The sequence below is a fragment of the Anopheles marshallii genome, chromosome 3, assembly GCF_943734725.1.
Source record: "Anopheles marshallii chromosome 3, idAnoMarsDA_429_01, whole genome shotgun sequence".
Classification (NCBI taxonomy): Eukaryota; Metazoa; Arthropoda; class Insecta; order Diptera; family Culicidae; genus Anopheles; species Anopheles marshallii.
In genome coordinates this window covers 37993605-38137783 of record NC_071327.1, presented here as the reverse complement: position 1 = coordinate 38137783, position 144179 = coordinate 37993605, and the positions used below count along the sequence as shown (strand labels likewise).

General features: G+C 45.9%; 6 protein-coding genes across 6 annotated transcripts in view; 3 read left to right on the top strand and 3 right to left on the bottom strand.

Annotated features, from left to right (window-relative positions):
* LOC128713852 (DNA topoisomerase 3-alpha) overlaps positions 1-77 on the top strand; it is a 3229-nt gene extending 3152 nt beyond the window's left edge. Inside the window, exon 4 of the mRNA XM_053808723.1 lies at positions 1-77. This exon is cut by the window's left edge and continues 1881 nt beyond it. Within this exon, the coding sequence (XP_053664698.1) occupies positions 1-77 (77 nt within the window).
* Positions 78-3624: 3547 nt separating this feature from the next.
* LOC128712565 (phospholipid-transporting ATPase VD) lies at positions 3625-25409 on the bottom strand. The gene is made up of 11 exons (XM_053807458.1): positions 24319-25409; positions 7844-8024; positions 7603-7782; positions 7411-7535; positions 6189-7251; positions 5043-6095; positions 4803-4973; positions 4552-4737; positions 4270-4470; positions 3997-4184; positions 3625-3898 (listed from the first exon to the last, which is right to left on the bottom strand). The coding sequence occupies exons 1-11, from the start codon at positions 25407-25409 to the stop codon at positions 3625-3627; spliced, it is 4713 nt and encodes a 1570-aa protein (XP_053663433.1).
* On the bottom strand, positions 15435-17152 carry LOC128711351 (uncharacterized). Its single transcript, XM_053806219.1, has 3 exons — positions 17111-17152; positions 15703-16974; positions 15435-15620 (listed from the first exon to the last, which is right to left on the bottom strand). Exons 1-3 carry the CDS (start codon positions 17150-17152, stop codon positions 15435-15437), a joined length of 1500 nt encoding a protein of 499 aa, XP_053662194.1.
* LOC128711350 (uncharacterized) lies at positions 17586-19314 on the top strand. Its single transcript, XM_053806218.1, has 3 exons — positions 17586-17648; positions 17757-19046; positions 19123-19314. The coding sequence occupies exons 1-3, from the start codon at positions 17586-17588 to the stop codon at positions 19312-19314; spliced, it is 1545 nt and encodes a 514-aa protein (XP_053662193.1).
* A 13904-nt stretch (positions 25410-39313) lies between the features above and the next one.
* Positions 39314-41801, top strand: LOC128716325 (rab GDP dissociation inhibitor alpha). The gene is made up of 3 exons (XM_053811245.1): positions 39314-39707; positions 40789-41264; positions 41340-41801. Exons 1-3 carry the CDS (start codon positions 39314-39316, stop codon positions 41799-41801), a joined length of 1332 nt encoding a protein of 443 aa, XP_053667220.1.
* Positions 41802-47825: 6024 nt separating this feature from the next.
* LOC128712564 (uncharacterized) lies at positions 47826-141729 on the bottom strand. The gene is given in 84 exon segments (XM_053807457.1): positions 47826-48067; positions 48152-48634; positions 48714-49226; positions 49305-49742; positions 49828-52095; positions 52182-53150; positions 53238-53633; positions 53938-54150; positions 54238-55380; positions 55456-55788; positions 55949-56272; positions 56340-56951; positions 57016-57348; positions 57430-57741; positions 57997-58647; positions 58740-59351; positions 59416-59748; positions 59830-60141; positions 60396-61046; positions 61141-61752; positions 61817-62149; positions 62231-62542; positions 62798-63448; positions 63541-64152; positions 64217-64549; positions 64631-64942; positions 65197-65847; positions 65940-66551; positions 66616-66948; positions 67030-67341; positions 67596-68246; positions 68339-68950; positions 69015-69347; positions 71830-72141; positions 72397-73047; positions 73142-73761; positions 73763-74150; positions 74232-74543; positions 74798-75448; positions 75543-76154; positions 76219-76551; positions 76633-76944; positions 77199-77849; positions 77944-78563; positions 78565-78952; positions 79034-79345; positions 79600-79920; positions 80529-81494; positions 81567-82523; positions 82701-83027; positions 83254-83565; positions 83665-83994; positions 84402-84722; positions 84821-85135; positions 85227-85550; positions 85667-85990; positions 86086-86400; positions 86517-86837; positions 87460-87783; positions 87966-88283; positions 88439-88765; positions 88975-92307; positions 92405-92896; positions 92990-93172; positions 93449-93667; positions 106672-106821; positions 106903-107046; positions 108361-109659; positions 111357-112163; positions 115062-115154; positions 115235-117049; positions 117120-117251; positions 118083-118265; positions 118890-123500; positions 123571-123864; positions 123934-126321; positions 126525-126767; positions 127145-127516; positions 127616-127747; positions 127819-127935; positions 128166-128267; positions 128352-128565; positions 141343-141398; positions 141726-141729. Coding segments are annotated over 84 exon segments (47454 nt in total).
* Positions 141730-144179: the final 2450 nt, after the last annotated feature.

Genomic DNA, 144179 nt, shown 5'->3' with positions numbered 1-144179 from the left:
GAAAATGTGGCATCTGTCGACAGGAAGGACACACGAAAAACAAATGTCCACAGCGTGGCGATTCAACAGATTATTGATGGAATAAAGTGGAAAGGTTGATATTATCTTTTAACTAATTTTGCACTCGAGTTTTAGTCTGATTTAGAACGAAGATACTACAGTAAACAAAATGCATGCAAACAGCTGGTATATGACGCTGGCGATGAGTGGCAGAAAAAGATACCTAAAATCGGCAAAAGATTCCGCTGGTATTCAGTATAGTTTCGGGATGGTCCGGTCAAAAAGAAGTGAAAACATGATCGACATAAAAATATTCCAACACGAGGCCATGCAACCATCTTCTATCGAAGATCTTCTTCTTCCCCGACGGATACACGCTGCCAGGAGGAATTACGTAGCATTTACCGCTCATAGTACTGATTGATAACCAACTTGCAGTTACACGTAATGCATATTCAAACATCAGAAAGCGGACAAAAATGAACTTCTTTCAGACGAAGCTCCTCGCGGGTTCCTTGTTAGCTATTTCGCCAAGAAAAGTATCTGTCTAGTCCAATCCAACTGTTCGAAATCCACGTATTGTTCGTACTGTATGTATTTCACCTCGTTACACGGGACCCTTTAGAAGACACAGCAGCGATGTTTATCCCGGATTACAATGGACAACTCAAATTAATTCTACTAACAAAGTGGATTTCTTCGCATCTTCAACGAGTTAGTCAAGTAATGTTATTTTCGATATTTGACTATAATCGTTCGCCGAGTGACTACTTCTACACACGCGTCTGAGTCATGAACTCTACTGAAATATAACGAAATGGCGGAAATGCCCTCAACTAGTAATGATCAGTCGGAGCACTGTCATCCGCTAATTCATCATCTTAGAATAGCTCATTATTAGTCGAGGGTTATAGCGCCTATTAACTGATATTTCGTTGATAGGGAATTGTGTTTTTTTTTTCTAATGAAGTGGACATTCAGATTGGTGGGGAACATATTCATTCTTTCAATTACAAGTTTCAAAACGATTTACCGTTACAGAAGTAACCAAAAAAAAAAAAAACAGTGATAAATTTTAACATTTTTCACCATCATTTTATTGTTGTCACAATGTATAAAAAATATTCCATCTGTTTCTTTTTTAACGGTGCGGTGCTGTAATTCCTACTTTCCAACGAACACTTGCGATCACTCTTTCCACGGTCCATGGTTTGCGGAATATATGTACAACGAACATTCCCACAGGAGAGGTTTATTTAATGCTATTCCTTACTACTCTGCTAGTGCCAGTTTCATCAGATGTTGGACCTTCACGATGTTTTTTTTTTGCAATTTCACATGCTGAGTTGCACAAATAGCGCAAGCACGAAGTTTGCACCAAACGTGCAAAATTCTACACTTTAAGCAGCTGCGGATGGTAGCATCGTTTCATTCTCTCTACTTCTTCGTACTATTAGCGTGAACACTACATTTGCATACTGTTTCCAGTGTCTTCTTTTCAGCATTACAATAAGCGGTAGTTAAATTATGTTAAAGTTTAGCGATTATACACATACTCAATAAAGCGTCCTCTCGTCAGCACGTTAGAGGCACTTGGTCGTCTTTTCGATTCCGTTTAGCTATACTAATTCTGTGTTATTTGTCTACATTAAATGCATACTTCATTACAAACGTTTTGCATGTTGCGACCGCCATCACTTTTTATTGTCGTCTAGGATAGGTTTTAAATTATTGTATTATTTCCCTCGCACGTTCAAATCAACAAAGATGCTCATGTCAAATCGCAGTTCTTTACGGAGCGCCTCAAATCAAGCATTCACATTCACAGCCGTGGTCGCAGCATCTATATTTACTTATCCGCGTTAACATTAACTTTAACGTTCTCTACAACAACGATCAATACCCACCCAGGCTTTTATAGAAGAATCCATTTGTTTTTCCTCTGTACGCTCCTATGTAAACACAGTTCGGTAATAAATAACTGTTTTCTTTTTCCAAAACTTCGCTTTTAATTATCGATTTCTACAAAGCGTTTCTCTTTTACACGTGCCCGAGCTTGTCCATTTTAATACAAAAAGGGTTAGGATATGGACGATTCGTACACTTTGATGTATGCACTTCTACGAGAGAAATTCAGTTCATCAGCTTAACTTGATAAGGCCGCCAGAACAATGTTCCTGTTACGTTTCTTTTGATTGTTTTTGGGTATCACTGGAAAGTAGAGCCTATTTTTTCAATGCGCGTTTGAATGTTGGTTATTTTCCTTCAGAGCAGTAGTTTGTGTTATCTTTTTTGATTCTATTAATAGTTATACATTTTCTATTAACAAGTTCGCTTAGGTGATCGAATTTGAAAAGCTTGTTGCTGATTGCTAACTGATGAAACTAAGCATTTTGAGGATACTTTTCAAAAAAGTCACGTCATCTGCCGATTACAGCCTTATGCGAAGCCCTGTGATGGGAGGTTCTGCAATGAAACACATATCACGGAAAATAGGGAATTAATAACCTGCAATTAATCAACTCGGATTAAAGAGTGGCGCAACATTTAAGCATTGACGATATAGAAAGCCGCGAAAAAAAATCTTCAACCATTATGGTAAACAGCAAGCCAAACAAGGCGTTCACAGCAAAAGGTAAGAAAATAGTTCACACACCCCACGCTAAACTTTGCCAACTTCTGTACAGTCCATTATGTTGCTTCTTGCTTGGTGCTTCGTGGTAACAAACGGTTTAAAGGAAAGATTTCTTCCAAATTATACAGTGATTTCAATCTAAAAAGAATAAGCCATATTGTGAACGAAAGAGGACATACTTCGCTCAAGTATAGTGTAAAAGTGTAGTGTATAGGAGAAAGAAACACAACAAATTCAAAGACTTACCTCAGCCATATTTAGGAAAACAAAACAACACACACAACTTCAACAAAACTCATATGCTACAGGTGCGTTTGATGAAAATATAAACAATTTTAAATTAAAAAACTATAAACAATGGTATGTGAAACGGTTAGTAATAGCTAAATTGTACATACATGCAATTAATACAAAGAATTATTGATTACAAGTGAAATTTGTTTAATTAGCAGCAAATACATACCTTTCGTCCACAGCGGTTTCTACAGGAATACGTAATTCTTACACTAAATGAAATGTGCATGGATATACTGAACAGATTAATCTGTTAAAATTGGGCTCTGAATTGTTACACGAAATTAAACATATTGCATCTAATACAATTTCACCAAACCAATAAAGTGTATTAAATTATGTACATAGTTTACAGTCATATTTAAAATGTTGAAGTAAGATAAGCATATGAACACCACTACCATAAAATACCAACGCCAAAGAGTAAACGCAAACACAAACCAATTCAAACAGCAAGAAAAAAGGGAAAACTACGAATGAAAAAGCAGACACAACCATACAATATGCATTCAAAATTATTTACCCCCAGGATTGTTAGCAAGCTGCATTCTACTACGAAGACTTCTTGCAGTATATCGACAATAGACATATATTGAGTGTGGGCAAATCGGCTGTTGCTGATATTGCGAGTCGTTCCATTCCGGTTGTACCACTGATGTTTCCTCTGTCATGCTAATGACAACCTGAACATGCGCTTAGTAGCCAAATCGTTGCCGTGGTGCATTGCGCTCAAGTATTCCACCAACCGCAGTGGTCGTAGCGGAACGCTTTCTCGTGATCAGCGTACTGGATTTCGAGTGATTGCTTGAGGTTGTGTGTGTTAAGTACCTGAATATGGATGAGGCAGACGTCGAACGGGACCAGGTTACCAGCAGATTCTCACCTCTTCGTTTTTCTTCTTTGTACTGCAGCGTCACCCGTACACCTTCGCAGGGCCAAACGGTATTTATGATTACACGATATGCAAATCTGTGGAGCACGGAAAATACCGTATCAGTTACAGTGCTCAAGAACACAAACACAAGGAACACGCATGTTCAGGCACAATCAATCACAGGAATACGTACCGTGGTAACAGGGCAAGTACGGAAGAAAGTATCGTAATCAGATAATACTGTATTGTACTCATGCTCATCTGGATAACCCAGTAATTGGACGGCAATCCAAAGCAGTTGACACAAACTGAATTGTACACAAATGCAAACGCATAGAACGACACCAGGCTAATCACTATCGATAAGACATGTAAGCTTGTCTGTTTGGAATAGAAGATGTAACAAGATTAGAAATTGGTTACCCATGGACATGATCAGGAAATTGCTGTTGTTCTGCATACGAACCCATGATTTAATTTCTATGGCACAGTGTAGCAGCATCGTAAACAAACAGGAGGTCGTTATAGTAGTACCAAAAACCCACAGGTCCACATCAGAGCCCCAGTACGCTGCCGTCGCTACAAAGAAAATAACCAAACTCTGGTACACCGCATCGAGCGTCACGATCCAAAACGATGACCACTTATAACCCTTCCCCCGACGACCCTACAAACGGAGGTGAATGAGATAGAATGCAAGAAATTGTGAATAATTGCACAGCTTTGCTACCGGTAGAGTTGCACTTACATGCTGATACAACTGTGGATACGTTAGCAGAAGGTCGTCGATAATTTTCTTATCATACACTCCAATCGCCATCGGTGGCAATGCAGTCCATAGTAAATTGTAGATCATTAAGTACACCTGATCAATCATGACAGCACCGGAAAATCCACAGTAGAACTGATACCAGAACAGAAGAAACACGAACGCCTGCAAAAGTTATAAGACATTGCATTTAGTAACCATCGTCTAATTCGATTTGACATGTTTCATACCGCATTTTTGTAGAAAAAGTATATGATCATACGCGCCAAACGATCGTAATTCCAATGTCCGTGAACGAGCAGCAGTTTTTCCAGCATTTTAAACTTGGCAATGGAAAAGTCCGAAGCCATTACCGCTTGCATGCCTTCCTGTCCACATATACCCACTCCGACATCGGCCATCTACAACGAAGAGAAAAGATACACGTAATTTACTCAGGCAAACACCAGGGGACGAAACGAAACACGAACCTGTATCATGGAAACATCGTTTGCTCCATCGCCAATAGCTAGAGTACTGATGCGCAGCTCTTCTTTAACCACCTTCACGAGGAAAGCTTTCTGCAGTGGCGTCGCTCGGCAGCACAACACGGATGAACAGTAACGGGTCAGTCTTAGGAATGGCTTGGTGAGGTTGGATCGCAGATCCAGTATGAAAGTCAACGTTTTCCCATCCACCACAAGGGCACGCGGTTTTTCCAGCTGATCAAACGCGTCTTCATCGTTGGGAGCGCCGTTTGAGTTTAGCTGTTTCTCGATTTCGTTGAGGTAAAAGTTTATGCTTGCTTCCGCCGAGTCTCGTGATCGCGCCGTCAGCTTCAGGATATCCATCTGCGAGTTGAATAGCTTCGCCGAGTATGCAATGTTGATCGCCGTTTCGGCCTTATCACCTGTCAGCACCCAAATAACAATCCCAGCTTGCAACAGCGAACTAATAGTCTCGGGCACACCTTCCTGCAAGCGATCCTCTATACCGGTCGTCCCAACTAGGGTAAGGCCTCGTTCGAGTATTCCGAAAGAATCACGAATTTTGCGTTCCCGATTCTCCATGCTCAACTCGCATTCCTCATGCTTGCTGTACCATTCACTGAAATCGGTCGGATCCAGCTTTCGTTTGGCCATGACTAGCACACGCAGACCTTGTCGTGCGTACACATTTAGCTGATGCTGCGTTTGCTCGCGCAAACGATACTCTTCAGAGCCTGGTGTGCAAGGTACGAGATTGGGCATGATGCTACTGTCCGCTCCTTTAATGTACAGCACCACATCCTGCGTACCAGTTCTTCGTACTACCACGGACATGCACTTACGGGTGGAATCAAAGGGAAGCACTTTCAGTACCTCGTACTCTATAACGCCTTCACCGGGTACACTTACGAGGGCATGGTTCGGGCTTCGGTTTACCAAGCAACAGTCGTAGCTGAATGCAGCATTAACGAGAGCCAGTTCGTCCGGGCTTTCCGCCTCGTAAATAGGCCGGATGGAGGCGGGCGATGATGAACCCTGCGAGAAGGACTTGTGGAACTTTGATGCGCCACTGCTACTATTGTTAGATGCAAATCGATTCTTACTGCTGCTGGTGCTACCAGTGCTGCTTCTGTCGGCGCTCTTAAAGACACTGCTACCCTTCCCACCGCTGGCTACATTACCCAGCTTAGCTACCAGTGATTTCACCTTTGCTGTAGGCGTAGTCAGTGATTTAAGCCGCATCGGTGGACTCTCCGACATAGGTGACGTTTCCGCCGAACTACTTATTGGCGACAGTGATGGCACATGAGCTGCTTTTAAGGGCAGTGATGACGGTGCGTTCGGCGGCGGAGAAGGTGTAATGGAACGAGACTCCGTCAGTCGGGCATAGCGATCTCCGATGTTAGGATCACATGCCGTTAGAGGGAGACTTCCACCATCCGTGTCAACCAAAGCTGGACGAACAAGCGTAACGCTCGTATCACTATCATTCATCTCGATCACACCGCTCGCATTCATGTTGTCCCTGTGAGGGGTCGCACTAACGACCACCGTATTGCATATAGCAAGCACCAGAAAGAATTCCTGTATTTGATTGGCGACAATTTCATTTCCAGCCTCACTGCCATTTCGACCCACGCCTTGGTTTGTCTCTAACAAGGGCTGTGGATTTCCTCGGAAGTTTTCCAGCAAACTTAGATTGGGCTGGAGAATTGGCACTGGTGCACCGATTTTATTCAACTCCCTTTCTTCCTCCGTCTCAGGATGGTTGTAGTCTACACCCACGATCGTGCAGCGTCGGAATATCATACGATTTTCCGTCAGTGTGCCCGTTTTATCCGAGAAAACGTACTGTATTTGACCTAGCTCCTCGGTGATGTTCATCGCACGGCATTCGGTACGCTTGTTCGAATCCGGATCGTACAGCTCAATGTTATTGTGTATGTGATATACCTGCATCAGTTTGCACAACTCTATCGTAACGTATAGTGAGAGCGGAATCATGATCTGTAGAATTATGACAAACGTCCAAAATGCAAGAAATCCTTCATACTCGGGGCTGATCTCGAACGGCAGGAACGGTATTCGGAATGTATCGTTAATACCGCCGTTAGACGTATCGTCGTTGTCAGAATCTTTAGCATAGAATGCAAGCCACAGCTTACATCCGACGGCACCGATGATACAAAGCACAATCAATATGATAACACACCTAATGAACGATGATAAGTGTAGAAGATTAGAACTTAAAGTTGGGATAGTATGTACGTAAAACATGCGAAACCTAATTTATTGTAACAATTCCTATTTAAAGCAATGCAGAATAGAAGAAATTGATACTTTTTCAAAGCATAATGGCTCAATCACCTACCATATCACGTCTATGTTCATCTGTTGTTCGACTCGGGATCGCTTATACCTGGGACCACTGTTGTTTAGCATAGCTTTGGTTTCGTGTCCAGCGTAGACAACGATTCCTTCCGCATAGTCCGTGTTCTAGATGATAATAAATAACATCACTGTTATCATTCGGATCATCCCTAATGTGTTCGACTATACGTACCTTTAGCCGACTTTCCCTTAGCAGCAAACTTTCAGTTGATACTGGGACACGTTCACCTGAGGGATGTATCACAGCACCGTGGAAGCGGTAGATTTTTGTTGACGGTGCATCGACCTCGATCCGGCTGGTGAACTTATTCGGTGCAAAGATGTGCTGCTTCTCGACAAACCCTCGCACCACCTACAACAAGGAATGATCATGTTCAGAATTGTTTACAAGCACAAAGCATGGCACTACTCACCTGACGTCTCTTTAAGTTGGTTTCTCCATCCAGATCGCAAGTGTCGATGTAGCAAACACCTGTCGGATCGCTTGACTTGAGCAAAAGTATATCGGCCGGAACAGTTTCGTTGTTGGACAGATGGATCAGATCACCGACACGCACATCTTGCCACAGCACTTTCTTGTAGCGTTCCGATTCACTGCAAAAATGTCGAAAAAATCGAGAAGGAAACAATATTAGTGACAGTTACGTCGATAGAGAAGAGAGCAGAACAGCCCCTGTTCAGATTTCTTCAAGGGGTAAGCATTGAAGTTGTCATTCGAATCACGTCCATTTGTACGCAATAGCTTCGGCACGCCTTTCTGTCACAACGGGTTCGGTTTCTTCTAAACCTAGTTCCTTGTGTGTCCGCCAACAACCTTTTGAAACTTCATTGTTAATTGTGCGACAGCTCTACAGCTGACTAGAATTCTTAATCTATGCTAATAGAATAATTCATCTGGTCAAAAGTTCAATTCAATATTTTTCTTTAACTTCGCGATCGTGATCGTTGTTCGCTGTCGCGAGGGGCGTGTTTAGTTTAAAATATACAGTTAGGAATGCTAACAGTATCGTTCGTAGCCGATAATCATAATTCAAGAGTTGGCCGATTACAGCGAGTGGGGTTGTTGCGCTCCAGACGCTCCAGTCGTATCTGAGGCAGCTGCATTACAATTTCGAGCACGTAACACTTGTTATTCAATTCCAAGTGTCAAATGGATCAAATACAATGTTTCCTTTTCATTTCGATGTATCAATGCTCCAGTTGAGGCGATCGGGGTTTGGCCTGCTTTTACAATATAGACTGTTAGTGATATTTTGTTGGAACTAGCGGGCTTTTATACACAATTCTTCTGACAAAGAGTGTTGAACAGACGATTTAAGATCGAAACAACATTGTGCATGATGTGAAGCAAGAATCAACACGTAGCTGTTCTACGCGAAGTGGATTAATTAATGGCGGAACGGGCCTCTCGATACAAGACGACCAATAAGTTGCTTCGTGTAATTATCGCATTCATATCCCTAATGTCTACATATTTATTTCCAGATGGTTACAATCGTCAGCGTTCGAATGATACACGTCAACCTTTCATTGTTCCGTTTGTTGAATTATGCTGCTGATAACGAGTGCGTCGCAAGCCTGCATTGTCGCAAAGCTCATGGAAACGTATGTCATACATACAATATTTATTCCTGCATGGTTCAGGACTCTCGTTCACTCACGGTCACCACCAATTTACTCAACATGACCAAATACTTAAAGGCTGATCGTTTAATGACCCAAAGTTCCAGTTACGGTCGGCCAGCGTGTGTTTGCATGTGTATTCAAACTGGTGGACAATAAGTCCGCTTGTGCAGCTGTGGAACACTATAACCGGTAATGCCTTTTTTTTAGACACGCTAGATGTTTTCCTTTGATTACTTATTCAATCATTTACCGAGCATTCTCCGACCGCTGGTATCGTCATCAATAATTCATTCAACCTCGCTGGCGCGGATTTATTTGCCTGAACGGGTCTTGCAGACAATTCCACCGATATACTGCCGGCTTCCTGTATTGAACGTCACCCCTACACCGGTTGCTATAAAGAACGTGGCCGCACACATGGGGAAAACTGGAAATTCCATTAGACAGGACTGTACCATGCCAGTGCCTTCGAGCATTTCCACGCAATCGCTGGGGTTGGCACGGCCTTATTAGCAGCGAGAGCAACCGATGTTCACGTGATCGATATCGATGAAAGATGCATATAGTTTATGAAAGGGGTACAAAATCATCATTTCAGATGAAAAAAAATGAACATTCTCCCGAACTACAAATGGCACTTCGTCGACATTATTGCATCATGTTGAGAACCGGGACCACATTGAATATTGATGGAAAATAGTTCTTCCCATCATATGACGTAAGCAAAAAACAGAAACGAATTTCGGTTAATAACTTCGTATACCATGTACACGTGCGATATCCCGTAAGCAGTTATCAAAAAAAAAAAAGCGAAAGCTCAGGATTACTCCAGAACCTCGACAGTGGTGCACCAGACAAACTGACCGATCAATATCCGCTTTTCCACGGCAAGGTTCATTACCGGCGTGGCATGCATTGCTATGTTCAATCTGGCCTCTGACATTGGCACGGTTCTGTCAGTCACGGAAGAAGAAAGTGTACACACGCGTTAAAAAACTTCAATGTAAAACGAACTGCAACGCTGTAAGGAAGGCGGCAGGCAAAAGCACAAATTTGACGACCCACCCCTCGGTCAAGCATTATTACCCATCCCTATTTCCTCCGTTTTGCGTCCGTATCGTAGCGAACCATTGCCAATGCACATCGCATAGCACCGTATGGCATTGGGCCATTTTGTCGCCATGCGCCACGTTGCGGTTGCCATTGATTGATATTTACTGGTGACATCGGGTGTAAGCTTTCATTTGCCATGACTTTCCCTTTCCCTGTGACATTTTTCCCCATTGAGTGAACGCGGAAGCGAAGACGATGATGGGTACCCAATTCGTGGAAAGTGGGGAGAGGAGTACCTTCGTCCTCCAGGAATTTAATATCTAGCGGCATGGAAATGTGTTCTTCAACGCGTGCGATAGCCTCACGCCAAGGTTTGTGCTTACATAGGCCCCGCATGGCCACTGTACGGTTGACACTCGGCCTACAATCCCCGTCCTCGCAATTATTCCGTCTATGCTGCGCGATATGGAATTGCTCTATGCCTCCGGTGTGTTTGTACACGTATGTAATGAAAACATGTGGCAAACAAAACAAATATGTGCAACAGCGAGTGTGCACATTGAGGGTCGCGTGCGTCGCATTTCGTTAGGTCATCACGTGAAGTGGCTTCACGCTGGTAAAAATACTAGAACCTACCCTAAGGGTTTATTGGCGGCACTTAACAATTTTTCTACCTTAAGTGTTTATGATCTTCAAGAGCTTGGTGTTTTGAGCTTTTTGAACAAAACATTAAAAATTTCCTAACTCTTTGTAAACATTTTTAGGCAACAGCTTTTGACGATTTAAAGATTACGAATACCTTATAAAAATACAAACTTTCCTTATCTAGTAAGGATCAACGCCATAAAATAATAAATGATTTAAGATATCTAGTTGTGCGAGAGGTAGGCCGGAATCGACTCGAAACTCGCTGTACGCGTCATTGGGATTCCCACATTTTGCCGTTATGAGTCAGGAGAAATCGCCACATGGACACCTACAATGACAAAAACTCAAATCTTCAACATTGAAGTTAAGATATGCGCTCTAGAGTGCTGGTTTTTGAAAAAATCTTTCTACAGTGTTAGGAAACTGCTCTATTCAAAACAGCTGTCGCGACGAGCGAAGCTGGGATTATTATCGAACCTTCATAGTTCCGGCACTCACATACGGCTCTGAGACATGGACTCCGTCCAAAACTGATGAAATCTCCTTAGTCGTGTTCGAGAGAAAGAGTCCCAGAAATAGTTTTGGCGCCATTTTTGTGGAACGGCAATGGAGGAACCGCTATAATGAACTCGCCAGGCTTCGGTGGACTTATCATGTGACGAGAAAGATACCGGACAACCTACCCCGCAAAATCTTTTTAGGTCGTCCACATGAACAGGGGAGGAGTGATTGGCTCCAATTGAGAAGGATTGTTGAATTTGATGGGTTCATCAGAGTTCCCGGGATATTGGATTGCTTAACGACGGGGCTCGTCCGTGAGCGACCTCATCCTGCTGCAGGCCAAATTCGCAAAGCGATTGTAGAGTCTGATAAGCAAGTAACTTCGATTTTGCGAGGTTCTTTTGCTCTTGTAAAGGATCTTCCTTCAAACTTGTTTCTAAGTGTTCAACCTCATACTTTGACGACACTCCGACAGATCGTTCGTAGCCTTCTTTTATTTGGTACATAACTGATCATTTCAAAGGGATAGTAAACTAGTATCTGGTATTAAACTTATTTGCGCTCGCAACATGAACCATTCAGAACAATTTGTTAGGGAGCATTCTCGTCGAATCGAAAGTATATCATCTCGAAAAATATGTCAGCAACAGAGATTAATTTTTAAATACAGATGTCCAATGATCATAAGTATCATTTTACACTGCCTGCCGCCCAAATAGTGCAGTGGATTTGTCTAATTTATGTTCCAAGCTTGAAAAATGAGATGACAACTCTCCCTCGTGGTAAAAAATAAATATGTTTATGTCAGTTGTGCATATATATGTGCCGAAAATGATGCACGATCAGTAATAATGGTAGCAACTTACTTTCACTATCGCCCACTGACCGATTGACTGACTGAGTGGTGCATGGGGCCATGTTTCCTATGTTGATTTCTTCCGACCGTAGTGGAAGCACGAACCTCACGTGATCGACGAGCGAGCATAAGTAATCATGTAAAGGCACTGAGATCAAGGCAAAGCGAAAAAACAAAAAGCCCTTACAATGTTGGCCTGTCCATCGTTGAACGTACCGTCCGGTCATGGTCAAATCGCCGCGTGTTATTGCCGGCTAGTAGTGGTGTATATCGGTGCGAAGGTAATTTACTTTACACCTGCGATGATGTATGTGTGTGTGTGACGTATGTCCATTTAAGCGCAACCGCGGCCCATGATGACAAACGCGGGACACATAAAAGCCATAGGGTTTGAGGTGCAACACTCCATTTCCTGTACAGGCGAACGGTGAAGGTGCACGTTTTATTCGGCGGTGGCGCACATTCACTTCCGCGAGCGGGGCCGCAGGGAAGGAAGGAGCCGACCTTGAACCTAACCGTGCCAGTTACTAGTCGCGAAGGCACCCTCTAGTCGGCTGCCAATCCGTTGATCCGGTTCGTTCACTATAAGGTTGATTGCGAAAAAAAAAACAGGCTACATTCGTTGGAAAACTGGTTTGAGGTACTGTTTCTCAGGCCCACTACAGGCAGTGTTTCGTCGCGATATTTTCGAGCAAAACGGATAATGAAGGGCAAGTGTTTGCTTACACTTTTGGGCAATTGGAACAGTTGGGCAGCTTCGCTAATTACGGCCCAATAATGTAAACGTTTCCTTGTCACGTGCGTGGCTCGGTACACCTCTAATCCTTTACCCAGCCATACACACGTTCGCAAATGCATGTGCCAAAGTATGTTCCGGGTTTGGACAATGGTGTCACATGACTTTGAAATTATAGCAACACGATAATTCACATGTGCTCAAACATTCAAAACACGCATACATTTGAAAGCAAAAAAAGAAAATTGTTCAAACAACGAGAAAGGGAATTTAGTTTAACCTTATACTACTGTTGATTACTTATGATTACTCAGTTAGTAACAGTTGATAGTGCCTTCGAACACCAAGTTATGGCTGGACATTCATTGGTTCATCTATCGGGAAGCCAACGACGGTTAACAATAACGGGCAGTAATTGATGACCCACCGTGGGTGGCAAGTACCAAATGCCGAAACGGATGCGTCACCTTCCGCCCGACGTTGGTTCCATGTGCACAGTAACCACCATCTGAGTAGCTGTTGTGTTTTGTTATGTAATCGAAAAGTATTGGTTTCGAGCGGTTCAAGGCGTAAGTGCAAATTACTCACGTCCAACATAGTGTCCCTTTGTTGTGACTTACCGATGAGCCACATATGATCGGCAGATTGGAGCAAATTGTATTGATTCCGTTTGAAATTGTTACGAAAGTTACATGCAGCGTTAGTTCCTTACGATGGTGATGGTTTCCAAATGGTTTCATCTAGCACTGGAACCACCAGCGGCACCGACCGAACTTGTCTTTTTTCTGGGAGGGAAAGACAATATTTTTCCCTCAAAAGCATCGATGCGCAAATCGTTTATGTGCCACCTTCACCCGAACGACGGAACTAAGACGATGGTTATGATGATTATAATGATGTTGGTGAAGCATCGTTACTCTTCACAAACATACACATTGTTGTTATGATTATTACTCTTCACCGCACCTTCCGTGTTGGTATATTCGTAGCCAGCCCACAACACGGAACCAGGATAGCATCGGTTGCACAGCACAAATGACTTCTTTTATACTTTGCTGTACGGTAAACAAATGATCTTTACCTCTTGGGGCGTTTCATATACAGCGTTCGAAAGCGAAGAAAACGTAGCACACGTAACACGCAAAACTACAGCTGTGGTGCGGTTGATTTGGTTTGGTAAATTTGTTTCTTATGTAAATACAATTTTCTAGCAGTTTTCTAGTTACAAAATGTGAAATATGGTTCCAGTTTCTCTACCAAATGAAGTCATAGCGTAAAATATTGTAATGTAGGCACTTAAGGTTAGCTGATCCTTGGAAGCCGATTAGCAGCAATGTTTCAGCGGGCACAAAATGCGACTGAGTGTATTTATTCAATACTGACCAAACCCACCAACCGCTGCCAATAACTGGTTCATTTTAGACAAAACTTCACCCATTGAAGTTGATCTTGCGTTAAAGGGTGTGTCCTAGAGTAGGACAGCGTAATTTACAGGTTGTGAGGTCTTGGGCAATTAACTTTCACGTTAAGTTAACTTACTAACCGGCTGAGTATATCTGGGGAGAATGAGGAATGCTCCTTGCGAGTGTTATGTACCACGTAACACATACTATCGGATAACGAATAAAACACAAAGTTCATTCCAAAAGTAGCTAAAATTTCGACATAAACAATTATAAAAAATAGTACAACGAATTCTTTCAATTCGGTATCTTTAAACCCTTTGTCCACAATAAGCTAATTCACAAATCTCAATAACTTACGACATAATCTACCTTCAACATCGGCACAACAACCTCAAGAGGTCTAGAGGCCTGCCATTTCTGGATTTCTTCGACATTATTTACCCGTAGCGGGATAATCAGTCCTGCGTACGTTGGTTTCATCCGGATGGGATTTTGGACCGGTCCGTTCGTGTAAAGACCGGCACCGCTACCAATACACCACCGAGCCGCCCCTCTACCGCTTAGTTAGTGAGCAATAAATACAAAATTATATCTGTCAAATTCCAACAGTTCCCATCTTATCGCAACGACATCCGACATTCAAATCATAATCGCAACACGTTACGCCCTGTGGTTGTTGAGTCAAACCAAAACAACCAATTACACCTTCGGGCCACTTTAAATGATTACTGCGATTTACAATTACCGGATTGTGATGTCCTGACCGAGGTCAAGGTTCGGGGAAATTATTGCCGGGGTAACCACAGACCACAGGAACCTCCGGTGGATCGTCATTGATAATTGCGGCACTTATCGCATTCATTATTCATACTGCCTAGGCGGATCGACTGTTCGGCGTCTTCAAGCTATGTTTCTTCGCCGGGAGGTAATGAATTATCTATCGCCAACACAACTGCTACTACTATCTACATTCGCATCTTAAGAAGGTAATTGTTTTGCTGAGCGTATACCTTAGACGCCTCCATCGTAAATTTACAGTAGAATGTTGATAACATGTATTTCTTTTATTATGTAGCATTAATAAAAGCTTTACTGGTGATTGTTGGTACTGTATTCTGTTTTTTTTTATTCGCATACTGTGCAACAAATTCTGTACGGGATGAATCCTTTGTTTCCAATCAAATCAAACAGGCAGATATTGCCGTAGAGAAGTTTCTCGCCAACCGGTCCGCTACCGCCACATTCATAGCCAAACAGTAACGCGATCGACCGATCAGAAGATCATAATCAACACCAAGCTCTGTCACCATGTTGACCAACTGCTGCAAAAGGGTGGGCGTTATATTGTTGCTCTGACTGAAGAACTGCAAAATGAGTAGTGGAAGCTTCGATTAGCATGGAAAAGCAAGACAAACATATCACACATCATTTGGAACAAAACCATACCGCAGTGAGAAACATGTCCAGCTGCATTCGCGCACTTGGCGGACTAGAATTCGAGAGCCCAGCAATGGCGCTGTTCAGTTGGTTGAAATATTGCGCTACGTCTTTCTGGATGTCTTTAACCTTGGTTATCTGCTCGTTGACGATTGGCGATATGTCGTAATCACTGCCGGTGATACAGTCGCAAACCTCGTTCCGCAGCAGCGTACCGAAGTCGTTGATGAATTTAATGTACACCTGGTCAGTGCAGGATAGTTTGGCTTGACTGGTTGCCTGTATTATAGTGAACAGTAGCGTCTGTGTCATTGCACTGTGGCCCAATGTAAGCGCTTTACCGAAGCTTTCCAGCGCACTGTCGCTGAACGTGTTACGTGCGCGTTCTAAGCGACTTACGATCACCTTTGTTTGCGCGGTTAGTGTGGTCAAGTAAGAGTTGTACATGCTGGAAGCCGACTTGGCATACTCACTGGCCGATCCACCAACATACAGATCGGTAAACTCCTCCATTCGGCTGGTGAACTGTTGCACAGCAGTTCGAATGGTGGGCTGCAATTCATTCGCTGCCGATGTTGCCGATTTGCTCAATTCGTTAAACCGTCCGTAGGTTGAAGTCAACGTCGCATCCAAGTGTTGGAATGCTTGGTCCGCGTTTGTGAGAAACAGCGCCAACTTATCAGACGTCACACGAAACGTGTTGACGAGTTTCTTAATATACGGCAGTACAACGGTCTCATGATAATCTGCCATATCGGTTAGTTTTTGTGCGACGGCACTCACTTTCAGCTTTGGGATAGCGTTATAAAATGTGGCTTGCGAAATTCGGCTGGAGGAGAAAGTTTTCATACCTGGTTGCGCGGTGTTCTCGACAAAGTCAATCACTGCATTAAGCGTCAGAACGATGGTGGAAAAATCGGGTTTGGCATTCTGCAGTACGAACCATTTCGCAAACCGCTCATCTATGGTGATTGCGGTGAAGGCTTTCATGCTGGTAAGCGCAACAGAGAAAATAGTGTTCACATTGCCGGTATTCGCATTCGTCACCGTATTCAGTTCCTGAGCGATCGCAGCGAGAGTTGTGTAGGTTTGTGACACTGAGCTGACGAAGGAGGCAGCTCCACCTTGCAGCAGAAATGTGATGAACGACACCTCTCCAAGATTGTTGACAGATTGGGTGATCTGCTGCGATACTGACACGAACCTCGAGCAGGCATTCGTTATGGTTGCCGCTTCAGGAATGTTCGGGGTAACCTCTACTCCGAACAAAGCTTCGCATCCCTTAAACAAATGTAACAAAGTTGTCCATTACTTGTATGTTGAGTCCCTTCGGAGTTCTTTACCCTGCTTCACAACGCTTATGCACAATCCATCATCACATTATGTCATCGGTTATGGCAAATCCAACTCTACTTACCGCCAGTGAAAGAAACAGCAGCCACACTTTTATCAACTTCATTTCGGTTCCAAAAGTTTTGAACTAAAAGCACGCGGAATACAGTAACACAATGTACCCTTGTGGATGTTTTTGAGCCGTTCTTGTCCGATGTTACTCATCTTACAACAGAGGCGGGGATAGCAAAACCACCTGACAAAATAAAGCTTCACAATGCATGATTGATATTGACGCAACACCACTACAAAATTTGTGGAAACAGGCACCGAAGCAAACACAGCATTAGGAAAGCGGCTTTAATAAAACAGACAGTAGCCAGGCGTAGTCTTAAGGGGCACCAGACTAGTATCATTTCGGTCGCATAGCCAAACAACCCTAAACGAGGGAGCGTCACAAAAGAACACACCTTATGCGGTCGGGCCCGTAACGTGTAATTTACTTTCCGACATATTTTTGGTGCAATCCAGCTGCTTTCCGTGGCAGAACGTGGAGAGAAATGGATCTCCGGCGACAGGCGCTTAGTTTGGCAGTGGCAGTAGGATTGTTTATGTCCTTGCAGGTAAGCGCTGCGTTACGATACCGTACCCAAAACCCGCAAATTGTCACACCGATTGACATTCAAATTTGGGCGAGCGTTTCTGCTTGCTTTCCGCTCTATTCCACGTAGCTTGCTAGCGGTTCTCCCTTTTTCGGAGTGTCTGTGCAAGGCGGTTTCCAAGCGGAAGCCGACGTATCCGTGTCCGCTCGCGCTGTGGGGGTAGTGATCCAAGCGTCCCAGCAATCGATGGTAACCTTTGCATCAAAACTGCCCTTTAGTAACGCGGTACAAAACGCTGCTGCTGGTGCCATACTTACGATGTACAACCTCGTCTTGGCAAATATAGCAACACTCACCGATCGTATTAGCTGGGCGGCAATCAACACGACCAACTTGCCCGCCGAAGTTTTTCTCTCATTGGACACTGCTAACGGCAAAGCAGTAACAATCTTGCAACAGGAAACTCCTGCTGCCATTGCATCTGTTACCGCTTATTCGTCCACCAATGGTGCACTGCTCGGAAAATCTGTGGACAACATGCTGCTCATCTTGGCCGACATTTCCAAAACCCTGTCCAGGTTTAGCCGAAGCATCGCTACATTCAGCCAACCGATAACGGCCAAGGCAATATTTGAAAAACTGACAAAGTCCCAAATCGCAACCTTGGTCGGCTTATTGGATGCACTTAAGCTCGAGTCTACGGTGTTCGTCGGAAAGCTCAAGGAAACGGCTACGATATTGACGGAATCCGACACGCTCATGTCTTCCTACATTGGTTTGCTGTCCGAGACATTTGCCAACGTCGACTCGAGCCTTTCAAATCTGTTCACCCGGCTGAGTGGACTGTCGTCCGATTTCTTGAGGGATTTTCGTGCATCAGACACTACCATTTCCACCAGCGTGCTGTCGTTTAACACAAAGATCAAATCCTTTAAAGACGATATTATTGCTCCTTCCGCCGATACGATCATAGCGATCACACGGGTATTCAGCGAGAGATACAGTGCAGGCTACACCATTATCAAGCCAAACGTCGAGGAAAGGTTGCAGCTGCTGGTCAACACTGCTAGCGACACGGTATTGAACGCGGAGCAGAATCTACTGTTTACCACATATCGTGTTCTGGACAGTGTAATGCGACGCATTCCTAGCGTTTCATCAAAGGGAAAATCTTGCGCAACCGAGTTTATCAGCCCGTACGTACAGTATCTATCCTCCAACATGGCTCCATCGTTGAGCGGTTGCATCTCTTCAACGACCGGCCAGGTGGAAGCAGTGCTCCGAGCGCAACTGCTTGCGATCGACGCACTGGTAAAGGATCGGCTGGCTTACATCAAAATGAGGAATGATGCCATAAACGGAGTCACCGCTACTAGCGACGCCGTCACAAGAAATATCGCTGTGGTGAAGCTAACGGCGGTAAGCAAAGAATATACCACCAGTTCCTGATGCGTATGCGTTACTCAACATCGTTTCTCCCCATCGTCTATTTCAGCAAACATCCAATCAACCACAGGACACACAGCAACCCGCACTTGCCAGCATATTTTCCATGTACGCACAGTTGGTTTCGAATCTCGATGCTGTCCTTAATCGATCCAAACTATGCGTGACAGTAAAAAGTGCAGAGCTGTCAGCGCAGTTGATTACGGCGTCAGCAAACTTCAACACTTGTATGGACAGTTGAAGCGCTGCAAATAGTATCAATACTGGGTGTTTTTCTTTAGTTGATGCGATAATGTTTAGTTAGACAGCCCAACGAACTGCTTCATATTGCGATCACACTGGAAAACAATAAACATACAACTGATGCAAATGAAACATGGTGCACAAACGAAGTGGGAACACACGTTGAAATTAGCAATGGATCAGCAGCAGACAGATCTTTGGCGAGTCCCTCCGCCAGCGGAACTAACTTTTGCGCATTGAACGAAATTAGCTAAAGATAACATAAATAGCACATAAAAAACCCCCTCCATTGGTAGTGGTAAGCGACGAATCGGGTCTATTGGTACCAATTTGGTCTAATGCCTCGATAAGCCTTCAAAAACCCTTACTGATAACGTGAACGTGAGCAGATAAGACGACTGTTTGATCCAATGCCATGCAGAGTGTGGTGAGCCGCCGGTGCTTTGAAGGGTGTTTCGATGAGTTTTCATCCTTTTTCTCATATTTCGATTACATTAGGTCTCTCCTATTCGCTCCACCATGTTCGCGACAATGACAATCAAGATCTGCTGAAACAATTAGCCAGCAAAAAACAAAAAACGCAATAAAACACCGTCCATTGATCAAAAAATGGGTTTTTCTTCGCTGTTCCAAACTGCCAAAACACGTTGACGGAGACGGCCGACGGAAGGGTGTATGTAATCGAATTCCTACAAACCTCCTACACGGGTCAGACCCAGGTGTCTATCAGATTTTGACCCAACCACTGTGCTATCGGACACCATTAACATGTTGCTTGTTTCTACAATTTCGCCGTCCGTTCTCGATCGATAACGCGAGATTGGGTTGGACATGGTCCGTTTTTTTGAACAATGTCCACCATGGAGCTGCCGTGTGCTACGTGCCCATGAGGGTAGCAAAAGAAATATGATTTTTTTAAATTTCTTTCTTGCGTCGTGGCCAAGTAGTTGAAAATTGCGTTTTCGCTTATTTTTTTTTCGATCCGTCAGCAGCAGCATTGGTGCTGTTGGTTCTGTTGGTCACCCAAGTGGTGTTCTTTCAACGAACCGAACCGAAGTCAAAATCAGCAAAAGCAAACATTGAGACCTCGTCGCCGCGAGACCCAACGGCATGGTGCAGTGTGCGCACACACGGGACTAGCAGCCAAATGGCCACAGTTTGTGCACGGTTACGAGTACAGTGGAAGTATAAATAATAATAAGGCACGCTCGTAACGCCGGGGACGCCACGACAATGTCACGAAATGGCGAAAATTTAGTTACGCAACCACCAACACTTGCAGAGATTCACTATGGCCAGAACCAAAGAGCTAGCAAACGACTGCGAAGACGTCAACCCGCTGGCGACAAAAATGAATGCGCTCGGCCAACCGTGCCTTGCATTAGAACAAATTGTGGCAGAAAATTGCGAACGCTAATTGCTGAGTTCCGTTGCCTTCCGTTACTTTTCGCACTTTCTGCCGTGGACTCGCATGGCGATTCGGACGACTTTGGGGTTCTATTTATGAAACGTTCACTTTCGTCAGTTTCGCGTACGGGCATACTGAACGTTTTGTTCCGTTTATCGCTAGTCATCGGTCTTGAAGATTGTAACGATTTACGGCCAATTTCAGGGTATTGCCAGAAACAAAAACATTATCAGTTCCAAAAGGGGTTCCAACCGTTTAATCCATCTTCTCCCAAATCAAATGTTGTGTAAAGAACTATCACTCGCTCGGCTCGCCAACCAAAGTTGGCCAAACTGTAGCACAAATACACGTGATAGCTCGCGGACAACAACATCCTGCGGACATTGTAATAACCACAAACGTGGAGAAAAGGGAAGCACAACGGAACCAAACCATCACAATTGAAAAACAGTGTTGAGGTTTGTCAAAACACCTCACTACCGGGCCGTGTGTAAGCAATCATCAAACAATCTATAATTATGGCATGAGGCGTACACTAAGTCATTCTTTGCCCCCAAAGAAACCACACGCCACATGCCATCACATCATCCTTCGCTGTTTGGTGTTGTTGTTGTACGGTGGAGTATTTGGCGTAAAATTCCTTCTAGCTGCCCATAGCGTGGCTCCACCGCAGCCTGTTGTATATGGTGTTGATGTTCACAGTCCGTGGTCGTCCACGAGCCAATTGCCGATGGCTGTCCCAGCCCGCACTCGATGCATCATCATGGTGTGGCAGGGCACTATGATAATTTGTCGCTATCCGTGCCACATTCAACCATCCACTCGTCCATCGAACCATGGACACGTGGACGTCGTGGACGACGTGGACGATGGTTCCGTTGGCAGAGTTTCCTTCGCTCATATTTGCACGTAGAGCGCGGGAAAGCGAGTAAATGATGTGGAGGGAGAAAAAGAACTTTAAACTTTCCTATCCTCTTGCTAAGTCGATGAGCATTGGTGTAGAGACTTGTCAAGATGTAGACTACAATGCACACACACATAAACGGTCATGTCGAATCCACGCAACAAGATAGCGAGAAACATAAAAAAAAAACACACACCACACGAGACACGACGAGGCAAAAACGGTGGCACCGATAAATGCAAACACCATTTGCTGTCGCGACTATTGGCTCGTGTTGGTAGTTTTTTTAGTTTGGCATTGAACCACCGCATCGAACCGCGTTCACCGTCGCATTTAAGTAACGCTGAGCAGGCAGAGTGATGAAACGCGTCCTCTTCTGCATGTGGCATTTGAACAGCTGTGCACTACTGTTGGCATGGGATTTGGTATGTGATAAAATGGCTGTACAGCTTCATAATGTTATGTATCTAATTACAGGCCACCGTGCTTTCATTAAATGCTACTAACGCGGCAGAAATAAAATATCACGTACATCCATTTGATTGGATTTTATCCGAAACAGAAACACAAAAAAATATGAATTTTAAATCAATTCATCCTAATTTGCTTGAAAATATTTGCTTTTTTCGGGAAGTAGTGTGCAAGCAGAAAGAACCTTACAAAAGTTTAGCTTCTAATCCTTTTTTAAAGTTATGTCCAAAGATTGTCTTAAAACCCTTCGCTGCTTTGTGTTTTATTAAACAAATAGAGTCATGACGCATTCCCCGACGTAGGTATTCGGAAGAAATCATAGTCACAAAAAGTCATAACGAGCCAGATCTGGGGGACATGGTGCCTATTAGCTATCCTTCTATTGCCGACATATATTTTCCAATATAATTTCCATTACTTTTCCGACATTATGATCGTCAACAAAGATGGGTGGACAACTCACACAGGTACGAATTTAAACGACTTCACAACCTTCTTTAAATGTCTTATAAAACTGAAAAAATTGCATCTGAAGCTCACAACAAAACTTTTTGCAACTATATCAAACAATTAGGCACAATTATTTCATCAGAAAGATAAAATAATAAGTGATTACGTTGTCCTAAATTGTTGTGCTTTGTAAAAATCACCAGTCATAATGAGCGTCTAGTGTATAAACAGCTGGCAAACGTACATTAATTGACATATGGCTACACACGTTGCGAAAGGGCGTCTATAACGTCCCCTGATTGGAAGAAGCCGTAAATCCTCAAAGATTAATGGATTGCTCAGAAATTCCTGAATTCTTAAAGATGAGTGATTCCTCGTAGATAAATTTATACTCGGCGTTACACTTCTCCAATGAATTTATACATCGGGTTACTTCATTTGTAACAATATCCTTATTTCAAATGCCTAAAACATAAAAAATACGTCAAATTATGTCCGACGATCCTTTGAGAGTTCATGAATCTTCAACTTCAGAGTCATTTTTCATTAGAATGTAGTGGCATTTTAGTGACATTGGAAGAATTCTTTGTTGTACACGAAGAGGCGAATGTCAACCAGAAGATCTAAAGCCTCTATAAAATGAATTTAAAAAAATAATTAAAAATAAGAAAAAAATGGACACGGCACTGGTCATTACACGCCAGGATCGGTACTAAAACACCTTTCCGGACCAGTTCTTCCGAACCGTACTTTAGGAATTAGCTACATGGTAAAAAATAGTCTAAGGTTTAAATAAAAAAAAAAGATTGGAAAATAAGGTTATACAGTCGTAACCAAATCAAAATCAAATCTTACACACCCATTTACGATAATGCGTTGACAGGAAATCATTTCTGAAATAACGAAGCGATAAATTGTTTATTGTAATAGCTGGCATTTTTGCAAAACAAGTTCCGGCAACTATTTAACGGGTTGTTATTAACTGGAACGAAACGTAACCGACAATGGTGTGAATTATTTCCTGCAAATTGTATTTTTCTGCAATCGAATCCGAGTTAGATTAGCCATGTTACCTTGCGCCTTTAAGAACAAGTGCACAAAACTTAAACGTTCAAGTGAAACGATTTACTTAATTTTCTTTTCCTTTTCTAAAGCATTTAATGTTTTCTCCAGCGCACCAATGCAAGCTGCCATAATAAATTATGAAGTGTCTTTTTATGGCATAATTTAAACCGACCCCCAAGTGGGCACAACGTGCCGAACGAGGAAACACTGATAACGGCGGTTGCAATGGTCACCCATTTTTCACTAAACATAAATGAGGCGTGATTTCTGACGGAAATTTTATCACAAGCACATTTGCGCATTTTGCTTGCGTTTCGTGGGTTGTTTTGCGCCTTTTACTGGTGTAAATGACACGACACCATTCCTTTCCACTAGTTCCGTCAACGCTTTGGAAGAAATGATTCCATTGGAGCACAATATCATTCCAGCTATGTGACGTTATTGCAAGATAAAACAGCTCATTTTATAAGCCTTCTTTCAATCGTTTTTAATCGTACAATCTAATAAGTTACAAATGAGTACAAAACAACACACAGGTTGATTATCGCATCATGTTTTCGAAACATATCCTCCATTGAAACCTCTTACCATAATCTTATCGCCGTAGCGCGTGATATGAGGCATGGGGGAGTATTCACAGGAAATGATTAGCGAATGAGGTCCCTCAAAATAAACCCTGAATAAAAACAGTCAATTACACTTACCCGTTGTACACGCGGCAGGTTGAGTTGTTGATCCGCTTATCAGACGCTTTCCGTCGGCGATCCTCAAACAGATCTTTTATCGCAGTTACGCCGAGCACAAACAGTACCGGGATCATGGCTATTTCCTTGCCGAACGCATTGATCTGCGGGAACCAGTTCAGCAGCACAATGAAGATGAAGTACAAGTTCGCGATGCGATGAAACTGTTCGAGCAGATTTTTCGGCACGAACGAAAGCAGCGTGTACTTGGTGGTACGTATCTTATTGCCGCACAGGCGCCCATTCGGATGATCTCGCTTGGGCGTTTTGGGTGGTACGGTATGATTCGGGACGACTATCCGATACCCTCGATCCTCCAGCTTACTGTTGGCCGTCCGGCAGAACATGATCCGCTTCCACCAGGGAGGTTTGTCAGCGCGGCGTAACGTGTAGATAGATTCGGATCGCGATGCTTGCCGCGAATGTCCCTTGATGGAGGAGGCCGAATGTGGTGGTGCTGTGTCTCGCTGCTCCGGTTGATCCTTGTGACCGGGAGGTAGGATAAAATCCGTTTTCGATCCTACCCTACTGTGACCGCGGGTTGCGATCGTTGGTGCATCCATAATCTGACCCTGCGATAAGGCCCTCTGATGACCTCCCTTGACCGCCGATTTCAAGGCGGAAGGTCGTCCGGCTGCGCCACCACTACCAACAAGCGACCCACCGAACGAACCTTCGCCATGGCTAACCGATCGCGAGTGACCTCCGCCGGTGGGACGCTGGTAATCTAGCATTATTCGGCTGGCCGATGGATTTGCGTTGGTGCCCACGATGGAGTTCATCCCACCACCAATCAACTGAGCGGCCTGTACTGCCTGCGAACCGGTCGTTTGGGACGACCCCGGAAACACGTACTTCCTATGGTCTTCGGACGATTCAAGCGGATGCTCCTGATGTGGGTGCAGTGGATGTTGTATCTGCTGCTGGTGATGATGAGGATGATGTGGCTGGGGATGATTATGGAAACCGATTGCGGCACCGACACCGGTACCGCCCCCTCCGTCGCCCGCCGGCGCAATATCCTGCGATAGGTCCTCCTTTGCTTGCGTCATTGCTGCTGCCTGTGGCGACGGAATGCACCATTTAGATGAGCCCTACGAGTGAGAACACTTTCACTTTTTTGCTTGCACGCACTCATGCACGCACGCACGCTCGCTCTAATCATATGCACATGAGCGCACCACTGTGTAAGACCTGCGGTTAGGTTTGCGCCTGGAACACAACGACTATTTTTTTCTTAAAGCTACCTAAGCATATTTCGCAATCACATTTGAACGTGTCGGTTTGCAAACGCACACCACCGCCTGTTGGGTTACCACCACTGTATTTATTACGATGTAACTTCACTTTCAGAGAAACGTTTCATTTCATTCACGTGGTTGCTGGCAATTAAAATAATAACGCACAATTCTAGAAAGAAGAAAGGAAAAGATGAAATTAATATCAGAATGAAGAATACAGTAACAATTGTTCAAACAATCAAATAATTAAAAATGATGTAGTAGTAAAAACTCAATAATGCACCACATTTTTTAAGATCTCTGTACAAATGCATATAAAGATAAAATGGTTATTGGAATATTATTCGAATTTCAAAAAACGATTTTTTTTATTCAACGAACGCTTTCCGGGGTCGAATTTAGAATTGTATCTCAAGTCGAATGCAGGGTAGTAAAACAGAAGTCTAATTCGGAATCGACATCCTATAATTCCCTGTAATTATTTTATACAGGGTTTTCGCAATCGACATCTAATTTTATGCCCTTAAGGATAGCTTAAGTCGTTAGCTTAAAAAAGTCTTGCATACTAACACGATGAGATTTGATTGGATGAGAAACTAATACAATAGCATTAGCATTGGATTTAGAGCCCTATCATGTTGAAAGACAGATCTTCAGAACAACTCCAATTTGAAGAAATTTTCAACCTTATTTAAGTTCTTAGTGATTTAAGTTCATTCACAAAAGCTTAAAGGCAATGACATACAATGTGGTAAACATTGCAGGAATTGATGATGAAGGTCTGGCTTTGAGAGTCTTTTTGAGCAATTCTTTCGTCCCACAACCGTTATAAATATGCTCTGAAAATGATTTAATTAACTAATTGTCTTTGCTTAACGGTCCCGGAGAAAATTATCAGTTTGTTTTCCGACGAGATCTCACGAATTGGTGTTGTTTGGGGCTGATATTGATATACAGACATATTTTATTCTTCTTCATCGGCACAACAACCTCAACAGGTCTAGTAGCCTGCCATTTCTGGCTTACTGTGACTTTATTTACCCGTAGCTGGATAGTCAGTCTTGCGTACAGGGGATTTGTCCGGATGGGATTTTGGACCGGTCCATTCGTATGAAGACCGGCGCCGCTCCGGACATATTTTATTACTTTCGAATTTTTTTTCGAAACCATCATTGAGCAAAACCATGACAAGCTTTTCTCAAAAGAACCGTCTAAAAATGGTAGCTCAAAGACTCTTGAGATGTCAAAACTAATAACATTGGTAAACGCAACAACAAAAACGAGGTAATCCCTGGTCGGCGTTAGTAAAAACTCATCAAGATTGCTTCAATATTGCTTTTACGCTCTTTCACTTCGTCACACACTAACTCATTTACTCACACACGCTCTTTAAACAGTGAATCGTATTTTTTTTAAATCTACATTTGGGCCACGCCGGCTTAACCCGCCCAACATTCGATTGGGGTTTGTCGTCTTACCAGGGTTTCTGTTTTCACCAAAGTTAAGAAAAGTGGAACACGGCTAATACTGCCGTGTACGCTGCCAAATACTACTACTGCCAGTTGGTCAACTGGAGCTGATGGAAGGAAGTGAATGTTATAGTAAAGAAACAGCAAAACACCGTGTATAAGTCGTACGGTCGAAAATGCGATGGATTTAGTACAGTCAATCTCATCGCGACACGATGTTTGCTGCCTGCTGGGATTGTGGTCTCACCATCATTGGCTCCCCTCAAGCTTGATGTAGTCACGGTTTTGCTTTAAATCCAGCACGTACGCGAGGGGAAACATTTAAAGAAACACACGAAACAAACAGCGAAAGCACACATTACTTTCCTCTAACGATACTGCTCGGGCAGAGCTTTTTTGTAGAACGTGCAACCAATTTATTTCGACCATCAAATATTATTCACTCATCAATCCTGTAGAAAAGTTACACACACACACAAATGGCAGTAGGAACATTCTTCAAACCACTGCACTATTAACTCAAGCCAAGGCCACTAACCAGTTAGCCAGCGGTCAACCATTGCACGGGGCACTCCACTGATCGCGGCACAGAAAGAAACCGGTTCCGTTGCCAAATGACAGCTTCACGATTGTCTTCTTTATGTTTACCCTTTGCAGATACCCGTACCCCACACGGTAAGCAGAGAGGGAGAGCGAGATCACTCAAAACAGGGGACAAATCAAAGACATCAAACACTGGAAAGGTAAATTGAAATTGAAGTTTTAGTAAAAACAAAACTAATATTTTTCACAATGAATTACAATAACTTTTACCGATTCGCACATGGGAACATAATTTCCGCACAGTCCTGTATGCTTTACAGCGACACGGGTGTTCACGATTTGGCTACAGCAACCATTATCGGAGACGGACTGTTTTTACAACCGCACCGAAAAATAAACCCAACGCGGTCCATGCAAATTGTCCGCCTACCGTTTGAGCTGTGGTTTTGCGGTGGTGTTTTATTGTTTTGGCCAACCCGCACTTTTGAGGCTGGGAAAGCGATGACGTTTTCCATTACGCCCCATGCCGTGGTATGTGTGGTTCCGCTCTAGCAAATGGGCCCACACCCTTACCGTGACCGGGGGGTGTAGTGCCGTTGTCGGGGAAGCGTTCGTTTCTTCCTGTTGGTTCGGGGGTGCTCGTGTGCTTCGGATTTTTCGAACCCAGGGTCACTGTACAGCAGCAGCAAACCTTGTTGTGCGACACCATAAATATGTTTGCGTCATTGTAAATGCGAATTTAGCGAAACGTGTGCCTTTGGTTTTTACGGAAAGAGGTTCGAAACAGCTGAAACTGATCGCAAAAGCAACACTGCAGCAAATTGTTGTGTTGTTTCCTATGATTATTACACCACCAATGGGGCTGATGAGTTTTAAGCCGAAGAAGGACAAATTGTGCCTAGGAAAAACAACACAATGTTTGTGTCGTGATGTAAACGTAGGCAATTTATTAAAAATTTAAACTGAGACATCAAACTTTCCCAACGGTATAATGATTATTGGATGAAAAATTGAATGTTGCTTCATGATATAATATAATTTTTCGACATTATATCACGATATAATATAACAATTGGATACTTTTTTGTAAGAAGCAAATTAATGAACTGAATAATCTACATAACTACATGTTCTTGAGTGAATTGTCGAGCTTTTGATGGCATTCCTTTTAACATTTTTTCATCTAATTTCATCTAATCTTTGTACGATTTTGAGCGTAAAGGGATCACCCTTCTAATGTTTTATTGTTCTAATTTAAACAATCGAGTATTCTTCCAATGTTCCTAACCAAACGCAGACACTGGTAATCAAGACGGAAAATGCAAGTTACCCCACCAGACGCCAACTATATAGGCCACCACGTTTGTCTTGGACGCATACAACCCCAACACAAATACGTTCGTCACGCAGACTCACAATACTAACGTTTGCCAACGGTGGTCCGTGTAGTAGCCACACTTCAAAGCCATTCGGCATGCACACACAAATCTTCATCGCCCAGGTCCCTGGAACTTCCTTCTTCAACCCGACCTGCGACAGACAAAGTTGGCTGTTTGCTTCCCTACCCCTGTGAGAACCGACGATCGTCTTATGCTACTCCATCGGTAGTGGGGTTACTACTACCAAACTCTCGCCTTCTCGTTTTTACGACCACCAAAGCTGCTGCTTTTTGCCCTCGCGGTGATATTTTTGCTCAGCCAACATTAAACTCCACCACGGTGAGCAGAGTGACCCAGTTTCTAACGCCCTGTATGAAGTCAGCTCGTCGTCTGAACCTAGCACTAATGCATATGCTGACCACGAATTGGGGCGACCCTTTTTTTCTTACTTTTATTTATGAGACTTCATTTAGTAGAAACGACCTTAGCAAATATTACAATCACATACATTGCCATTACATCGCATACTTGTGGCGAGTTATGCTAAATTAAACCTTTAACCTGTTACAAAAACAAAACTATTTGCCATAAAAGTACAGAGCGAATTGTGAATAGTTTTTTTGAAGGGAATTATACACAAAAACATAGAAATGAAATGATATATTATAAATAATTCCTAGCACGGTAAATAGAAAGGAAGGAAGTTGTGCGGAAGGAACCGTACACGCTGTTACTGCGGAAGTTGGTCGAACCTTGGCCAATGATGCGTTCACATATTCAGACATCTTCTTACATTCTCCTATTTCTTGTTATTCTCTCATGCGACTGTTTTCACACCCTCTTCTCATAGCTACACTCTGCACCGTTCACGTTCCACGTCTGCACGTGCCGCTCGCTTAGTTCGACGATCGATGAATGAAGCAACAGCAACGTTACACTATGTAAGTAATAGTAATAGTAGTGGTAGTTGTTGTTATGATGTTGATGATAGCTGTGCATTTCTCGCACAAAACCGACCATCTCAAAAGAAAAGCGCCGTCATCATCCCCCCAATATGCGGATTCTGCACATCCAAACACAACGCTGCATAAGTGTGTGTGTTTTGGGGCGCAGAAAGGGAATGGAGTGGGAGAAAACATATGATTTCACCCAAGACTCTAACCGGGTGGTGGTGAAGTTTGGTAGCGTTACAAGAAGTGGTGAGAAACGGTGCGAGGTGAACCTACGTTGCGGCACATATTTTGCCAAATAAATGTCATGTTGCTCTTGGCGCGATGTTTGGTCACTGCGGGGTGAGCTCGATGGCCGGAAAGAAGTGTGTAGTACACGCGACCGAATGTTGTCGCTTGCTTCTGTCCGGGGTAGGGAGTTCATATCAAGTTTTAGGCGTTTTTTTTCCGCACTAGACGCCACCAAAAACGAGCAGCCAGCAAAACGTACCGATGCTGCCTACGTGTAAGAAAGCGTCGCGAGTGTTGCGGATGACGAGTTACCAGCAGGCAAACCGTGAGTTGGTGCGCACCTTCACCTTTCACGAATTGTACACACATACAAACGAACCACAAACAGCAATGATCATCAGGGGTCTGTTCGAGAGTGGGATTTGTCATCGTTACGAGACGTAACATTTACATACTTTCTGGCCATTTAGCTGAAATTACAATAAAACAACAATAAATAATTAGAACCTTTACTGGTATTGGTCTCCTTTGAAATATTTTTCAATATGAATTAGAATACTAAAAAAAGAATGAAATTAAAAAAATATATATATATATTAGCCCTTAATAACGACCAAAAAGCAATTCGAATGAGTTACCAGCGTTATGCAAATTTGTGCAAAAATTAATGACCTTTCCTTGACCAAACTAGATTGCACAGAGGCAACAGAACCCAAGGCCCAACAAACAACGCTGGACACAAAAGGCGAAAGAAGTAACAAAACCATGCAGCATTAATTAAATCTCAGGCCTAGCCATGTAGTGCCAACCGAGCCGCGGGTAACATTCGCTGCGGTTAAAATCGGAATTGCTCAATGCCAGCACATCGCGGCAACACGCAAGGCAATCCGGAAAGAAAACACAGACAATTTATCTAATTTTAATCGGATGCAGCCAGCAACCTAACGACAAAACTATGTTCTCGCTGTTTGCTTTCTATTTTCGATTGATTCTAGGCATGTGGTGCTTCACACACTCGCTTCAAACATAAATTACATTGCTTTGCAGTGCGATTAAGTTTCTAATTAAGTAAGCGTTCTAGTCTTGTTATTTATTCAAACATTTATATTTTATACCAATATGATTTTTGATACTATCAATCTTTGCCTTCGCATAAAATCGCCCTGAATTCCTCAACAATTTCTCACGTTTTCCTATCGTGCCATAACCAACGTTACACTTTAACACACTTTTCGATTAAAAACGCTACGCATAATCATTTTCGTTTAAATCATGCAAGCATCAGCCGCGATTATTATCCAATCGGAGAGAAAGCAACAGAAAAAAAGTATCGTTCTTTTCACAAAGTAACACCATTGCCGGATTTCCCAACAACCATGCCTCCACTCTCACGTGCGCGTCGTTCTCGCCGATCCAATTTTCGAATGATTCAGTGCACCGTTTCCCTCCGACCAAGTACCGGTACAGTCATTCGTTCTTGCCGCAGCTACGCTTAGCCAGCAGATTATGTCCGATATGGTTACGGACCGAGACTCATCAGCCAAATCTACGTACCGGAACCTCAGAATAACGGAAGTCCGTTCCTTCCCACCGACGGCCTGTGGTTTCTCTTTGCCGTGCACGGCATAGAGAGTAAGCGTTTTATTCGTGCACTAAGCAACAAATCGATACTCACTATAAATTCATGTGGCTTTTTTTAATTTCGCTGCTGATGCTAACGGCGTGATTTGTTACATGGGAAAAAATTCTACTATCATGTGGTAGCGTGAAACCCATATGGGTGAATTATTGCAAATCACTTTTTATTAGTTACGGATCCCGCAAAAAAAAAAAACAACTGGATTGTTAAGAACTCTCGCCAGACACAGGAACATGAATGCAAAATTGTTGTCGTTGGTTACAAAATATATTTGATTCGGTGTTATATTGGTGAAATATTGCAGTTTATAACGCTGGGAAACCAAAATTCTAAGTTTTCTGTACTAGTTTTCCTGAGATCGAAATATTGCAGGAGCTCTGATGTATCATAGTGATGTGGAGTTCATCGGACAATTCATAAAGTTAATAATTGTAGCGGTTTTTCTACTTTTCATTCTTACATAGGGATCATTTGAGTTATTTCATTGCTGCAAAATGATTTACTAGTTATTGATTTACCAAATTAAAACTTGATTTTTTAAAGATTCATGAAACTTTATAATAGTTATTCAAAGTATTTATTCGGTTCAAAGAAGAATTACTCGAACTGCAAAAATATTTGTCCTCATCATGGGCAAAATAATCAATGAACAATGATGTAGATAATATTTCAACAAAACTTTTTTTTTCATTAGTTGGAGTTCGAGTTATCGTACTCGTACTCGAGTTGGAGTTAGTATTGGACGGATCGGATCGCATCGGATTTTGGGATCCGTTGCTTCATCGGATCAATCCGTATCCAATCCTTATTCCAGGATCCTCTGGACAGGAATCCCAAACAATCTTTTTGAATCCGGATCTGTCATGATGAGAATCCAAAATTCAAAACACAAGAGTCCGGATTCGGAGGATTTGTCATCCGAGGTTTGAAATTCGAGGAATCCAAAACAAGATGTTTTACAACAAGATGTGAAATCGTTCGGGATTTGTAACGATAAGGACGTGTTAATGGGATCCATATTATTTATTACAAAAATGGAATTACTTCGTATGAATTCGAGTGTACCAAGATTTTGTTATTTCTATATACTACTTTTCTGCTTTTGTTGGTTTATAGAGACGGTGTGTCTTTTAACTGCATACGTCTGCAGTGCTTTAAATATCTAAAATAACAAAATATGTTCACAGAAAAATATATATTTCGCCATGATTACTGTGATCGAATCCCTGCCTGATGGGAGCGATTTTTCTCATCACTAGTTGAAGCAGTGTTGCTTCAGTAAGCAACAAAATAAGATGATCTTTTTGTTTCGTCCTACTATATAATTGTGCATTAACTGTGGTTTCTAATTTTCAATACAATTTTACCGTTTGCTGATAAATTTGATCAAATCGATAGAATAGAAAACTCACGTTTGTTTCATTTTTTATGTTTCATATGTTTGGACATCGTTAAAATCTTTATAATGTCAAGAAACAAACGTACGAAATAACAACGTTGCATATATGGTCAAGCTTGCTGTGGGTTACACACTGTTTATATTGAATAATATAAACAAAATACCGAGACCATCATATATCGTACAAACTTTTGTCGAGTGGTTCCATACCTTTGTGTATTTCAACATAAGCCCGCCAGAGATAAGCAGTACGGCAAACAATCAATCATATAATGTGTGTATGCGTTTGTCTACCCATATGAAGCAACACTGAAAAGGCAAACATAGTGTAGTTGAGGAAACACGCAGCTCATTCATAACAAAAGAACATGCAAAATGCAAGGCACAATGAATTCAATGCCAATGCACGTGAGACAATTGTAAAACTGAAAACCGCCCAGCACTCAACTCGCACGAAATGGCAAATGAAGAAAATCTAAGGAAAACCAACCGCAACGCAATGCAACAACCATAAGTGCAGTACGTGAATACAAGGGCAATAGTGAGGAAAACTCGGGTATTCCCATCGGGTAAACCAGTAACCGGCTATTCCCATCAACTTTTCCATTGATGAACGGTATAATCCAACAAAACAGTTAAGCTAAAAGATCGTCCTATCAGCCGTTAAGTGTGGCGGAGTTCATCATACATGCATACCAACCGTAACTCTTTTCCTTTCACCCCACGAAAGGTTGGGTGCGAAGAAAAATGATAGGCAGCAAACAAATAAGCCTTTAAATACGCCATCTCCTCTTTCACGGTAGCAGTGAAACCGAAACCTGCTGCTGAACTTTCAAACGAAATTCACTTCCTTGGCCGGAAAGGCCACCGCAAGCGCTGCATCAACATCTTGCATCGGCAATGAAAGGCCACGCTACATGTAAAACTCACACTACATGTTCGGTATTGTGGGAGAGGGAGGGGAAAGAAAGCGTTACCGGGGATGGGAAGCGACCAAATCGATCAAATGATTGCAATCACTGCAGTATCAAATTGCAATCTCCTCACGATGCTTTTCTTCCGGCCTTCCTTTTCGCCCGGCGATGGAAGAGAGCGCGACAAAAGGAGATAACGTGCTTAATTGAAAACCAAGCGTTCGTGAAGTATATCCAATTTATTCGCCTCCGTTCAGGGCATAAGGCTGCTCAGCGCCGTTGCTGACAGTTCAAGTGCATTCGGACCAATGGAAAATCGCAGCCAAATCTAACAACAATCACGGCCATGTGTGAGTATGCGTGGCCTGGTATACCATATGGTTCTAATCAAAGCGCGACCACTTGTAGCAGCGCAAGGTTCCATTACATTAATGGAACTCATTGATAAACGAATTCCGCAACTTTGCCATTAAAGATCAAACGTGATACTGCATATTTCGTCTACACGGTCTCGAGGAGGTGGAATAAAACAACAAAGGCACAAACAGCAACAACAAAAAAACGTTATCGCCCGATGCTGTCCGGATCGTACCCGTACAAGGTTCAAAAGTTTACCAGTTTCGCACTGAATAATGTACCCAGCCCGAAAGTTGTCCACCTTGGGCTACGGTGCGGCCTAAATGGCACACATCGGTGCTTAGTTTCCGAGCGAGCTGATACGTACGGTTTAAGCCTTCAAGTACGTGGGACGGGGAAAAATAAATGAATCGTTCGCTTTTGAAGAATTTCCTGCAGCGATAAGTTTGGCTTTAGATTTGATCAAAAGCACGATCCAAATTTACATATTATAACTCGCTGTTAAAGTCAGTGTTAGAAATGTTCCACTGGGTGGTTCTAATAAATTATACTAATGCAACAATATTACTGCGGTATACTGTACATCGTTGAATGTGCACCACACTCTTGCAGTGAAACCGGAAAAGTGAGACATGGCAATAGCAACTTACTACTGTAAATAAACACTAAATGAGAACAGTTGTCGCTCGCGGGTGGGACACAGTCAAGAATGTTCAAAGATAACTAGTGAACCCCTTCTCAGCAGAAGTAGTTAGTTTTTTTTTTTAATTCTCGTTGCAGCTAGACCGTTGTTGGATGAAACAAGATATCGTGAAACGGCCAAAGAGACGCATGATCGTAAACCGTGAATTGATCTTGCCATTCCTCCCCTTTTCACAGCAGCATACAACCAATGTGGAACACAGCACTGCCTTGCCGTGCACTGGTTTTGATGATCGTGGTTGTGTGCGTTTGCTTACTTTTCGAGAGACTAGCTGACCTAAAGGTCATGGAAATTTGTTTGCCTTTCATATCTTGACAGACTGTCCGTGTAAACGAGATGTTTGTGACAGTGTTTTTTTTTGCGTTGCCAAGCTAAGCCACCGAGGAACTAATTGAAATTGGGTGCCCAAATTAAACGCTCAATCTAGCATTACTTAAGCAACTTGATCCTGAAGGTCATGATTAAAAAAAAGCACATCCACACACACTTAAACGTAATCGGAATGAGACTAAAAGACAAACTAGGGCCGTACATCAAATGTTCATTGTATGCAAACAAATATATTAAAAAACTCTTAACCCAACATAGGTTTTAGAACGAAGGAATTACCTTTGAGGTATTTTCAAAAATTTATCCAACACAAGCCAACTACTGTCACATCCCTCTCTTTCTCTCTCTCTCTCTCTCTCTCGTTGACCTTCTCAAGATGGAACATGTCGTCGTGACATGGCCGGGTCAACAATTATTCTCCAGGATACTCGGTCTCTGGTTGCAGCTTCCCAACCATGAAGACTCCTGATTTCCGACAGGTTTTGCTTCACCTGATCCAGCCAACGTGCTCGCTGTGCCCGACTGCGCCTCGTGCCGAGGCATACACATCCCTATTGTCACAATAATCCCTCGCCAATATGGTTAATATTGGCTCGTGGTTCAATATCGTTAATTCTATAGCGCATGCTGTGAAATGCACGATTTCGCAAGACAATTCGTTATTGAGATTTGCCTTATAGCGGGTATGTTGGATTGCGAATATGTTTTATTAGTGTTGGGGGTTGTTGGTGATGATCTAGATGTTGTAGATGTACTATTGCGTTCTGTGTCGATCGCCGATTGCTTTTGTATGTGGCGATCGTTTCGAATATATTTTTTTTTATACAAAAAGAACGGCTGCTTAACTGCTTAACGTTTTGCTTAACTCTAGAAGAGTAATACATCGAAAAGATTAGTGGTGTTTCTTATTATTTTTTCCAGCAATAAGTTATTCAAAGCATCAATCATCTCTCAAAATTTTCATAATTCTTTGTATATTCACGAATCCTTACCGATTCATGAGTCCTTAAAGATATTTTTTTTATATTTTAACTTCTGACATAAGAATTTCTGTTTGTCAAGTTTAAAGATTCAATAAAATTTGTAAGTCTGAATCTGATTCACCCAACACCAGAAAAGGAACAAGAATGACACAAGAGACCCCAAAAACAAACAAACATTAATGTTGTACATTATCGAAATTTACAGAGGCCACTCGAAACGTTAAATTTCTCATTGTTATAGCCAGGTGTAAATAATTTATTGTACAGCACGGTTCAACTTACAACCCATTGCAGCAACATACAAACCAGCGCACCGTATAGCACGGTTCCAAGAGACAGAATGGGTGTGAAATGGAGACTTGCCAGAACGAGGTACGAATCTCTCTATTTGGAAACAATCTCAAGTATATTGCTGTGCAAGATAACGGTTATCTGATAAAACCAGTTCAGCTCTAGAGTCGGAACAGGAACAACATAATGCAATATCACAACTGGAGAAAAACAGGTGCCGCTTGAAGGGTTGCATGACTTTGACAAATGCAATACGATCTTTGGAAAGGATCTTCAAGTTTAGTGGATCATCTTCCAAAGGTTGATCTATTAGCTGATATTTCATGTACAATTCACGGGGTGAAATTGGAGCTGAAGCAGTAATAAAATTTAAAAAAAAATATCTTTTTGTATGTATCTACAGAAGGTCCCGTTCGAAGCACAAACCATCCTGTCTGATCCTGATATTGTTGCCATAGTGAAGTACATTGCGGTCTGGATTGCTGTGTGTGGCATTTGCTGAATAGTTGTAGTCGTGGCGACTGTTATTGTTCTACCGCTCTATATAAACTCGCTTTGCTCCTACGCTAGAAATGTGGACGGAGCATTTCTTGTGCGTTGCCGCTACATTCTCTGCACGGTTTCGAAACACCAGAAGAAGCATCGAAAACCATCATCATGCCGAAGATGAGCAACCGGAGAAATCGTGGATAACCAACAGGAAGAAAACGCTAGAGACGGCCGACCAATGGCGCACGGGCGGTTGAGCGAGCAAGAGACAATCAAAACCGTTCAGCATCCACCAGGCCCATGTGCGTGAATCACAAACGAATACGTATGGAAGTAAACGAACACACACACACAAACACATACACACACGCGCGCTCATACGTACGCACATACACAAAAACACACACGAAGAAATGCACGGAATTCTTTTCTCTTGTGCTTCTAGCGATTTTTTTTGCATCGAAGTGGGTGCGCGGTTCCACGGCCTTTGCCTTTCTTTTACGACATTTTATTCAACATACTACCATCACAAGGATTTGCGAAAGCATGCGAATTGATCATCAAGCAAAACTTACGCTTAAAAAAACACACAAAACTTTGTATCCCACGACACCACCTTCACCGTGTGCTAGGGTCGGATGAAAAGAGCTGAGAAAGCTAATCCGCAGAATGGCTTACTTTCTTCGTCACTACGATGCTGTTGCCTTGGCAGACATAACGGTTAAAACGGCCACTGCACTCGCGAGCGACAAATATCGGACCGTTCACGTGTGGATAGCGGCTCTTTATGTTAGAACTGTAACGAAATCTCGTTCACGTGCAAAGGAAAATGATTAAAAACACAGCAACAAGCACGGTAACAAAGTTAGGTTTGCGGAAAACTTGAAAACGAACTCAATCCCACAACGCACGACGAACTTAAACTTCCACCTTCCAGTGGAATACCAGCGATATCGTCAACTGTCCTCAAAATATACCAACGCCAGGTTTTATCATGCTGAAAGGTTTGACAGTTGATGTACGCAGAATCGCGGGTCAAGTTTAATGACAGCTTTCGTTAACCCTGCGCATTGTAACTAAAATTGATACGCTGTGATGAGTAATTACATTTTGAGAAACACTGTTTTGGTTTGGATCGACTACTCCATTAGGATGATTTTTTCGATGAAATTTTCATTTGAATATCCATCATAGCTCTAATTTTTAAAATTTTATTTACAATCTTTGAAAACGAGGAAAATCATACATTGTCTTTCCACCAAATCTTCAAACAACACATATTGCACATTTGAGATGTGCAGTTTTATTTAGTTTTTCTTTGGCTGACTTTACATAGGCCGTGGTTTAAGAAATTAACTGACAGCATGTGATGATTTGAATTTGAATGAATAATTTCTCGGCTGCAATCCATGCGAAAAATGCAATGTGAGATTGAGATGAAGTGGAAAAAAGTACTTGTGAGAACTAATATGCATTGCATCAATTGGATCAATTTTTTTTGTAACAACAACATCAAACTTTTCACGAAACAAGCGAATTGGATTCAAAATGATTTCGGTTTTGGTTATTTTAATTTAAATTTTATTATTTCAATCACACGTCTATGGAACTTACCAGTGTGATATGTCAAACAACGAAATCGTATCATCCGTGTTTGTGCACCATCCGTGACTTCATCATCATCATTTTTTCATATCGTGTTTTTTCTACAGTAGCGTAGTGGTCGATTTTTGCAGCCTCTATTTTCTTTGCGGTGTACAGCCGAGTTTCTCGCCGAATAGAGCAGTGTGCGCTGCAGGAAATTGTTGTGCATTTGGTGCAGGTACAGCAACGGTAAGGACATCCGCAAAAGCCATCGTTAAGCAGGAACCATAAAAAGAAAGGTGGTGAAGAAGTTTCCAGCAACTCCCGCAACCATCGACACTCCCTCTGTCGCGTCGAAATCTCGTGTGCGTTGTGCAGTAGACTCCCTTCCTTGTGCGAGCAGTTACATTTCGACCCACTAGGAAAAAAACGCCCGTCGTAACGCACCGTCATCATGGATGAGGAATACGACGCGATCGTGCTCGGAACCGGCCTAAAGGAGTGCATCCTGAGTGGCATGCTCTCCGTGTCGGGCAAGAAAGTGTTGCACATCGACCGCAATAAGTATTATGGAGGTGAATCGGCTTCAATTACGCCCCTCGAGGATTTGTTCTCGCGGTTCGTCGTGGACCTTCCGGAAGGAAAGTATGGTCGCGGTCGGGACTGGAACGTGGATTTGATTCCCAAATTCCTGATGGCCAACGGGCTGCTGGTGAAGCTGCTTATACACACGGGTGTGACCCGCTATTTGGAGTTCAAGTCAGTGGAAGGAAGCTACGTTTACAAAGGTGGCAAAATCTCCAAAGTTCCGGTCGATCAAAAGGAGGCTCTTGCATCGGATCTGATGGGTACGTAGTATTTAATATGATGCAGCAGAATAAGTTCCTGAAGTAGGGTTTACCTTTGCCCATTAAAGTACAGGGGAGATTCCAGCTGAAATTTCGGTACTTTCCAACAATTCGTTCTTTTTCTTTTCTTTTTTTGCACCCAAAATTTCTCTCTTTGGTCGTGTGGGCCTGCTGCTTACTCACATCGACGCATTCACTCATGTTGATTGCACGTAGTGTCGTCTCTCCCTCTTCTGTTAGTGACGTAGTGCCGCCTGCTGTAGTATCTTTCTCTTTCTTTCCCGCTCTCGAGCGAACCGTGTCTGAATTATATTGTCCATTTTCCAATTGCACAGTAATGGGGGGCCCGCACATACACACACACGCACACAGAAATGCGCGAAGGCATACGCATGAAAACACGTAATGATGGAGTGTTGTGGCGTGGAAACGCTCGTTGAAGAGTGCGAAAAATGAACCAAAACGAATAGAAGGAAAATGACACGTTGCTCGATGGTTCCAAGTTTTCCTGCTAGAATCAACCCGGGAGGCAGTTTCTCTCTCACCCGCTGATACGGTATCATGTATGGATGCTGTTGGTGATGATGGTGTTGAGGGCATAGGGCAAATCTTGACATCAAAGCACATACGGAGAGACAAGCAATCATTTGGACAACAGGAAGAAAACATCCATTCATGAATATATCGTTGCAAGAGGAACCGTTGCTGGTTATGTTTTAAAGAGCACACTAGAAAAAGAAAAGATGGACGGTACGAAAGCGTGTAGCATCAATTTACTCATTAGTATTTCAATTCCGCACACTAATATTATCCATAAGTATTACCAATCGTTCGACAGCTATATTACACCGAACATGAACCGGGTACCGTAAACGGTGAAAGCTTTTATTAGATACGATTATCAACCACACGCTTACGTTTTTTTGTTGTTTCATTGGGATTTGGGACATTGTGTCATACAAAATAAATTCGACTTCGATTTGATTTGATAGACTATAATCAATCCAAAAAAAGGAAGAGTTTCATTGATACGCTATGGCAATGCTTTGATATAATTATTTTTTTCACACAATCTTTTCAGGACTGTTTGAAAAACGACGCTTCCGTAACTTTCTGATCTACGTGCAGGACTTTGTCGCGGACGACCCAAAAACATGGAAGGACTTTGACCCATCCACCAAGGACATGCAGGCCTTGTACGAAAAGTTCGGACTGGAGAAGAGCACTCAAGATTTCACTGGTCACGCACTGGCCCTGTACCGTGATGATTCGTATCTTACCGAACCGGCCATCAAAACGATCAATCGCATTAAGCTGTACTCGGACTCGCTCGCACGTTACGGCAAGTCGCCGTATCTGTACCCCATGTACGGTTTGGGAGAACTGCCTCAGGGTTTTGCCCGCCTGTCGGCTATATACGGCGGTACGTACATGCTAGACAAGCCGATCGATGAAATTGTGTACGACGCTAGCGGAAAAGTCGTCGGCGTACGTTCCGGTGAAGAGGTGGCAAAATGTAAACAGGTCTACTGCGATCCCACCTATGTACCGAACAAGGTAAAGAAACGTTGTTATATGTTGATCAGGTCGTAGTGTCGCTAGCCTATACGTCTTTCCATTTTCCATCGGCAGGTACGCATCACGGGAAAGGTTATTCGCTGCATTTGTTTGCTTGATCATCCGATCCCGAATACGAAGGATGCCCTTTCGACTCAGATCATCATTCCACAGATGCAGGTCGACCGCAAGTCGGACATTTACGTATCGCTAATCAGCTCGACACATCAGGTATCGGCTAAGGGATGGTTTATTGCCATGGTATCGACCACGGTGGAAACCGCCAATCCCGAAGCAGAGATTAAACCGGGTCTTGATCTGCTCGGGTCCGTCGCACAAAAGTTCGTGTCCATCACGGATTACTACGAACCGACCGACGAAGGTTTGCAGTCCCAGGTGTTCATCTCGCAGTCGTACGATGCAACCACCCACTTTGAGACCACCTGTCTGGATGTGCTTGACATTTTCAAGCGCGGCACTGGCGAGGACTTTGACTTTTCCAAAATCAAGCAGGAACTTGGTGACGAGGAGCAGTAAAACGGCTTGCGCAACCCTGCAGAAGAACGCCACCGTGTGGAAATGGGGGAGAGGAGGAAAGCCAGCAAACAACTAGCTGGCTGTGGAAAGCATAGAAGCTTCAGTTGCGCTCGCTGAAGAGAAATTGATGATTGGAGAAAAGGTGCATTGTCGATGGAGGCAACATCTACCCCTATCATTTATCAATCATTATTCCAATTTAGGGCTTTTTTTTGTAAACTTTTATTTCTTATTTTGAGCTTCGAACCATCATGGACAAATGCCGCAATGTACGTACAGCAACAGCAGCATTGGGATTAGTGAGCAACTATGGTTCCCTGCTGGATGTAGAAAATGATGAATGATGTGAAGATTATCATTACTTTTACTCGTTTGCGCTCCTCAAACGATTCTAAATGTGTTCTCCATTCTCTACTCCTGTCGCTCCCCCACACCATTTCGCAATGTTTCTACCACGATTCTTATATTCGCACTCTGGGGAAATGAATAGAATCGCAATTAAATTGTTGGTATCTTCTTGCGAAGTAGAAGTATCCGCGGATCCGCGCGTCAACATCGTGGATGAGTGCATTCTAGGGAATTCGGAAAGTTTGGAGCTATGGAAATTACTCTATTATACCTTATCTCTTATTATGAATGATGAATAATCAATAACAAATCAGCCAAAAAAGTATGAAGAAAAAGACATCTGGATTACAATCAGTGTTCGGTAACATTTGTTGCTGGGTAAGGAAACAAGCGATTAATGAAAGAAATATTGAATAATGGACACATCGAATCCCCTATAAAGAGAATGCCGTCGCGACTGAGATGAATCGCTGGGGCAAGGATTTAATTTGATTCATTTAGCACTCTGCTTAGCAAGGGTGAAGCGTCACGGCATGGTTATGATCAGCGAATCGTCGCAGCACGTTTGGTAGACATTTATGCTATAAGCAGTTATTCGGGATGCGGATTGCTAGAGAAAATTAAAATTTCCTATTTTTGTACGGAGTAACACAAAACAAGCGACAAAGGTTCAAATAGTCCTCGAATTCTGGCGTTATGCTATAATCGGTCAAAGTCATAAGATATAGTTGCTTAAGGAAGAAAGAACAAACCAACAGGTGCATAAAAGTATGTGCAAAGAACAACACTTTCGTTTCGTTGATGATCGAGTGGAGAAGGACGATTATTCCTAAACCGTTGCTAAAACTTAGTACGATGGAAATGTGTGTGTTGTGTGTGTGTGTAACAACGAGTAGCAAAGAGTACATGTTATTAGTGAACGAAAGTATAAAGTCACTTCATCAAACACATCAAAACACGCAACACACATGCAAAATGTGCGCGGTATTGTCACAATAGTGTCGGATAAAAAGATACACAAGCTTTTAAAAGATGGCATTATCAAGCTGTTATCAAACACATTACAATACCGTATGGATTATCGAGATGGACGTAGGTTGATAAACTGCAAATTATAGTTAAAACGCCAATTCCAGTAATAACTAGACAGAACGGCAAAACTGCAGTGCTGCACGCATACATGCGCGAGGGTATATGTAATAATTGCGAAAATTAAATGTGCAAAATCACCCAACCTATACCTTAAATGTTAGGATGCTAAACACTCTCGTTCCAGCTTGTAACTGCATGGCGTGCATTCTTGACAAAAAGCAAACAAACAGAACAATATAAATAAATTGTGTAACACCGTTTATTTGATATAACTTTCGCTTGCATATTATACATCGGGGGCAGGCCGGTTAATGTAAGGAAAAGTAGCGTATATCAATACATTGCATTGCATTGCACTGCATTCAGTGTTGCACATTTTATTTCCGGCATGCGTTTATGTGGTCCGAATATCTTACAAAGCGAATTCAAATTGTCCAGTCCAATTGTGTAAGACAAAACATTCTTCTGCAGCTCGCCTCTTTTTCCCATTCGTACCGTTTACTCCACTCATCCCGGTTTTGTTAGGCATCCCAACGCATAGTTGCGAATAGTGCGACTAAACATTTAAGCATTTACGTTCGTACAGTATATAGACTTTTGTTCAGGTTCCAGCGGGTGTGCTATCAGTATATATACATTATTATAGTTTTGCAAACGTGCGAATAAACTATCCATTAATAAAAAACAAAAATACAAAATCTACCAAGATGTAGCGTTTTATTTACTTAAAAATACGATTCTACATACGATTATAGCTCTGAGGGAGTTTGGTTCCAATTTAGACATAGCTAAATTTATTGTTTCTCGAGAAATCCCCCTAAGACTGTGGTGCAAGGCAATACCAGACCTTAAATTGCATAATGACTGTTACGCATGTAGGTGCAAAAAGTTACTACGGAAATATCTGATTGGATCTATGTCTCGGAGATGACCTACGAAGGTATAAACAGGTTTGTTCCTGTTTACACGATGAAGATCTCCGGAAATATACTTCTGATATTCGCCAAATTAAGTCGGTACATGATGTATACCGATTACAGACATTATCCTACAACGGTTCTGTCGTATCACAAAACTAAAATGATTTATATTTAAATTATCTGTTCAGAGTGTTAAAAAAATAACTTACAAACTAATTGGACCAAACCTAAGCTCATGATGTTAATAGAAAGTTTAACTACTCTCAAGGGTACATTCCAAGGGTATAACCGCTTTTGAGACATGACACAAACCATGGCATGACATTGCCAAGATTGTACATTCCCCGTTTATGAACGTCGAAAGGCCTGTGTCGGATGTGAGATTCCTATGTGAACAACCGGGGATCCTATGCGGGAAAACAAACAGGGTCCCCGCGAAATGTTTAAGTTGTGAAAAAAGTTATTAGTATGCACACTTACGAATTTGGTGTCCACTGCCATTGCTACTATATTTGAAACTACCGGTCACGTTGGATCGGCGGTCGTTGTATTTTTCACGGCGAGGCGGCCGCTTATTCTACTACTACTAGTTGAAGTTTTTTTTTTCCCCTATTGAAATCAAATCTGCTGTGTACATCTTGACACGTACGCAGCCTACTGCTTCTGTCAGGGTCCTGCAGCGCAACCAAAGGCAGCAGGGGCGGCGAACGATTATGCAATAATCTGAACTCTGAACACTCACTTCTCACTCACTTTCACTTCTTCCGCGATCGAATTGCACGAGGCTGGTAAAAACAGTGAGTGAACTAAAAAGCAGGAAAAGATACTTAATTGCATAGTATCTCGATGACCGCTGGAACTTATGAGTTCTGATGGACATCGAAGTGTTTAACGCGGTTATGGATTATTAGATATCCAAGTTGGCCCCGCGATAGCATAAAGGTAAACAAAACAACTATGTAACACATGAAAAAATAAATTCCAACTCCAACGCACATCGTTTGTAAAATTGTTTCTGCAGGAAGCTAATAGGTAAGTGTTCAAATTTATTTTTTAATTGCTAGTTCTATTTATCTATTTTGCTGACGGTGGAGTGCCGTCGTCAGCTAATCCATTATAATAGGCATTCTGATGAACCCATCAACTTCAACAATCCATCTCAATTTGGGTCTACCACGTCTCCTCTGTTCATGTGTCCATGGTCGTCCGGTTTTATTATCATGACATAACCAGGCCACCGGAGCCAAGCGTGTCTAATTCGCTGTTCGAAAGTACACCTCACAATAGCGACTCCTCCAGTTCTCCAGTCCTCCACACAAATGGGCCCAAAGCTTCGAAGCATCTTTCTCTCTACCGCGATGAGCAGATTCCGTGTTCGTAGTAGCGTATGTAAGTACCGGAGCTACGTAGGTTCGATAAAGTCCTAGCTTCGATCGTCGCGACAGGTGATTTGGGTAGAAAAGTTTCCTAAGACTAAGAAAAGTTTCCTAAGAAAAGAAAGATGTTTTGGTAGCCAGCACCCTTGCGCATTTCTCAACTTCAATGTTGTGGTCAGTGCTGACTTTTGACCGAAGAAACGTGGATTTTAAGATGACTTGCGTAAGTTAGGCTTGTTGGGCAGAATCGCTGGTGGCGTAACCAAGACACCACCGCTGCTTGCAGATATCCCTAGGGATATTTCGGACTTTTCATGGTAAAACTTGGCATTTCAAAATAATGCAATTCTTACATGCGAAATGTTAACTACAGATCTTTTATCCTGAAAAATGTGCTAAGCACAATATGGGGGGATTAAAACACCGTATGTTGATTAGTATTATTGTTTATTATCTCGATTTTTTCTCTTTTTCCTATTAGTTTAGATTCGTTTCGTTTTTACTATTCGTATTCGTATAGGAGTGCGTTTGCAAGTTTCCGTACGGCTGCATCGATAGAAACAAAGACTAATACAAATGAACGGAAACAGGAAAGGTACGCTGTGCGAGTATTTCCCTTGCTGTGCAAAGCAAGAAAGCGCAGAGTACGGTTTTAGTGCTGATTGGTTTTGGTGGCAGTCTTCTGAGAGAACCTGATTACATTTACACAACTACTTAAGGGTCAAGGTTTATTGTTAAGCACGACATTTGGAAGTAAGCGGATCTCACATTGTGTGTGAAGTTCTGCTTCGAAAATGTGACTTAGTGCATCGATTGCATTCGATCGGATCTGAACACTTGCCGGAACCGAACTATCCGGAGCGGCATATAGTTTTGGCAATGGACATATCGGTACAATGCGTTGAAGTTGGCAGTAAATTTCATGTTTTGGTGATAATTCTAGAAGCGGTAGGGAAACACTTATTCCTGCTCGGTTTGTGGTCTGGATGGTAAGAAATATTCAGGAAATGTCCAGCATCCAAGGTCGCTGCTCCTTGCATGTTGTGCACGTCGCCTAAAATCCTTGGTAGCCAGTCTACAAGCGGTGCAAGAGTAAATGTCCTTTACCACGGTGAAACCCATCTATGGCAGTAAAAGGTAGTGAGTGTTATTAGGCGAAAGGTTTTTTTTTAATATCGTATATCTAGAACAAAAGTTTATCGCCAAGTGTGTTAACATCGCTTTTCGCAGCAGTATATCGCCGTCTCTTCAACGCTCTAATGCGCTTTTTCTATCACGCCCGTAGCCACACAAACTATATTACAACACTACATTCCAAGTGCTAGAAAGTGGTTCAAATGTAAAAAAAAAAACATTGACAAAAAAAACAAATTATTATTTCATACTTTCCTAACATTCCGTCGTCAAATCCTCCGCCGATCGTCGTTCATTCGTTCAGTATATATCAAAAGCATACTTTAAAATATCAATAAATTACAGTTAAAACGGAAGTGTGCCTCACGAAGCTAACGTTCGCACAGTGGCGCACTTGCAAATATACGCGCGGAGTGTGCCGCATGTCCTTGGTGGGTGGCCCAGCAGTCGCGAGACGCAGACCATAGACTCACCGTAAACTTCAGAAAACGGTTGGGACTATCGAAACTAACCCCACGTACCGTTTTAACCTTCATATTAACATTAATAAATAAAGGACTAGTAACGATCGACGGAGGAGATGGTATGGATGTGCTGGAATGCGACCGATCACGGTTCTACTGCCCCTGATCTTTCGCATTCCGTACTTTACAATGCTAATAAGAATTTGCAACTAAGCTAACTAAATGAACCTAAGGAAGGACACTGGTTCTGAGTTCGATAAGACGAGCTTTACGATGATCTCGTACTGATCTTGCTGGGTGGTTTTTTCCATTTGTCTTACTGGAAGAGAGCATGCTCATGGTGCTCTTTGAGCAACTATCTTTCCTTTGTTTTGTAGCTCCCTATTTCCGATCGAGTTTAATGCTATTTACAGATTCATCCCTTACTTTTTGCTTCTCCTACTGTTTGCCGTCTGGAAAGGCTTGGGATAGGGGGAAACTCTTACAGGTTCGTCTACAATTACTGCTCGTTTAATGAATGTTAACAACTACACCTAATCTTGGATTAGTGATCGATGTGCAGCCGTATTATAGTAATTCTTTACATTTTCTTTGTGTTGTTTTTTTTTTTTCGTTTCGGTTAGTCATAGTTCGATATTTGTGTTGTTTTCGTAGCTTTCGTCTACCGTTTCGCACGTAATTACTACTATTTTATCCCATGAAATCATGATGTGACGGTTCCGATGGTTCGTGGTGCGCAAAGAGTGGGTTGGGGAATTCGGGTGGATGTGGCAATGGTCCCGTTATGGTTGGTCTTCTGCGATAGGCCATTAGCCAGCAAGACACGGCAACAGCAACGGCCACCAAGGCTAGCAGGGCCGTAATAACCAACGCCAGGATAAGTCCAATCATCGACACACAAATGTCCTCCACTCGCTGTGCCGCCGGTGTGACTGTGACGTAAGTAGAAGGTACATTTAAGTACGGTTAGTTTAATGAATGATTAACATTGTAAGCAACTTTCCCATCATACTCACTATTGTTTGAGTCAAACGATCGTTCCTCGCGCTTCTCTAGCGTCAATATCGCATTCGATTGAATCGTAATTTCCTCTCGCAGCGTACCTTCGACGCCAAGAGAATCATCCGTCGCTAGGGCGGTCTCGTCAGCAGCACGCCGAGTACGGTTGTACACCACTTCGATCGTGCGCATCATATCGATGCCAAGGGCCTCGCGACGCCGACGCCGTTTACCGTACGCATTCGCTCCATGGCAATTGACCGGTTGGCATTTGCCGAAGCAGACCCGAATGTTGCACTGGAAGCGGATGTTGTCGCTCGAGGGGAACTTGAACGCGTTAAAGCTCGCCAGCAGGCTGTTTGTTTCCGCGTTGTACTCCCAGTCGCCGAATATCGACGGATCGGTAGCGCAACCGTCTTCATCCGTGACGATGTATTCGTTCTCGACACTTTCCTCCATGGTTTTGGCAACGCAGCTGCGAGCAAACCCACCATAGATTGCTGCGAAAGAACAAAACAAGTTCCATTAGTCCATTAGGGTGCGTGTCGTGCGATTGATGCACATCAAAGCCACACTTACTTGCTGGTTGTACTTCCACCTGCAGTCGCAAGTTGTCTCCGATTTCGGCCGAATTGATTTCCTCACCGTTGAACGCCACTATGCGCATGGCACAGGTCGGCGGCGGTCCGGTGTTTGCGATCGTTCCGGCCGTCGTCAGCATCTGCACGTTGAACCCAAGCGTGACATTCTGTTCGCCCGTTTGGTACACACATTTGATGTGGTACGCCTGAGCCTTATACGTCACCAGCTTCGGGTGCTTCTGTATTACCAGCACAAAGCTGGCGATGCCATTCACGTGTATCAGACCGCAGCTACCGAAGTGTACCTTGAATATTTGCGTGCGAGCTGACGATGTGTCACCGGCCAAATTCACAACACGGCGACATTCCTCATCCTTGCTGTGACCTTTCACGTATAGCACCCCGTTGAAGTTCGATTCAGCGAGATCGATAACGACCTGAACACCATCAGCCTGACACGTTACTACCATTTCTGGCTGCGGGAAGTCCGTCCGGAAGTTTGTCGTTTGATCTGCAATGGGATAGGACCGGTGAGTACTGCATACCGCGCAAACAGAGGCGGAATTATCAACCACCAAATGCTACTTACTGCAATGTTCCTCTGGATTTCCGGTGTATCCCGTAATGCACTGGCACACCGCTTGGTGGTTCGTTGCATTGCACAGTGCGTTGGTGCCACATACTTTCCTCTGGCATGGATCATCGCATGTCTTCGAATCAAGATTGCAGTATCGCCAATCGGCACAGTGCTCATCCCGTTCGCACTCCGGCTTCTCACTGCGAACACACTCACCCCGGCTAGTCAACCGATAGCCGTACTCGATTGGACAAATACAGCGCCCACGCTCGTCGATGATCAGACCCCGTTCAAGGGCACAAACGCACCGTCCCGTTTCGTCCACCTTGAGTCCATCCTCTTCCCGGCATGGTTGGCAATCGTCGTACAGTGACAGTCCGTAACCTGGTGGGCAGACACATTCCCCGTTCGAGTTACGCACGAATCCACGATCCGTTGGACATAACGCCACTGTTGGAAAATAGAAAAGAGAACCATTCACATTAGCAACATGATTGAACACTCCGAATAGTTCATCAACAGCTCGAACACTTACTTTTGTCGCATTGTATCGCTGCATTGCCTTGATATCCAGGGAGACATTCGCATATCATGGTGCGCACTGGCAACGTGTCCAGTACCTTGCAGATGGAGTTCACACCACACGGTTCCGTCACGTTGCACGGGTTCACGCATTCGCCCTGTATGCAGGCCGTCTGCGACGGACATTCGCCGTCCGTCATGCAACGATCGTCACGCAGCACACAGCCTTGCAATGGATCGGTCTCGAACGGCGGTGGACAGGCACATTCGGGCCGGTGTTGGTACACCTGACACTGCTCGTTCTGTGCACACACTGCCTGCAGTTCGCACGGATTCTCGCATTTCCCATTGATGCATGCCTTGTCCAGGGGGCACTCGGAATCACGCCGACAGCCGATCAGCTTGCAGGCCACTTTGGGATTGCCCTCGTAACCCGGCACACACTCGCATACGGCACGATGGTTAACACCTATGCATTCAGCCTGCGTACCACAGCTCTCCATCGAGCATGCCGGCACGCACTGGCGGTTGTAGCACGTGTGCTGTCCAGAACAGTCATTGTCGGAGCGACACTCGATCTTGATACACTGCGTCTCTGGATCACCGTCATAACCCTGTGCGCAGGAGCAGACCGGTTTGTGGTCCTTAACGCGGCACTCCGCGTTTGGTCCACAGTTGCACGGATCGCGACAGATACTGTTGATGCACGCTGTATCGCTAGAGCAATCGGAGTCGGATATGCAGCCTGCCTTCACCACTGGTTTGCAAGTACCGCTACCACTGCTGACGTACCCATCTGGGCAGGTGCACAACATTGTGCGGACCGGCGCTGAGGGTACCACCTCACAACGGGCCGGTTGATTACACGGTGTCAGTGCGTTGCAAGGCTCCGTGCACTTGTTGTCAATGCAGGCCAAATGTGACGGACAGTCTGTATCGTACTGACATTCCGGGACGATTTCCGGCCGGCAGTCCACGTAAGGGTTACCCACCAGCCCAACCGGGCAACGACAGACGACCAGATGATTATGCGCCCGACATTCCGCCCGTGCCGAGCATGAGTTCTCGTAGATGCACGGATTGACGCATTGCGAGTTACGACACTGCTTGTCGTCGGGACAGTCGTTGTTGCTGCGACACTCAACCACGTTGCATTGCACCAACGGATTGCCTCGGTAACCGCTCAGACAGCGACATTCAGCCCGATTCGCACGTCCGAAGCATTCGGCCCCAACACCGCACGGGTCATGGTCGAGACACGGGTTGACGCAGTTTCCGTTAACGCATGCCTTGCTCGTCTCGCACTCCGAATCGACCCGGCAACCAATCGCACGACACGCGATATTCGGATTGCCCTCGTAGCCATCCTCACACGAACACACCGCCCGGTGGTTCTTAATCGAACAGATCGCGTTCGTGCCACAACTGCATGGGTCGCGGCACAGTCGGTTGATGCAGGCCTCCCGTTCCGGACATTCGGAATCTGTCGTGCAAACGCCAACCGGCGTTTGCAGCACGACACGCTTGCATTCCCCAGCGCTATCCGGCACATGCATCGCCGGACACTTGCAAACCATCGTGCGCACTGGGACGGAGTCCTGCACAGTGCACAGTGCTGACGCAGCACATGGTTTCAGTTCATCGCACGGATTAACGCAACGATTTGCGATGCAAGCCAGACGGCTCGGACAATCTCCATCCACGCGGCACTCGTCACGTTCCACGGCACGCGGTCGGCAGAACGAATATGGGTTACCTTCCGGCATGTGCTCGGGACACTTGCACTGGGCCAGATGGTTAATCACGAAGCATTGCGCGTTCTGGGCGCACGGCGAGTTTGCACACGGATCCACACACTGCTCCCGCTGGCATGCGAGCGTTTGCGGACATTCACCATCGTAGTGGCATTCCACGCGTCTGCAGCGCTCGAAGGGATTGCCCTCCAGCCCTGGCAAACAACGACATGCGGCCCGATGTCTATCGCCGTAACATTCCGCGTTCAGTGCGCAAGGATTCTGATACAGGCAGGGATCGACACACGCCCCGTTCGTGCACTGTTTGTCGTTCGTGCAGTCGTTGTCACTCTGGCACTCGAGCTTGTAGCAACCCGTTTGGGCGTTACCGGAATAACCCGGCCGACAGCTACACACCGGGTAGTGGTCCTTCACAAAGCAATCCGCGTTCTGGCCACAGTTGCATGGATTGGCGCAGATTTCATTCACGCACGTTTCGCTCCGCGTACAGTCCGAATTTGATCGACACCGTGGAAGATCTCCAGCAGCTGAAATTGTGCAGAAAGAAGGATTGTTTTAGGTGTCAAGACGAATGCGGGTGCTTTGCACGCACCACCCAACCCATTACACTTACGTGGTATACAGTTTCCATTGCCATCCATCGTATATCCTGCCGGACAGTTGCACACCGCCTTATGTTTGTTCGTGCGGCACAGCGCACCCCGACCGCAAGCATCGTTAACGCACGGGTTGACGCACCGGTCGTTGAAGCACGACCGATCATCGGAACAATCATCGTCAACGACACACTCCTTGGGTGTTATAACGCGTGGTTCTGGCAGACACTCGATGTGAGCGTTTCCCACGTATCCCGGCGAACATGTGCACTGCGCCCGGTGATTGGCGGACGTGCATTGCGCGTTTATACCGCACGGATCCGCTTTGCACGCTGTAATGCATTGACCACGCAGGCATCGCTCGGTGTCAGCGCAATCGTTGTCCACGCGGCACTCGTCTATCACAATCGGCTTGCAGCTTCCGGAACGGTCCATCAGCATGTCCGTCTGGCAGGCGCAGATGATTGTGCGCAGTGGCAGTGTGTCGATTACACTGCACACCTGCTGGTTCGTGCAGGGCGTAAGCTCCGTGCAGGGATTGACGCACCGGTTCCGTATGCATGCCTGCTGCGAAGCACATTCACTGTCCATGCGACATTCCGGTTCCGGCTCATCGCGCAAGCACTCGACGTACGGATTGCCACGCATTCCGGGCGCACACTCACAGCTCGCCTGATGATTCTTCGCCACGCAGGTCGCTGTACGAGCGCACGTTTCGTCGTCGCATACCGGACGGCACACGCGATTCAGCCGGTCGCAAGCTTCGTGCTCAGCGCAATCTTCGTTGTACTGACACATACCAGTGACGCACGATACGAACGGGTTTCCTTGCGTGCCTGGCGGACAGATGCACACGGCACGGTGGCTTTGCGCCACACAATTTGCACCCCGTCCACACTGTGTCGCACCGTACGTACATGGGCTGATACATTTTTCATTGAAGCAGGCCTTATCAAATGGACATTCCGTATCGGTTTTACATTCCGCTGTAATAAATTAGACATATTTGGCATTATTGGTATAGTACCGGTCACATGCACATCATTAGTGGTGTGATATTGTTCAATACTTACGCTTATAGCATTGTGTTTTTGGATCTCCACCCCAGCCGATGGGACACGTACAGTGTGGCCGATGGTAGATGGCGCGACATTCAGCATTGCCTCCGCAGGGGTTGCTTCCGGCGCATGGATCCTGACAACGTTCGTTGACGCAGGCCATGCTGGATGAGCAATCGGCATCGACAACGCATTCCGGCGACACCACTGGTGGCTTGTAGCAGTTCTGGAATGGATCACCGACCGTACCGACGGGACAGGAGCAGATGGCCTTATGGCTTTGCGCCAAACATTCTGCCGTGGGTGCGCAAGGGTTGTAGTTGCTGCACACGTCAACACACGTTCTCGCTCGACAAGATTCGGTCGGTGCACACTCAACATCGCTGTAGCATCCAGGTTCGTCTTTGGACACTGTAGGATATCGATGAAATAAACAGCCATTAATGAAAGCACATCAAGCGTTGCAATTGACATGCACACTACGAAGCGTTGGCTAGGGACGGGTATTGTTTGATATAGCAGATACAGGGTGTAATGAAAAAGGAAAATGTAGAAGCATCATAACAGCTAAAAATGAGAAAGAAACATTATACTATTGTCTGAAAGCCAGAAAGAAGGAAAAGGTTAAAGCTTGGAAATAATGCGTTGCTACAGGAACTGCTGAAGAGAAGCAATATGGTAGTTGGACAGCTTCGCACGAATCTACCGAATTTACCTGGCAAGCATTGTCTTTCAGCATCACCCGCGTATCCCTCCTCGCACACGCAGTACATTGTGCGAAGTGGTAAGGTGTCCTGCACTGTACATACTGCATGCTCTGCGCAAGGTTTCGTTTCTACACACGGGTTCTTGCACACACCTCCGAAGCAGGCAAGCTTGCTTGAACAATCCGCATCCATGGTACATTGTGCCGGATCTCGCACAGGGACTGAAAAAGTAACATTGAGGACATTGAATTATAATTGCATTATAATACAGCACAATTGTGTGCTGCGTTAACCGATATGATGCATACTTTTTTCGCATGAAAATAGTGGATCTCCTGTATATCCTGGTGGGCATCGGCAGTTGGCCTGATGATTGTCCACTCGGCACTGAGCATTTGGCGCACAGTTGCACGGGTCGCGGCATTGCTCGTTCTGACACGATTGATGGTACGGGCACTCGTCATTGGTGGTGCATTCTGGACGCGTACAACCGACCAATGGATTTCCTCGATACCCGTCCGTACAGTGGCAACGTGCATTGTGGTTGTAGTCAGACTTGCAGTACGCATTCCGACCGCACTGCGTGTGGCGACATGGATCGATACAGTTCTTGTTAACGCATGCTTCTGTCACTGGGCAGTCGCTATCGCTGCGGCATCCAATCTCGTAGCACGCTAGCTGTGCGTTGCCCGTGTAACCTTCGCGACAGGCACAGATCGCACGGTGGAACTGTACGCGGCATTCGGCATTCTGTGTGCAAAGTCCTGTGCCTATCGTGCACGGATTCTGACACTGCTCGTTAATGCATGCCTTGTCGTTTGTGCACTGGTTGTCGTTCGTACATTCCGGCTGCGGCTGTAGCGGTTCGTCACGTTGTGCCATGCACTGAACGAATGGTGAACCTGCATGTCGTGCCGGGCAGGAGCACACGGGCGAGTGATTGATCACACTGCACAAAGCATTTATACCGCAAGCGCCGATGCAAGGATCCTGACATCTTTGGTTGTAACAGGCACGGTTTGTTGAGCAGTCTGAGTTGATAATGCACTCCGGATACTGACATTCGGCACGATCACCAACCACGCGACATATTCCGTTGGTACGACATGGCGATGGATTGCACGGATCTTTTGGAGGTGCCACCTTGCACTCAACAAATGGATCACCGATCATGTTTCGCGGACACGAGCAAACCGGACTGTTGTTGATAGCGTGACACTCAGCTCTGTACCCACACACCCCGGGACACGGATCGACGCACTTTTTGTTGACGCACGTTCTATCTCTTGGACAGTCGCTATTAATCACGCATTCTGGGTAGCAACCCCGTCCGAAAGGACTTCCTCTAAACTCAGGCAAACATTCACATATCGCATTGCCGTTCGACACACGACAAACAGTATTTTGTCCGCAAGGCGACGGATAACAAGGGTCAGATGGTGGCGGAGGAACTGTATGGAAAGATGCAGTACAATTAGCATCAGTTGCAACTACATTGCGTTTCAATCGTTATATTTTCAACCTACCTTCGGCGCGTAGACATTGTTCAAAAGCGTTGCCCTTCATGCCTTCTGGACATGAACATACGGGTGTGTGATTAACTACCGTACACTCCGCATTTCTGCCACATACCCCAGGACATGGATCCTTGCAGCGGTTGTTAATGCACGCCAGCGACTTTTGACAGTCACCATTGCCAACGCACTCGGGACGGCAGGTTTCGTATGGATTTCCGAAATAGTTCTCAATACATTCGCATACTGCCGTTCCGCCATTTGCTGGACGGCACCGTGCATTGACACCGCATGGCGATGGATAGCATGGGTCTCTCGGTTCAGCCTGTGGTGGCGGTGTGGTCACTGTAACGTATAAATGAAAGTTGAAGAATTAGGCATGCATAAGATTCATCAGTGCATACAGGCTAGAGTGGATATGAAACAACTAGGTACATAAATTATGATATCACAGAAATATATATATACATAAACATACACGCTATAGCAAAGGATTAACACTCACTTTTTAATGTACAAATGCGGAACGGATCCCCTTCGTAACCGTCGGGACAGAAACAGTTCGCTACATGCAATGAAACGTGACATTTGGCATCTGTGCCACACGCGTTCAGGCAAGGATCAACACATTTTTCCCTTACGCATGCCCGAACACGGGAACAGTCCGAATTGCTAGTGCATTCTGGTCGGCAATTTGGTGGTGAACCCAACATTTCCGGTTGACAACTACATGACGGAACACCGTTTGCATTAACACAGAGTGCATTTGGACCGCAAGGTGACGGATGGCATGGATCGGCAGGTATATTCAGAGGAGGTGATTTTTCGGCTATAATAAGAAAAACAATCGACTTCGTAAGCAAGAACTGACATCCGTAACTAAAGGCAAAATTTACCGATCTCATAACATCTGGTAAATGGATCTCCGGTCATCTTTGGAGGACAGGTGCAAATAGGGTTGTGGTTAACCGTTGTACATCGAGCCGAAAATCCGCAGCTACCAGGGCAAGGATCTGCGCACTTGAAATTGATGCAAGCTTGGGACAATAAACATTCTGAACTTCCAGTACATTCTGGTCTACACATTGGAGGGCTTCCAATGTATCCTGGGACACAGGAGCACACGGCTTGTCCATTGATTTCGCGACACTGGCTATTAGGGCCGCAGGGCGATGGACTGCATGGATTGGTCACAGCCGGAGCTTGTTGCGGCCGACACTGCACAAATGCGTTTCCGGCCATTCCATCCGGACATCGGCACATAGGAATGTGATTGATCACTTCGCACAATGCATCTTGACCGCAAGTGCCCGGACAAGGATCTACACACTTGCTGCGAATACAGGCCCTATCTCGAGCGCAGTCCGAGTTCAATACGCACTCTGGCCTGCAGCCTCGGTACGGATCGCCTTGGTACTCTGGCAAACATGTGCAAATACCGTTCTGGCATTGCGCATTTGCGCCACAGGGCGAAGGATTGCATGGATCATCATTGACGGGCTCAGGCGCTGTTGAAGAAGGGATTCGTTATGCAGAGGTCTGAGAGCGAGAGGAAAGCGAGGAGATTCTTACGTGGCGGAGGCATGGGTCGACAACTTGTGAAAGGATCTCCAGTGTATCCTTCCTCGCACGTACAAATGGGAGTATGGTTGATCACATTACATCTGGCATTGATGCCACACGATCCCGGACAAGGGTCTCGACACTTCTCGTTCATGCACGCCTGATTGCTCGGACATTCCGCGTTAATTGAGCACTCGGGGCGACAATTTGGCGGAGATCCAATGTAGTTGATCAAGCATGAACATGAAGGAGAGCCGTTTACATCACGACACTGCGAGTTAGGACCGCACGGAGACGGAACGCAAGGGTTCCTCACAACGATTGGTGTATCTTGTACCGGAGCTGTTGTAGAAAAGAACAACGATACAGTAGGGCTGGGGATGGAAGAGTCTACGGCTTGAGTATAGAGAAAGGGGCGCTTACGTGGTATGGGGTAACATCTCGTGAACGGATCGCCTGTGTATCCCGACTGACATGAGCAAATGGGACTGTGATTATTGACGTTGCACCTAGCATTGGTTCCGCATGTTCCAGGGCACGGATCAACACATTTCTGGTTGACACATGCCTTATCTAAGGCACATTCGGAGCTCACCACACACTCAGGGCGACATCCCGGAGGAGAGCCGACATAAGTGGGTAGACACGAGCAGACCGCCTGTCCATTAACCTCTCGACATTGGCTGTTGGGACCACAGGGACTCGGTTGGCAAGGATTGACGTACTCTTTTACCGCTGTGGTGAAGGGGAGACACAACAGGCCATTGAACACAACTAATCAAAACATACAGCGAAAGCAATGCCATGGGAAAGGGAGCTGCAAAGTCAAACGTCTCGTGTTTCGTGTGTTTTGTCGGGATTGTCTAACATTGGTTGTCAAAGAAGAGGTGCGGGTCAGCAGTGAACAGCGATTTGTCGAACTAAGCTTGGTCGAGTGAAGCGAGGTGTCAAGCACGCAACAGGCAAAGTATGCGAAGATGGGTTTCTTACGTTCTCTCTGTTGGATGTTACAATATCTGAATGGATCTCCTTCGTATCCAGGGAAACAGGTACACGAGGGCAGGTGATTCACGACCTGGCAGTCAGCGTTCTGACCACAAGTGCCTGGACAAGGATCTTGACATTTATTCCTAACACAAGCCCTGTTCGATGGGCAGTCCGAGTTGAGCACACATTCTGGACGACATCCTTCGTAGGGATTTCCAAAGTGGTCCTCAATACATGTACATGATCCGGCACCGTTTTGTTCCCTACATTGAGCGTTGGCTCCACATGGGTTGGGTAGGCAAGGGGTCGTTTGATCTTTGGGCGTATCTTGTTGGAAAGGCACGCATTGTGTGAAAGGATCTCCAGTATATGCGACGGCACAAATGCACATAGGTGTGTGGCTGACAACCCTACATTCCGCGTTGGCCCCACAGGCACCTGGACAAGGATCTTGACACTTTTGTCGTATGCACGCCAAGTTGTTCGAGCAATCAGAGTTGCTGACACATTCCGGACGGCAATTGGGTGGAGCACCTATCATGCCCTCTATACATGTACAAGACGGCGAATCACCTACTGCACGGCATTGTGCATTTGGTCCACAAGGAGAAGGTTGGCAAGGGTTGGTTGGGGTCATTTGTACTGGAGGCTCGACTGAAAGTGATGAAGAATGACAAGAGAGAGAGAGTGATCGTAAGCGATCGCGAACCAAAACAAGCGCAGAGTGATATGATCGAGAAACATACTCATTGGCTGACAGCGTACGAATGGATCGCCCGTGTATCTTTCCGGGCAGCTGCAAATTGGATTATGATTCACAACCGAGCATCTGGCTCCTACTCCACATGTTCCAAGACATGGATCCCTACATTTCTGGTTGGTACACGCTTGAGTCTGAGGACACTCAGCACTCACAACGCATTCCGGACGACATGTCGGAGGGCTTCCAATGTATCCTGGGACACAGGAGCACACGGCTTGTCCATTGATTTCGCGACACTGGCTATTAGGGCCGCAGGGCGATGGACTGCATGGATTGGTCACAGCCGGAGCTTGTTGCGGCCGACACTGCACAAATGCGTTTCCGGCCATTCCATCCGGACATCGGCACATAGGAATGTGATTGATCACTTCGCACAATGCATCTTGACCGCAAGTGCCCGGACAAGGATCTACACACTTGCTGCGAATACAGGCCCTATCTCGAGCGCAGTCCGAGTTCAATACGCACTCTGGCCTGCAGCCTCGGTACGGATCGCCTTGGTACTCTGGCAAACATGTGCAAATACCGTTCTGGCATTGCGCATTTGCGCCACAGGGCGAAGGATTGCATGGATCATCATTGACGGGCTCAGGCGCTGTTGAAGAAGGGATTCGTTATGCAGAGGTCTGAGAGCGAGAGGAAAGCGAGGAGATTCTTACGTGGCGGAGGCATGGGTCGACAACTTGTGAAAGGATCTCCAGTGTATCCTTCCTCGCACGTACAAATGGGAGTATGGTTGATCACATTACATCTGGCATTGATGCCACACGATCCCGGACAAGGGTCTCGACACTTCTCGTTCATGCACGCCTGATTGCTCGGACATTCCGCGTTAATTGAGCACTCGGGGCGACAATTTGGCGGAGATCCAATGTAGTTGATCAAGCATGAACATGAAGGAGAGCCGTTTACATCACGACACTGCGAGTTAGGACCGCACGGAGACGGAACGCAAGGGTTCCTCACAACGATTGGTGTATCTTGTACCGGAGCTGTTGTAGAAAAGAACAACGATACAGTAGGGCTGGGGATGGAAGAGTCTACGGCTTGAGTATAGAGAAAGGGGCGCTTACGTGGTATGGGGTAACATCTCGTGAACGGATCGCCTGTGTATCCCGACTGACATGAGCAAATGGGACTGTGATTATTGACGTTGCACCTAGCATTGGTTCCGCATGTTCCAGGGCACGGATCAACACATTTCTGGTTGACACATGCCTTATCTAAGGCACATTCGGAGCTCACCACACACTCAGGGCGACATCCCGGAGGAGAGCCGACATAAGTGGGTAGACACGAGCAGACCGCCTGTCCATTAACCTCTCGACATTGGCTGTTGGGACCACAGGGACTCGGTTGGCAAGGATTGACGTACTCTTTAACCGCTGTGGTAAAGGGGAGACACAACAGGCCATTGAACACAACTAATCAAAACATACAGCGAAAGCAATGCCTTGGGAAAGGGAGCTGCAAAGTCAAACGTCTCGTGTTTCGTGTGTTTTGTCGGGATTGTCTAACATTGGTTGTCAAAGAAGAGGTGCGGGTCAGCAGTGAACAGCGATTGTCGAACTAAGCTTGGTCGAGTGAAGCGAGGTGTCAAGCACGCAACAGGCAAAGTATGCGAAGATGGGTTTCTTACGTTCTCTCTGTTGGATGTTACAATATCTGAATGGATCTCCTTCGTATCCAGGGAAACAGGTACACGAGGGCAGGTGATTCACGACCTGGCAGTCAGCGTTCTGACCACAAGTGCCTGGACAAGGATCTTGACATTTATTCCTAACACAAGCCCTGTTCGATGGGCAGTCCGAGTTGAGCACACATTCTGGACGACATCCTTCGTAGGGATTTCCAAAGTGGTCCTCAATACATGTACATGATCCGGCACCGTTTTGTTCCCTACATTGAGCGTTGGCTCCACATGGGTTGGGTAGGCAAGGGGTCGTTTGATCTTTGGGCGTATCTTGTTGGAAAGGCACGCATTGTGTGAAAGGATCTCCAGTATATGCGACGGCACAAATGCACATAGGTGTGTGGCTGACAACCCTACATTCCGCGTTGGCCCCACAGGCACCTGGACAAGGATCTTGACACTTTTGTCGTATGCACGCCAAGTTGTTCGAGCAATCAGAGTTGCTGACACATTCCGGACGGCAATTGGGTGGAGCACCTATCATGCCCTCTATACATGTACAAGACGGCGAATCACCTACTGCACGGCATTGTGCATTTGGTCCACAAGGAGAAGGTTGGCAAGGGTTGGTTGGGGTCATTTGTACTGGAGGCTCGACTGAAAGTGATGAAGAATGACAAGACAGAGAGAGAGTGATCGTAAGCAATCGCGAACCAAAACAAGCGCAGAGTGATTTGATCGAGAAACATACTCATTGGCTGACAGCGTACGAATGGATCGCCCGTGTATCTTTCCGGGCAGCTGCAAATTGGATTATGATTCACAACCGAGCATCTGGCTCCTACTCCACATGTTCCAAGACATGGATCCCTACATTTCTGGTTGGTACACGCTTGAGTCTGAGGACACTCAGCACTCACAACGCATTCCGGACGACATGTCGGAGGGCTTCCAATGTATCCTGGGACACAGGAGCACACGGCTTGTCCATTGATTTCGCGACACTGGCTATTAGGGCCGCAGGGCGATGGACTGCATGGATTGGTCACAGCCGGAGCTTGTTGCGGCCGACACTGCACAAATGCGTTTCCGGCCATTCCATCCGGACATCGGCACATAGGAATGTGATTGATCACTTCGCACAATGCATCTTGACCGCAAGTGCCCGGACAAGGATCTACACACTTGCTGCGAATACAGGCCCTATCTCGAGCGCAGTCCGAGTTCAATACGCACTCTGGCCTGCAGCCTCGGTACGGATCGCCTTGGTACTCTGGCAAACATGTGCAAATACCGTTCTGGCATTGCGCATTTGCGCCACAGGGCGAAGGATTGCATGGATCATCATTGACGGGCTCAGGCGCTGTTGAAGAAGGGATTCGTTATGCAGAGGTCTGAGAGCGAGAGGAAAGCGAGGAGATTCTTACGTGGCGGAGGCATGGGTCGACAACTTGTGAAAGGATCTCCAGTGTATCCTTCCTCGCACGTACAAATGGGAGTATGGTTGATCACATTACATCTGGCATTGATGCCACACGATCCCGGACAAGGGTCTCGACACTTCTCGTTCATGCACGCCTGATTGCTCGGACATTCCGCGTTAATTGAGCACTCGGGGCGACAATTTGGCGGAGATCCAATGTAGTTGATCAAGCATGAACATGAAGGAGAGCCGTTTACATCACGACACTGCGAGTTAGGACCGCACGGAGACGGAACGCAAGGGTTCCTCACAACGATTGGTGTATCTTGTACCGGAGCTGTTGTAGAAAAGAACAACGATACAGTAGGGCTGGGGATGGAAGAGTCTACGGCTTGAGTATAGAGAAAGGGGCGCTTACGTGGTATGGGGTAACATCTCGTGAACGGATCGCCTGTGTATCCCGACTGACATGAGCAAATGGGACTGTGATTATTGACGTTGCACCTAGCATTGGTTCCGCATGTTCCAGGGCACGGATCAACACATTTCTGGTTGACACATGCCTTATCTAAGGCACATTCGGAGCTCACCACACACTCAGGGCGACATCCCGGAGGAGAGCCGACATAAGTGGGTAGACACGAGCAGACCGCCTGTCCATTAACCTCTCGACATTGGCTGTTGGGACCACAGGGACTCGGTTGGCAAGGATTGACGTACTCTTTTACCGCTGTGGTGAAGGGGAGACACAACAGGCCATTGAACACAACTAATCAAAACATACAGCGAAAGCAATGCCATGGGAAAGGGAGCTGCAAAGTCAAACGTCTCGTGTTTCGTGTGTTTTGTCGGGATTGTCTAACATTGGTTGTCAAAGAAGAGGTGCGGGTCAGCAGTGAACAGCGATTTGTCGAACTAAGCTTGGTCGAGTGAAGCGAGGTGTCAAGCACGCAACAGGCAAAGTATGCGAAGATGGGTTTCTTACGTTCTCTCTGTTGGATGTTACAATATCTGAATGGATCTCCTTCGTATCCAGGGAAACAGGTACACGAGGGCAGGTGATTCACGACCTGGCAGTCAGCGTTCTGACCACAAGTGCCTGGACAAGGATCTTGACATTTATTCCTAACACAAGCCCTGTTCGATGGGCAGTCCGAGTTGAGCACACATTCTGGACGACATCCTTCGTAGGGATTTCCAAAGTGGTCCTCAATACATGTACATGATCCGGCACCGTTTTGTTCCCTACATTGAGCGTTGGCTCCACATGGGTTGGGTAGGCAAGGGGTCGTTTGATCTTTGGGCGTATCTTGTTGGAAAGGCACGCATTGTGTGAAAGGATCTCCAGTATATGCGACGGCACAAATGCACATAGGTGTGTGGCTGACAACCCTACATTCCGCGTTGGCCCCACAGGCACCTGGACAAGGATCTTGACACTTTTGTCGTATGCACGCCAAGTTGTTCGAGCAATCAGAGTTGCTGACACATTCCGGACGGCAATTGGGTGGAGCACCTATCATGCCCTCTATACATGTACAAGACGGCGAATCACCTACTGCACGGCATTGTGCATTTGGTCCACAAGGAGAAGGTTGGCAAGGGTTGGTTGGGGTCATTTGTACTGGAGGCTCGACTGAAAGTGATGAAGAATGACAAGAGAGAGAGAGTGATCGTAAGCGATCGCGAACCAAAACAAGCGCAGAGTGATATGATCGAGAAACATACTCATTGGCTGACAGCGTACGAATGGATCGCCCGTGTATCTTTCCGGGCAGCTGCAAATTGGATTATGATTCACAACCGAGCATCTGGCTCCTACTCCACATGTTCCAAGACATGGATCCCTACATTTCTGGTTGGTACACGCTTGAGTCTGAGGACACTCAGCACTCACAACGCATTCCGGACGACATGTCGGAGGGCTTCCAATGTATCCTGGGACACAGGAGCACACGGCTTGTCCATTGATTTCGCGACACTGGCTATTAGGGCCGCAGGGCGATGGACTGCATGGATTGGTCACAGCCGGAGCTTGTTGCGGCCGACACTGCACAAATGCGTTTCCGGCCATTCCATCCGGACATCGGCACATAGGAATGTGATTGATCACTTCGCACAATGCATCTTGACCGCAAGTGCCCGGACAAGGATCTACACACTTGCTGCGAATACAGGCCCTATCTCGAGCGCAGTCCGAGTTCAATACGCACTCTGGCCTGCAGCCTCGGTACGGATCGCCTTGGTACTCTGGCAAACATGTGCAAATACCGTTCTGGCATTGCGCATTTGCGCCACAGGGCGAAGGATTGCACGGATCATCATTGACGGGCTCAGGCGCTGTTGAAGAAGGGATTCGTTATGCAGAGGTCTGAGAGCGAGAGGAAAGCGAGGAGATTCTTACGTGGCGGAGGCATGGGTCGACAACTTGTGAAAGGATCTCCAGTGTATCCTTCCTCGCACGTACAAATGGGAGTATGGTTGATCACATTACATCTGGCATTGATGCCACACGATCCCGGACAAGGGTCTCGACACTTCTCGTTCATGCACGCCTGATTGCTCGGACATTCCGCGTTAATTGAGCACTCGGGGCGACAATTTGGCGGAGATCCAATGTAGTTGATCAAGCATGAACATGAAGGAGAGCCGTTTACATCACGACACTGCGAGTTAGGACCGCACGGAGACGGAACGCAAGGGTTCCTCACAACGATTGGTGTATCTTGTACCGGAGCTGTTGTAGAAAAGAACAACGATACAATAGGGCTGGGGATGGAAGAGTCTACGGCTAGAGTATAGAGAAAGGGGCGCTTACGTGGTATGGGGTAACATCTCGTGAACGGATCGCCTGTGTATCCCGACTGACATGAGCAAATGGGACTGTGATTATTGACGTTGCACCTAGCATTGGTTCCGCATGTTCCAGGGCACGGATCAACACATTTCTGGTTGACACATGCCTTATCTAAGGCACATTCGGAGCTCACCACACACTCAGGGCGACATCCCGGAGGAGAGCCGACATAAGTGGGTAGACACGAGCAGACCGCCTGTCCATTGACCTCTCGACATTGGCTGTTGGGACCACAGGGACTCGGTTGGCAAGGATTGACGTACTCTTTTACCGCTGTGGTAAAGGGGAGACACAACAGGCCATTGAACACAACTAATCAAAACATACAGCGAAAGCAATGCCTTGGGAAAGGGAGCTGCAAAGTCAAACGTCTCGTGTTTCGTGTGTTTTGTCGGGATTGTCTAACATTGGTTGTCAAAGAAGAGGTGCGGGTCAGCAGTGAACAGCGATTGTCGAACTAAGCTTGGTCGAGTGAAGCGAGGTGTCAAGCACGCAACAGGCAAAGTATGCGAAGATGGGTTTCTTACGTTCTCTCTGTTGGATGTTACAATATCTGAATGGATCTCCTTCGTATCCAGGGAAACAGGTACACGAGGGCAGGTGATTCACGACCTGGCAGTCAGCGTTCTGACCACAAGTGCCTGGACAAGGATCTTGACATTTATTCCTAACACAAGCCCTGTTCGATGGGCAGTCCGAGTTGAGCACACATTCTGGACGACATCCTTCGTAGGGATTTCCAAAGTGGTCCTCAATACATGTACATGATCCGGCACCGTTTTGTTCCCTACATTGAGCGTTGGCTCCACATGGGTTGGGTAGGCAAGGGGTCGTTTGATCTTTGGGCGTATCTTGTTGGAAAGGCACGCATTGTGTGAAAGGATCTCCAGTATATGCGACGGCACAAATGCACATAGGTGTGTGGCTGACAACCCTACATTCCGCGTTGGCCCCACAGGCACCTGGACAAGGATCTTGACACTTTTGTCGTATGCACGCCAAGTTGTTCGAGCAATCAGAGTTGCTGACACATTCCGGACGGCAATTGGGTGGAGCACCTATCATGCCCTCTATACATGTACAAGACGGCGAATCACCTACTGCACGGCATTGTGCATTTGGTCCACAAGGAGAAGGTTGGCAAGGGTTGGTTGGGGTCATTTGTACTGGAGGCTCGACTGAAAGTGATGAAGAATGACAAGAGAGAGAGAGTGATCGTAAGCGATCGCGAACCAAAACAAGCGCAGAGTGATATGATCGAGAAACATACTCATTGGCTGACAGCGTACGAATGGATCGCCCGTGTATCTTTCCGGGCAGCTGCAAATTGGATTATGATTCACAACCGAGCATCTGGCTCCTACTCCACATGTTCCAAGACATGGATCCCTACATTTCTGGTTGGTACACGCTTGAGTCTGAGGACACTCAGCACTCACAACGCATTCCGGACGACATGTCGGAGGGCTTCCAATGTATCCTGGGACACAGGAGCACACGGCTTGTCCATTGATTTCGCGACACTGGCTATTAGGGCCGCAGGGCGATGGACTGCATGGATTGGTCACAGCCGGAGCTTGTTGCGGCCGACACTGCACAAATGCGTTTCCGGCCATTCCATCCGGACATCGGCACATAGGAATGTGATTGATCACTTCGCACAATGCATCTTGACCGCAAGTGCCCGGACAAGGATCTACACACTTGCTGCGAATACAGGCCCTATCTCGAGCGCAGTCCGAGTTCAATACGCACTCTGGCCTGCAGCCTCGGTACGGATCGCCTTGGTACTCTGGCAAACATGTGCAAATACCGTTCTGGCATTGCGCATTTGCGCCACAGGGCGAAGGATTGCACGGATCATCATTGACGGGCTCAGGCGCTGTTGAAGAAGGGATTCGTTATGCAGAGGTCTGAGAGCGAGAGGAAAGCGAGGAGATTCTTACGTGGCGGAGGCATGGGTCGACAACTTGTGAAAGGATCTCCAGTGTATCCTTCCTCGCACGTACAAATGGGAGTATGGTTGATCACATTACATCTGGCATTGATGCCACACGATCCCGGACAAGGGTCTCGACACTTCTCGTTCATGCACGCCTGATTGCTCGGACATTCCGCGTTAATTGAGCACTCGGGGCGACAATTTGGCGGAGATCCAATGTAGTTGATCAAGCATGAACATGAAGGAGAGCCGTTTACATCACGACACTGCGAGTTAGGACCGCACGGAGACGGAACGCAAGGGTTCCTCACAACGATTGGTGTATCTTGTACCGGAGCTGTTGTAGAAAAGAACAACGATACAGTAGGGCTGGGGATGGAAGAGTCTACGGCTTGAGTATAGAGAAAGGGGCGCTTACGTGGTATGGGGTAACATCTCGTGAACGGATCGCCTGTGTATCCCGACTGACATGAGCAAATGGGACTGTGATTATTGACGTTGCACCTAGCATTGGTTCCGCATGTTCCAGGGCACGGATCAACACATTTCTGGTTGACACATGCCTTATCTAAGGCACATTCGGAGCTCACCACACACTCAGGGCGACATCCCGGAGGAGAGCCGACATAAGTGGGTAGACACGAGCAGACCGCCTGTCCATTAACCTCTCGACATTGGCTGTTGGGACCACAGGGACTCGGTTGGCAAGGATTGACGTACTCTTTTACCGCTGTGGTGAAGGGGAGACACAACATGCCATTGAACACAACTAATCAAAACATACAGCGAAAGCAATGCCATGGGAAAGGGAGCTGCAAAGTCAAACGTCTCGTGTTTCGTGTGTTTTGTCGGGATTGTCTAACATTGGTTGTCAAAGAAGAGGTGCGGGTCAGCAGTGAACAGCGATTGTCGAACTAAGCTTGGTCGAGTGAAGCGAGGTGTCAAGCACGCAACAGGCAAAGTATGCGAAGATGGGTTTCTTACGTTCTCTCTGTTGGATGTTACAATATCTGAATGGATCTCCTTCGTATCCAGGGAAACAGGTACACGAGGGCAGGTGATTCACGACCTGGCAGTCAGCGTTCTGACCACAAGTGCCTGGACAAGGATCTTGACATTTATTCCTAACACAAGCCCTGTTCGATGGGCAGTCCGAGTTGAGCACACATTCTGGACGACATCCTTCGTAGGGATTTCCAAAGTGGTCCTCAATACATGTACATGATCCGGCACCGTTTTGTTCCCTACATTGAGCGTTGGCTCCACATGGGTTGGGTAGGCAAGGGGTCGTTTGATCTTTGGGCGTATCTTGTTGGAAAGGCACGCATTGTGTGAAAGGATCTCCAGTATATGCGACGGCACAAATGCACATAGGTGTGTGGCTGACAACCCTACATTCCGCGTTGGCCCCACAGGCACCTGGACAAGGATCTTGACACTTTTGTCGTATGCACGCCAAGTTGTTCGAACAATCAGAGTTGCTGACACATTCCGGACGGCAATTGGGTGGAGCACCTATCATGCCCTCTATACATGTACAAGACGGCGAATCACCTACTGCACGGCATTGTGCATTTGGTCCACAAGGAGAAGGTTGGCAAGGGTTGGTTGGGGTCATTTGTACTGGAGGCTCGACTGAAAGTGATGAAGAATGACAAGAGAGAGAGAGTGATCGTAAGCGATCGCGAACCAAAACAAGCGCAGAGTGATATGATCGAGAAACATACTCATTGGCTGACAGCGTACGAATGGATCGCCCGTGTATCTTTCCGGGCAGCTGCATATTGGATTATGATTCACAACCGAGCATCTGGCTCCTACTCCACATGTTCCAAGACATGGATCCCTACATTTCTGGTTGGTACACGCTTGAGTCTGAGGACACTCAGCACTCACAACGCATTCCGGACGACATGTCGGAGGGCTTCCAATGTATCCTGGGACACAGGAGCACACGGCTTGTCCATTGATTTCGCGACACTGGCTATTAGGGCCGCAGGGCGATGGACTGCATGGATTGGTCACAGCCGGAGCTTGTTGCGGCCGACACTGCACAAATGCGTTTCCGGCCATTCCATCCGGACATCGGCACATAGGAATGTGATTGATCACTTCGCACAATGCATCTTGACCGCAAGTGCCCGGACAAGGATCTACACACTTGCTGCGAATACAGGCCCTATCTCGAGCGCAGTCCGAGTTCAATACGCACTCTGGCCTGCAGCCTCGGTACGGATCGCCTTGGTACTCTGGCAAACATGTGCAAATACCGTTCTGGCATTGCGCATTTGCGCCACAGGGCGAAGGATTGCATGGATCATCATTGACAGGCTCAGGCGCTGTTGAAGAAGGGATTCGTTATGCAGAGGTCTGAGAGCGAGAGGAAAGCGAGGAGATTCTTACGTGGCGGAGGCATGGGTCGACAACTTGTGAAAGGATCTCCAGTGTATCCTTCCTCGCACGTACAAATGGGAGTATGGTTGATCACATTACATCTGGCATTGATGCCACACGATCCCGGACAAGGGTCTCGACACTTCTCGTTCATGCACGCCTGATTGCTCGGACATTCCGCGTTAATTGAGCACTCGGGGCGACAATTTGGCGGAGATCCAATGTAGTTGATCAAGCATGAACATGAAGGAGAGCCGTTTACATCACGACACTGCGAGTTAGGACCGCACGGAGACGGAACGCAAGGGTTCCTCACAACGATTGGTGTATCTTGTACCGGAGCTGTTGTAGAAAAGAACAACGATACAGTAGGGCTGGGGATGGAAGAGTCTACGGCTTGAGTATAGAGAAAGGGGCGCTTACGTGGTATGGGGTAACATCTCGTGAACGGATCGCCTGTGTATCCCGACTGACATGAGCAAATGGGACTGTGATTATTGACGTTGCACCTAGCATTGGTTCCGCATGTTCCAGGGCACGGATCAACACATTTCTGGTTGACACATGCCTTATCTAAGGCACATTCGGAGCTCACCACACACTCAGGGCGACATCCCGGAGGAGAGCCGACATAAGTGGGTAGACACGAGCAGACCGCCTGTCCATTGACCTCTCGACATTGGCTGTTGGGACCACAGGGACTCGGTTGGCAAGGATTGACGTACTCTTTTACCGCTGTGGTGAAGGGGAGACACAACATGCCATTGAACACAACTAATCAAAACATACAGCGAAAGCAATGCCTTGGGAAAGGGAGCTGCAAAGTCAAACGTCTCGTGTTTCGTGTGTTTTGTCGGGATTGTCTAACATTGGTTGTCAAAGAAGAGGTGCGGGTCAGCAGTGAACAGCGATTGTCGAACTAAGCTTGGTCGAGTGAAGCGAGGTGTCAAGCACGCAACAGGCAAAGTATGCGAAGATGGGTTTCTTACGTTCTCTCTGTTGGATGTTACAATATCTGAATGGATCTCCTTCGTATCCAGGGAAACAGGTACACGAGGGCAGGTGATTCACGACCTGGCAGTCAGCGTTCTGACCACAAGTGCCTGGACAAGGATCTTGACATTTATTCCTAACACAAGCCCTGTTCGATGGGCAGTCCGAGTTGAGCACACATTCTGGACGACATCCTTCGTAGGGATTTCCAAAGTGGTCCTCAATACATGTACATGATCCGGCACCGTTTTGTTCCCTACATTGAGCGTTGGCTCCACATGGGTTGGGTAGGCAAGGGGTCGTTTGATCTTTGGGCGTATCTTGTTGGAAAGGCACGCATTGTGTGAAAGGATCTCCAGTATATGCGACGGCACAAATGCACATAGGTGTGTGGCTGACAACTCTACATTCCGCGTTGACCCCACAGGCACCTGGACAAGGATCTTGACACTTTTGTCGTATGCACGCCAAGTTGTTCGAACAATCAGAGTTGCTGACACATTCCGGACGGCAATTGGGTGGAGCACCTATCATGCCCTCTATACATGTACAAGACGGCGAATCACCTACTGCACGGCATTGTGCATTTGGTCCACAAGGAGAAGGTTGGCAAGGGTTGGTTGGGGTCATTTGTACTGGAGGCTCGACTGAAAGTGATGAAGAATGACAAGACAGAGAGAGAGTGATCGTAAGCGATCGCTAACCAAAACAAGCGCAGAGTGATATGATCGAGAAACATACTCATTGGCTGACAGCGTACGAAAGGATCGCCCGTGTATCTTTCCGGGCAGCTGCAAATTGGATTATGATTCACAACCGAGCATCTGGCTCCTACTCCACATGTTCCAAGACATGGATCCCTACATTTCTGGTTGGTACACGCTTGAGTCTGAGGACACTCAGCACTCACAACGCATTCCGGACGACATGTCGGAGGGCTTCCAATGTATCCTGGGACACAGGAGCACACGGCTTGTCCATTGATTTCGCGACACTGGCTATTAGGGCCGCAGGGCGATGGACTACATGGATTGGTCACAGCCGGAGCTTGTTGCGGCCGACACTGCACAAATGCGTTTCCGGCCATTCCATCCGGACATCGGCACATAGGAATGTGATTGATCACTTCGCACAATGCATCTTGACCGCAAGTGCCCGGACAAGGATCTACACACTTGCTGCGAATACAGGCCCTATCTCGAGCGCAGTCCGAGTTCAATACGCACTCTGGCCTGCAGCCTCGGTACGGATCGCCTTGGTACTCTGGCAAACATGTGCAAATACCGTTCTGGCATTGCGCATTTGCGCCACAGGGCGAAGGATTGCATGGATCATCATTGACGGGCTCAGGCGCTGTTGAAGAAGGGATTCGTTATGCAGAGGTCTGAGAGCGAGAGGAAAGCGAGGAGATTCTTACGTGGCGGAGGCATGGATCGACAACTTGTGAAAGGATCTCCAGTGTATCCTTCCTCGCACGTACAAATGGGAGTATGGTTGATCACATTACATCTGGCATTGATGCCACACGATCCCGGACAAGGGTCTCGACACTTCTCGTTCATGCACGCCTGATTGCTCGGACATTCCGCGTTAATTGAGCACTCGGGGCGACAATTTGGCGGAGATCCAATGTAGTTGATCAAGCATGAACATGAAGGAGAGCCGTTTACATCACGACACTGCGAGTTAGGACCGCACGGAGACGGAACGCAAGGGTTCCTCACAACGATTGGTGTATCTTGTACCGGAGCTGTTGTAGAAAAGAACAACGATACAGTAGGGCTGGGGATGGAAGAGTCTACGGCTTGAGTATAGAGAAAGGGGCGCTTACGTGGTATGGGGTAACATCTCGTGAACGGATCGCCTGTGTATCCCGACTGACATGAGCAAATGGGACTGTGATTATTGACGTTGCACCTAGCATTGGTTCCGCATGTTCCAGGGCACGGATCAACACATTTCTGGTTGACACATGCCTTATCTAAGGCACATTCGGAGCTCACCACACACTCAGGGCGACATCCCGGAGGAGAGCCGACATAAGTGGGTAGACACGAGCAGACCGCCTGTCCATTAACCTCTCGACATTGGCTGTTGGGACCACAGGGACTCGGTTGGCAAGGATTGACGTACTCTTTTACCGCTGTGGTGAAGGGGAGACACAACATGCCATTGAACACAACTAATCAAAACATACAGCGAAAGCAATGCCTTGGGAAAGGGAGCTGCAAAGTCAAACGTCTCGTGTTTCGTGTGTTTTGTCGGGATTGTCTAACATTGGTTGTCAAAGAAGAGGTGCGGGTCAGCAGTGAACAGCGATTTGTCGAACTAAGCTTGGTCGAGTGAAGCGAGGTGTCAAGCACGCAACAGGCAAAGTATGCGAAGATGGGTTTCTTACGTTCTCTCTGTTGGATGTTACAATATCTGAATGGATCTCCTTCGTATCCAGGGAAACAGGTACACGAGGGCAGGTGATTCACGACCTGGCAGTCAGCGTTCTGACCACAAGTGCCTGGACAAGGATCTTGACATTTATTCCTAACACAAGCCCTGTTCGATGGGCAGTCCGAGTTGAGCACACATTCTGGACGACATCCTTCGTAGGGATTTCCAAAGTGGTCCTCAATACATGTACATGATCCGGCACCGTTTTGTTCCCTACATTGAGCGTTGGCTCCACATGGGTTGGGTAGGCAAGGGGTCGTTTGATCTTTGGGCGTATCTTGTTGGAAAGGCACGCATTGTGTGAAAGGATCTCCAGTATATGCAACGGCACAAATGCACATAGGTGTGTGGCTGACAACTCTACATTCCGCGTTGACCCCACAGGCACCTGGACAAGGATCTTGACACTTTTGTCGTATGCACGCCAAGTTGTTCGAACAATCAGAGTTGCTGACACATTCCGGACGGCAATTGGGTGGAGCACCTATCATGCCCTCTATACATGTACAAGACGGCGAATCACCTACTGCACGGCATTGTGCATTTGGTCCACAAGGAGAAGGTTGGCAAGGGTTGGTTGGGGTCATTTGTACTGGAGGCTCGACTGAAAGTGATGAAGAATGACAAGACAGAGAGAGAGTGATCGTAAGCGATCGCGAACCAAAACAAGCGCAGAGTGATATGATCGAGAAACATACTCATTGGCTGACAGCGTACGAATGGATCGCCCGTGTATCTTTCCGGGCAGCTGCAAATTGGATTATGATTCACAACCGAGCATCTGGCTCCTACTCCACATGTTCCAAGACATGGATCCCTACATTTCTGGTTGGTACACGCTTGAGTCTGAGGACACTCAGCACTCACAACGCATTCCGGACGACATGTCGGAGGGCTTCCAATGTATCCTGGGACACAGGAGCACACGGCTTGTCCATTGATTTCGCGACACTGGCTATTAGGGCCGCAGGGCGATGGACTGCATGGATTGGTCACAGCCGGAGCTTGTTGCGGCCGACACTGCACAAATGCGTTTCCGGCCATTCCATCCGGACATCGGCACATAGGAATGTGATTGATCACTTCGCACAATGCATCTTGACCGCAAGTGCCCGGACAAGGATCTACACACTTGCTGCGAATACAGGCCCTATCTCGAGCGCAGTCCGAGTTCAATACGCACTCTGGCCTGCAGCCTCGGTACGGATCGCCTTGGTACTCTGGCAAACATGTGCAAATACCGTTCTGGCATTGCGCATTTGCGCCACAGGGCGAAGGATTGCATGGATCATCATTGACAGGCTCAGGCGCTGTTGAAGAAGGGATTCGTTATGCAGAGGTCTGAGAGCGAGAGGAAAGCGAGGAGATTCTTACGTGGCGGAGGCATGGGTCGACAACTTGTGAAAGGATCTCCAGTGTATCCTTCCTCGCACGTACAAATGGGAGTATGGTTGATCACATTACATCTGGCATTGATGCCACACGATCCCGGACAAGGGTCTCGACACTTCTCGTTCATGCACGCCTGATTGCTCGGACATTCCGCGTTAATTGAGCACTCGGGGCGACAATTTGGCGGAGATCCAATGTAGTTGATCAAGCATGAACATGAAGGAGAGCCGTTTACATCACGACACTGCGAGTTAGGACCGCACGGAGACGGAACGCAAGGGTTCCTCACAACGATTGGTGTATCTTGTACCGGAGCTGTTGTAGAAAAGAACAACGATACAGTAGGGCTGGGGATGGAAGAGTCTACGGCTTGAGTATAGAGAAAGGGGCGCTTACGTGGTATGGGGTAACATCTCGTGAACGGATCGCCTGTGTATCCCGACTGACATGAGCAAATGGGACTGTGATTATTGACGTTGCACCTAGCATTGGTTCCGCATGTTCCAGGGCACGGATCAACACATTTCTGGTTGACACATGCCTTATCTAAGGCACATTCGGAGCTCACCACACACTCAGGGCGACATCCCGGAGGAGAGCCGACATAAGTGGGTAGACACGAGCAGACCGCCTGTCCATTAACCTCTCGACATTGGCTGTTGGGACCACAGGGACTCGGTTGGCAAGGATTGACGTACTCTTTTACCGCTGTGGTGAAGGGGAGACACAACATGCCATTGAACACAACTAATCAAAACATACAGCGAAAGCAATGCCATGGGAAAGGGAGCTGCAAAGTCAAACGTCTCGTGTTTCGTGTGTTTTGTCGGGATTGTCTAACATTGGTTGTCAAAGAAGAGGTGCGGGTCAGCAGTGAACAGCGATTGTCGAACTAAGCTTGGTCGAGTGAAGCGAGGTGTCAAGCACGCAACAGGCAAAGTATGCGAAGATGGGTTTCTTACGTTCTCTCTGTTGGATGTTACAATATCTGAATGGATCTCCTTCGTATCCAGGGAAACAGGTACACGAGGGCAGGTGATTCACGACCTGGCAGTCAGCGTTCTGACCACAAGTGCCTGGACAAGGATCTTGACATTTATTCCTAACACAAGCCCTGTTCGATGGGCAGTCCGAGTTGAGCACACATTCTGGACGACATCCTTCGTAGGGATTTCCAAAGTGGTCCTCAATACATGTACATGATCCGGCACCGTTTTGTTCCCTACATTGAGCGTTGGCTCCACATGGGTTGGGTAGGCAAGGGGTCGTTTGATCTTTGGGCGTATCTTGTTGGAAAGGCACGCATTGTGTGAAAGGATCTCCAGTATATGCGACGGCACAAATGCACATAGGTGTGTGGCTGACAACCCTACATTCCGCGTTGACCCCACAGGCACCTGGACAAGGATCTTGACACTTTTGTCGTATGCACGCCAAGTTGTTCGAGCAATCAGAGTTGCTGACACATTCCGGACGGCAATTGGGTGGAGCACCTATCATGCCCTCTATACATGTACAAGACGGCGAATCACCTACTGCACGGCATTGTGCATTTGGTCCACAAGGAGAAGGTTGGCAAGGGTTGGTTGGGGTCATTTGTACTGGAGGCTCGACTGAAAGTGATGAAGAATGACAAGACAGAGAGAGAGTGATCGTAAGCGATCGCGAACCAAAACAAGCGCAGAGTGATTTGATCGAGAAACATACTCATTGGCTGACAGCGTACGAATGGATCGCCCGTGTATCTTTCCGGGCAGCTGCAAATTGGATTATGATTCACAACCGAGCATCTGGCTCCTACTCCACATGTTCCAAGACATGGATCCCTACATTTCTGGTTGGTACACGCTTGAGTCTGAGGACACTCAGCACTCACAACGCATTCCGGACGACATGTCGGAGGGCTTCCAATGTATCCTGGGACACAGGAGCACACGGCTTGTCCATTGATTTCGCGACACTGGCTATTAGGGCCGCAGGGCGATGGACTGCATGGATTGGTCACAGCCGGAGCTTGTTGCGGCCGACACTGCACAAATGCGTTTCCGGCCATTCCATCCGGACATCGGCACATAGGAATGTGATTGATCACTTCGCACAATGCATCTTGACCGCAAGTGCCCGGACAAGGATCTACACACTTGCTGCGAATACAGGCCCTATCTCGAGCGCAGTCCGAGTTCAATACGCACTCTGGCCTGCAGCCTCGGTACGGATCGCCTTGGTACTCTGGCAAACATGTGCAAATACCGTTCTGGCATTGCGCATTTGCGCCACAGGGCGAAGGATTGCATGGATCATCATTGACGGGCTCAGGCGCTGTTGAAGAAGGGATTCGTTATGCAGAGGTCTGAGAGCGAGAGGAAAGCGAGGAGATTCTTACGTGGCGGAGGCATGGGTCGACAACTTGTGAAAGGATCTCCAGTGTATCCTTCCTCGCACGTACAAATGGGAGTATGGTTGATCACATTACATCTGGCATTGATGCCACACGATCCCGGACAAGGGTCTCGACACTTCTCGTTCATGCACGCCTGATTGCTCGGACATTCCGCGTTAATTGAGCACTCGGGGCGACAATTTGGCGGAGATCCAATGTAGTTGATCAAGCATGAACATGAAGGAGAGCCGTTTACATCACGACACTGCGAGTTAGGACCGCACGGAGACGGAACGCAAGGGTTCCTCACAACGATTGGTGTATCTTGTACCGGAGCTGTTGTAGAAAAGAACAACGATACAGTAGGGCTGGGGATGGAAGAGTCTACGGCTTGAGTATAGAGAAAGGGGCGCTTACGTGGTATGGGGTAACATCTCGTGAACGGATCGCCTGTGTATCCCGACTGACATGAGCAAATGGGACTGTGATTATTGACGTTGCACCTAGCATTGGTTCCGCATGTTCCAGGGCACGGATCAACACATTTCTGGTTGACACATGCCTTATCTAAGGCACATTCGGAGCTCACCACACACTCAGGGCGACATCCCGGAGGAGAGCCGACATAAGTGGGTAGACACGAGCAGACCGCCTGTCCATTAACCTCTCGACATTGGCTGTTGGGACCACAGGGACTCGGTTGGCAAGGATTGACGTACTCTTTTACCGCTGTGGTGAAGGGGAGACACAACATGCCATTGAACACAACTAATCAAAACATACAGCGAAAGCAATGCCATGGGAAAGGGAGCTGCAAAGTCAAACGTCTCGTGTTTCGTGTGTTTTGTCGGGATTGTCTAACATTGGTTGTCAAAGAAGAGGTGCGGGTCAGCAGTGAACAGCGATTGTCGAACTAAGCTTGGTCGAGTGAAGCGAGGTGTCAAGCACGCAACAGGCAAAGTATGCGAAGATGGGTTTCTTACGTTCTCTCTGTTGGATGTTACAATATCTGAATGGATCTCCTTCGTATCCAGGGAAACAGGTACACGAGGGCAGGTGATTCACGACCTGGCAGTCAGCGTTCTGACCACAAGTGCCTGGACAAGGATCTTGACATTTATTCCTAACACAAGCCCTGTTCGATGGGCAGTCCGAGTTGAGCACACATTCTGGACGACATCCTTCGTAGGGATTTCCAAAGTGGTCCTCAATACATGTACATGATCCGGCACCGTTTTGTTCCCTACATTGAGCGTTGGCTCCACATGGGTTGGGTAGGCAAGGGGTCGTTTGATCTTTGGGCGTATCTTGTTGGAAAGGCACGCATTGTGTGAAAGGATCTCCAGTATATGCGACGGCACAAATGCACATAGGTGTGTGGCTGACAACTCTACATTCCGCGTTGACCCCACAGGCACCTGGACAAGGATCTTGACACTTTTGTCGTATGCACGCCAAGTTGTTCGAACAATCAGAGTTGCTGACACATTCCGGACGGCAATTGGGTGGAGCACCTATCATGCCCTCTATACATGTACAAGACGGCGAATCACCTACTGCACGGCATTGTGCATTTGGTCCACAAGGAGAAGGTTGGCAAGGGTTGGTTGGGGTCATTTGTACTGGAGGCTCGACTGAAAGTGATGAAGAATGACAAGACAGAGAGAGAGTGATCGTAAGCGATCGCGAACCAAAACAAGCGCAGAGTGATTTGATCGAGAAACATACTCATTGGCTGACAGCGTACGAATGGATCGCCCGTGTATCTTTCCGGGCAGCTGCAAATTGGATTATGATTCACAACCGAGCATCTGGCTCCTACTCCACATGTTCCAAGACATGGATCCCTACATTTCTGGTTGGTACACGCTTGAGTCTGAGGACACTCAGCACTCACAACGCATTCCGGACGACATGTCGGAGGGCTTCCAATGTATCCTGGGACACAGGAGCACACGGCTTGTCCATTGATTTCGCGACACTGGCTATTAGGGCCGCAGGGCGATGGACTGCATGGATTGGTCACAGCCGGAGCTTGTTGCGGCCGACACTGCACAAATGCGTTTCCGGCCATTCCATCCGGACATCGGCACATAGGAATGTGATTGATCACTTCGCACAATGCATCTTGACCGCAAGTGCCCGGACAAGGATCTACACACTTGCTGCGAATACAGGCCCTATCTCGAGCGCAGTCCGAGTTCAATACGCACTCTGGCCTGCAGCCTCGGTACGGATCGCCTTGGTACTCTGGCAAACATGTGCAAATACCGTTCTGGCATTGCGCATTTGCGCCACAGGGCGAAGGATTGCATGGATCATCATTGACAGGCTCAGGCGCTGTTGAAGAAGGGATTCGTTATGCAGAGGTCTGAGAGCGAGAGGAAAGCGAGGAGATTCTTACGTGGCGGAGGCATGGGTCGACAACTTGTGAAAGGATCTCCAGTGTATCCTTCCTCGCACGTACAAATGGGAGTATGGTTGATCACATTACATCTGGCATTGATGCCACACGATCCCGGACAAGGGTCTCGACACTTCTCGTTCATGCACGCCTGATTGCTCGGACATTCCGCGTTAATTGAGCACTCGGGGCGACAATTTGGCGGAGATCCAATGTAGTTGATCAAGCATGAACATGAAGGAGAACCGTTTACATCACGACACTGCGAGTTAGGACCGCACGGAGACGGAACGCAAGGGTTCCTCACAACGATTGGTGTATCTTGTACCGGAGCTGTTGTAGAAAAGAACAACGATACAGTAGGGCTGGGGATGGAAGAGTCTACGGCTTGAGTATAGAGAAAGGGGCGCTTACGTGGTATGGGGTAACATCTCGTGAACGGATCGCCTGTGTATCCCGACTGACATGAGCAAATGGGACTGTGATTATTGACGTTGCACCTAGCATTGGTTCCGCATGTTCCAGGGCACGGATCAACACATTTCTGGTTGACACATGCCTTATCTAAGGCACATTCGGAGCTCACCACACACTCAGGGCGACATCCCGGAGGAGAGCCGACATAAGTGGGTAGACACGAGCAGACCGCCTGTCCATTAACCTCTCGACATTGGCTGTTGGGACCACAGGGACTCGGTTGGCAAGGATTGACGTACTCTTTTACCGCTGTGGTGAAGGGGAGACACAACAGGCCATTGAACACAACTAATCAAAACATACAGCGAAAGCAATGCCATGGGAAAGGGAGCTGCAAAGTCAAACGTCTCGTGTTTCGTGTGTTTTGTCGGGATTGTCTAACATTGGTTGTCAAAGAAGAGGTGCGGGTCAGCAGTGAACAGCGATTGTCGAACTAAGCTTGGTCGAGTGAAGCGAGGTGTCAAGCACGCAACAGGCAAAGTATGCGAAGATGGGTTTCTTACGTTCTCTCTGTTGGATGTTACAATATCTGAATGGATCTCCTTCGTATCCAGGGAAACAGGTACACGAGGGCAGGTGATTCACGACCTGGCAGTCAGCGTTCTGACCACAAGTGCCTGGACAAGGATCTTGACATTTATTCCTAACACAAGCCCTGTTCGATGGGCAGTCCGAGTTGAGCACACATTCTGGACGACATCCTTCGTAGGGGTTTCCAAAGTGATCCTCAATACATGTACATGATCCGGCACCGTTTTGTTCCCTACACAGAGCGTTGGCTCCACATGGGCTTGGATTGCAAGGATTGATAACAGGTACATCTTCTGCAAATTTTGAAACCAAACATGGGAGCTCATTGTGTTTGTGTAACTACTGCATTTTTTTTATCAAGCGGTAGCACGATGTTTTCAAGCCTTTTTGTGAGAATCCTCAACCGGTGGCAAGTGACTATTGAAAGCGAGTGTTTTCCTTTGCATAGCGGTTTCATGTGACAGTGTGGTTTACGTAATAATATTTTCATTGGAAGCAGCGTGCGTTTATAAAGTTGGAGAATTCAATAACTTACCTTAACGAATTCTCTTAAAAGAAGCTAAAGCCCTTCACAATAATAGCATCATAATATTTCAAATTTCCAAGCAATATGTGTAATTCATGACTATTTCTGGTTTTGTTTGTAATTTCGATGCTAGGATCATATGCGGTAGAACGAACCCAAAAATACTAATTATTTTCCACTGCAGTTTCTGATTTACAAATTTTGCTGACCTCAATAAATCCGATAGTTATTCAGGGTTGTAAATTTGTATAAAATATTCATGAATTTAACATGCATTCATATTACAAAACATGTATACATGTAAAAGCCTGTGGCAGTAGTCTGCGTCATAGCGTGAGAATGCAATACAAATAGAATATTTTTTGCAGTACTTACCGATAACGGCTTGACATCCAGTAAATGGATCTCCAGTAAATCCAACATCACAACTGCAGCTCGGCGTATGACGTGAAACGGAACATTTAGCGTTTAGTCCGCATGATCCAGGACACGGATCTGTACACTTTTGTCTGATACAAGCTTGATGGTCAGCACATTCTGTACTTAAAATACATTCCGGTCTGCAACTGGGCGGTGCTCCTATATAACCAGGTAGACATGAGCATGCTTCCCTGTCTCCAACAACTTTACATTCGGCATTTGGTCCACATGGTGATGGTGTGCATAATGCCCGTGGAGCCTCTGTTGTTGAGATAGTGACGATTTCTTTATAACAACGAGTGAACGGATCGCCGGTAAAACCAGGTGTACAACTACATATTGGGTTGTGATTGATGATGTTACAGTTAGCATTTTGGCCACACGAACCAGGACATGGATCTATACACCTAAAGTTGACGCAAGCTCGGTTTGCCTCACAGTCACTGTTTTGTTGGCATTCTGGTCGACAGTTTGGTGGAGTACCAACCATATCAGGTTGGCATTTGCAGACGGCTACACCGTTTTGGATACGACAAATGCTATTCGGACCACATGTGAATTTATCACATACAGGAGGAGCTGGCGTTATTGGATCTGCCATTCGTAGATTGCATTGAACGAATGGATCTCCTTCCATGTTTTCCGGGCATATACACGTTGGAACGTGATTATGAATTTCACACAAAGCTTGAGCGCCACAAACACCTGGGCAGGGATCAACACACTTATATTGAACACATGCCAGCTTGTCTGGGCAGTCAGAATTCACGTCACATTCTCGCCGACAACCCGAAAATACATCATACGGATTTCCTTCGTAACCAACCAAACAGTAACAAGCCCCAGCATTATTACGCTCTCGACATTCAGCGTTTGGTCCACAAGGTGAAGGTGTGCAAGGCGTTAGACGCTCAGTGGTAGCTGTAATTAAGAAAAAAGATTTTTACATGAGTGTCCGAGAAGTTATGAAGTGTCCAATCACCAGGTACTTACGCGGTAAGCTGCGACTGCATTGTTCAAGGGGATTTCCTTCGAAACCTTCATCACACGTACACACTGGTTTATGATTGATTACTCTGCAAACCGCGTTCAAACCACATCCAGCTGCACAGGGATCAAGACATCTTTCGTTTTGACATGCCAAATTGCTTGGACACTCAGCGTCTCTCGTGCATTCTGGTCGACAATTTGGAGGTCTTCCAATATAGTTAGGTGCACAAGAACAAGCAGGCTGGCTTCCGACTGTTCGACAGTTCGCGTTCGGTCCACATGGTGAAGGTACACACGGATTCAATGGAGTGATATCCTTCTGTTCCTCTTTCTTTGCACACTGTATGAACGGATCGCCGGTAAATCCAGGAGGACAGCTGCATATTGGATTATGATTAACCACTTGACAACGTGCTTCCGTACCACAAGTTCCCGGGCACGGATCAACACATTTCTTATTTACGCATGCCCGATCCTGACTGCACTCCGAGCTTACGACGCATTCCGGACGACACATCGGAGGCGTACCGATGTAACCTGCCAGGCAAGAGCATACCGGATGTCCATTGATTTCTCTACACTGACTGTTTGGCCCACATGGTGACGGTTGGCAGCCCGGTAGCTTTGGTCGCTCCGTCACAATCTCAGCCAACGTACAGGTACTGGCCGGATCGCCAGTATATCCCTCCAAGCAGTAACACACTGGGCTGTGGTTTTGGACCGCACATTCAGCATTAAGCCCACACACGCCCGGGCATGGATCTCGGCATTTGTTATTCATGCAGGCCTTCGATTTTTCGCAATCGGTATTCTGTACACATTCGGGACGACATCCTGTGTAAGGATCACCGAAATATTCTGGCATACAGGTACATGATCCAGCTCCATTCCTTTCCTTGCATATCGCATTAGCGCCGCACGGTGATGGATTGCATGGATTGACTGGTTCTTCGTCACGTACTATTGAAGGAAAATTTGCAATTGGAAAGTGTTGTTATTAATTTAAACGAATTTCTGACGACAAAATCTTTTGGCAGTGGACATATACGAAATTGGTAAGATAGTTAAACGAGAAAGGGACTTAAATATTAAATGTATCGCCAGTTTTTAGTCATTTCTTAATACTATTATGCTTACTGGTAGTGACTATTTCTGTACAGACAGAGAAGGGATCTCCGGTAAAACCAGCCTCGCATTCGCAGATCGGATTGTGCTTCACTACTGTACATCGTGCGTTAATACCACAAGAGCCCACACATGGGTTAGTACAACGTTCATTTACACATGCCAACGTAGCAGGGCACTCGGCATTGAGCATACACTCTGGGCGGCAGTTTGGCGCTCTGCCGATATAATTCGGTAAACAAGAACATGCAGGTGTCGACCCAACGGCGCGACAGACAGAGTTTGGCCCACAAGGTGAGGGAACGCATGGGTCTACTGGATCTTGTACAACCGGAGCTTCTATGTAGTGATAAACGATGATACCGAGACGCGCAATAGTAGAGTGATGGATTTAGAGAGCAAAAAAGCGATAAAGCAAGAGAAAAAGATAGCGAAGAGCAAGAAAGCGTTGGAAAAACAGGAAATGTAGGATAGAAAAAGAAAAAAAAAGTTGTATGATGTTCTTCATCTCATCAGTAGCACTGGAGAATGCTAGCATTCTGTGTACATGGTACAAGGTGCTTACTTTCAACTGGCACGCATCGAACGAATGGATCTCCGGTGAAACCAAGCGAGCAGCTACATATCGGATTATGGTTCACTACTTGGCAACGAGCATTCTGTCCACAAGTACCAGGACAAGGATCGTTGCACTTTTGACCGATGCAAGCCTTATCGAGAGCACACTCCGAACTGACAATACATTCCGGTCGGCAGTTTGGTGGCGTACCGATAAAGCTTGCCTGGCATGTGCAGACGGCATGACCGTTCGATTCGCGACATATGCTATTCGGACCACACGGAGACGGAGAGCAAGGATTGATCGGTTCATTTTGTTCTAAAATGTTGGCAAAATGGACATAAAATGTTTTAAATGAGTAAGTTTAAGCAATACGCAAAGGAGTAAAAGCCCAGATAAAGGGAACAACAGTCTTACTAGGTTGCTCTGGTGGACGGCATTGTGTGAAAGGGTCACCGGTATAGCCCGGTCGGCATGCGCAACTTGGAGAGTGATTAACTACGTAGCATTCTGCGTCGATGCCACAAACACCAGGGCAAGGATCGGCGCACTTATTGTTTACGCAGGCCCTCACGCGAGGACAATCGCTATTGGTAACACACTCAGGTCGACAGCCACTGTACGGATCACCAAAGTAATCTGGCAGACATGTACATGATCCAGCACCATTTCGTTCCTTACATACCGCGTTCGATCCACAGGGCGAAGGGTTGCATGGGTTTCGTGGCTCTTCACGAACAGGTGTTACTACAAGAAGAGAGGTAGTTTATACACAGTTGCTAGTCCCACACCTAGTACATATATATTTATATATTACATATAACTACTACTCTGTATTACATCGCACGGTTCTATAATCGTTCAATCTGTAGAGCTACTGTTTACAATCACATTCTGTACATGAGATGGCATTAGCGATAGCTGATAGGCAATTTGTGTTGTTTATGTCGATCAGTATCGCAAAAGCCAAGAGCCAATTATATTAATATATACACACATGCAAACGAACTGTACATATCTACAGAGGATGTGAGCATGGCGCAAGCGTAGACCAACTATCCTGTCATGAAGGATGAGCTACGCTTGCACAATACTTCACATGAAGTGCGTAAAGAAGAGTAGTGGGATAGTAGGAAAATGAAAAGAAATCTTACAAGGAATAACTGTACATCCAGAGAATGGATCTCCCGTATATCCGGTTTGGCAGGAACAGGTAGGAGAGTGTTCGATCACGTGGCACACTGCATTGGGGCCGCACGATCCCGGACAAGGATCGGCGCACTTTTCATTGACGCAGGCAAGATTACCAGTGCATTCCGCATTAATCGTACACTCAGGGCGACAGTTCGGTGCCCGACCAACATAGTTGGGCAGGCAGGAACAGGCCGGAACATTACCGACTGCCCTGCATTGAGAATTTGGTCCGCACGGCGATGGAATGCAGGGATTCGTTGGTTCCGCTTGAACCACTTGTTCTAGAAAAAAGTACAACGGAAGACGAGGACGTCGGAGGACAATTATTGACCGTGACGAAGGGACGAAAACGAGGATATCCAACAGAAGTTTGGCTTACTTTCTTCCGGTACGCATCGCTCGAATGGGTCGCCCGTGAAACCGGAGGGACAGCTACAGATGGGATTATGGTTAATCACCGTACAGCGGGCATTAAAACCGCATGTTCCTGGGCATGGATCCAAGCACGATTGCTTAATGCAAGCCTTGTCCAGAGCACATTCAGAGCTAACTGTACACTCTGGTCGGCATGCCGGCGGAGAACCAATGTATTGTGCCTGGCACGAACAGACGGCGTGATCGTTAACATTGCGACACTGACTGTACGGTCCGCAGGGCGATGGACGACAAGGATCGATAGGTGTGTGTTCTATTTCTGCATTACCCGAAGAAAAATAAGTAATACGACTGTTAGGATCAACGGTATTCTTCCACTATTAGAAACGACGAGCGTTTCAAAAACCTACGTTTCGGTATCTCGCGACATGCTTGTGATGGGTTGCCAGTGTAGCCCGGCAGACAAGAACAGGAAGGTGAATGATTCATGACGAAACACTCAGCATTCAGACCGCACATGCCCGGACATGGGTCGACGCATTTGTTGTTCAAGCATGCCCGCGTATTTGCACAATCCGAGCTGAGCATACACTCGGGACGGCACTCGTGATAAGGATCACCGAAGTAATCCTGCACACATGTGCATGATCCGGCATTGTTGCGTACGTTACAATCGGCATTAATACCACACGGGGAGGGATTGCAGGGGTCTACAATTTCTGGTTCTCGATGTACTAGAGTTGAGGTTAATGTTGAAATCCACAAAAATTATGAAGAAACAAAAAGGTATTTGAGTCAGAGAATTGATAGTTTCGTTTAGTTGTAACGGTATGTTTGAACCGATTCTTACTTATCACAAGAGCACATGAAGTGTATGGATCTCCTTCGTATCCTTCGATACAACGACAGTTGGGCTGATGATTTTGTACAGTGCAGAGCGCATTTGAACCACATGATCCAGGGCAAGGATCACCACACCGCTCGTTAATACAAGCTTTCATTGGAGTGCACTGCGAGTTGGAAGTGCACTCGGGGCGACAGTGCGGTGCACGTCCGATGTAGTTTGGAAGACAAGAGCAGGCGGCAGTATGTCCAACCGCTTTACACTGAGAATTCGGTCCACATGGGGAAGGAATACAAGGATCGGCAGGTGTTTCCTGCACGACTGGACGACCTACGCGTCGAAAAAAATACGTTTGCAGGGAGGAAAAGAAATTTGTTGTAATCTTGCAAACACGACGCAACTACGTTCGATTTGGTTATCCTTACGTTCTTCTGGTACACATCGCACAAAAGGATCTCCTGTAAAACCAGCCTTGCAACTGCATATCGGATTGTGGTTTACCACCTGACAACGGGCATTAAAACCACACGTCCCTGGGCAGGGATCCGTACATTGCATCTTAACACATGATTTGTCCAGAGGACACTCAGAGCTGACCACACACTCCGGACGACAGTTCGGCGGAGATCCGATATAGTTCTGCTGGCAAGTGCATACAGCGTGGTTGTTCAACACGCGACAAATACTATTCGGACCACATGGTGACGGTTGACATGGTTGAACTACCGGCTCATCTCGAACTAAATGTAATATTCGAGCAAGGAAAAAAAAACGCGAGGAAAAATGCATCAGTAAACAGAATTTCTTGGCCAGAGCAGACATTGCTGATAGATTTGTTTTGTAAAGAATTTCTTACTTTCTGGCTTGGGCCTACATTCGGTGAATGGGTTTCCTATGTACCCAGCCACGCAAACGCAGCTCGGTGAATGATTTACAACGTGACATTCAGCATTAACACCGCATGTTCCAGGGCACGGATCTTGACATTTGTTATTAATGCAGGCACGAGTTCTAGGACAATCGCTATTCATAACACACTCTGGACGACATCCAACGTATGGATCACCAAAGTATTCCGGTGCACAGGTGCATGATCCCGCACCATTACGTTCTTTGCAAATTGCATTCGCTCCACACGGGCTGGGATTACATGGCATGGGCGTTTCTTCTTGAACGACTGAAAAGTGAACGAAGTATGTAAGATAGTTTGTAAAATAGCTGTTACCTTTTGCCATTAAAATATTGAAGCAATTGTTCATCAATCGAGGTTTTAAAATTTAGCAAATACATGTAATAGCTTTACTTAATGTTACATTAGGGTTATGGGAATCAAGTTTTCGTGTGTGCCATCGAATTGATATAAAGATTCAGATGAAGCATATATGTGATTTACTCAGCTATCTAGAGCAAACTTGGGGGTATCTTTGGGTGTATTACACGTGCGTCATGCACAGCCTCTAAAGTATGTCAGTGTAGTGTAGTGTGGTGAAGTATATAAATATACTTGAGTTATTCATGATCTTATACCCGTCAATACACAAATCACAAATATCATCGTTGTTGGTGTAAACATTGTTATATAGTGTAATGTTGAATTTTTGTAGCTTTTGTGTGGAATGTAACATGTGTACCCATCCAACAAGCGTGTTTAGATTTTAGCCAATACTCTGAGGTAATTTTTAAAGCCAGAAGCATTACTTTTGCCTCTGAAGCAGTAATTATTTGCAATTCGTAAAGTATTATGCATAGCTGCCTTATCGCCTCTACAAGTTGTTTCGCTACGGTTACTAATGGCTTACTCCGAATGATGCTGCATCCAGCGAATGGATCCCCACTGTAGCCTGGTGAGCAGCTACATAAAGGTTTGTGAGCAACTACAACGCATTCGGTATTTACTCCACAAGATCCAAGGCAAGGATTGCCGCATTTTTCATTGATGCAGGCCAAATTCATAGGACATTCAGAATCTACGGTACACTCGGGCCTACAGTTTGGTGGACGGCCCACGTAATTGGGCAGACACGAACAAACTGCACGATTGTTGTGCACTTTGCACAAAGAGTTTACTCCACACGGCGATGGTTGACATGGATTCCTGTACTCTTCCTGCAACACAGGTTGTGCTTTATCGTTTGCAAACACATACGTTGGGAAGAGGCGACAAATGGAGAAAAAGGGAAAATGATATTGAACAATTGATATTCAACTGGAAAAGAGCGTGGAAAACAGCATTTGCACTAAGCGAAAAAGCTAGGAGGTTTAATGCTTGGCAAGTAGCTTGCATTGGCCAGGACTAATAGCTTACTTGGCTCTGGTGAGCACTGCACAAACGGGTCACCAGTAAATCCAGCGTTACAGCTGCAAATAGGATTGTGGTTCACCACACGGCACCGCGCATTCATGCCGCATGTACCCGGGCAAGCATCAATACAACGCTGGTTTAGGCACGTTCTATCGCGCGGACATTCGGCATTGATAAGACACTCTGGACGACAGTTGGGAGGAACGCCGGAACAACTGATTTGACACGAGCAAACCGGATGACCGTCTAGCACCCTGCATATGCTGTACGGTCCGCATGGAGACGGCGTGCAGGGATCAATCGGATGGCGAGCGGGAAGGTCTAATACGATAGGTGACAGGTGTAAAACCATAGCAAAACGTGCAAAAGTTGGAAGAGAAGAATAGAAGATGGAATGTGTGTGTATATTACACGTTAGTGAAAGTGAATCCATTTACCAGGAGTGATAGGACAGATTGTCTGGACAGATATCTTACTTTCTACCACAATAGGACGGCAAGCCTGTGATGGATTGCCTGTATAACCGGGACTACAGCTACAGTACGGCGAGTGGTTATGTACACGACATTCACTATTTGGCCCGCAAGTACCAAGGCATGGATCGATACAGCGCATGTTAACGCATGCCTTGGTTGTCGGACATTCTGAACTTTGAACGCATTCCGGTCTGCAGTTGACGTATGGATCACCGAAATAATTGGGCATGCATGCACACGAACCAGCTCCGTTACGGTCCTTGCAGATCGCATTCGATCCGCAAGGCGACGGATTACATGGTTCAATAACTTCATCCCGTTTAATCGCTACAAAAAGTGTATGGTATTAAGTCATTTAAAGGTAAAACAATAGTAAATTCTATATTTAGTTTGTTAATGGACATAAACCGTTCAGTCTACTGACACTGTCGGACAGATGCGTTAGAGTAGGTAACTGGACGAAATGTTGTAAAACATAGTATCCGCGAAGAGCGGATATTGAAGTTTTCGAGAAATAGAAAAGGACGGACACTTACCGACTGGATTGCAACCACTGTATGGATCCCCTTCGAAACCATTAACACAATAACATTCCGGTCGATGGTTGCGGGCAACACAGTCCGCATTGTAGCCACACGATCCCACGCACGGATCACGACACTTCTGGTTGAAGCATGCACGATTTGACGGGCAATCCTGATCCGTTTCGCACTCCGGTCTGCAGTTTGGTGGAGCACCCAGCATACCGGCTGCACATGTGCAGACCGCACGGTTATCAATTTCACGACATTCAGAGTAAGCTCCACATGGGCTTGGCTGGCACGGATGTAAAGGTTCCGCTGGTTTCGGATAGCACTGTTCGAATGGATTACCGATCATGTCACGCTGGCAGCTGCAGAACGGTTTGTGGTTGATAACTTGGCACTGTGCATTGATTCCACACAATCCTGGACAAGGATCTTTGCATTTTAAGTTAATGCAGCTACGGTCGTGGGGACATTCCTCGTTACTAGAACATTCCGGTCTGCATGCCGGTGGCGTTCCACGGTATCCCTCGGCACAGGAGCATGTTGGCCGTCCTCCCACTACACGGCATACACTGTTCGATGGGCAGGAAGCGCATGGATCTTTCGGTGCCACCGGTGGAGGAATATCCTTACGACAGCCGCGGAACGGATCACCCACGTATCCACGGCTACATTCGCACACCGGTATATGGTTAGCTACGGTACAATCCGCGTTCGTACCGCACACACCCGGACACGGATCGCGGCAATGTTGATTGACGCACGCCGTGTGGCTGGGGCAGTCAGAGTTCAAAACACACTCCGGTCTACATCCCGTATTATATGGATCTCCCAGATATGGTGTTATGCATGTACACTTTGCAGCACCGTTATGGTCACTGCATATTGCATTTTCTGCACACGGGTTCGGATAGCAAACGTCCCTTGGTGTGTCCTTCGGAACAGCGGAGCAACCGATGAATGCATCTCCTTCAAATCCTGCACGACAGCTGCAGAACGCTGAATGCGCCACAATGTGACAGTCAGCATTCGCTCCGCAAGCGTTTGCACACGGATTCTGGCACTTTTCGTTAATACACGCTTTGTCCTGTGGACACTCCGAACTTAACACACACTCCGGACGGCAGGCGGGCGGAGACCCAATGAAGTTCGGTTGACACGAGCACACCGGTCGTCGGCCGCGTACTTGACACAGTGAGTTTGGTCCACACGGAGAAGGATCACAAGGGTTTCGTTGCTCCTTCGGTGGTTCATTCTGGCGAGATTCACAAATCACAAACGGATCACCCTGCTGGTTGGCACCGCAGCTACATATCGGATTATGGTTTAGCACTTCACATCGTGCACCGACACCGCACGTACCCGGGCATGGATCGGCACATTTCAGGTTGATACATGCTTTATTCTGCGGACACTCTGCATTGATCATACATTCTGCTTGGCAGGCTGGCGGCACTCCCCGGTATCCCGGTAAGCACGAGCAGATGGCATAACCATCCGGTGTCGAGCGACATTTACTGTTCGGACCACATGGATTGGGGTCACAGGGCGTATTATCCGGCGGAAGATATGTGCGTTCGGTGCACGCGACCAGTGCATCGCCGGTGTGCGTGGGCGGACAGTAACAGATTGGCAAATGATTGACAACCTTACATTGCGCATTCACACCACACGCATCAACGCATGGATCAAAGCAGCGTGAATTTACGCACGCCTTACTGATCGGACAATCTGTATTCAGCACACATTCCGGCCGGCATCCTACTAACGGGTCTCCGAAGTAATTTTTCTTACATACACATGCTAAAGCTCCGTTCTGCTGTTTGCATTGGGTGTTTGCACCGCATCGAATGCTATCGCACGTTTCCCGTGGACTTTCTTGTGGTTTGCATTGCTCGTAAGGGTTTCCCTGCATGTTTGGCGGGCAATAGCAAACGGGTCGATGACGTTCTACGGTGCAGAGAGCGTTATATCCACACGATCCTGGACAAGGATCTTGACACTGTGACTGCAGACAGGCCATGTTGAATGGACAGTCTGTGTTCAACACACATTGCGGTCGACATCGGGGATTGTGAATTGCGTCCGGGGCCACGCACGGATCGCAAAGTGCTACATCGTTCCCATAGATTGAACATATTTCTCCAGGACCACACGGATCGGACAAGCATGGCTGTCTAGTCATGTTTCTGTCCTCTGGTATCGGGACACATTGTACGAAGGCATCTCCGGTGTAGCCTGAAGGACATTTACACATTGGTGTATGGTAGTTAACGCTGCATTCCGCATTCACACCGCAAACCGTTCCTAATGCACAAGGTGAAACACACTTGTGATTGATGCAAGATTTGTCGGGTGTACAGTCAGAGTTGATATCGCATTCCGGTTTGCAGCCTTTACGCGGATCACCGTGATAGTTTGTTAGGCACTTACAGACTGGACGTTTGTTTCTCATCGAGCATCGAGCATTTGCACCACACGGGCTAGGATTGCAGGCGTCCCGAGGCCGTTCATCTAAGCTGTAGCATTGAATGGCGGGATTGCCTGTCAAACCAGTGTCACAGAAACATACTGGATGATGCTTCTCTACACGACAGTGCGCTCCCGTACCGCATGATCCCGGACACGGATCGGAACACCGAAATCCGATACAAGCCTTATCTGTGGCACATTGGTCATCGTTCAGACATTCGAAGGCATGGCAACCGGTTGTCGTTGGATCTCCGCTCAATCCTGGCGGGCATCGACATCCCGGAGAACCATCCACTAGCAGCACGCACTCGGCTCCAGGAGCGCAAGGGTTTGGTTCGCATACTGATCTAGGCTGCTCCACGCACCCTCCGTAAGGGTCTCCAATAAAGTTCGGCTTGCAGTAACACTGTTCTCGGCCTTCCGCGACGTAGCAATCGGCATTCGCACCGCATGGTCCGGGCTGACATAATTCCGGTGTCATGACCGGTTCGAAACAGCTACGATACGGGTTGCCGATCATCGAATCTGGACAGTAGCACACGGGATTTCGCGTAGCATCACATATTGCTCCAAAGCCGCAGGGATTCGGATCGCATGGAGTAGAAGGTTCCACACAACCGCGAATCGTATTGGGACTTTCGATGTATCCAGGAACACAAGTACATTTTGCATAACCGTTGCTCAGTATTGTGCATTGCGTGTTGGGCCCGCACGGTGACGGAACGCATGGATTTTGTGGCAGTGTACATGGTGTCTGTGGTGGATTTCCTTCAAACTCTGGCAAACAGAAACACGTCGCTTTACCGTTAATTCTCCGGCATCCCGAGTTGGGACCGCATGGATTAGGTGTGCATTCGTCACCTTCAGGAACTGATGTTAAAAGAAGCAGAAAGAATATTTTTACAAGTTAAAAAATAGTAATAAGATAACATGGAACAAGTGAAGTATTGTTAATTGCTATACTTACTGCAATTCTTGAAAGGATTTCCGGTTAATCCACGTGGGCAGAAGCACACAGGACTGCCATTATCTACTTCACACATTGCATTGATTCCGCATGGGTTTGGATCACATGGGTTGCTTGGTGGATTGCATCCTATGCGTGCATTACCGCCGTACCCTGGTGGGCAACGGCAGATGGCCTTATGCTTCTTCACATCGCACATAGCATTCGGTCCACATTGGCAAGGTGATGCACAACGTCCGTTAACGCACGCCTCGTTATCGTTGCACTGTCGATCAGATAGGCATCCTTGAGGCTGTGTACATTCAATGTAAGCATTACCAGCGTAACCTGGTCGGCACCGACAATCGATTCCATGATTCACCGGATAGCAATCTGCATTATCGCCACAGGAATCGCTCTGGCATGGATTAATACAGATACGGTTCAAACGATCGCATAGCTTATCCGGCGGACAATCTTCATTGTATTGGCAAACCGAACCAACTGTTGTGACTGAAAAGTTAACTTTTAATAAGTATTGCTTGGCCGAAGTTACAATAATTGATTTGTCGTAATGATCCGACCATGCGTTGTAAGTTATCTTACCTGGTATGCATTGCACAAAACCGTTGCCATGATATCCGTCGATGCAACTGCAGTCAGTACCGTGATTAGTATTGATGCAAACCGCATTTGTTGTACAAGGATTCTTTACATCACACGGTCTATGGCACACGTTTCCAACACAGGCTTCCGTAAGTGAACATTCATCATTTGTGGTGCATTGTACTGAATGGTGCAAACATATGAAAAGAAAGTGGTTTCGTACATGTGATAAATGTGCCAATATATACATAAAGTACAAGGAAGACAATTTTCGTGCCTTGGAATGAATTTACACCACAGATATAAAGTAATCGAAAATCGATGATAATGCAAATTGAAATTGACATGATAAAGCACTTGTGTTGTTGACGGTGATATTGGATTTTACAACTAACATTCTTAGTTTAATTAGAGTATCAGTTATAATTAAAAAAGCGATAATTATTTTGTGTTGCTTACTTGGCTCCAGCACTGTGCATTTGATGGTTGGGTTACCCTCATGTCCTGGTGGACAAGTGCAAATAGGTCGATGCATTTTAGCCTGGCATGTAGCTGTATCCGCACAAACGCCGTCAAATAAGCAAGGATTTTCGCATAAGCCCATGTAACACGCTTCATTACCGAGACAGTCGTTATCAGATTGGCAAGGCTCGGGAGTTTTTGGCGACCCTGGTGGTTCTGTATTTGTTATCAATAGTTATTTAAAAATATGAATTAGTACAATGATTTTGTTAGGAATTAGCATAGGAAAAGCAAAAATTCAGGAAGAAAAAAGTCGAAACGAATTGGAAAGCATTAAAACAGGGAATGACAGGTATAATAGAATCAAAGGAAGTTAGGAGAATTGAAACAAGGGAAAACATAGAAAGAATAGGTTTTCAGATAAATCATATTTACAGAAACAAAAATAGGTGTAGGTAAATTGGTCAGATTTGAAGGCAGCTATAATACCTCTTGCACAAGGAGTGTTAGGGGGAAGGTTGGTTGAGTTACATAGTACGAAACATTGTGACTTTACACATATTTCATTCTCAGTGCACTCTTTTGTGGATTGGCAGGCTTTGGTGGCTGGTAGCAAACTTGAATTATTTGGCATTTCACTTGGATAAATAGCGGTGGTTATTGATCCTTCAGTTGAACCGTAACTTTCATCAGTTTCAGAAACAATTTTTGTGCCCATATTGATATTGAAGGATGGTAACGTCGAAGTGATGTCATTTGTACGTGATGTAGTTAAAAAGTCATGTCCTTTCATTTCACTAGCGTTCGGGTCAGTGTCATCAAATGTGGTATGTGATTGTGATGTTTCTGTATCGTCCAGAGCAATTCGTTCATCATAATACAGCTTTGTTGTTTCTACCTCAGTTACTCGAGTAGTATGATCATCTTGGATGATTGACCGATCCGTAGAATCAACTGTAGTGTATGATCGTGTTGTTTCTGTATCGCGTTGAGTTGTTCGCTCGTCAGGATAGGGTGTAGTTGTATCTGACTCAACTGACCTAGTTGTTTGGTCATCTCGGATGGTTGACCGATCCGTAGAATCTACTGTATTGTATGATCGTGTTGTTTCTGTATCGCGTTGAGTTGTTCGCTCGTTAGGATAGGGTGTAGTTGTGTCTGACTCAACTGACCTAGTTGTTTGGTCATCTCGGATGGTTGACCGATCCGTAGAATCTACTGTAGTGTCTGATCGTGTTGTTTGTGTATCGCGTTGAGTTGTTTGTTCATCAGGATATGGTATAGTTGTATCTGACTCAACTGACCTAGTTGTTTGGTCATCTCGGATGGTTGACCGATCCGTAGAATCTACTGTAGTGTATGATCGTGTTGTTTGTGTGTCGCGTTGAGTTGTTCGCTCATCAGGATATAGTGTAGTTGTATCTGACTCAACTGACCTAGTGGTTTGATCATCTCGGATGGTTGACCGATCCGTAGAATCTATTGTAGTGTATGATCGTGTTGTTTCTGTATCGCGTTGAGTTATTCGCTCGTCAGGATATAGTGTAGATGTATCTGACTCAACTGACCTAGTGGTTTGGTCATCTCGGATGGTTGACCGATCCGTAGAATCTACTGTAGTGTCTGATCGTGTTGTTTGTGTATCGCGTTGAGTTGTTCGTTCATCAGGATATGGTGTAGTTGTATCTGACTCAACTGACCTAGTTGTTTGGTCATCTCGGATGGTTGACCGATCCGTAGAATCAACTGTAGTGTATGATCGTGTTGTTTCTGTATCGCTTTGAATTGTTCGCTCGTTAGGATAGGGTGTAGTTGTATCTGACTCAACTGACCTAATTGTTTGGTCATCTCGGATGGTGGACCGATCCGTAGAATCAACTGTAGTGTATGATCGTGTTGTTTCTGTATCGCGTTGAGTTGTTCGCTCATCAGGATACGGTGTAGTTGTATCTGACTCAACTGACCTAGTGGTTTGATCATCTCGGATGGTTGACCGATCCGTAGAATCTACTGTAGTGTATGATCGTGTTGTTTGTGTATCGCGTTGAGTTGTTCGCTCATCAGGATATGGTGTAGTTGTATCTAACTCAACTGACCTAGTGGTTTGATCATCTCGGATGGTGGACCGATCCGTAGAATCTACTGTAGTGTATGATCGTGTTGTTTCTGTATCGCGTTGAGTTGTTCGCTCGTCAGGATAGGGTGTAGTTGTATCTGACTCAACTGACCTAGTTGTTTGGTCATCTCGGATGGTTGACCGATCCGTAGAATCTACTGTAGTGTATGATCGTGTTGTTTCTGTATCGCGTTGAGTTGTTCGCTCGTTAGGATAGGGTGTAGTTGTATCTGACTCAACTGACCTAGTGGTTTGATCATCTCGGATGGTTGACCGATCCGTAGAATCTACTGTAGTATCTGATCGTGTTGTTTGTGTATCGCGTTGAGTTGTTCGCTCGTCAGGATAGGGTGTAGTTGTATCTGACTCTACTGACCTAGTTGTTTGGTCATCTCGGATGGTTGACCGATCCGTAGAATCTACTGTAGTGTCTGATCGTGTTGTTTCTGTATCGCGTAGAGTTGTTCGCTCGTCAGGATAGGATGTGGTTGTATCTGACTCAACTGACCTAGTTGTTTGGTCATCTCGGATGATTGACCGATCCGTAGAATCTACTGTAGTGTATGATCGTGTTGTTTCTGTATCGCGTTGAGTTGTTCGCTCATCAGGATAGGGTGTAGTTGTATCTGACTCAACTGACCTAGTTGTTTGGTCATCTCGGATGGTTGACCGATCCGTAGAATCTACTGTAGTGTATGATCGTGTTGTTTGTGTATCGCGTTGAGTTGTTCGCTCATCAGGATATAGTGTAGATGTATCTGACTCAACTGACCTAGTGGTTTGGTCATCTCGGATGGTTGACCGATCCGTAGAATCTACTGTAGTGTATGATCGTGTTGTTTGTGTATCGCGTTGAGTTGTTCGCTCATCAGGATATAGTGTAGATGTATCTGACTCAACTGACCTAGTTGTTTGATCATCTCGGATGGTTGACCGATCCGTAGAATCAACTGTAGTGTATGATCGTGTTGTTTGTGTATCGCGTAGAGTTGTTCGCTCGTCAGGATATGGTGTAGTTGTATCTGACTCAACTGACCTAGTTGTTTGGTCATCTCGGATGGTGGACCGATCCGTAGAATCAACTGTAGTGTCTGATCGTGTTGTTTCTGTATCGCGTATAGTTGTTCGCTCATCAGGATATGGTGTAGTTGTATCTGACTCAACTGACCTAGTGGTTTGATCATCTCGGATGGTGGACCGATCTGTAGAATCAACTGTAGTGTCTGATCGTGTTGTTTGTGTATCGCGTTGAGTTGTTCGCTCGTTAGTATATGGTGTAGTTGTATCTGACTCAACTGACCTAGTGGTTTGGTCATCTCGGATGGTTGACCGATCCGTAGAATCTACTGTAGTGTATGATCGTGTTGTTTCTGTATCGCGTTGAGTTGTTCGCTCATCAGGATAGGGTGTAGTTGTATCTGACTCAACTGACCTAGTTGTTTGGTCATCTCGGATGGTTGACCGATCCGTAGAATCTACTGTAGTGTATGATCGTGTTGTTTGTGTATCGCGTTGAGTTGTTCGCTCATCAGGATATAGTGTAGATGTATCTGACTCAACTGACCTAGTGGTTTGGTCATCTCGGATGGTTGACCGATCCGTAGAATCTACTGTAGTGTATGATCGTGTTGTTTGTGTATCGCGTTGAGTTGTTCGCTCATCAGGATATAGTGTAGTTGTATCTGACTCAACTGACCTAGTTGTTTGGTCATCTCGGATGGTTGACCGATCCGTAGAATCTACTGTAGTGTATGATCGTGTTGTTTGTGTATCGCGTTGAGTTGTTCGCTCATCAGGATAGGGTGTAGTTGTATCTGACTCAACTGACCTAGTTGTTTGGTCATCTCGGATGGTTGACCGATCCGTAGAATCTACCGCAGTGTCTGATCGTGTTGTTTGTGTATCGCGTTGAGTTGTTCGCTCATCAGGATATGGTGTAGTTGTATCTGACTCAACTGACCTAGTTGTTTGGTCATCTCGGATGGTTGACCGATCCGTAGAATCTACTGTAGTGTATGATCGTGTTGTTTCTGTATCGCGTAGAGTTGTTCGCTCATCAGGATAGGGTGTAGTTGTATCTGACTCAACTAACCTAGTTGTTTGATCATCTCGGATGGTTGACCGATCCGTAGAATCTACTGTAGTGTATGATCGTGTTGTTTGTGTATCGCGTTGAGTTGTTCGCTCATCAGGATATGGTGTAGTTGTATCTGACTCAACTGACCTAGTTGTTTGATCATCTCGGATGGTTGACCGATCCGTAGAATCTACTGTAGTGTATGATCGTGTTGTTTGTGTATCGCGTTGAGTTGTTCGCTCGTCAGGATAGGGTGTAGTTGTATCTGACTCAACTGACCTAGTTGTTTGGTCATCTCGGATGGTTGACCGATCCGTAGAATCTACTGTAGTGTATGATCGTGTTGTTTGTGTATCGCGTTGAGTTGTTCGCTCATCAGGATATAGTGTAGTTGTATCTGACTCAACTGACCTAGTGGTTTGGTCATCTCGGATGGTTGACCGATCCGTAGAATCTACTGTAGTGTCTGATCGTGTTGTTTCTGTATCGCGTTGAGTTGTTCGCTCGTTAGGATATGGTGTAGTTGTAGCTGACTCAACTGACCTAGTTGTTTGGTCATCTCGGATGGTTGACCGATCCGTAGAATCAACTGTAGTGTATGATCGTGTTGTTTCTGTATCGCGTTGAATTGTTCGCTCGTTAGGATAGGGTGTAGTTGTATCTGACTCAACTGACCTACTGGTTTGATCATCTCGGATGGTTGACCGATCCGTAGAATCTACTGTAGTGTATGATCGTGTTGTTTCTGTATCGCGTTGAGTTGTTCGCTCATCAGGATATGGTGTAGTTGTATCTGACTCAACTGACCTAGTTGTTTGGTCATCTCGGATGGTGGACCGATCCGTAGAATCTACTGTAGTGTATGATCGTGTTGTTTCTGTATCGCGTTGAGTTGTTCGCTCGTCAGGATATGGTGTAGTTGTATCTGACTCAACTGACCTACTGGTTTGATCATCTCGGATGGTTGACCGATCCGTAGAATCTACTGTAGTGTATGATCGTGTTGTTTGTGTATCGCGTTGAGTTGTTCGCTCATCAGGATATAGTGTAGTTGTATCTGACTCAACTGACCTAGTTGTTTGGTCATCTCGGATGGTGGACCGATCCGTAGAATCTACTGTAGTGTATGATCGTGTTGTTTGTGTATCGCGTTGAGTTGTTCGCTCGTCAGGATATGGTGTAGTTGTATCTGACTCAACTGAACTAGTTGTTTGGTCATCTCGGATGGTGGACCGATCCGTAGAATCAACTGTAGTGTCTGATCGTGTTGTTTCTGTATCGCGTATAGTTGTTCGCTCATCAGGATATGGTGTAGTTGTATCTGACTCAACTGACCTAGTGGTTTGATCATCTCGGATGGTGGACCGATCTGTAGAATCAACTGTAGTGTATGATCGTGTTGTTTGTGTATCGCGTTGAGTTGTTCGCTCATCAGGATATGGTGTAGTTGTATCTGACTCAACTGACCTAGTTGTTTGATCATCTCGGATGGTTGACCGATCCGTAGAATCTACTGTAGTGTATGATCGTGTTGTTTGTGTATCGCGTTGAGTTGTTCGCTCGTCAGGATAGGGTGTAGTTGTATCTGACTCAACTGACCTAGTTGTTTGGTCATCTCGGATGGTTGACCGATCCGTAGAATCTACTGTAGTGTATGATCGTGTTGTTTGTGTATCGCGTTGAGTTGTTCGCTCATCAGGATATAGTGTAGTTGTATCTGACTCAACTGACCTAGTGGTTTGGTCATCTCGGATGGTTGACCGATCCGTAGAATCTACTGTAGTGTCTGATCGTGTTGTTTCTGTATCGCGTTGAGTTGTTCGCTCGTTAGGATATGGTGTAGTTGTAGCTGACTCAACTGACCTAGTTGTTTGGTCATCTCGGATGGTTGACCGATCCGTAGAATCAACTGTAGTGTATGATCGTGTTGTTTCTGTATCGCGTTGAATTGTTCGCTCGTTAGGATAGGGTGTAGTTGTATCTGACTCAACTGACCTACTGGTTTGATCATCTCGGATGGTTGACCGATCCGTAGAATCTACTGTAGTGTATGATCGTGTTGTTTCTGTATCGCGTTGAGTTGTTCGCTCATCAGGATATGGTGTAGTTGTATCTGACTCAACTGACCTAGTTGTTTGGTCATCTCGGATGGTGGACCGATCCGTAGAATCTACTGTAGTGTATGATCGTGTTGTTTCTGTATCGCGTTGAGTTGTTCGCTCGTCAGGATATGGTGTAGTTGTATCTGACTCAACTGACCTACTGGTTTGATCATCTCGGATGGTTGACCGATCCGTAGAATCTACTGTAGTGTATGATCGTGTTGTTTGTGTATCGCGTTGAGTTGTTCGCTCATCAGGATATAGTGTAGTTGTATCTGACTCAACTGACCTAGTTGTTTGGTCATCTCGGATGGTGGACCGATCCGTAGAATCTACTGTAGTGTATGATCGTGTTGTTTGTGTATCGCGTTGAGTTGTTCGCTCGTCAGGATATGGTGTAGTTGTATCTGACTCAACTGACCTAGTTGTTTGGTCATCTCGGATGGTGGACCGATCCGTAGAATCTACTGTAGTGTATGATCGTGTTGTTTCTGTATCGCGTTGAGTTGTTCGCTCGTCAGGATATGGTGTAGTTGTATCTGACTCAACTGACCTACTGGTTTGATCATCTCGGATGGTTGACCGATCCGTAGAATCTACTGTAGTGTATGATCGTGTTGTTTGTGTATCGCGTTGAGTTGTTCGCTCATCAGGATATAGTGTAGTTGTATCTGACTCAACTGACCTAGTGGTTTGATCATCTCGGATGGTTGACCGATCCGTAGAATCTACTGTAGTGTATGATCGTGTTGTTTCTGTATCGCGTTGAGTTGTTCGCTCATCAGGATATGGTGTAGTTGTATCTGACTCAACTGACCTAGTTGTTTGGTCATCTCGGATGGTGGACCGATCCGTAGAATCTACTGTAGTGTATGATCGTGTTGTTTCTGTATCGCGTTGAGTTGTTCGCTCGTCAGGATATGGTGTAGTTGTATCTGACTCAACTGACCTACTGGTTTGATCATCTCGGATGGTTGACCGATCCGTAGAATCTACTGTAGTGTATGATCGTGTTGTTTGTGTATCGCGTTGAGTTGTTCGCTCATCAGGATATAGTGTAGTTGTATCTGACTCAACTGACCTAGTTGTTTGGTCATCTCGGATGGTGGACCGATCCGTAGAATCTACTGTAGTGTATGATCGTGTTGTTTGTGTATCGCGTTGAGTTGTTCGCTCGTCAGGATATGGTGTAGTTGTATCTGACTCAACTGAACTAGTTGTTTGGTCATCTCGGATGGTGGACCGATCCGTAGAATCAACTGTAGTGTCTGATCGTGTTGTTTCTGTATCGCGTATAGTTGTTCGCTCATCAGGATATGGTGTAGTTGTATCTGACTCAACTGACCTAGTGGTTTGATCATCTCGGATGGTGGACCGATCTGTAGAATCAACTGTAGTGTATGATCGTGTTGTTTGTGTATCGCTTTGAATTGTTCGCTCGTCAGGATAGGGTGTGGTTGTATCTGACTCAACTGACCTAGTTGTTTGGTCATCTCGGATGATTGACCGATCCGTAGAATCTACTGTAGTGTATGATCGTGTTGTTTGTGTGTCGCGTTGAGTTGTTCGCTCATCAGGATATAGTGTAGTTGTATCTGACTCAACTGACCTACTGGTTTGATCATCTCGGATGGTTGACCGATCCGTAGAATCTACTGTAGTGTATGATCGTGTTGTTTCTTTATCGCGTTGAGTTGTTCGCTCATCAGGATATGGTGTAGTTGTGTCTGACTCAACTGACCTAGTTGTTTGGTCATCTCGGATGGTTGACCGATCCGTAGAATCTACTGTAGTGTATGATCGTGTTGTTTGTGTATCGCGTTGAGTTGTTCGCTCATCAGGATATGGTGTAGTTGTATCTGACTCAACTGACCTACTGGTTTGATCATCTCGGATGGTTGACCGATCCGTAGAATCTACTGTAGTGTATGATCGTGTTGTTTCTGTATCGCGTTGAGTTGTTCGCTCATCAGGATAGGGTGTAGTTGTATCTGACTCAACTGACCTAGTTGTTTGGTCATCTCGGATGGTTGACCGATCCGTAGAATCTACTGTAGTGTATGATCGTGTTGTTTGTGTATCGCGTAGAGTTGTTCGCTCGTCAGGATATGGTGTAGTTGTATCTGACTCAACTGACCTAGTTGTTTGGTCATCTCGGATGGTGGACCGATCCGTAGAATCAACTGTAGTGTCTGATCGTGTTGTTTCTGTATCGCGTATAGTTGTTCGCTCATCAGGATATGGTGTAGTTGTATGTGACTCAACTGACCTAGTGGTTTGATCATCTCGGATGGTGGACCGATCTGTAGAATCAACTGTAGTGTCTGATCGTGTTGTTTGTGTATCGCGTTGAGTTGTTCGCTCGTTAGTATATGGTGTAGTTGTATCTGACTCAACTGACCTAGTGGTTTGGTCATCTCGGATGGTGGACCGATCCGTAGAATCTACTGTAGTGTATGATCGTGTTGTTTGTGTATCGCTTTGAATTGTTCGCTCGTCAGGATAGGGTGTGGTTGTATCTGACTCAACTGACCTAGTTGTTTGGTCATCTCGGATGATTGACCGATCCGTAGAATCTACTGTAGTGTATGATCGTGTTGTTTGTGTGTCGCGTTGAGTTGTTCGCTCATCAGGATATAGTGTAGTTGTATCTGACTCAACTGACCTACTGGTTTGATCATCTCGGATGGTTGACCGATCCGTAGAATCTACTGTAGTGTATGATCGTGTTGTTTCTGTATCGCGTTGAGTTGTTCGCTCATCAGGATATGGTGTAGTTGTGTCTGACTCAACTGACCTAGTTGTTTGGTCATCTCGGATGGTTGACCGATCCGTAGAATCTACTGTAGTGTATGATCGTGTTGTTTGTGTATCGCGTTGAGTTGTTCGCTCATCAGGATATAGTGTAGTTGTATCTGACTCAACTGACCTAGTGGTTTGATCATCTCGGATGGTGGACCGATCTGTAGAATCAACTGTAGTGTCTGATCGTGTTGTTTGTGTATCGCGTTGAGTTGTTCGCTCGTTAGTATATGGTGTAGTTGTATCTGACTCAACTGACCTAGTGGTTTGGTCATCTCGGATGGTTGACCGATCCGTAGAATCTACTGTAGTGTATGATCGTGTTGTTTGTGTATCGCTTTGAATTGTTCGCTCATCAGGATATGGTGTAGTTGTATCTGACTCAACTGACCTAGTGGTTTGATCATCTCGGATGGTTGACCGATCCGTAGAATCTACCGCAGTGTCTGATCGTGTTGTTTCTGTATCGCGTAGAGTTGTTCGCTCATCAGGATATGGTGTAGTTGTATCTGACTCAACTGACCTAGTTGTTTGGTCATCTCGGATGGTTGACCGATCTGTAGAATCTACTGTAGTGTATGATCGTGTTGTTTGTGTATCGCGTTGAGTTGTTAGCTCATCAGGATACGATGTAGTTGTATCTGACTCAACTGACCTAGTGGTTTGGTCATCTTGGATGGTGGACCGATCTGTAGAATCAACTGTAGTGTCTGATCGTGTTGTTTGTGTATCGCGTTGAGTTGTTCGCTCGTTAGGATAGGGTGTGGTTGTATCTGACTCAACTGACCTAGTTGTTTGATCATCTCGGATGGTTGACCGATCCATAGAATCTACTGTAGTGTATGATCGTGTTGTTTGTGTATCGCGTTGAGTTGTTCGCTCGTCAGGATATGGTGTAGTTGTATCTGACTCAACTGACCTACTGGTTTGATCATCTCGGATGGTTGACCAATCCGTAGAATCTACTGTAGTGTATGATCGTGTTGTTTCTGTATCGCGTTGAGTTGTTCGCTCATCAGGATATGGTGTAGTTGTATCTGACTCAACTGACCTAGTGGTTTGATCATCTCGGATGGTGGACCGATCCGTAGAATCAACTGTAGTGTATGATCGTGTTGTTTCTGTATCGCGTTGAGTTGTTCGCTCGTCAGGATAGGGTGTAGTTGTATCTGACTCAACTGCCCTAGTTGTTTGGTCATCTCGGATGGTTGACCGATCCGTAGAATCTACTGTAGTGTCTGATCGTGTTGTTTCTGTATCGCGTTGAGTTGTTCGCTCGTTAGGATAGGGTGTAGTTGTATCTGACTCAACTGCCCTAGTTGTTTGGTCATCTCGGATGGTTGACCGATCCGTAGAATCTACTGTAGTTTCTGATCGTGTTGTTTCTGTATCGCGTTGAGTTGTTCGCTCATCAGGATATGGTGTAGTTGTATCTGACTCAACTGCCCTAGTTGTTTGGTCATCTCGGATGGTTGACCGATCCGTAGAATCTACTGTAGTATCTGATCGTGTTGTTTGTGTATCGCGTTGAGTTGTTCGCTCGTCAGGATAGGGTGTAGTTGTATCTGACTCAACTGACCTAGTTGTTTGGTCATCTCGGATGGTTGACCGATCCGTAGAATCTACTGTAGTGTATGATCGTGTTGTTTGTGTATCGCGTTGAGTTGTTCGCTCATCAGGATATAGTGTAGTTGTATCTGACTCAACTGACCTAGTGGTTTGATCATCTCGGATGGTGGACCGATCTGTAGAATCTACTGTAGTGTATGATCGTGTTGTTTGTGTATCGCGTTGAGTTGTTAGCTCATCAGGATACGATGTAGTTGTATCTGACTCAACTGACCTACTGATTTGATCATCTCGGATGGTTGACCGATCCGTAGAATCTACTGTAGTGTCTGATCGTGTTGTTTCTGTGTCGCGTTGAGTTGTTCTCCCATCAGGATATGGCGTAGTTGTATCTGACTCAACTGACCTAGTGGTTTGATCATCTCGGATGGTGGACTGATCCGTAGAATCAACTGTAGTGTATGATCGTGTTGTTTGTGTATCGCGTTGAGTTGTTCGCTCATCAGGATATAGTGTAGTTGTATCTGATTCAACTAATCTAGTGGTTTGGTCATCTCGGATGGTGGACCGATCCGTAGAATCAACTGTAGTGTATGATCGTGTTGTTTCTGTGTCGCGTTGAGTTGTTCGCTCGTCAGGATAGGGTGTAGTTGTATCTGACTCAACTGACCTAGTTGTTTGGTCATCTCGGATGGTTGACCGATCCGTAGAATCTACTGTAGTGTATGATCGTGTTGTTTGTGTATCGCGTTGAGTTGTTCGCTCATCAGGATATAGTGTAGTTGTATCTGACTCAACTGACCTAGTGGTTTGATCATCTCGGATGGTGGACCGATCTGTAGAATCAACTGTAGTGTCTGATCGTGTTGTTTCTGTATCGCGTAGAGTTGTTCGCTCATCAGGATAGGGTGTGGTTGTATCTGACTCAACTGACCTAGTTGTTTGGTCATCTCGGATGGTTGACCGATCCGTAGAATCTACTGTAGTGTATGATCGTGTTGTTTGTGTATCGCGTTGAGTTGTTCGTTCATCAGGATATAGTGTAGTTGTATCTGATTCAACTAACCTAGTGGTTTGATCATCTCGGATGGTGGACCGATCCGTAGAATCTACTGTAGTGTATGATCCTGTTGTTTGTGTATCGCGTTGAGTTGTTCGCTCATCAGGATAGGGTGTAGTTGTATCTGATTCAACTAGTCTAGTGGTTTGATCATCTCGGATGGTGGACCGATCCGTAGAATCTACTGTAGTGTATGATCGTGTTGTTTGTGTATCGCCTTGACCAAACCGTTCATCATAACTTGCTGTGGTGGAGTCTAACCTATCTGCTCTAGTAGTTGCATCTTTTCGGGTGGTGGATCGTTCCGTAGAATCAACTGTAGTATATGATCGTGTTGCTTCTGTGTTTTGTGTTGTGGTGTATTCTTGGAAATATGGTGTAGTTTTTGGTGCATCATCGGTTGTTAGTTTAGTAAAGTTTGTTTGTTTTTGTGTATACAACCATGATGTTATTGTCATAGGTATATTTGTGGTAGACTTTTGGATAGTTTTAGTAGTCATTTGATTGTCTGAGTCTGGTGGGATGTTGTGATGGTAATCTTTTTCGATAGAATTTTTTATGGTTGACTGGGCAATTGTTTCGGTTGTTCTCGTTTCATATAGAATTATTTCATCATTTGCTGTTGTAGTTTCTATGTTATTAGAAGTTGCTGTTGCATTCCGAGCAGTTTTAAGTTCGCTTGTGTCAGTTGTTAGATCTTCCATAACACTTTCAGGCAAAGGCGTTGTTATTGCTGTGGTTGTTACGTTGTTAACGGTTTGCGTATGCCCTCCTTCGCCAAATTTATCTGTATCTGTGCTATTTACATCTGGATAAGTGTCGGTGGTTGTGTGTTGTTCTGTGTTATTCATTTTTTAGGTATAAAACAAAACAAAATTAACTCTTAATTTCATTCTTTCATGTACATGTGTAATTGTTGATGTTTGATGTTCTATTTGTAAAATGTATGATATATGAGAAATGTCATCTATATAGAGTTTTCACGTATGTTAAATAACAAAAATGAGAATTTTGCTTGTTTGATGTTGTAGCTTTTTTTCAGTGACTTCGGGGCTATGCTACATTCGTCCTGTTCTGTGTAGTTTTGAATGCCAATGTAAAAGTGTAGTGTTGTGATACAATAATGCGATTGTTAAGTAAAGTAAGTGAAATTAAAATAAAGCAAATTGCGTCTAATAATAATGTTATTAAACCGATAACTTACGATCACGATGAAAATTTCTTGTAGAAATTCCAATACATAAGCATAGCGACAGAGTACAAGCAAGCCAGAAGAAAAGTAGGTTTGGTACTAGCTAACTAAGAATGGGACTAGAAATGAGTCTAGAGTATGGAAAATACATGTATCTGAATATCTAATGGAAAATAACCATCCTTAACACGAGGAGGAGGTGTTTGTGTTTACGCTTCGTAGTGAGGAATGAAAATAATGCAATTTTACCATATTGATGGATGTAAATGTAGATGGGATCATGAGTTGCCCTAAGTACTTACCCTTTACGCAACCTCCAGTAATAGGGTCACATGGGATGCCCGGTGGGCAATGCTCACAACCAGTTGTACGGTCGGTATCCTTTAGCACACAATTACATCCATCGCACAGCAGCCCACCGCCACAGTCTGCTGCCTTTTCACATTGGCATACTAAAAAAGGAGATTAGCGCGAAAATAAAACATCAAATTTACTACCATAAGTTTTGTTAAGATATTAAAATATATACTTACATTTTACACAAACTGTTTCATGATTTTGCACTTCGCATTCTTCTCCAACATCGCAAGGATTGCCAGATCGGCATGGATCAACGCAAATACCGTTGATGCACGATCGTTCCAAAGGACACTCGTTGCTATGTCTACATCCTAGTTCTGTAAGTTACAAAGGAAATGCATTAGCCAATATAACGACACCAGTGTAGCATTCGGATATCAATTTTATTGGGGATTAAAGGGTTTTTATTCCTCAATTGATTGAGAATGTATAAACCGTATATATAGTAATAAACAATGTATATGGAATTGAAATACATTTAAACATTAACCAAAAGCAAAACCACACCCATTGCATGCTAGTTAATGCCATGTGATTAAGCTAAGCCTACGGATAACAGTTGGATAAGTACATTTATATCACCTTCACCGCGAATTAAAATGCTATGCAATACCAGAATATACGAAATCAAATTTGTAAACGTATACGCAAATCACGTGCGCTGACATAAATTTGGCTACACATGTACAACAATAACTACATTCACCGGCATACACTATTCGTTGTTTGGTTGCGAATAATTACACTACACACTACATTTGTCACTATTCGTTTGTTTTCGATGAAAAAGGATAATTTATGGTACTCTGATCTCAGGAGAGTTTATCATGCGGCTGCAGTGGTCCGTTCTGCAGTAAGGGGATGTCTTTGTATGGGAGCCATTGGATGAAACAAATTCCATACAGCAATATGCAACGCCCATGACGGAAAAAGATAGATGATTCAAAATACGATAATGAGAGCATTGCCAACGCCATGCCAGATCGATTGTATGTTTTTCTTCAACTCTAACCAGACAAACACCGGTTTTTATCGGTACGTGGATCAGCAGTGCAGCACCAGCAAAGCTTATACGTTCGCAGTAAATCTTCGAATCGAGGAATGATAGATTCTACTGAAATAGTGGAACACTGAAGCATCATGAGAATGAGCATGATCGCAGACAGTGCAAAAGACAGAACAGAATAGTCAAGAAAGTTTCTAAATGTGTTGACTACTGCAGAACAGGATCGCTTGAAAGTGAAGCTTCTGTTCCGCTGGGTTTTAGCAACACTACGAAGATAGTGATGGTTTTATAGAGTAGCATGAAATCGCATCACATATACGGGTTCCGATCAACTTCGGCCACGCTGTTGGGTGTTGTTAACAGCATTAGCTTGGGTCGACGATGTTTCTTTAGCATGCAGGGTGATTGCGATTGATAGAATTCAAACCCATCTAGCGTGCAAGACATGCAAAGGTACAAACATACGTAGAAACTATTCGTGTTGGAAATAGAAATGACGACAGGATTGAACAATTCGCAAGATTACCGCGTACAATCCACGAACCGAATTCAACTGGCTGCCTACTAAACAGGATAGATAGTTGGTTGCGTTGGGTGATTTTTGTGGTTTTTTTTAATATATTACCTGATTTTTTCATACAATCAACGTTGTAACCGGTAACGGTATCGCTATTGCACAAGCACATGGGAGCATGGTTTAAGGTTTGACAAGGAACATCCTGAGGGCAAGGATTAAATCGAGTACACGGATCGATGCAGATGTTACCAAAGCACGTTTCATTTACACTGCAATCGTGTTCTGTGCGACACTGCATGATTTCGAAAATCGGTTCTGCCGTTGTACCTGGTGGTTCTGTGTCGTACGGCTTAGATGAGTTCGTAGCTGGCAGAGTCGTCTTCACGGTTGGAGTCGTTTGTATGACCGTCGCTGTCGACGTACTGTCTTCATCTATGTAATCATCGCCATCATACCCGGATGTTGAAAGCGGTAAGCTACGATCATCCAATATATATTGTTCGGTGGTGGTAGGAGTATCTGCAGAAGTAGTCATGCTGGTAGTGCTGGTTTTCTTTCCCAGAGGAGTTACAGTGGCCTCACTGTTTTGCATGAATTCGTAATGCTTGGAGGTTGAAGATAGCTCAACGAAATAATCATCAATCGGTGTTGTTACAGTTGGTTCCTGATCTGTATCTTCCAAATCGGTAGATTTTCGATCCTGTTTCGTCAGTGTATCAACATGATTATTGGGTTTTTCTGTCGAATGGTTCATTTTTGGAACAATAGTAGTAGTAGATAAAATCGCATCATCCATGGGAATCGTAGACGCAAGGGTTTCGGGTGTAGTTCGAACATCATCCGTTTGAGTATTAGGGAAAATAGTTGAAAATGCTTGGTTGGTTGCTTTTCCATTGTCATCTATGATTCCATCTTTTGAAGTTGAGCTTACAGCAATATTTACATCTATTGATTCATTTTGTTTCGTATCTGTCGGTAATGTGGTTATATCTTCCTCTGGTGCCATTGTGCTTGATGCAATCGGTTCGTTGCTTATTGTAGTGGCAGTATCAACATCAGTGTCGGCTGTGGTAAACTCATCTGACCGATCAATTTTGTGTCCATCATAGTACTCCTCAGGATATTCAGTCGTACCTTCAGGCATCAGCGTGACAGAAGTGTTACTCTTAATGCCGTCCAATGGTAAACACCGTTTTGATGGGTTCCCGGTGTAACCGTATGGACAGGAACAAATTGGAATGTGTGCTTTTACTGTGCAAAGCGCCCGTTCACCACAACCAGACCTACAAGGATCAACGCAAAGGTCGACTAAACAGTGCAATTTTTCGCCGCAGTCGGAGTGCTCCGAACAGTTGACAATCTTCATGTCATGAGTTTTTTCTCCTTCATTTTCATCTTTTTCAACAGCTGTGAAAGTAAGGTGTAAGTAGTTGGTGTGAGGTTACAAAAGGATACATATAATTATAATCAATATGCAGTATAATGTACACATTTTTACATTTTAACACAATTGAGAATTGAGTGACAGAAAGAGAAGGAGAGAAAGATGGTGGCAAAAATGATTATAATTTAAGATTTTAGGAAACAAAAATCGATAGTGGGTACAGTGAAGAGGAGGCAGAACGCAACAGTATAATATTTCAGTTGCTACCAATAAAAAGAGCACGATAAGTGTGGCCACGGATTTTGAAGAAATGGCATTATTAATTATCGGCTATGATATTGTGTCAAGTACAGAGATTATATACAAACATGCACCATTGACATGGCTATAACTGGTGCTAGTAGCATTAGAGTACAATTTTAGAACACATAATGCGAGATACAAGCAGATAGTTGTACAGTAAACAGCGACAGAAGGAAGGATGAGTGATTGCATATTGGAAAAACAGACGAACAAACAGACAGAAGATTCAGATAGACAGACAGACAGACAGACAGAAAGACAGAGCCGCTAATGATAGGCTGGATACAGTATGTGACATGCTGGAAAAAAAACGATTTAAACAGCATGTTACAGAAGAAAAATGAAATACATCGTTCGAGAATGCTATCAGCGTTGGTTTCATTAAAATTGTAGTGAAAACAGCAGTTCGACCCTTTACTGTCAATTTACGTCCAGGTTGTGCGCGAAGATAGACAGATGAGTAAGTTTTTGTACATAGGAACTTTTTGAAGTGTAGGATAAGGATATGTCAGGAATGTAGGACAACAAGAGACCGATGAAAGGCATGAGCGTGTGTGAATGTTTGTGCAACAGTGACCGTAATGTACAGCAAGTTCGGTATTGGTAGTATGGCGCTGCATCGGAGCTTTACGAATCGTATTCTATTCTACCAATCATTGAAATTTCGCTCCATTCAATGCGCTTTATTCACTGGTAATAACAGTTCTGCTAAGAAGAAGGCTGATAGCATCAGATAATTAAAGATAGCAGGAAATGTGAAAGATCGACATAGGAAGGAGAAGAAGATAATGTAGACCAATCTAACATACTTTGCAAAAGTATAGAAATAAAACCATGTTTAATTAAACCATTAAGCAAACGTTCAAAATTCAATATGGTACAACTTCGGTAGGAAGTTCAATTGATGGATAAATATCCAAAAAATTGAAGCAAAAGAAATTGATCAAAAAAGAGGTAATGAAAACTTCTTTGAAGTGTATCGAATGTTGAGCAGTACTTCAAATAGAGTGATAGGGCAAAACCATACAAATGGATGCAATTATTAAAAAAAGGGTAATAAAGAATGGCTTACAAGAGACAATGAATGAAAAGTCATGAATTTATCGAGAAAATGAAAATAACATGAATGAACAGAGGAAGCAGTTAGAGAGGAATTGTACGTAATTTCAACATTAACGCAGGAAGTAAGGTAGTGTTGTGGAACAGGAACAGAAATTCAATAGTGTCTGTAATAAGTATATCGTGTACCACTCCATTCTTTGCCCCTATCGAAATCGTAAAGGTACAGAGACGAAGAGTAGGAAGATTGCGGAAATGATTCGGAAATAGAAGAGTTCGACTATGGATCAATGCGCTAATCGCCACTAAACGAACAGAAACAGAGTAGAGAGTTGGTTTTGGGTTGTGTTCATGTTACCTTTCAAACATCCATGTCGGACATCTTTAACGAAGCCGGGCGGGCAGAATTTACAGATTGGTTTATGATCTTCGACATAGCATGGCGTGTCTTCGGCACAAGTGGTCGTCTCGCACGGATTGACGCACTGATAATTGCGGCAGGCCAACTCATCCGGACAACCGCTGTCGCGCAAGCAGATCGACAGTGATGGACTGCAATCCTTCATGCATACGCATGTCGGCCTGTGGTCCACCACAACGCAAGCCTTGTCGTCCGGACAGGGAGCGCTGCGCTTACCGTTGCCAAAGCATGGATTCAGACAGCGTCCATCGAGACAGGCCATGTTCGAGGCACAGCCATCATCACCGAAGCATTCGCGCTTTTCCGGTGCGCACACGAGCTCGCCACTGTCATTCACGATGAAACCATGCGTACAAACGCAGCTGGGTCGATGGCGGCGCGAGACACATTTTTTGTTGGCGTCACACACAAACGGTGCCGGTACCGTGCACGGATCGCTGCACTGTCCGCTGGCGTCGCAGCGCAGACTTTCGTGGCAGTCGTCGTTTGTCTCGCATGCCACCGAAACTATCTTCGGGTCATTCGGTCTTGGGGTGGTCACCTCTTCACATTTGGGATCCGGTTTGCATTCGACGTTCGGTCGTCCGATGTAGCAGCTCGGGCATGAGCATCTTGGTCTGTGCAGTACCGTTTGGCAGAGTGCATTGTCACCGCATGCGCCCCGCAGTGAGCACGGATCGGAGCATTTGCCTCCTATGCAAGCCTTATCATTGGCGCATTGTAAATCGTTCGCACAGGATTCGTCTAGAGGTGTTGTTATGATGATTAGTGGTTTGTTGATGATAAGTGGTTTGCTTTTTTGTTTTCGCAGTTATTATGGCTGTACGGATAACATTTGCGTCGGCAGTAGTCGTTTGGGTCGTTTTTGGTGATGGAATGGAGGGGAGACAGTCCTTGTCAAAATGGTCGTAATGAAGTTCTGCTGCCTAAAACTGTTTGCTGCTCGTAACCGAAGGGACATGGGCCGAAACCGATAGTAACGAATGTTCTTACAATCCTAGCAGACTGTCAGTGTGTCTTTCACGCGCAAAACTGGTGCATTGACCAAGCCGTTGATGCAGTCCTGTTACGTAGTTTCACAACACGTAAAATGTTAACGTTTCTCTCACAGGTCACAGGCGCCTTTCGCCATGCGAGAGAATGGAAATGTTGAGAAATTATTTCAAAATAATACTACAGGTTAGTGCCCTGTTTGCTGCAGCCTTCGACGTACCAGATAGACGCATCTTTGCGTGAGGAACTGTGGTATCGAGGGTTAGAACCCGATGGACAATGAGACTGATCCTATCGGTTGGTGTTCTTAGTTCTCACAATAGAAATACATCCAACACATGCGCTCTGCCCGGGGGAATTGATTTGGGGTGTAGGAAAGCAGAAACAAAAGAAGTAGGGATCGAAAGTTGGACGAGATTGGAAAATAGTCTACAGTCGTCAGAGAGCGGGCGATCGTAAACGATATCTACCTCCGAACGGAATAAAATAAATAAGACGACATTTTTATCGACACTGTCCTAGCAGTCGATCGGAAAATGTAGGTTGAATCGTATAGAAATGTGAAAATAACAACAAACTTGCCATTAGATAATCGTATGTACAGATGAAGTACAACTTCATTTCTATGCGGAATAGATACACAAGCTATAGTTAAAGCGGGATCAACCACACGAGCAAATAGAAATAGAAATAAACGCGATAGACATTTCATCAAACACAATCCAAAATTGTATTAGAAACAGCCAAATGCATTACGATGGAAAAGTACAGGACAGTGAACAGAAAGGAAACAAGGACATAGGGGAAAATAGGCAAGGAAAAAGAGAGAAGTCTGAAAATAAATTTTTAATACTGGGGAAAACAAGTGCAAAACAAACCAATATTTTTGTGTGTTTTTTGTTGTTGTTGTAAATATCAAAAGTAAAAAAGTAATACAAAATAGCAAACATGACAAAACAAACGTGAATAACCCGTAATAAACCTTAAATTTGTTTACACATACAAAAAAAACCCGAGGCCTAACACGTGCAAGTAGTGAACTATTTGTGAGAAGTGTCCCGTCCACAGTTCCCAATCTGGCGAGAAAGCAGTTCGATACACAAAACAAAACAACAAACATGAAGTTAGATCGGTAAAGAAAGACAGAATAACAAAGAGCTACGGCGTTCGTAAAACATTTGAAATAATTTCTTCTCCATTCGCTGGACGGGGAGGGAATGCGTTACACTAGGTACTATTTTTAATCGTAACAGGTTCAACATTAACCGGGAACAAGGGCAATGCACATGATGCTGCATACACATGTTTACATTATACATTTTACCAGAGCTAAGCTTAAGGAAACGACATTCAACAGGCAATCTGTTATGGAAAGAGAAACAGGAAAACTGTCTAACAGAAAAAAAGTTTTTAAACCAGCAAAGCTAGAACAGTTTCGTAAGTTCTCGCTCACAGTCGTTCCTGTGCGGAAGTGCATCGGTTGCATCGTGCAATTGCACCTTGCAGGAACGAAATAGTGAGAACGTGAGCAATGTAAACTGTGAATGTAGCGCAGATTGGGTAACCGCGATGTTGACAGTGACAATTCTGAACAATAGATCGGTTGTTTTGGTTTGAAACAGTTAGAGTAAATGTGTTTAATTAAACAAAGGAAAACAAAACCCGAAATACAGAACGATGTTTTGTTGTTTTAACTTAAGGGTCAGATAGGGTGTACTTTTATATTTGCAATGAGATCGGTAGAATAATTCGTGCGGTAGGTTGTTGTAGTTTTTTTGTTGTTGTTTAAATTGCGATTTTTATACAGAAACGGAATATGTTGAAATTCTAACCTAAAAGGTGTGTAAAAGTAAAGTGACCATTCGTAAGTTAACGGTGAAGGGTGTATGTTCAGATTCAGTGTGTTTTTTTCATGTGGAATACCATTGCAAATTGTCAAACTGCTTCCCGCGGATTGAGATAGCTTTCGTCATTTCGACGTTATGGCAAATTGTTTGCCAGAACAAGCGGAATTATTTGATAACATTGTGAAGTCTAAATTTTCAAATGTTACAAATTATGTAATAATATATAGACAATAATTTTACCCAATCTCACAATGTAATGTTTTGATATTACTGCTAGTTGAGCCAAAATCAGCTGTTCGTTATTTCTGCAGTGCCCGAATCGAAAACGGTGTATAAAACAGAAAGTTGAACGCATTTAAGAACCTTAAGTGTGATAAACACAGTTAAATCGAAGTTTGATTTAGTTTCATAAATATATAATAATTATTGCACTATAACATATGGTAAATAACGATCCTGCTAATTTAATGGACGATGGACGAGATCAGTTATTGAAATGTTGAAATTGTTGAAAAAATTTAGCCATATTAATAATTTTAAAAGTTATGTGATAAGATAAAATCGCATGATTGTTTCGTTATCGTCGCTTTGAGAAGTGGAATGGTTCTATTAGCGATGGTGCTTGAATTTTAAGTTTGTGAGCTTACACTGACAGTGTACATCCGCCGCAACAGTTTACATTCTCTGAGCAGGAAAGGACCATTGCGGCAGGACACCGTCCGTACAATATAACGATTGTTCGAACCGTTAGTTAACCGATTGTGGTACGGAAAGGTAGTAGACATATAGCAAACGAACTTACCTTTGCGACAGATAAACTTCGCACCATCACGTACACATTCGCCTTCTACGCACCCGGTCGTTCGGCAATCGATCGTAGCATCGTTTTGAGTGCCTGTTTGTAAGTAAACATATGAAACAAAATCATTAGTACCATTCGCTGTTTGGCAAGGGCATCAAATAAGCAATACTTACACGACATGTACGGATCTCCGTGCGGATGTGTCGGTAAACAGACACAGGACGGTGCGCCCCATTCCGTCATGCGGCAGACCGCGTTCGTACCACAGGCGTATTGTTCGCAATCGTCCTTCTTGAGCTTTCCCTCGCACAAACAGCCCTGTCGCGGATCACCCACGCAGCCGGGCTCACAGGAACACTCGTAACCGTGCTCATCCTCCCGGCACACGGTATTATCGCCGCAGGGATTCTGAGCACAGCTATTCTTTTGCACCGGTTGACACTCTTGACGCGCGTTGCCGAAAAAGCCGGGTGTGCAGCTACATTGCGCCTGTCGGTTCACGACCCGACATTGCGCGTTCAAGCCACAGGCGCCCGGTATCAGACAAGGGTTGATGCACTTGCCGCTCGCACATTTCTTGTCCAGCTCGCAGTCATCGTTGGTTTGACATTCATACTGTGCGCAACCGACCGACGGATCACCTTGGAAACCATCCGGACACAAGCACAGCGAACGATGGTCAGACACCTGGCAGAGGGCATTCTTGCCACAGGCTTTGCCATCGGCGCACGGATCCACACATTTTCCGTTCGTGCAGGACCTATCGCTGGGACAATCAGCACTTGTACGGCAACCTGCTACGCAGGCACCATTCTGGCACAGCAATCCTGCCGGGCAGTTACCCGGATTACACTTGGCGCGGCATTTGCCTCGTTGACACGTTTGTCCGCAGCCACAGTCTTTCGCCTGGCGACAGTTCTTCACGCAGTACATGCCATCTTCATCGCAGCTACACTGCGCGTTACATTTCTCTGCCGGTGGACTGCAGGAAAGTAGCGGATTGCCAAGATAGCCATGTGGGCAGCTACATTGCACGCCATGATCAATTACCGTGCACTCCGAGCAGGAACCGCACTGTCCCAGTGTTGCGCACGGATCCGTGCACTTCTTGTTGATGCAGGCCTGATTTGTGGCACATTGATTATCCGATCGGCAACCTGCCTGACAGATGCGCCCCTCGCAGATAAGTCCGTTACCGCAAGCGGCATCACTATTGCACACAGTTCGGCAAGTTCCCCGTACGCATCGCTCGTCCGCCAAGCAGTTCTGATCGTTGCGACACGTTTGCATACACGTACCACCGTAGCAGGCCTGTCCTTTCGGGCAGTCTGTGCGTGTTTGACAGAGGTGCGTCTCCTGACGGCAGCCCAAGTTGAACGGATCGCCTATTAGCCCGCCCGGACAGCTGCACTGCTTCCTGTGCGATACGACCACACACTCGGCGTTAGTTCCACAAGCGGTCGGTTCCTGGCATGGGTCTACACACTGCTGTTCAACACAGGCCAGCTGATCGGAGCATCCACTGTCCGATCGGCATCCAATCATGCACGTCTGACCTTGACAGATTTCACCCGTGCGACAATCGTCATCCTTGCGGCAAATCGGTTTACACGATCCACCGTCACAGCGTTCGTTGTTCAGGCAGCCTTGATCATTGCCACACACCGGACGGCAGAGCCGCTCGATACAGGATGTACCGTCAACGCAGTCACGATTCTCGGTACAATGTAAAGCCGGGGCACGGACACAGCCTACCTTTGCCGTCGGGCTTGGTACCATGCCGTTGAAGCAGGAACAGCTAGCCCGATGGTTAACCACCGTACAGGCAGCGTTCGGTCCGCAAGGATTTTCCGAGCAAGGGTTGACACATCGATTGTCGCGACAGGTCTCACTTGCACTGCAGTCACTATCAGCGTGGCATCCGTAAACGCAACGTCCGGTTAGACAGATGTGGCCCAAGAAGCAATCGTTATCGAGACGACAGGTCACTGCAGGGAAGAAACGAATGATTTATCGGTAAAAGCACATGCTATGGCGTGAATAATATGCAATACTCACGCATACAACTGCCCTGCAGACATTTTTCGTTCAGTGCACATTCCTGATCGTTTCTGCACCGTGGCAAACACATGGATTCTTTGCAGATGCTTCCATCCACACAGTCTGCGTTGGAAGCGCACGAAATCGGAACTGTAAGATGGAAAGAAGGAACATTAATCGATAGCATTCTTCGCGTTTGTAAAAGTTATTGCAAGTAATCTATGAGTTTACAACGATCTCACGTAACGAGCCTGTTCCTGGGACCCTTTTTTCGCTTTTGTGTCGAAATCGAAACACAATGGAAATTTGTCTCCTGATTTAGAACGTTCTAAAACCGTTCAGATTTAGAATATATTTGTGATGTTGGCCAATTGTAAACAGTTTTATCGAACAGATTTTAATAGAACAAATCAAAGTATCTCCTCGATTCCACCAAAGAACTTGTAAAGTTACTGATGCAACGAAAAAGGGACTGAAACAAATGATAAAACCAATGCTCAATACGACATCTGAAGGGAGATCAGAGTAACCAATCCTGAAAGTTATCATACATCAATTTGAAGCTGCAGTGGCTCCACCAATACATGACGTGTATGAGACAAACCTTTTTCTCATTGCCGGTCAATGTTGTACAATTGAACATACATACACCATCATACAAACGGAAAAGAAGATCCCGCGTAATGATTTGTTTTTTTTTTTATATAAAACGACTAATCCATTGTAACTAAACTAAGCTTTTTGTGAAAGTGTTAAATGTATACCAACATGTTCATTCTGAAGAAAAGTTTAGAGTTTCGAATTACAAATGAATTCTTCGCAGGCCATAACTAACAAGGTTACACGATCGCAACCAACGGAACGAAAGGGCCGAAGAGGAACGAATCTATCCATTCTATTGCGATTGAAAAAAAAAGAATCAGTTCCAGTTCGTTCCGATTTTCCCTTTCCCCATCACACGATGACTTTTCCCTCACATACCTCGCACACATTCGACGGCTGCATCTCCAGTGAAACCTGCTGGACAGGAGCACTGTTTCGTATGAGCACCCATCAAACATTCAGCATTCATACCGCATGCGTTTACTTCGTGGCATGGGTTAATGCATTGTCCGTTCGAGCATACCTCATCCTGGTTACATTCATCCGTTTCGGAGCAGGCCGCTGTAGAAGATTCGATAATGGATTGATGAGTTATTATGTTGCAGAGTCGTTCAATGTTGGCGCCCATTTGCAATCCTACTTCTTGTGCTTACAGAATTATAAAGTCAACGTATTAGAAAGTTCCCCCGATGGGATCAGTTAATGCTACGATTTTATGAAATCGAAGAACAATACCTATGCCGTGACATTTCAGTCCGTGCTAGTTGAATGAGATTACGTAATGGTTACTGATAAGTCTAAAGTTACTGATAACTGGGGTATTAAGTGCAACGATTGAATTATTGAATGAAATGAATTTTGTGTTTTTCGCGAAATTCAGCGAGTTGATAATGAAAGATAATTGTTTTCAATGCTGTGCTAGTGTATGATTTGGTTGGTTTATATCCATTTTTAGTGTCGAAATTAGACGTGTTGATGTTTGGTTGGAAAATAAATAAATAACACATTAACACATATTTGAGTCAAACACTTTGAAGGTACCTTGGGAATCATTTCTAGAAAAAGAAAGTATTATAAACGATTTGTTTCCTAACTCTCGAAACGGTAAACCAGTGAACAAAAAGGCGTAACATGTGTCGCATCGCCCCTTTGCTCACACGCTTGTACCCAACCCAACCGACTTACGTTTGCAGATCTGTCCATGACAGTACGAGTTTTCCGGGCAATCATTGTTGCGCTTGCAAGACTGTGGCTTCGCCTTACAGCCGTTGGTAAGATCCTTCGGATCACCTTCGAACCGTGGCCGACATTTACAGTCGGCGTTATGCTTTCGGGCTGCACACTCAGCGTTCGGACCGCAAGTGACGTTTGCACAGACATCGCGACACTTCGATTCACCGTTCTCTTGCACACACTCGGCAGCATCCGGACAATCGCTATCACGTTCGCATTCAGCTGCCTTCTTGCAACCTCCCTGATATGGGTCACCCACCAGACCTGCCGGACAGGAGCATCGGTAGGAGCCTCTACTGTTGCGACATTTGGCATTCGGTGCACAAGGCCGTTCTTTGCAGAAATCAATCAACGAGCAACCTCGCTTCGGATCGCCGGTGAAGCCCGGCTGGCAGTAACACACCTGCCGATGGTTTTCGGCCGAACAGAGCGCATTAGCTCCGCAAGGCGTGTCACTCGTCAGGCAGGCGATCTTGCATGCGTGGTTATCGCACACCTTATCCGAAGAGCAGTCTTCGTCATTTGCACACTCCACTTTTCGACAAATACCGGCCGCATCTCGGAAGAATCCTTGCTTACACTCACACTCAGCCACGTGGTTGCGGGCAGCACAGTCAGCGTTACGACCACACAGCACGCGTCCCGTATTACACGCATTTCGACACTCCGAGCGGCCATTCGAGTCGGTGATACACATCTCGTCTGCGTCACATTCATCATCCGCACGGCATTTAAACTCTTTCGTGCAGATACCATTGTGGCAGTATTGAAAGTCGGGACAGGTTGTGTTTGAACGACAGGTCGGTTGGCAAACGCCCTGTATGCAGAGCTGATCATCGAGACATTCACGATTGGTGGCACACAGTGAACAGCACACACCAGCACTACACTTCGTGCCGGTCGGACACTGCAGGTCGCTGTTGCAGTATTGGAGCGGTACGCAACCCAGCAGAGGGTTTCCAGTCGTTCCTGGCTGACACGAACAGATAGCCAGATGGTTTTTAGTGACACAGTTTGCACTGCTACCACACGCACTCTTCAGCGAGCACGGATCGATGCAGCGATATCCAATGCACGTTCTATCCGCCGTACATTCATCCGCGGTTGTACACTCGAGCTTCCGGCAGGCTACCTTCGGATCGCCCCGAGTTGTTGGAGGACACTCGCATGTGGCACGTTCTCCAACCAATGTACAAAGTGCATTTTCACCACACACATTCTCTTCGGCGCAGGGGTTTTTGCAATGCGCATCGACACACACCGATCCGCTGGGACAATCTTCGCTGGAGATGCACTCGTCCGATCGCTTACAACCGGCGGAGACGGGATCGCCTACCAAACCAACCGGACAGGAGCAAAGATAATTGCCAGGCAGATTCTCACACAAGGCACTCTCGTGGCAAGGTGTTGGTTTCGTTTCCGTACACTCGTCGATGTCCTCGCATTTGCCGTTAACGAATGCATAGCCTTGGTAGCAGGTGCAGGTCGCTTCATGGTCTACGATTTGACACGTTCCTCGACCACAGTTGATCTGTTCGCATGGATTGATACACCGGTTCGATTCGTCACTGCAGGCACGGTCCACTCCGCAGTCTTCGTTATGCACACATTCCACCTTGAAGCATCCAACTCCGGTCTCTCGGTCCGTAGCATCACCCAAATATCCGGCAGGACAGAAGCATTCCGCCTGATGTCCCGCTACCTGACACTCCGCGTTCAGTCCACACTGTTTGGTGCTACATGGGCTGCGACATTTGCCACCGATACAGGCCAACTCATCTGAACAGTCTGCATTCTTACTACACTGGTTCGGTTTCCTACAGCCCGAGTTCGCATAAGCGTCTCCAACAGCGCCTTCCGGACACTGGCAGCGATAGGAACCGGGGATGTTCTCGCAGACGGCACTTGAATGGCATGGTTCGTCGGAGCATTCGTCAATATCGGTGCAGCCGTATGGTGTGCCGATAAAACCCTTCATGCACTTACACTTTCCACCCTGGCAAACGCGTTGCGAAGGGCAGTCGGCATCGGTTCCACATCCCGGCACACAAACTCCAGCCTCACTGCAAACCTCTCCCGGCAAGCAGTTGTTGTTGGTGTAGCATACCTTCGCACACACGCTGTTGTGGCAACGTTCGCCAATCGCGCATGGCGTTGTTTCAGTGCAGGGCAGGCTGCACAAATTTCTGATGCACATATGACCTGCCGCACACTGTGCTGATGTCTCGCAGTTAGCTGGTATCCGCACGCAACCTTGCTCGGGCGACGGATTGCCCTCGAAACCGACTGGACATGAGCATTGCGGTACGTGATCGACACTCGAACACAAAGCGTTTGGTCCACAGGCATTCCGGTCCGCTTTGCACGGGTCTGTACATTTGAAATCGATACAGGCGGTGGTTCCACTGCAGTCTCGGCTACTGCGACATCCAATGGTACATATGCCACCAGCACACGCTTGTCCTTCCGCACATTGACTGTGCGCAGAGCAGGGAACCGCACAAATGTTGTTGAGACAACGTTCGCCTGCGGAACAATCCTTGGTGTTGCGACATGCCACCATACACTGTCCACCATGGCAAACGTCACCGTTGCAGTCGAGATCACTCATACAGCCATTACTTAACCGTACGCACCCATCTCGAGCAGAACCTGTAGCGCCCGGAACATATTTGGCCTTGCAGCTACAGACAGGCGTCCGGTTAACTACTGTGCACTGTGAATTTATTCCACAAGCATTCACGCATGGATCGACGCATCTTCCATTGACACAGGCGGCTCCTTCTGGACATTCTTTGTCCCCTCCAGGGCAAGCTCCTTCGTCGCGACAGCCTGTCAACGGATTGCCAATCTGGCCCACGGGACATTTGCAGACGTAACCATCTGGACCGGCTTCGCAGGACGCCGACGGATGACAAGGATTCGGATCGCATGATCGTACCTGTGCGCATTCTACATCGGCAATTGGATTTGCGCGATAGCCCGGAGGACACTGGCATACAGAACGATGGTTTTCTGCGATACACACCGCATTCTCGCCACACGTATCTTCTTGACAAACATCGACACAGCTGTGTGTCATGCGATTGCATAGCTGATTCGAGGGACAGTCGCGATTGTAGACGCAGGACACTGATTGACAGCCTTTGGTTAGATCGTACGGATCACCCGCAAACGAGCCTGGTGGACACTGGCACTGTGCATTATGATTATTGGTGATGCACAGCGCAAACGGTCCGCATTGAACACCTTCGCATGCCGGTCGGCAGGAAAGTGCTCCCTCGTGCACTACACACGCATCCGATTCTGCGCACTCCGCGCTGGTGAGACAAGTGTTTTGTTGTTCCGGACGACAGCCATTGCGGTCGTTTGGATTACCGGTGAAGCTCGGCAGACACTGACAGCTGCCCTGATGGTTCGACGACACACACACCGAGTTCGGTGGGCAAGTGAACTCTGTGCACACGGCAATACACTTTAGCACGCCAACAGCATCCGGACGACAGGCGGCCACCTGATGGCAATCGGCATCTGTGGTGCAGTCTGGGATCGATGGCTTAACGCAGCTCGACGAAACCGGATTCCACCGGTAGCCATTTTGGCAGTGACAAACCGGCTGATTGATCTCATTGACCGTGCACAGTTCGTGAACTCCACACTCGACCGCGTTGCACGGATTGACACATGCGTGTAGTCCATTCTCCGTAACGGTGCACACGTGGCCCGACTTGCAGTCACCATCCGATTTACATTCCGCCACCAACTTTGCTTCCTGCTGGCATCCCACCGTAAGATCTCCGGGATTCCCCACATAGCTCGGTGCGCATATACAAGTGCTACGATGGTCGTTCGATACACACAGCGCATTCGGGCCACACTGGACCTTACTGCAGGCATCCACACATCGGCGAAGACCCTTGCTCGTTTGGAAGCAAATTTTGGAGCTTTCACAATCGGCATCACTGTTGCATTGTCCCTCCAGAACGCATCCCGCGCTGAGATCCGTTGCATTACCTGCGTACCCGGGTGGACAGATGCATCGGCCTGAATCGCAGGCAGCACGTGGACCACAGATTGTCTTCGCACACAGGTTTCTGCAAGTACCGCGCTGGCAGCTATACCCAGGAGGGCATTGCACATTTTTACGGCACTGACACTGTCTCGGGTTGTCGCAGACACTTTTTTCGATTGCTGAACACATTACAAACGGATTGCCTCCATATCCTGGTCGGCAGCGACAGTCGTAGCTACCGGCCGAGTTGATACAGATTGCTCCCTCACCGCAAACACCTGGCGCCGAACATTCGTCCACATCTCGACAGGACACGTACGGGTTGCCACTGTATCCGCCTGGACAGATGCACTCCGCCGAGGTGAGCGACTCCCGACACTCTGCATTCGTTCCACAACGCATACGACTGCACATGTTGCGTTGCTGCGGTTCACACAGTCCGTATGGGTTTCCGGACGTTCCCGGATTGCAGACACACGCGTTTTGGATGACACCGTACTCGCAGTGTGCATTTTGACCGCACGAAGGTTCACAAGCAGGCGATGATACGGCTAAAGAAGGAAAAAAGTTCGTTAACAATCAGGTTCCACTATGAGCAGAAGCGTGTCCTGTGGTACTTACGTGGCATACAAATAAGTTCCGGATTGCCGACGAAGTATGGTTCACAGATGCATTTTCCGCTGGCAACATCACAGGTTGCACCTACACCGCAAACCACTCCATCGCACTTATGCTTGCAGCGCCCATTGATGCACACTTGTGGATCTGCGCACGGTCTGCTGGTGGAACACTGATCCGTGGTACAGGAACCACCCGGAAACGGATTGCCCATCTCGCCCGGTGGACACTTGCAGGTTGGTCCAGTATTAGACACGATACACATTGCGCCCTGACCGCACATGTAGCCTTCACATTCTGTGGAAGTAGAACAGCAAAGAGAATTAGCTAACAGACTTACAGTCCGCAATTTAGTTGTGAACTTACGTGATACGCAATCTCCGCTGGGTCCTTCAACGAAGCCCGCACGGCAACGGCACCACGCCGCATGCTTCTCAGGCTCACAGAATGCATTCGTTCCGCAGAGCAGACTTGCGCACGGGCTCACACAAGTACCCCGTTCGCAAGCTAATGTATCCGCGCAGTCTTCGTTTCTCCGACACTGACTCTTCACAGAGCCTTGCTCTAATATGCAACCTCCTTTGTACGCATCGCCCACCATTCCCGGTGGACAGATGCACTTGTAGCCGCCGCGCTGGTTCATGCACTGCGCACCGTACGCACAAGGGCTATTGGCACACTCGTCCTCATCGATACATCCGGTCAGTGGGTCTCCCTTGAAACCGACCTCGCACATACACTGGGGCGGATCAGATGGCGTGCAACGCGCATTCATACCACACGGGAACCGTTCGCAAGGGCTCTTGCAACGATTTCCATCGTACGCATCCATGTAGTACGGCGGTGGACACACACATTCCCCAGGCTGGACACACCGTTCATTCGCTCCACATTCACGATCAGCGGCGCAACGTTTCTGGGCGAGTGTACACAGCCCATGGTATGGGTCACCGGAGTACCCGAGCGGACATTTGCATTCGAAACCGCCAATAGTGTTCAAACAGATCGCGTCATAACCACACACCTGCTGGCCTTCACCACACTCGTCGATATCTTCGCAGTGACCATTCGTGAGGGTACGGAAACCTTTCGGACAGGCACAGTAGCTAACGCCGCCAGTAATGGAGATACATTCGGCACCACCCTGACACTTTCCGTTCGGTGAACAGCTGTCGAGCACGCAGTTCCCATCCATTAGCTTGTACGGAGCGGCACAGCGACACTCAGCGCTGTGGCATTCATCACACGACTGGTAGGGATTACCGTTGAATCCTGCCGGGCACTGACACTCATAGCTGCCTGGCAAGTTCTTACAGATAGCGTTTACACCACATGCCGCCTTCGCACTGTCTGCACACTCGTCCACATCGCGACAACTTCCCTTTGCATCTCGTTTGTAGCCCTGACCGCAGATACACACACTGTTGCCACTGTACGCGTCCAGGATACACTTCTCTCCTGCGGGACAGGGATTGTTCTCACCACAGGCATTGAGGGCCGACTTCGAGCAGCCACCTGAGTATGGATCACCCGAACTTCCGCCGGGACACTGGCAGGTGTAACCGCCGGGAAGATTCGTACAGACGGCCCCACTCGGGCAGGGGTTTGCTCCACACTCGTTTATGTCCACACACTGGCCCGGTTGGCCCGTATAACCTTCACTACACAGACACTGTGCTCCTCCGCCCGGGACTAGCATACAGTGTGCGTTCGGACCACACGTAACCTTCTCGCACGGATGCCGACAGTCATTGCCCACATTTGGTTCCGGACAGAGGCAGCGCTTTTGCTGGTCGCACACCGCATTGCCGGGGCAGTCCGTGTCTTTCGAGCAGGCGACAATGCTGATGCAGCGTACGCTTGGGTCCGGATCGGCAATCGAACCCGCCGGACAGCTGCACTGATGCGATCCCTCGAGGTTCTTGCAGAGCGCATTCACCCCGCACGCACCAGGTCGGGCACACTCATCCACATCCTGGCACTGTCGCGTTGCCTCCCCGGTAAATCCAGGTGGACACGTGCAGCTGTAGCTGCCGGGGTGGTTGGTGCAGATCGCGTTCAAACCACAGCGCCCGTTCGGTCCCTGTGCCGGATCGCATTCGTCGATGTCAACGCATCCCGCCGCAATGTCCGATGGGTTGAACGTCCAACCTTCGTCGCAGATGCAGAACGCTTCCTGACCTTCCGCTTTACAGTACGCATTCTTGCCACACTTCACATCGGCACAGGGTGGTTTGCAGGGCACTCGGGGCGGTGTCCCGATGAAGCCCGCCTCACACTCACACCGGTACGAGCCCGGTATGTTAACGCACACCGCAGACGGTCCACAAACTCCCGCGCCGGACTCTTTGCCAAACCGCACGCCACTGTGACACTCATCGATATCAACACACACCGATCCTTGCGGTTCGAACCCATCCTGACAGAAACACTGACCCTCGATACATTCCGCGTTGTTGGTACAGTCGAAGGCACTCGTGCAGAGCACATTGACGTCGGCCTGTTCGCAGGCCACCTTAGCATTCGGCCGACCCACATATCCTTGCGGGCAGAGACAATTATACCCTGGCGAGGCGTTCTCGCATACCGCGTGCTCACCGCACGGCTTCTCGTACGCACTGCATTCGTCTATATCTACGCAGCCCCGGAAGGGGTCACCGGTGTATTCTGGTTTGCATGAACAAATAAAGCTTCCCACCGTGTCCGTGCATATCGCATTTTCCCCGCATGGATTATCAAGGCATTCGTTTACATCTAGAAGGTGGAAATAGAATCATGTATGTGTGCGTGTGTTCGTGTGATATGTAGGTGTGAGGTGTGAAGTGGTGAGATGTACATTAGTAGATGAAGCTAAAGCGAATTGCAAGCCTTGTTCCGCACGATCGACAGCATGACTGCCGGCGGTCGTTCATCGGAATAAGGCAGCAAATAATGAGGTATGAAAGCAGTGGACTAACTTTTGCAGAACAATTCACCGCGTCCCTCGTATCCCTGCGGACACAAGCACTTGTAGGACCCGGGAAAGTTGATGCACTTCGCGTTCTCTCCGCAAGCGTTCGCTTTCGCGCATTCGTTGATGTCCGTACAGTGGCCGTCGTCCGTAACCATCAATCCCGGTGGACATTTGCACCGATACCCCCCGGGCGAGTTGATGCATATCGCACCATCCGCACACGGATTACCGGAACACTCGTCCACGTCTGCCGGTTGTTGGCCGATGGTTCGTGTTGCGGTTTTGTGGATGGTTTGTGTAAAGGATGATCGTAGGCAGGATGAAATTCCGTGGCGTGTGCGATGGGTTAGTAGCAGGCGTTTGGCGCACCAGTGCCCGATTTCCCCGTCGTGTTTGTTGTCGGTGGCGGAGTGAGATGGTCCGTGGCGAGTTGCGCATGTATGTGTGTGTTGTGTTGGGCCCACGGGCGGATGTAATATATGGCAAATGCAAGATTGAAAGTTAGAATACCGAATGCGTTAGTTTGTTAAGCGATGTGTTTTACCATATATTTTTTTTTTGGGTGACGGCACTGGTGAGAGTGTGTCTCACCGCCAGTGCAGTGATTCCATCCCCTGTACCTACCTTGACAGTCCGTCATCGGATCACCGGAAAAGCCCTGCTGACATTCGCACCTGAAACTGCCCACCTCATTGCGGCACAGCGCATTCCGACCGCACGGTGAACGTGCGCACTCGTCGTAATCAAGACAACCCTGAGCCGAGCGTGCATCTCCATCGAATCCTTGCGGGCAGTCGCAGCGATAACCGCCCTCAAGGTTAGTACATATGGCACCTGGTCCGCAAACGCCGGGCTGAACGCACTCGTCCACATCGATGCACCCGTTGTACGGATCGCCATAATACCCTTCCCGGCACTGACACGTGTAGTTACCGGGTAGATTGACGCATTCCGCATTCAGGCCACAAGCTTGCGGATCCAAGCATTCGTTGATATCTGCAGCAAAGTGAATAATTATGTGTTGGGTTGTACATGTGTGTTAGGGAACGATTGGGGAGTTTCTTGTTAACGTAGCAATTGTTCTTTCTTATTTACCTGCACACCGCTCTTCACCGTCTCCTTCGAAGCCGGGTTTGCATTTGCACACAAAGTGCGCTGGTAAGTTGCAACATTCGGCATTTTGCACACATCGTTGGGCAATGTTTGGATCCTGGCACTCGTCGATATCTATTGGGATGAGTTACAATCGATGGAGGATTGGTGCGGATGCTGGATTTGCATATATTGCTTGCACTTACCTTCACAGTGAAGACCATCGCCTTGATAGCCAGGAAAGCACGTACAGGTGAAACTGCCTAAGGTGTTCGTACAGTGGGCGAAAACGTCACAGGGTCGATATTTACATTCGTTTTCATCTGTGAAATGGAATGGATTTGCGAATGGTTAGTTGAAATCAGAGCAAGCTTAAGAGTTTAAAACCTTTTAAGTCACAGGAATTGGAGACCAACAGTTTTGATCTTTTAATCCAGTTCCGTATTTCCTCCGACCTTGAAAGCCTTAATCTCGATTAATATACATATGGCTATTAGTAAATGCTCAGTACATACAACATTGTTTGATAGATAGAAACATCACAAGAACTTACCCGGAACTTGGCAATTACAGCCGCCAAAACCATCATTGCAGTGGCATTGACCGTCTAAGCACACTCCATTCGAGCAAGCTGTGCCATCTTTATCACAATCATCTGTAAGTGGGAAACGATATCGAACGCAGTGAAGTCTTAAGGTACTCCTGTATTCAAAGCCGCATCGGCGAACGAGATACTTACTTGTACACTTTAACTTATTTCTAAGTTCATCGGAGCCCATATAGCAATCCGATGTACCATCACAAAGTTTGGACAGCTCGTAAAGCTGCAGATAGTCTGTGGATTCGTTGACTTGACAACCGAAATAGCCATCCTCGAGGTTGAGAAAAAATACTTCGTGCTTCAAACCGAATATTCCCACGTGCTTGCGCGACGCGGAGAGCTGTGCGTTTGTCTGCAAGGAAAAAATGTTGGGAGAGATCATTACTAGAAGATATTTAACGAAAAATTGATTAACTAATTAAAGAGACTAAAGAACATAAAGATTTTTTCCCTGACTCATCGTTTGTAAGTTATTTGTTTGTTGCAAATGGGTAGGAATTCAGCTTGTTTGTAAACAAATGATCGCTGTACAATGTAATTGATGCATTTGTCAAACGTGTTTGCCATGAATGAATTTCTTCGTGTCATTACACAAAGTTTAAGGTGCATGATTGAGCGTTTTCCTTTTTAAAGTTATTTCAGCTACTGGGAACAGAGATGCACCTTGGACTAATTTTCAATTTAACCATTTGTTCCATTACGGCTCGGGACGCTCGTGGAAGAAGTACAAGTTAATATCCGGCCACGGCACAGAGCAGCGAAACGGGACGGGATGAATGTATAAATTTATATGGATCCCGGCAGAACAAATAGTGCTGGTGGCAACCTTGGCTGCGGTTACGATGCGTTTCGCTGTCACGCGCTGGGTGGTTCGAGCGTACTGACCGTTGTAGAACGAAGAGTGCGTAAAGAACATTCCAACAATTACCCGACTAATACCGAAACCATTGAAAAGAGGCTGACAACGATGACGCGTATAAAATCTGGCTCCACCGCTACGTGTTCGTTCATCAACGCAACGTCCGAATGACTATACAATCCCACAGTTTGGAGTCTTTCGGCCGTAGGCTCCAAACGCAGCAACTCTCTAGGAGATATCTCTACGTAACGGGGTATCGATTGTAATTTTGGTTCCTTCTCTGCCAAAATAGGCAAACACAACTGGTACCACGCGAACGACAGCTGCTTCTGCCGGATTTTAAATGATGCTTTCTCTAGTTGACATCTAAATAGGCCTATCATTCCAGAAATTATTTTCATGCTACTGGGGCAGGAATAATGTGTTCCTGGTCCTATTTTTTTCGCTCGGCACAGTGCTGTCGATCTGGGGATGTTAAGGAAATGGACCCAATTGTTTGGTGTAACCTTTCATGTCAAGGTGCATTGATCTGTGCGTCAGTTCAACATTTCAGCAGGGTATATTCGTTGAGAAGCAGGAAGCAACCAAGCGCACATTAGGTGTGTGTGTGTGTGTGTGTATGATCGCATAAAGTGTACATTAAGTTATATATCTATGGCTATACAATAAACGGATCTTGCCGGACAGGAACGATCTCACTCCGAGCCCCGATCGATCGATAATTGTGTTTGAGGAGTCATAAAATCATAATCGATCGCAAAAAAGCATGACACCAGCTTTAGAAAATGCTATGCTATTAACTCGGATCCGTAGACTGATGCTCTAGCTAACGTCACTGAGTGAACTTGTTAGCAAAATACATATACGTACGGATTCGTCGTTACCGGTTTCTAGATGTGTTTTCCTGGTTCCTTCACCGGTCTCCCGGTTGATAATGATGAGCGTTGAATGCGACGAAACATGCTCAACGGTAGAAGGATAATAATTGGAATTCGATGCTGGTGATGATAGGGTACTATTTTCTTAAATGCGAAGTTTAACACTCGCCCGACACCGTCATTCGACAGAACCATCAGCAACACCGCGAGGCGTTAATATTGACAGCTTGTGATTATGACAGGTTTTTTTTGTTAAATGATGAAGCAAGTCTTGAAAATTGTTCATGGTATGATTTTTTGGATCAAAATGGATGCTGCTATAAATACTTTGTAAAAAAATGCTTTCCAACACAGATATGTCATCGTTTTGATGAATTAATGTATTCAAGTAAGTCCTTCAGATGCTTTATAAAGATATGAAGTTCAGAGCAGTTTTGTGAAGTATTGAATAACAGAATTATATTTTACACCCGTTTGAATATAGCCATAAATAGCATCATTTCCATTTTATAAGCGGATCTTTTCACCTGACACAGTCAAAAGTAAACATGTTTAGAATATTCTTCCCGAAGAGCGCTGAATGAACCTCTTTCGTTTTTATATCTCTGTTGATTTATGTGTTTCGCCATAAAACGATCGAAAGCATCATTGATTTATTGTGTTGTGTACTGTGCGCCAATATCCATAGCCTAAGTTCGATGGAGATAAACCGTCTGATTTGCAATCTTTCTGCCCTTGGTACAGCAGGAAACATGTTTTCCTTTTCCAGCACGTTATCTTCTAGCCATGCTTTATGGGTATTGCACCTTAATTCAACCGCTGTACGCGGATACTAAGGCTATAATAAATTGAATATTGCAAGAAACACTTAGAGACAGGTATGTTGAATATGTAGGTGTGTCTATAGTAACAGTGTTTCTTCGAGGTACTGGAAACATAAGCGCACCAACAAGCTTTAGCCAGTAATTGTTTTCCAGTACTTGAGATTCCTGCACATTATCCCGAGTGATGTTTAATGTTACATGTATGTTTCTAGATTACTGCTGCATTAAACTGTATACATTTATGATCAGTCTAAAGTGGTAGGTCTGTGTATAACGACGTTTGAGGCAGGTATAGCAGATGTGCTATTTAGTTAACGATGCTAATACGGATGTGATACTGTGCACTTGATCATAAACTAACGTGAACATGAACTTAGATCGTGCACTAATGCTAACGATCACTATTGCTAGCGATGTATTGCATTACGTTCAAGAACAAATGTATATTTAATTAAAAAATTAATATGGCTCTTTTTGATTATCACCTATATACGTAGCTTTGATATGTTGTAGTGTCCACATTACTCGTTGTCTCTCTTGTATGTTAAATAGGTCTTAAATTAATAGAAATTCCACTTATCCATTCCAACAATCAGCACAGTGTTTTGCAGAAGAAAGAGTGTAAAAATTCTATGACTTGTTTAAACAATGTTACAAAACAAAACCCATGGGCTGAAAGAATCTATGAAAAAACCTTTCAATGTGGTTTGTTTCTTCGCATCTTTTAGGATTTTGGAAAAATCAATTAGGTTAGGTCAGTTCAATAATTTAGATGCACGACCACACGAATATTTCTTCCACATGCGATTTAGCCATCTTCAATAAACATTTTCAATAAGAAAATCCTCAAAAAGCTAATCGACTCGAAGCACAGAAATAAGAAGTATCCAATCTGGTTTTCCTTTTATATTTTCCTTTGAGTAAGATTGGATTAATTTTTCACACAAGCCTGATGGCGCACCAATTAAGATGCCATTGAACTGGTCAGATAATTCTAAACGAATTAGAATCGGAGCGTTACTTTTACGTTATTGCTCCAAAGAGATGATTATTGCTAATTAATAACATTTCCTGTCCACACCGTACAATTAAGACGATCAAAGATCGCACACACCATTGGCATCACTGTTCAATGCTGATGGGGGGGAGATTGGGTTGAAGTAACGGTGCATGGTTGCTTCGCATCTATTTCACCCCGAGTTCGTATGGATTTTATACGCGTTACACCCAAAGGTAATGGGACGCAATGGAAAACGATGTAACGGGTTCTAACACACTTTCATGCCGCTTACCGGTTCGAAAGTTATTTTAATTCTCACCCAAAGGTGTGCGGCCATTTAAAAGTAACGTCTTCACAAGTGTCAAATCGCTTGCTGTGCCATTCTCACTGCCTTTACGATTGTGCATAGTTTTCGGTGTGGAACGAATCGTTACACGTAAGAACGGCGAAGCTAATGGTACAATTAGGCAGCGGTTAAAGAACTTTCAAGTTCGGTTAATACTTGTCTAGAATGAGCATCGGACATAGCCGAATCTTGTAAATAAACCGAAGTGAAAGTTTCCTATTGCATTTGTGTTTTTCACACACTACCGGACAAGTAACTGAACGTTCGAACGAACGAATCTTAAACGTTTGCCGCTAGCGATAAGATAATCATTATTGTTTTAAGTTATGCTTCCGATTCTGCCGACCCGGCGCACTGACAAACACACTGACAGTGTTGAGTGAAACGCGTACCATAATCTTGAAAAATGATAATCCACCACCAACAGTGCAACATCGGGGTAGAACTATTATTGCTGTTTATAGGCTCTTTCATTCATTGGTCATTCGGATTGACAAATGACATTCCGCGTAATGCGTATGATATGTACGCAATTTATTGCTTCATTACGCTACCATTATCACGCGCAGCGGAGGGAAACGCAGGGAAATCATCCGTCGATCGATTTGGCGCCAGAGCCCGATTCTTCATTGTGAATAAATAATAGGGCTGTAACGTTCGGGGGAAAATTAATCCCAGAACTTTTTCTTGCGGTATGCAGCACTGCTCTTGATGGTCGAGGATCGCGACGGCGACGATGATGATGATGATGATGAGGACGAGGAAGATAATAGTCATAATGGTAGCGGTGTCGCTTCAGCAACTTTGTTGTTTATCGGGTGTGTTTCGTTCTGCTTGCATTCTTTCCACTTTCCACGAGGGCGAGGCGCACGCTTTGGTTGCGAATCGTGGACCTATATTAATCGATAAATTACACGCAGAGTCAATTCGCATTGCTCACCACGGCACGCCACCGGACAGAGATGTATCGGTGGCGGCAAATTGGATTACGATATTGCCTGTTGTACGCCTACGTATAGGGCTGTTGTTGTTGTTCTGGTCGGCTTTTCCAACTGGAATATATTTTCATCCTCACATTGAAGTTAGCGTTATCAACTTATGTTGTCTTTTTTCCAAGAAGGTCCACTATGTAAGAATGTGGGGGTTATAATATCTGTTTTTTTTATATAACACAATTTAAATGACGAAAGGACAATGTCACAGCCGGGGTATGAAAAACCCGCCTCACCGTACGTAACGTCTTTCCTAACATGAAGGGGTGTTTTCTTCGATGCAACACCGCCGCAAAGTCGCACCGTGGTTTCTATCTTCTAACGGTAGACGTGGAAACGCTATCACCCTATCGATCCGATCGGCGCACCAATCATTCCCCGTGGCGTAAAACTGATTGTCACGCGACTTGATTGATTTCGGTTCGCACATCATGATGAGCTCTCGGTTCTTGGGTTAGTGTTGCTATTGATTGCATTTAATTACGATACGCTTTCGACATGGTAATTAGCCGATTTCTATCGGCATCGTACGGAGGTCATTGAAGCTGAAGTGATACTGTAAATAATGGTACGCACACCAGTGTGTAATCGTGCCAGAACCGTTACTCGAGCGGGCCTTAGTAGATAGAAAAGGTGTTTTCCGTTTCCGCAGCGTACAGCTGTGCCAACGAAACAGGCTGCGTGCGGTAATAAAATAATCATACCGTGCCATGTGTGTGGAATCTGGTGGAGAATAAGCGAAGCTTATTAATTTGCCGCCACTTCGATTTTATGGCACCACCACGATTTATTACCCTAAAATTGGTATTTGTGAGATAATATAAAGCTCCTCAGCAAAGCATACAGTAACATTCCGGCATGTGGATCAGAGTAATGGTTTCGTTTTTGATGCTAATTTTAAGCAGTCCATTCATCGACCTTAACTCTTTTGTCCATTGTCGAACCATCTTCTCGAAAGAAAACGTTTTTTTTCCTGTCGTTCTCACTCCACCGGTAGCACTTTTCACTGTTCTGTCTCCAAATCGGACTGCGGAATGGAATTCTTTTCATAACAAAAATGTGAAATCTTGCAAGTTTGCCATTTCTCATCGTTTTAAATCATAAGAGCAGTCGAAAACCAGGCAGAATGATGATAAACGAGCAGCACAAACAAGATGCTTTCGAGTAAGCCATTTATTTTCCTGCTTTGAGTGCAAAATTCGTCAGAACTGTACGTGTGTGCGAATGTTCAGCGGAACAGGTTTTTGTAGTGGCCACAATTTTCTCTCCGGCAAATGTTTGTAGGCTGGTCGATCTTTACGACCAATCTGACCCGGGACTCCATTTCAGCAGCGGTCCAGTTTCAGCGATTGCGAACCACGGCGTACAACACCGGTCGGCCGACCGCAGCGAACTGGGAACAAACAACAAGCAAAAGTATGTTAACGTTTTAACGTGAGGAGAAACATCACGTTTCAGGTCCACACTTTAGAGCGTAACTCATCTGGTCATGAACTCGTTGGAAGTAAATGTTTGGAGATCTGAGTTCAAAGACATCCGCCAAATAGGATGGTTATCAAACATTCTTGTCATTACGCTGGCAGTAGTGTGAACACCTTACGTTGCCACATTAATGTCGAATGGCTACGATTATGGCGCCCTAGACCTAAGGACCCGAGACCCGGCAGTCGGGATGGCCAGCCAACCAACCTTACTGCCCGTTTGCTACGAAAGGGATAAACGCATCTTTTCCACCGAGCAGCACGGTCCGAAAACAATGACCATTGAGTGTGGCCCATTAATTTAATTAGGCTTAAAATGGTCGCCCGGTTGGTGAGATTAGTGTATCGCGCATGAAGCACACAGGGACAGGAAGCAGAAAATTGAGTATAAAGGAACATTAGTGCAAATTAACGTCTCATTGCGGCTTCCCGGTGACCCTGTGGTGGTCTTTGGAAGTTATGAAGTTATGAGCGTGATTTGAAGATCCAACGAAAATGGTGTGAGTGTCTCGTAAGCAGTGGAACTGGAAGAGGATGATATTTAGCAATTTAGGGTACTATTTATCACTGAACATGTGTCTAGATCAGCTTACACATCAGCAGTAGAATTGGAAAGGAATTTTCCAATGAAGACCATACGTTTGACTGCGGGATGCGAACCCGTTCATTAAATCCACCAACATAAAGGAATTCAGTTCACCACCCTCGGTGGCTGCCGGGCTACCACAGTGCCTTGATTTAGATTCCCCACCACCCGTACACAAGGGTCTATTATACCCACCGAGTCTACCCTGCAGGGAGTGCAATAATCTTGCTGCAACAAAAAAGCTTTCACGTCGGGATGTGTTCAAGGTTAGGATGCTGGCTGTGCATCATTACGGCAAATATTTGCGTAAGCTATGTCGGCAGGCAAATAAAGGAATTCTTCCATTATCCGCAGACGGTTTTGTTGAAAAACACCGCACCGAGCGCATTCTGCACCGTTGCTGCAGTTTCCAACCATTGCGAGATTGTTTAAATCGCACAGCAAACGTATGATACTGCACGATGCAACGGGCTTTAATCAGAAACGAGCAGGGAAATGATAGCAAAAATAAAGCGCCCCTGTCGGAGAAGCGCTGTGCCTATGTCAATTATTCAATTAAATCACTTAACGATTCGACAGTTTTCGTAATTGTTCTCAACGGCAAGGGCGCTGTGATAGTTGTATGAGCACATTGAACATAAGCTGCATTTAGATCGGATGTATTCGATGAGGAAAACCGGTTGGGTCGGTTCGGAAGTAAAGTTTTGGACGCAACAGGCAAATAAAAATACGAAGCTTTGCGCATTATGAAAAGCCCCACCCTCGAAACGACATGAAGTGAAAGTGATTCATAACGATGCAAAAAAGGAAAGTGAAGCCCTAGCAATGCCGTAACGCGTGAGTCTTGTGTGCAAATCAATGGTAAATAGATGCTGCAGGAAGGTCACCTACTACGAAACCATTGAAGTTTCTTTGTAGTGTTTCTTAGTTTCGCTAGTTGTAAACGGGTTCGTCACTTTTCCATCGCACAAATCTTTCCACCGGATGACCGGGATAGCAACTATGGTAAAATATGCAGTACAGACAAGCAGTACACGCAATTTGTGTACGATGTTATTATTTTGAGATCATTTATCACATGTATTGTACATTATGTATAATATAGACTAGTAAACCTTTGAGTTGTTTTTTTCTTACAACCCTCCATCTGCACATGTGCGTTGTTATCACAGCTGTCTAATTATTGGCTTTATCGCACAAAACAACGGTACATCCAGCCGATTATAATAATTTGTGTGCGTGAATCGGTGCAAAATAAAAAGTAATATCGCCTCAAAGCGTTTTGTGGACCGATAACATCGATAGAATGTGGGTCCATGTGGGTAGGCACGCCGCCCATTGGACGCCAAGCTTTTGGGTGAATCGAATTACAAAAAAAAAACACCCCATTCCTTGAGCAGACAAACCACTTTCCGGTGATCCGATTGATTGCAAACAACAGTCGGCAAATGTAAATGCGAAGCACCGAAAATCCAATCAGTCGAACGGACGTTCGGCACGACTCCACCTCTAACAAATATCAATTAACACCTGAAATTATTCAATTTTCCATTTGGCGTTTTGGTCGATAGCATATGTAGGCGAGCAAATAAAGTTGAAAATAAAGTAAAAAAACAACGTTCCGGCTGCTGTGGTTCACCATTTTGAGCATGTTTGATGTACACGGCTCATCGTGGGCCCACCGTGAGGGAGTGATGCGCGTAGGAAATTGAAAATTACAACATCAACAAAAAAAGTTCATCATGCGGGAAAAGGGATCGGTGGGACGTGTGAGGAGGAAGAGGAGGAGAGAGGAATCGTCCACCGGGAGGCTAGGCGCGGTCCGCAATGCCAAGACTCGATGCGGTCAATATTCTCTCTACACACGGGCACCACAAAGTTCAACGTCCGCACACACCGCACCGCCTACTTCACGCGGTTTCTTGATTTCTTGCCGTTTAATTTCTGCTCCGCTGGCAGCACACTTTTAGGGAGCGCGGACAATCGTGCAATCCTTTTCTATTCCACATTTTTGTTTATTCTAGCTGCGGACATTAACCGAGAGAAATTGTTATTAGCTAATGATTAGAAGCATGGCTGCCAGCGTTACCCTTTTGGCAGCACCGTAAAGGGCGTACGAGAGTGTAGTCGATAGGATTATGGAAAGCGGATAAGCGGAAAATAAAGGAATCCCGATAGACACACGGCAAGGGGCTAACGCGAATAGAGCGATACTGGAGGAAGGACGGTCGACGCCTTTAAGCTCGAAAACCGGTGGCGGCACTGTCAGAGGCACTGTCTCCATTACGCGCTAAATTGGCACCCAGAATATTTTTTCTCTTCTTCGCAGTGAGCTCAACAGAACAATCGAAAGCTATGCCGCGATGGGCTGAGAACATCGGCGACCTCTCTACTTCATCATCCGAATTTAATGAGTTTCGTGGAGGTGTTGTTGGTGTTATCTGCTATACTTCAACAATCAAGCCGAGTATCGCCGTCCTTGAGCTAGTCATGGCTTTAAATTGCTGTCGATAATATTCTGATTATAGGAGGACCAAGCATGGCATTGCAACCAACTGTTGGGAAGGATTTAATTTAATAAGCACATACGAATATCTAGATGCTGTTATTACTGATACATTATGGACGGTGAATTTAGTGCTAGGTAAAGTTAAGTTTGAAAGGAGTTCTAGTTTTTTTTTGTGATTAGAAAGGATAAATCGAGTGAGCTTAGACTATACTGAGCAACCGATTATAACAAACGAATGGGCTTGATCAGTGCATCGACATCAACCGGGTCACTGATGACAGTTTCAGAGCGCTCACTTCCGTCGTTGTCATTAATTACGTCTATCTCAGCGGCAACCATTGTTTCGGCAGGGTAGCACGGTGGCCTTTTAGGGCTAGGGTTTTACCACTCGTCTTCCACACATTTTCCAATAGTTCCTGACCCAGTTCGCTTGCACTGGAAAAGTCGCGTCGGACGGCATGTAGCGGCTGGATATGTGCGGTGCAAAGCGAGATGAATAGCGTGTAGACCGTATCCGATGGCTTACGTACCCGGGAGTGCCTTACGGGAGTGTTGCGGATTAGCAGATTGTTTGCACGGCATGAACCGGTTTTTCCTGCTTTCTTCGAAATGCATGTTTGTTGACCGGTTTTTTGAAACTTTGCAATGTGGAAAAACAAAAATCCACCATTCGTCGAGCCACAGTCATGCCGCTTCCGAAAAGGAAAACCTAACAAAAGCCGCCAATGCACCACTCGCAGGCTCCGTAGGTTTAACGATGGTTGGGGCCGCGATGGTTTAGCAAATGAGGCCTTGGCCTGTCGGTGGAGACTGGCAGCGCTGCAGCAGCACTATGACATTTGGCTTTTACTATTCGCGCCCGGGCACGCCGGCCCGGGTAGTACGGCTGAATGGTAGCGGCCTACATAATTTCACCTCGATGGGAATTCCGCACACAAACCAGTACGGTGTACCCGTGCATCTTCCGGCATGGAAGGGCCACGCCACGGGGGTGTTGGGGGTTTTTACCGAGGTTAGATAAAAACGGGGCGCTGTGCCGTTTTCCGTTTGGGGTAAGCGTGGTAGCAACCCAGCGGCGTAACACTCTTACGTGTAGCACAATACGACCAAGTGATGGTCGATTTCGCCGTCGTCGTCAAGAGAAAAAAGAACAGTTATTCTTTCTCCCGTCACTTGTCCCATTGGTGGGATGGTGTGCAGCGTGCACTATACTTGGAGGGGGGGACCTGGTTCTGTACCATAATTCCTAAACATGGGCCCCTTGAGCTCACTACTACTGAAGATCGAGCCGATCCGATTGCACGAGCGTCCTTTGATCAATCAAATGTATCTTGGAGGTTCTCCCACGGTAGCACGAGATGAGGTGTTAGTAGTGGTAGTGCTCACCGGTTGTCCAACCATTTAGAGCCGGTTACAAACCGGAACGTATCGGGCAATGATTCAATGCTGGTCACAGAAGAAGAGGAGCCCAACGTCGTACGATTCTTTAGTGCGATCGTTAAGCTAATGACACAGTTTCCGAAGACGAATGTACACCACCGCAAGCGGGTTTGCACCTTTTACCGATGGTTGGGAAATGATTTGATCCTTTCCACTATTAGAACGTTTTTCCCATTAGCTTATAATCGAACAATTCTTGAAAGTTACCACCGTTCAAAACAAAGCTAAATGTGGATTGGAATTGTCCTAGCGAAGTACGCAGACGGTTGAAGGGTGGAGGCAGATGTAAAATACTGCAAATGTAATGAACATCTGTATTCACTCTGCAATGCATTGCATATTCAATTTGCGGTGTTAATATGTTTTTCCAATCATAAAAATGGCACATAAAGTACCACCACCATTATGGTGGATGCCTCCCACTTTAGCGAACCCATTTCAAACAATATCGTTCCGTTGGTTTTAAATCACGCTGCAGAGCTGGTAGAAGAAGCGAAAACGGAAAAGGATTTGTAGCATTTTTCACCCCCAGGGTGAATTAGGGTGCGTAGCGTAAGCTCGAACTACTTCAACCGTAACGACCGGCCTTGAATTGAACTCTTCCGACATCGATGCTCGGAAGTTTCCTTTTAGCTGCCCGTGTTCATTGAGTATAAATTTGCCACAATATTGGCTCGGCACGACAACTGTTTGACCATTGGGGATGAAATGGTTGATCGGGATGCTTGGTTTTGTTGGCTAAAAAGTGAACTCGCTTAACTCAGAAGTGCGAACGAAGCGATAGTAATCGTTTTCAGCTGTTACCAGTCGTATGAAAAATGTACCCCGTTTACCCCCGGGTGGCTGTAGGTTTCGTGAAAGGGATGTTGTGGTTCTGTTTGATTTTTACACGTTGATCAACACTGCAGGAAAACGAGTAACGAGTGCTAACATGCGTCTGCTGCTGCAACAAGAGCAGTGTTGTGTTGTGTGGTTTGTAGCTATCGTTAATTTAACATCACGCACAGTATGTGCAGATGAAGTGGTATTTATTTCAAGTATGTTTATAAAATAAATATCTTGCTTCAGCTTCTCAGCCATTCTTAACGCTTTTAGCAATATTCTTTAATTTCAAAAATCATTTAAAAGAAAATAATACGGATAATTTTAACGCAAACTAAAACAATATCGTATTCTTTAAAAACAACCAAAATGAACACACGAAATTTATCTAGTTCTAAAGGCACTCTTAAACTATCAACTGAAATTATTAAAAATAAAGCGAGTCCTTTGTTTAATAAACACAGAATTTTTTAAAAAAGAGTATATTTGCGTATGAAATTTTATACACTGGGATGTAATGGGTTAACTATGGTTCCACACTACGTTCATCTTTTCACGAACACGAAATCATAGAATTTCTACCAATTATCCACAAATGGCGCATGTGATTGGCGATTTGTTTTGGCTCAGCCTGCATACCAACCGTAATGGTCGAGATGGTAACCGAACGAGAATTGGTTTTTTCTTGGTTTATTTTTCAAACACTTGCACTACAGTTGCTAGCCGTTGCACACGTGGGACGTACAATAAAATTCCAATTTAGCATATGCAATGTGTTGCGCACACACATGCCACATACGCCACATTTTCGCCACAGTCTTACGAACTGCACACCTTGTTAATACACTGGCTCGAGTATCCCAGAACCGTCGCCAGGGAACAGGACGCTAATTACGAAAACGTGTGGCCTGCCCTATGCGTTTACTCACGCAATGGGAAGAAGTTAACGGAGGAGAAATATAGTTATAAAGAAAAAAAATCTCACATCACAGCAGCCTACAAGAAACTTAACTCAAAAGAAACAAAGCATGCTCGTTTGGTAAGTGATACGCACGGTGGCGATGGTTGCATGTGCGATATAATTGTGGTCCGGAGTCGTGTTTGAGTGGGAAAACTGTTGAGTAGGTGCGATCGGGTTCGGTTTTGGTGGTGTACTTATGGAAGATCAGGGCTGTACTTATGCCTTGATGTCGACCGGAAAAACTCTGGCTATCAGTTTAATACAACCGGCTATCTTTGGAAGGTCGTTTCAACTGCATATCAAACGAAATGATGAAATGCTAGCAAAAAGGTACGCCACGAATCGGGAAACTATTTAATTAAAATTTCGAGTTATGTAATTCAGCAAGTTAGTGCATGTGATGCAGGAATTGATCCCAATTGATTACTTACCGTTCGAAATAGTAGAATTATCCACACCACTAGTGGCAAAAATATTTTCATTTTTGCTGAAAAGAAATAGAAATAAAAGAAACAAATTAAAATACAGTTTACATGCGATAATCTAGACATAATCATTCTGGAAGAGAGACATAGCAAAAACACGTTCCCAGTTGTGGTTCCGTGGGGTTCTATATGCTTGATGATTTCTGGTTGCATCTTTACAGTTATTTCAACATTCGTCGTCAACGTGAATGGCGAATGGTTGCACCGTTCGGATGAGGTACGTAGCGCACCAGAGCAAGCGCGCTTTTGGATGTATGTGAAAGGCCCGGCGTTTGTTCTTCTCTTCCGGATGCCAGACGCTTAGGTGTAAAGTGGCATGCGTGACTAACCCATTTAGGCTAGGCAGGCAGGTTCAGGCTGTTCAGCAAAGACGACACGATCTTGGCCACCGGTGTCGTACATCATCACCGGAGTCAGACTTCCGTCGCCCTGTTGGAGCGAGGTCACAATGCGGTGGTGATAGCTTGTGACGATCACCCCACAGCCGCAAATGAGCAGAACACCCGGCAGGAGCAAGAACACGGGAGATGTGAAACAGCTTTTTCATCCCCGCTTTACTGAATCTGGTGGACTCCGTAGTTACATTAGCTTTTACTCCTACCATGCTACGGGCCGTTCCGTTACTCATTCATCTCGTTCAGGGCGTCTGGGCACATGCAAAAGATGCGTCGTCCGATGCCCTATCGTACGCTAGAAATCGGTTCAATTTTGCATAATAATAGCACTGCGGGGTGCCAAAAGCAAACGGGGCTAGTGTGGTTCTTACGCAACCGCGCCACCGCTTGACAGATCCGTGCCAGAGCGCGGCCATGAGATGCGCAGGTTGATGCATTGTCCAGTGCTCAGCGAAACCGTTAACGGGTGTCGCAAGGTACTGCTGGTATTGCTGTTGTGACCGCTCCTGATATGGCACCTCGTTTTGCAGGCTAACTGTTGCCAAATGTTTGACCGCACACATAAGGCACGGGGAGCCTTTGCGCAACGGATAATTGCAAAACAATCAGCACAGCAGCGATTGGCTGCGTGGTATATTGTGCGAACACGGCTCTTTCTGGTTCTGGTACGTGGAACGTGTGGTTCTTTTTTGCTTTCAGGATGTAAGTGATGTATTGCTCGTTAGATTTTATTTTTCTATCTTGAACGCTCGAAGTCGTTTAGGATAGCACACTAATTTAACAAACGCTGATTTACTTCATCTCGTTGGTTTCGTTTAATGACGATGGTCCGCAACCGTAACGGTCACCGTCGCAGTGTTGCACCGCAACTCCTCTTTGTAGTGTTATAAAAGTGCACCTACTTTACATATTTACTGCCTTCGACCGTATCGTTTCTGATCGAAGACTCTACAGTACACACTCTCACACCGGGGAATGCACTGCCGTCGGGAATGAAGTCTGCATACGTTCGTTCACCTTTATCGCATCGCATTCGAAAGATGGCCTGTCGAAGGTGTAACAGCGAAACGATAATAAAAAACAAAATAACGTGAATGACGAGATTGTAATAGTACGATCGTAATGATGTATGTAAAATACAAATTTGCCTCACGTGCAGGCACTTCCTCTGGGTCCCTCCAATAGAACGGGCGAACTTCGCACAAAACCGAACGTGCCGGTAAACCAATAACTGAGCTCACGTTGCTACCCGCAGCATCCGGAGGGTGCAGTCGAAGCTCAAGAACAGGCTCGTACGGGAGGACTATCAATATTTATGATTGCAGAAACAATGAATTCCCTCCGCTTGTTAGCACAGAAATCGATCACTGATTTATGACTGCGACTGGCAGTGGTACCGGGACCAGCACAAGCATATAATCTCAGTGGAATCTGAAGCGATCCCTCTTTTGCGATCGATGGAATCGTTCAGCGCATCTTAACGCCAGCAAACAAACGATGTATGGCGTCCCGGGCTGTATCCAAACGCTTACGCCCGCCTGTTGCGTATTCCGCACGGCGAGCATAAGCGCTCCTATTCTCCTGGCACACCCAGCTACACACACATTCTTGCGCACCGGGCTCCGTTTGATAAGATAATGGGAGCTGGGGTTTTTTGCAGAATAAAAATCCTATTAGCATACAATTCAAAACAGGTCGCACATGCATGCTTTTCCAGGGCTAAGGTGCCAGATGCAGCCGGAACGTTAAATGTGCCGGAGTGTAAATAACTACAGAAAGGACCGAGACATGATTTATGAGTGTTTCCCTTAATTACACGTCGACCAGCCGATCGATCCTCGAGGAATGCGTATCCACTGGGATGGTGAATGGTCAACGTTGCCAATAGTTGGAAAAGAGATACATTCAATTACGGGTGGGTGGGATCAAGGATGGGCGTTGGTTGGCCGGTACCGGATCACATCAATTGCTTGAACAAAGTATCATCCATAACATTTTGGGGGGAAAAGATTTATTGGCAATGCAAGATACGCGCTGGATCGGTATGGGAAAATGAGGCATCGCGTTGTGCCACGCATAAAGCGAAACCTTCAGCAATCAGGTGGAAGAGCAAGTACAATGGCCCATGTAAGGAATGCTCCCTGCAGTCAAAAGCACAGCGACCGGCATCGATTGTGTTGGAGTGCTCAGCTCATCTAGCTGGTCTAGGTGGTCTAGGCGATACAATTAAATTAAGCGTGTAAAATTCATTCTCAACCAAAACCGATCGGATCGTGTGCATTTTCAGCACAATTTATTACGCCATCGATGATGGTGATGGTGGTCCCACTAAAGTCGTCTGGATGGACCCGAAACAAGGCAAGAAGAGTTTCCAGCTCAATTGCAGAT

Excerpts from the sequence above, each read along its gene's own strand:
- LOC128711350 (XM_053806218.1), top strand. The coding sequence starts at position 17,586 with ATGGATCTCCGGCGACAGGCGCTTAGTTTGGCAGTGGCAGTAGGATTG. Across the intron at positions 17,649-17,756 it reads GATTGTTTATGTCCTTGCAG|CTTGCTAGCGGTTCTCCCTT; the intron begins GTAAGCGCTGCG and ends TATTCCACGTAG. Across the intron at positions 19,047-19,122 it reads CTGTGGTGAAGCTAACGGCG|CAAACATCCAATCAACCACA; the intron begins GTAAGCAAAGAA and ends CGTCTATTTCAG.
- LOC128716325 (XM_053811245.1), top strand. The coding sequence starts at position 39,314 with ATGGATGAGGAATACGACGCGATCGTGCTCGGAACCGGCCTAAAGGAG. Across the intron at positions 39,708-40,788 it reads TCTTGCATCGGATCTGATGG|GACTGTTTGAAAAACGACGC; the intron begins GTACGTAGTATT and ends CAATCTTTTCAG. Across the intron at positions 41,265-41,339 it reads CCACCTATGTACCGAACAAG|GTACGCATCACGGGAAAGGT; the intron begins GTAAAGAAACGT and ends TTCCATCGGCAG.
- LOC128711351 (XM_053806219.1), bottom strand. The coding sequence starts at position 17,152 with ATGAAGTTGATAAAAGTGTGGCTGCTGTTTCTTTCACTGGCG. Across the intron at positions 16,975-17,110 it reads TGCTGTTTCTTTCACTGGCG|GGATGCGAAGCTTTGTTCGG; the intron begins GTAAGTAGAGTT and ends CATTTGTTTAAG. Across the intron at positions 15,621-15,702 it reads TGGACATGTTTCTCACTGCG|TTCTTCAGTCAGAGCAACAA; the intron begins GTATGGTTTTGT and ends CTCATTTTGCAG.
- LOC128712565 (XM_053807458.1), bottom strand. The coding sequence starts at position 25,409 with ATGACGCAAGCAAAGGAGGACCTATCGCAGGATATTGCGCCGGCGGGC. Across the intron at positions 7,783-7,843 it reads CCAACTTAAAGAGACGTCAG|GTGGTGCGAGGGTTTGTCGA; the intron begins GTGAGTAGTGCC and ends TCCTTGTTGTAG. Across the intron at positions 7,252-7,410 it reads ATGAACATAGACGTGATATG|GTGTGTTATCATATTGATTG; the intron begins GTAGGTGATTGA and ends ATCGTTCATTAG.